Source organism: Drosophila novamexicana, unplaced genomic scaffold (assembly GCF_003285875.2).
Source record: "Drosophila novamexicana strain 15010-1031.04,08,12 unplaced genomic scaffold, DnovRS2.1 tig00001900-arrow-arrow-pilon, whole genome shotgun sequence".
Classification (NCBI taxonomy): domain Eukaryota; kingdom Metazoa; phylum Arthropoda; class Insecta; order Diptera; family Drosophilidae; genus Drosophila; species Drosophila novamexicana.
Window position 1 is genome coordinate 1 of NW_020824905.1, and position 103857 is coordinate 103857.

The 103857-nt window shown below is 37.2% G+C and overlaps 2 protein-coding genes and 1 long non-coding RNA gene across 13 annotated transcripts; 1 reads left to right on the plus strand and 2 right to left on the minus strand.

Annotated features, from left to right (window-relative positions):
* Nucleotides 1-24076: 24076 nt before the first annotated feature.
* On the minus strand, nucleotides 24077-39632 carry LOC115768654 (nuclear nucleic acid-binding protein C1D). The gene is made up of 2 exons (XM_030713331.1): nucleotides 39323-39632; nucleotides 24077-24660 (listed from the first exon to the last, which is right to left on the minus strand). Exons 1-2 carry the CDS (start codon nucleotides 39587-39589, stop codon nucleotides 24442-24444), a joined length of 486 nt encoding a protein of 161 aa, XP_030569191.1. The 5' UTR covers nucleotides 39590-39632; the 3' UTR covers nucleotides 24077-24441.
* A 16879-nt stretch (nucleotides 39633-56511) lies between these two features.
* On the plus strand, nucleotides 56512-57434 carry LOC115768655. 3 transcript variants are annotated; one of them, XR_004018574.1, is made up of 6 exons: nucleotides 56512-56540; nucleotides 56598-56762; nucleotides 56835-56878; nucleotides 56957-56995; nucleotides 57076-57345; nucleotides 57402-57434. It is a non-coding gene; the product is annotated as an uncharacterized LOC115768655 (long non-coding RNA). The 3 variants fall into 3 exon arrangements; XR_004018576.1 differs by lacking the exon at nucleotides 56957-56995 and having other exon boundaries at nucleotides 57102-57345; XR_004018575.1 differs by lacking the exon at nucleotides 56957-56995 and having other exon boundaries at nucleotides 56835-56865; nucleotides 57102-57345.
* Nucleotides 57435-77279: 19845 nt separating this feature from the next.
* LOC115768656 (nucleic acid dioxygenase ALKBH1) lies at nucleotides 77280-102605 on the minus strand. 9 transcript variants are annotated; one of them, XM_030713334.1, is made up of 4 exons: nucleotides 102416-102480; nucleotides 80287-80452; nucleotides 79535-80218; nucleotides 77280-79471 (listed from the first exon to the last, which is right to left on the minus strand). In XM_030713334.1, the coding sequence occupies exon 4, from the start codon at nucleotides 78865-78867 to the stop codon at nucleotides 78169-78171; it is 699 nt and encodes a 232-aa protein (XP_030569194.1). In that variant the 5' UTR covers nucleotides 78868-79471; nucleotides 79535-80218; nucleotides 80287-80452; nucleotides 102416-102480; the 3' UTR covers nucleotides 77280-78168. The 9 variants fall into 9 exon arrangements, 6 of the variants coding, with proteins under 6 accessions (XP_030569194.1, XP_030569196.1, XP_030569195.1 ...); XM_030713336.1 differs by having other exon boundaries at nucleotides 77280-80218; nucleotides 80313-80452; XM_030713335.1 differs by having other exon boundaries at nucleotides 77280-80218; nucleotides 80293-80452.
* Between the last annotated feature and the right edge of the window lie 1252 nt (nucleotides 102606-103857).

Sequence of the window (103857 nt, forward strand, 5' to 3'; positions counted from 1 at the left end):
TTAATATCTTGTTCACCTAGCATATTTTCTTTAATTTTGATGCGTGATAAGAAATTTGCAACGTGGTTTCATTTTCCTTCTAAGTATTTGATTGAGAAATTATTTCCCTAAGTTTGTTACGATACTGTTGTACTGTTGTTGTTCATGTTGGTTTCTTTAATGCTAAAAATAGAGACAAAATTGCATTTCACCCATATTTTACCGATAAGTATATTATAGGATTTATTATTATAACTTTTTTTATTAATTTCTTTAATTTTAATTAACCCCAATTTATTAGGAGACCCCGATAATTTTATCCCATTTAACCCTTTAGTTACACCAGTCCACAGAATGATTTATTTTATTTGCTTACGCAATTCTTCGATCTATCCCTAATAAATTCGGAGGTGTAATTGCTTTAGTTCTTTTGATCGCAATTTTTAATAATTTTACCATTTTACAGTTTAAGAAAATTTTAAGGAATTCAATTCAACCCAATTATTCAAATTGTATTTTAAATTATAATAGTTGCAGTAATTTTATTAACTTGAATTGGAGCACGACCTGTAGAAGAACCTTACGTTATAATCGGACAAATTTTATCTGTTTATTTCTTATACTGTCTTGTAAGCCCTTTAGTAAATAAATTATGAGATAATTTATTAAATAAGTTAATGAGCTTGAATAAGTTTGAATATGTTTTGAAAACATAAGATCGAAATTTTATTTTCTATTAACTTAACTGTTTACTGGTTTTAAAGTATAATAATAAAGAAAATAATAAAATTTTTAAACTAATAAAAAATAATAAATAACTTAATGAAATATATAAAAAACACTTTCATGCTAAATATATTAACTTATCATAACGAAAACAAGGCAAAGATCCTCGAACCAAAATAAAAATAAATGAAATTAATATTCATTTTAAATAAAATAATAAATTAAATACATCACAACCTAAAAAAATTACACAAAATAATATTCTTATGAATAAAACTCTTGCATACTCAGCTAAAACAAGTAAGAGGTTCTAGTCGGGAGTCTCTAGCTCTTATAGGTTCTGAGATCCTTGCGTTCATACATACGGACGGACGGACGGACAGACAGAATATACATATACATATACTTTATAGGGTCGGAGATGCTTCCTTCTGTCCGTTACATACATTTGGATTTTGCACAAATACAATATACCCTTATACACATTTTTAATGGGTTCAAGGTATAAAAATTAATGTTCATCCACCTTTTCTATATTCAACATTAAACCCTGAAACCAATTGAGATTCCCCTTCAGCAAATTCAAATGGTGTACGATTAGTTTCAGCTAAAGAAATAGTTAACCAAGCTAAAGCTATAGGAAATAAAATAAATAAAAATAAAATATAAGTTTGATAATATGAAAAATATAAACAAGTAAGAGGTTCTAGTCGGGAGCTCCCGACTAGGGGATACCCTGTACCCTCTTCTTCCAACATCAAATATATATATATATATATATATATATATATATATATATATATATATATATATTCTATTTAGAAGCTATATGTCAAGTTTGGTGACTCTAGCTCTTATTATTTACCAAAATTGCCCAAAAAACAGGATATCGATATCGATTTTTAACGATTGCTTGGAAACGGAATAAGTCATCGATTATCGGAAAGGTTCTTATAGGTTCTGAGATTCTTGCGTTCATACATACGGACGGACGGACAGACAGACGGACATGGCTAGATCGACTCGGCTATTGATGCTGATCAAGAATATATATACTTTATGGGGTCGGTGATGCTTCCTTCTGCCTGTTACATACATTTGGATTTTGCACAAATACAATATACCCTTATACCCATTTTTAATGGGTTCAGGGTATAAAAATTATAGCCACCAATTAAAAATACAAAAGATATCAAAATTAAAGCTAAACTAACTTTATAAGAAATAGTTAGAGCAACAGCTCGTAACCCCCCTAATAAAGCATAATTTGAATTAGATGACTTACCAGCTACTATAACAGTATAAGCTCCTAATCTAGTACAGCACAAAAAAAATAACCCACCTAAATTAAAAGAATCCACCTTTACAAAAAAGGTCTATATATCCTCACTACTAAAGATAAATTAATGATAAAATAGGTGAGATAAAATATCTCCAATAATTTGATAATAAAGGATAAGTTTGTTCTTTTGTAAATAACTTAATTACATCACAAAAAGGTTGAGGAATTCCTATTAAACCAAATTTATGAGGACCCTTACGAATTCGAATATAACCTAAAACTTTTCGTTCTAAGAATGTCAAAAAAGCTACACTTACTAATACACAAACAATTAATAATAAAATTTCCACTAAAGACATAAACAGTTCTATATAAAACAAGTGTTATTTGTGATAAATATTACATAAATAAATTCTAAATTTATCGCACTAATTTGACAAAATAGTTATATTAATTAATATTATTCTATATTAAAATACAAGTATTCTAATATTTGGTCCTTTCGTATTAAAATATTATAATTTTTTAAAGATAGATCATGTAAGAATTTAAAAGTCGAACAGACTTAAAATGTGAACGGATACACCCAAGATTATATCTTAATCCAACATCAAGGTCTTTTATCGATATGAACTATCCAAAAAAAATACGCTGTTATCCCTAAAGTAACTTAAATGTTTAATCATTATTAATGGATCAAATATTCATACATTAATGGTTTTAATCATTAACATTTTTTAAATGTTAATATCACCCCAATAAAATATTTTAGTTTATTATGATAAAAATAATCTTTATAATTAAAATAAATAAAATATAAAGATTTATAGGGTCTTCTCGTCTTTTAAATAAGTTTTAGCTTTTTGACTAAAAAAATAAAATTCTATAAAAAATTCAAATGAAAGTTAATAATTCGTCCAACCATTCATTCCAGCCTTCAATTAAAAGACTAATGATTATGCTACCTTTGCACAGTTAAAATACTGCGGCCATTAAAAAATTTTCATTGGGCAGGTTAGATTTTAAATTTAATTCAAAAATACATATTTTTGTTAAACTAATTCTATCATTATTACTTAATTTTAAAAATTAAAATTAATATCTCAATAAAAATTTAAAATATAATAAATCATTTAATTTAAAAAATAAATTATAACACAATTTTTATAATTGCTAATTCTAAGCATATATTTTTAAATTTATTTATTACTTATAACAATTTATTTTATAGCTTATCCCATAAAATATAAAAATTATAAATTATTTATTTAACAAATTGTTTAAATAAATTTATAATTTCTAAATAAAATTTATTTCTTGAAAAACTAGATACCTTTAAAATATAATATTTCATTTTTAATATATACTTAAAATAATTTTATTACATTAACTTTAATATTACATGAACTCCTTTAAAATAAAAATTTTTCAAAATATTTCAATTTTCTTTTACAATACTATTAAACTATTATTAAACTTATTTTTTCTTTAAACAATACTCAAGCTGTTTTTTATAAAATTATTTTTAATATGTATAAATAAAATTAATAAATAAAATCAAATCAGTTTATATTGATTTGCACAAAAATCTTTTCAATGTAAATGAAATGCTTTACTAGAAAAGCTTTAAATTGTCATTTTAAATACACTTTCCAGTACATCTGCTATATTACGACTTATCTTACCTTAATAATAAGAGCGACGGGCGATGTGTACATATTTAGAGCTCAAATCAAATTATTAATCGTTATAATTTTACTACAAAATCCACGTTCAAGCATTTTTTCATAATTTTATCCATTTAAATAAATTTATTGTAACCCATTATTACTTAAATATAAGCTACACCTTGATCTGATATAAATTTTAAATAACTTGAATTGGAGCACGAACTTATACAAAATTCTGATAACGATAACGGTATATAAACTGATAACAAACTTAAGAAAGGTCCATCGTGGATTACAAAACAGGTTCCTCTGGATAGACTAAAACACCGACAAATTTTTAAGTTCCAAGAACTTATCTATTACTACATAAGTATTTATATTTACTTTTAAATAATAGGATATCTAATCCTAGTTAAAATTTTTAAGCTTCAATTATTTATTTAATAAAAACTTTAAATTTAAAACTTCACTTAATAAATTTAATTATTTTTAGATCAAACCAATTTAACTTTTACTAAAAAAATGCATTTGTATTATTGGTGTAACCGCGATTACTGGCACCAATTTAATCTATACTTTTTAATATTGTTATTTCTAAATTTCTTTTATTAATAAATTTAATAACTGCGATTATAATAAATATAATACTTTTTAAAATTAAATATTCATATATAACTTTATAAGTTTATTTCAAAAATTTACTACAAACACCTAAAGTCATATATTTTATTATAAAAATTTAATTTAAAATAAGTTTAAAAGCAATTTAATAAATCTATTTTTAATTACTAGAACTCAAAATAATCTAAAGTAAACCCCTAATAATATAATTTTCATTTTAAAATAAAAATGAATATTAAATATTATTTAAGTTTTTCATATTAATACAAAATTTTTAAAAAATTTTACATCATTAAAAAATAGTTAATTTTTATTATAATATTACATTTTATTATAGCATTAACACAATTATTTTATAATTTTAATAATTTATAAAAATTACAAAATTTAATTACACATTTATTAATTAAATAAATAAAATAGAATTAATTTAAATAAATTTTTTAAAATAAAAAAAATAATATTTTTTAATTAACACAATAACTAATTTTAACTAAAAAACAAGTAAGAGATTCTAGTCGGGAGCTCCCGACTAGGGGATACACTGAACCCTCTTCTTCCAACATCAAATTTATATATATATATTCTATTTTAGAAGCTATATGTCTTATTATTTACCAAAATTGCCAAAAAAAAAAAAAAAACAGGATATCGATATAAATTTTTATCGATTGCTTGGAAATGGAGTAAGTTATCGATTATCGGAAACAAACTCGATCTGCGCGGGAACTAGGAGCATCTACATCTCAAATTTCAAGTCTTTAGCTCTTATAGGTTCTGAGATCCTTGCGTTCATACATACGGACGGACGGACAGACAGACAGACAGACAGACAGGACATGGCTAGATCGACTCGGCTATTGATGCTGATCAAGAATATATATACTTTATGGGGTCGGAGAAGCTTACTTCTGCCTGTTACATATATTTGGATTTTGCACAAATACAATATACCCTTGTACCCATTTTTAATGGGTTCAGGGTATAAAAATTTACCAGCAGATCTCCGAGCGCTCCACCCATTTTCTTTTTTTTTTTTTTTGCATATGTTTTATTTGTGCGCTGAAATCGGTCAGTGCCTTCTGATCCCTACCAAGCGAATAATTATCTATAATAAAGTATAACACAATTTTTAACGAGAAAGAAAGGCTATCTTCGGCACGCCGAAGATCTAATACCCTTGCAGACCCAACCTTTTTATAATGCTTTTAGTGCTTTGAACGTATCTAAGAAGCATAGGGAAAATAGTTAATGGCGAGTTTGGGCAAGATATCTTAATAAACAAAATGTTTTTTCATACAAAAATTTAATTTTCGACCGATCGTTGATATAGTGGTCCGATCTTAATAGGATTTTGCATATATATGAGGAGTATAGTAAAACTAATAAATGCCGAGCTTGGTCAAGATATCTTGAAAAACAAAATGTTTTTTCATACAAAAACTTAATTTTCGACCGATCGTTCCTATGGCAGCTATATGATATTGTGGTCCGATCTTAATTGAATTTTGCATATATATGAGGAGTACAGTAAAACTAATAAATGCCGAGTTTGGTCAAGATATCTTGAAAAACAAAATGTTTTTTCATACAACAACTTAATTTTCGACCGATCGTTCCTATGGCAGCTATATGATATAGTAGTCCGATCTTAATAGGATTTTGCATATATATGAGGAGCATAGTAAAACTAATAAATGCCGAGTTTTGTCAAGATATCTTGAAAAAAAAATGTTTTTTCATACAACAACTTAATTTTCGACCGATCGTTCCTATGGCAGCTACATATATTATATAGTCGATACAGCCATGTCCGTTTGTCCGTCTATCAGTCTGTCTGTTTCTATGCGAACTAGTCTCTCAGTTTTAAAGCTATCTTAATGAATCTTTGCAGAAGTCCCTCTCTCTGTTGCACGCTGCACATATGTCAAAACCAGCTGGATCGGACTACTATATCATTATTATGTAGTCTTTCTATATCCGCTACACCATTTTTACTTGCTGTTATTTGAATTTCAACCTTTCCCATATTGTTAAATATTTGAATGAGTGCTTTTTCAACTTCCATCCAATCATTGCCGCTTAGTTTAATTAATTAATAATTAATTCCATTTGCTAATTTTGAATATAAATCAAAACATGTTAAATAGCTATTTTTTATTGAATAAATGTATACTACGTAAGTTTGTCTACAATTTTCTACTTCTGGTGTAATTTTAAATTTATATGATGTGTTCCTGTGATCAATCTTAGCTAGATTGCAAGCTTCACATTTGTTAATTATGTTTTGGATTAAATTTGGATAGTCTGGGTAATAGTATGTTTCTTTAAAATGTCTGACCATCTTTTTGATACCTGGATGTAAAAATTTCTTGTGGTTGCTAATTATTATTTGTTTAAATTCTGCATAGCTCCTAATATGTTTCAGTTTAATATTTGTTCGTAATATTCGAGTTGTTTTATTATTTCAAAATCTGAGTCGTGTATAATATGCTTGAACTGTTGAAAAAATGTTTTATCAATATCTGTTTAGCTTTTTAAATGTTTAGGTTTTAATATTCGATTTTTTTCCTTAAGTTTTTAAAATGTGGTTCAGCTTCTGCCTTTCCGGTTTTCTACTCATTTTTATTTGTTTTCTGAAATAGTTAAATGGCTTTTCTGTTAAATGTAGTAAGTCTTCAGTATTTTCTTCAGCGCTATGTGCTGTAAAGTATGTCTTAATATCTTGTTCACCTAGCATATTTTCTTTAATTTTGATGCGTGATAAGAAATTTGCAACGTGGTTTCATTTTCCTTCTAAGTATTTGATTGAGAAATTATTTCCCTAAGTTTGATACGATACTGTTGTACTGTTGTTGTTCATGTTGGTTTCTTTAATGCTAAAAATAGAGACAAAATTGCATTTCACCCATATTTTACCGATAAGTATATTATAGGATTTATTATTATAACTTTTTTTATTAATTTCTTTAATTTTAATTAACCCCAATTTATTAGGAGACCCCGATAATTTTATCCCATTTAACCCTTTAGTTACACCAGTCCACAGAATGATTTATTTTATTTGCTTACGCAATTCTTCGATCTATCCCTAATAAATTCGGAGGTGTAATTGCTTTAGTTCTTTTGATCGCAATTTTTAATAATTTTACCATTTTACAGTTTAAGAAAATTTTAAGGAATTCAATTCAACCCAATTATTCAAATTGTATTTTAAATTATAATAGTTGCAGTAATTTTATTAACTTGAATTGGAGCACGACCTGTAGAAGAACCTTACGTTATAATCGGACAAATTTTATCTGTTTATTTCTTATACTGTCTTGTAAGCCCTTTAGTAAATAAATTATGAGATAATTTATTAAATAAGTTAATGAGCTTGAATAAGTTTGAATATGTTTTGAAAACATAAGATCGAAATTTTATTTTCTATTAACTTAACTGTTTACTGGTTTTAAAGTATAATAATAAAGAAAATAATAAAATTTTTAAACTAATAAAAAATAATAAATAACTTAATGAAATATATAAAAAACACTTTCATGCTAAATATATTAACTTATCATAACGAAAACAAGGCAAAGATCCTCGAACCAAAATAAAAATAAATGAAATTAATATTCATTTTAAATAAAATAATAAATTAAATACATCACAACCTAAAAAAATTACACAAAATAATATTCTTATGAATAAAACTCTTGCATACTCAGCTAAAACAAGTAAGAGGTTCTAGTCGGGAGTCTCTAGCTCTTATAGGTTCTGAGATCCTTGCGTTCATACATACGGACGGACGGACGGACAGACAGAATATACATATATACTTTATAGGGTCGGAGATGCTTCCTTCTGTCCGTTACATACATTTGGATTTTGCACAAATACAATATACCCTTATACACATTTTTAATGGGTTCAAGGTATAAAAATTAATGTTCATCCACCTTTTCTATATTCAACATTAAACCCTGAAACCAATTGAGATTCCCCTTCAGCAAATTCAAATGGTGTACGATTAGTTTCAGCTAAAGAAATAGTTAACCAAGCTAAAGCTATAGGAAATAAAATAAATAAAAATAAAATATAAGTTTGATAATATGAAAAATATAAACAAGTAAGAGGTTCTAGTCGGGAGCTCCCGACTAGGGGATACCCTGTACCCTCTTCTTCCAACATCAAATATATATATATATATATATATATATATATATATATATATATATATATATATATTCTATTTAGAAGCTATATGTCAAGTTTGGTGACTCTAGCTCTTATTATTTACCAAAATTGCCCAAAAAACAGGATATCGATATCGATTTTTAACGATTGCTTGGAAACGGAATAAGTCATCGATTATCGGAAAGGTTCTTATAGGTTCTGAGATTCTTGCGTTCATACATACGGACGGACGGACAGACAGACGGACATGGCTAGATCGACTCGGCTATTGATGCTGATCAAGAATATATATACTTTATGGGGTCGGTGATGCTTCCTTCTGCCTGTTACATACATTTGGATTTTGCACAAATACAATATACCCTTATACCCATTTTTAATGGGTTCAGGGTATAAAAATTATAGCCACCAATTAAAAATACAAAAGATATCAAAATTAAAGCTAAACTAACTTTATAAGAAATAGTTAGAGCAACAGCTCGTAACCCCCCTAATAAAGCATAATTTGAATTAGATGACTTACCAGCTACTATAACAGTATAAGCTCCTAATCTAGTACAGCACAAAAAAAATAACCCACCTAAATTAAAAGAATCCACCTTTACAAAAAAGGTATATATATCCTCACTACTAAAGATAAATTAATGATAAAATAGGTGAGATAAAATATCTCCAATATTTTAATAATAAAGGATAAGTTTGTTCTTTTGTAAATAACTTAATTACATCACAAAAAGGTTGAGGAATTCCTATTAAACCAAATTTATGAGGACCCTTACGAATTCGAATATAACCTAAAACTTTTCGTTCTAAGAATGTCAAAAAAGCTACACTTACTAATACACAAACAATTAATAATAAAATTTCCACTAAAGACATAAACAGTTCTATATAAAACAAGTGTTATTTGTGATAAATATTACATAAATAAATTCTAAATTTATCGCACTAATTTGACAAAATAGTTATATTAATTAATATTATTCCTTATTAAAATACAAGTATTCTAATATTTGGTCCTTTCGTATTAAAATATTATAGTTTTTTAAAGATAGATCATGTAAGAATTTAAAAGTCGAACATACTTAAAATGTGAACGGATACACCCAAGATTATATCTTAATCCAACATCAAGGTCTTTTATCGATATGAACTATCCAAAAAAAATACGCTGTTATCCCTAAAGTAACTTAAATGTTTAATCATTATTAATGGATCAAATATTCATACATTAATGGTTTTAATCATTAACATTTTTTAAATGTTAATATCACCCCAATAAAATATTTTAGTTTATTATGATAAAAATAATCTTTATAATTAAAATAAATAAAATATAAAGATTTATAGGGTCTTCTCGTCTTTTAAATAAGTTTTAGCTTTTTGACTAAAAAAATAAAATTCTATAAAAAATTCAAATGAAAGTTAATAATTCGTCCAACCATTCATTCCAGCCTTCAATTAAAAGACTAATGATTATGCTACCTTTGCACAGTTAAAATACTGCGGCCATTAAAAAATTTTCATTGGGCAGGTTAGATTTTAAATTTAATTCAAAAATACATATTTTTGTTAAACTAATTCTATCATTATTACTTAATTTTAAAAATTAAAATTAATATCTCAATAAAAATTTAAAATATAATAAATCATTTAATTTAAAAAATAAATTATAACACAATTTTTATAATTGCTAATTCTAAGCATATATTTTTAAATTTATTTATTACTTATAACAATTTATTTTATAGCTTATCCCATAAAATATAAAAATTATAAATTATTTATTTAACAAATTGTTTAAATAAATTTATAATTTCTAAATAAAATTTATTTCTTGAAAAACTAGATACCTTTAAAATATAATATTTCATTTTTAATATATACTTAAAATAATTTTATTACATTAACTTTAATATTACATGAACTCCTTTAAAATAAAAATTTTTCAAAATATTTCAATTTTCTTTTACAATACTATTAAACTATTATTAAACTTATTTTTTCTTTAAACAATACTCAAGCTGTTTTTTATAAAATTATTTTTAATATGTATAAATAAAATTAATAAATAAAATCAAATCAGTTTATATTGATTTGCACAAAAATCTTTTCAATGTAAATGAAATGCTTTACTAGAAAAGCTTTAAATTGTCATTTTAAATACACTTTCCAGTACATCTGCTATATTACGACTTATCTTACCTTAATAATAAGAGCGACGGGCGATGTGTACATATTTAGAGCTCAAATCAAATTATTAATCGTTATAATTTTACTACAAAATCCACGTTCAAGCATTTTTTCATAATTTTATCCATTTAAATAAATTTATTGTAACCCATTATTACTTAAATATAAGCTACACCTTGATCTGATATAAATTTTAAATAACTTGAATTGGAGCACGAACTTATACAAAATTCTGATAACGATAACGGTATATAAACTGATAACAAACTTAAGAAAGGTCCATCGTGGATTACAAAACAGGTTCCTCTGGATAGACTAAAACACCGACAAATTTTTTAAGTTCCAAGAACTTATCTATTACTACATAAGTATTTATATTTACTTTTAAATAATAGGATATCTAATCCTAGTTAAAATTTTTAAGCTTCAATTATTTATTTAATAAAAACTTTAAATTTAAAACTTCACTTAATAAATTTAATTATTTTTAGATCAAACCAATTTAACTTTTACTAAAAAAATGCATTTGTATTATTGGTGTAATCGCGATTACTGGCACCAATTTAATCTATACTTTTTAATATTGTTATTTCTAAATTTCTTTTATTAATAAATTTAATAACTGCGATTATAATAAATATAATACTTTTTAAAATTAAATATTCATATATAACTTTATAAGTTTATTTCAAAAATTTAATACAAACACCTAAAGTCATATATTTTATTATAAAAATTTAATTTAAAATAAGTTTAAAAGCAATTTAATAAATCTATTTTTAATTACTAGAACTCAAAATAATCTAAAGTAAACCCCTAATAATATAATTTTCATTTTAAAATAAAAATGAATATTAAATATTATTTAAGTTTTTCATATTAATACAAAATTTTTAAAAAATTTTACATCATTAAAAAATAGTTAATTTTTATTATAATATTACATTTTATTATAGCATTAACACAATTATTTTATAATTTTAATAATTTATAAAAATTACAAAATTTAATTACACATTTATTAATTAAATAAATAAAATAGAATTAATTTAAATAAATTTTTTAAAATAAAAAAAATAATATTTTTTAATTAACACAATAACTAATTTTAACTAAAAAACAAGTAAGAGATTCTAGTCGGGAGCTCCCGACTAGGGGATACACTGAACTCTCTTCTTCCAACATCAAATTTATATATATATATTCTATTTTAGAAGCTATATGTCTTATTATTTACCAAAATTGCCAAAAAAAAAAAAAACAGGATATCGATATAAATTTTTATCGATTGCTTGGAAATGGAGTAAGTTATCGATTATCGGAAACAAACTCGATCTGCGCGGGAACTAGGAGCATCTACATCTAAAATTTCAAGTCTCTAGCTCTCATAGGTTCTGAGATCCTTGCGTTCATACATACGGATGGACGGACGGGCGGACGGACGGACGGACGGACGGACAGACAGACGGACATGGCTAGATCGACTCGGCTACTGATGCTGATCAAGAATATACATATATACTTTATGGGTTCGGAAATGCTTCCATCTGCCTGTTACATACATTTGGATTTTGCGCAAATACAATATACCCTTATACCCATTTTTAATGGGTTCAGGAAATAAGAATCTATATTTTAAATATTTATCTAATGATTCTTTTGATTTATATAAATTAATATAAATCTTATAAATTATTATATACTTATATATTGTTGATACTATATTATTATAGATCTATATAGAAAGTTTTAAATATATTTAAACATTTATATATTGAATAAAAATTACTATTAAAATGTATTATTAATTAAAATAAATATTATATTAAAAGAAACACTATTGAACTCGTGTTACGTGGGAATAACATTTATTTATAGTAGTTCGCTTTTAACACTGACAGATAATCAACAATCAAGCTGTGCCATGCACAAGAATGTGCTCATTTCAGAACCAATTGCAGCGTGCCAGGCGATACCTAGAGAGCTTCAAGATTTATACGGTGGCTCAGAAAGCAGCTTCCAAAAAAGCACGCTGATCACTGGCTGCACTCATGCCGGCAACTACATGCGTTTTGAACGCGAAGGACGTATATAAAAAAAAACAAAAGGGCAAATCCGCATTAAAAACAAAAACATCTCACTCAATACCTTTTTATTTTAAGTTGAAGATTTCGTAACGATCATCTGGGAAAACGTATTTAAGCAGCTCAACATCAATTGGGCCGCAACATTTAACATCAATTACGTTTCATTGAATGCACACTTAATCAAAAAAATTATTCCGCTGGTTCGGCGTGCTGCTCTTGGCTGCACCGCTCGAAGGCCCAAATAAACAAGCGTGCCGAAATGCCGGCACTGCTCGAAGGACCAAATAGTTCGGCATGCTATAATTACTACACTGCTCGAATTTTTGTTTTTCGGCGTGCTTTTAGTAATGTACTGCTCGAAGGACCAAATGGACGATCTGTCCGGTTTGACTACTTGTAAGATACTGATTTATCTTACGATTCCTAGGTCTTATATACTAACAGAGTGTCTTATTTAAGGTCTTCTGTCAATGCATTATCGGCAGGACAGCAGGGGTCATAAACTATTGTGTTTAATTAGGGTCTTTTCCTCACCCTTGCTACTTATTATTCTAACATGATATTTCTTAGCGTAGGTCACTTTTAGAATCTTAAGCGACCACATTTGCGCTATCTATTTGTATGCTGCCTGCTAAACTTGTACAATATGGTGTAAGATATATTTTTACGGAGGGTCAAAGTGAGACTCGGTGTCACGTGTTCATGTGTAAACATTGTTATTTTTCTTATCAGATATACAATTATAATTTCGACTAAAATTAACACAAATTTTAACAAGGCATGTCCAGACACGTAGTGGAAATTTAAATCTTTTATTTTAACGTGGTGGTTTTTTACTTTTCCTATGCAAGAGGGCATAATGGTTTCTTGTCTTTCTGTGTAAATTGATTTTATGTAATTGGATTTTGAAGTCTACCTCCGACTCTTAATATCCAATTTTGTTCTAAACTCTTACTCTTACTCTTTGTCTCAATTTCTTTTTTCTGATGTAAGCAAATTATTTCTGTGATAAATTGAATTGGCTGTCCTTCTTGAGTCACATTAATTTTGCTATTCAAGTTCTTTACAGTTGACCTTAAATTTGAATACGTTTTTCAAAGGTTTCCACTGACTGCTTTGCCGTAGGGCATACAAATAATCTTCTTTCCATTCTTGCCCAAACCCCTTTCTACATTCTTTGAATCAGTTTCCAACTATCTAAGTTGCCTATTACTCTTTTTAGATGATATAGTACTAACATGACTTTTTCATTTCCTTCAATAGCTATTTTTTTTCTCTCAATATTTTTTACATGTTCTTTTTGTCAAGTGCTTGTATGGCAATAAGCGTGCACACTTTGATAACTGGTATTGTGAAAATTACATTCTGTAATTTAATCTTTATTAATATATATATATATATAGTGACATATTCACAACAACAGAATCTTGAACCACTGTTAGTCATAAGCTGCATTGCATGGTATAACTCACTGTATGTTTACAAATTGAATAATCATAACAATAGCATGCCTTCTGCATCCGAATTTGAATAATGCTAACAGCAGCGAAAATCATAAGAGTAGAATGGCTTCTGCAGCCAAACTTAAATAATGTCAACAATAATTTATAAACAAAAACTGACCAACAGAAAGCCGCTAGCATAAAGAAGCTGCAGCTGCTGTCCCTCTGCAAAAAGTCACGTACTCCAATTATTATTAAGCTTTAAATATAGCGTAAGCCAAATTTTGTACTCATTCTTAATCCAGATATTCAACCTAATAAACAGATACAAATGCACTCTAGTGAAATAAATTATTTTTTATTTTTCCAAGACTTATAACTATGTTATTATATATAAGTTAACACCTAGCACTGCAGCCAGTTCCTTGCACCCTACACTACCCCCCTTGACGACCCTGAACACCAATGTGGCCGCTCTAGAATGTGCAGCGTCAGTTTCTGCGCCCGAGTCACATTGCCCACGAGCACGTAGCGCTGGCGTGGCTACATTGTTGCACAATATCCAACGACGCCGACGTTATGCCTACGTTCCAGATTTGCTGGCCCAACAACATAACACACAATACCCACAACGCTGACTCTATGCCTGTGCTGACAAAAGCCTGAACTTCTTTCCGTTTGCGGAGACGAACCTGACCAGATTATTATCAATAAAGCTGCTTAAACTAAACCTCTAACTCAATCAATCGAAGCGTATTTATTTCGCCACTAGCTGTATCTCTAGGTGCTGTTCACATTAATAAGGTGATCCTCATTGGCAGCATGAGGGTACTTAACTGGCGCCTGAGCAATGTACACCATTTTAGGGGTGGACCCTGTATTAATAGATAAAATAAACAAGTAAGAGGTTCTAGTCGGGAGCTCTCGAGTTGGGGATACCCTGAACCCTCTTCTTCCAACATCAAATGTATTCTATTTTAGAAGCTATATGTCAAGTTTGTTGACTCTAGCTCTTATTATTTGCCAAAATTGCCCAAAAAACTAACAACACACAAAGACATACCCTACTTGTAACAAGGGTGAGTGAAGCGCTTTCTATTGTATTTTGTAATTAATACACAACGAATATCGGACTTGTGAGAATATTAAGCTGAAAATAAAAATAAATTTATTATGTACTATTGCAACTTGTTCACGATACTGAAAGATGGAGAAGATTAAGAGCACTCTAAGTAAATTCGACGACAGCCTTAAGGTCTTGCTTAATCAAGTGATGGGGGTAAAAGAGGACATCAAGAATATGAGTACTAGAGTAGTTGCATTGGAGCAAGATTACGAAAACCGCAATCCGACCGTGAGTCAGCGATTCCATTAACAAGGCTGCGGAATGAATACGAGTTGAAAGAAACTTTGACGGATTGTGTCATTGTTGGAACTCCAGACGTTTGAGGGGGAATCCGGAAAGTTTGTGTCGTGGATCAATAGGGCTCAATCCATCCTTAACGACTATGAAATCGTCATGGGCAAGCCTTTATATCGATCTATAGTCTTGCATATCAAACAAAAAATAAGGGGTGATGCCGATCTTCACTTTGCTTTTATAGTGTGCAAGAATACGACTGGTCGGAAAGCAAGCGAGACCTTGCGCTTCATTACGCCGACAAACGGGCCGTTCGTACTCACGAGTATCAGCTGAGTCAACTGATACAGGGGAGTAAAACCTTAGAGGAATTTTATATGGAAGTCAATAGCCACTTCTCACTTATCCCAAATAAGCTAAAAAAAAAGGAGATCGCGCTCCCAATGTGGATAGCGCATTGATTGAAACTTATAGGGATAAGGCGTTCGACGTTTTTATAAGAGGACTTAACGGCGATGCCTCTAAACTACTATTGATCCGCGGTCCGAAAAATTTACAAGAAGCATATTCATTTTGCCTAGAGCTTTAGAACGTTTCATTTAGGGGAAACATGACGCACCACGTTATGCGTCGCTAACATCACCACCACGATTCTCTTCATCATTCATGTCGCCTGTTAGGGCCCCATAGTCGCTTCTCACAGCAATGGTTCGCCTAGAAATTCGCAAAGTTTCCGGAGATTCCAGGGCCCACGACCTATTAAATGGAAACAAATCGGTCGGGCCAATCTTACCAATCCGGTTTCAGCGCACGCCGCGATAATGATTCCAATGCGAAGCGTGGCCCGGCTACTTCCCTTGCTGCAAACCCCTTCAAGAAAGCACAGAGGCTGTACCACATGGAAGCGGTTTCATCCGCTACAATCCCTGTGTCTAACGCACATAATCAAGAATTTGCTCGACAGGTCTTATATGAAGATGCGTGCTCCGATAACACGTCCGCGGAATATGATACCCCATTACAGGAAGACGATAGGGCCGGTACCATCGGTGAAGCCAAGGGCGATGGGGAATCAAATTTTATGACCGATGCCTCACTATTGTTCCATACATAGAGTATGGTACAAGGAATGGGGCTAAGTTACAATTTTTTATCGATACCGGCGCAAATAACAATTGTATTAGCCCAAAAATTTCTGCCGTTTGCACTCCTCTACCTACTCCTTTCTTTGTCCAATGTGCTGCTGTCGGCGTTAAAATTACGCATCGCCTCGTAGGTCAATTCTTCAAATCAATCGGGAATGCTACTGTTCTCACCATTTTTGTCCTTCCTGGTCTAACTTCTTTTGATGGTATCATCGGCGATGAATCTTTGAAGACTCTTAAAGCACTGATTGGTCGGATAAATTACCTTTTGACGCCAGACGTTCTTTAAATGTGCACCCGTTGCTCGACGTTCAACACCCCGATTTTGTTAAGCAAGCGTTGAATGCCCTTATTGACGAGCACGCGAAAATCTTTGGCCCACTTTCACCCGATGAGGCTGTGGATACAAGCGTTAGAGCAGAAATTCGAACAAGCGTATCGGACCCTATTTATTCAAAAAGTTATCCTTACCCAGCTAATATGAGGAGTGAAGTAGATAGACAAATCAACGAAATTTTGTGTGAAGATGAAGATCCGACGTTCGAAAAGCCCATATAATTCTCCTATCTGGGTGGTGCCCAAAAAACCAAAAGCCAACAGGGAAAAGCAGTATCGTATGGTTATCGATTTCAAACGATTAAACGCTGTCACGATATCATACACTTATCCGATAACGGACATTACGTCCATTTTGGCAAGTCTTGGTAAGGCAAAGTATTTCACCACTCTAGACCTGACATCAGGATTCCACCAAATTTTTATGAAGGAATCCGACATACCAAAAACGGCTTTGTCTACGCTTAATGGAAAATAAGCATTCCTTCGTCTTCCATTCGGTTTGGAAAATGCCCCCGCCATTTTCAACGTATGATCAATGATGTACTTAGGGAATATATGGGCAAAATTTGCTATGTATACATCGACGATATCATAGTCTTCAGTGAAGATTATGATAGCCATTGGATCAATCTCCGCGCTGTTTTTGACAAACTCAAACAGGCAAAACTGCAAGACAATCTGGAGAAATCGCGGTTTCTTTCAACCCACGTTGAATTCTTGGGTTATGTCGTCACGGGAGATAGCATCAAGGCCGACGAGAAGAAAGTAAATACGGTTATCAAAATGAAACCCCCTACTAACGTGAAGGAATTAAAAAGTTTCTTGGGTATGACTTCATATTATCGGAAGTTTATTCGGGATTATGCCAAAGTGGCAAAGCCACTTACAAACCTGACCCGAGGGGAATTTTCTAGAATTAAATCGTCCCAGTCGAAAAAAGTACCCATCGAACTCGATGAACAAGCTTTACAGGCTTTTAACGATTTGAAAGCCATCCTTGCTTCATGCGAGGTGTTTGTATTCCCTGATTTTAGCAAACCCTTCCATTTTACCACTGATGCATCAAACATCGCCATTGGGGCAGTACTTTCTCAAGTCGATCAAGGCAAAGATCGCCCTATTGTTTGCATCTCTCGCTCTTTGAACAGGTCGGAGGAGGCTACTAATGAGAAAGAAATGCTCGCTATAGTCTGGGCATTGGATAATCTAAGATCATATTTGTACGGAGCAGGCTCAGTAAAAATATACATTGACCACCAACCGTTAACGTTTGCTTTGGGAGGAGGAATTTCAACGTAAAATTGAAGCGTAGAATCTCGCATTGAAGAATACAACTGCGAGCTAATTTACAAGCCGGGAATATCTAATATCGTCCCAGATACAATTTTGCGAATCACAGCTTTCGTCAACCATTTGGGTTTGGATACAGCTACTGCCTCTGAAGCAGACTCGATGGCCACTGTTCACAGCGCGCTTGAAGACGCTTCCCATTTGATACCACATGTAGAGGCACCCATCAACGCGTTTGGGAACCAATTGATATTTGACAGTGACCGGGTAGAATATTCATGCAAGTAGCCGCACATGGGTTTTCTTCGACATTTCATTCCTATCAACAACGAAACAATGCCCAAATTGACTATCACATAAGGGAAGTGCTTAAAACCTTCCATAATAAACCGAATTCCAGAGGCCTACTTACCATTCTTCCAGTCCACCTGCTTTAAGTTGTATAAAATTCGAGTTACGCAGAGACTGGTTAGACTTGTCCGATGCAGAACAAATATGCGACGTGATCGAAAGAGAACATCGCAGGGCACATAGAGGTCAACAAGAAAATGTCCAGCACAATACGTACTAAGGTGTCGTTTTGTGAGTGTTGTAAACTTTTCAAATACGAGCACCTATTCCCCTATTCCCAACTATCCGTGTAAAATACTTCATAATGACATATTCACACTGGAGAAAAGGGTGTATTTGAGTTGTATAGACAAGTTCACAAAATTTGCAAATTTATTCCTTGTTGAATCAAAATCATCGGTTCACTTGCGGGAAAGGTTATTAGAGGCTCTCCATTATCTCTCAGTCCCTAAGACAATGGTTTCTGATACCGAAAGGGGCCTCTTATGCCCCATCGTTCTGAATTTTTTAAGAACTTTGGAAATTGAGTTATATTACACTCCGACTCAGAAGAGCGAGGTCAATGGGCAAAATGAGAAATTTCACTCCACATTTTTGGAAATTTACAGGTGTTTGAAAAGCGAATATCCTACCTTCAAGAATACTGACCTGATGCCTATAGCCGTGGACAGGTACAACAACTCTGTTCACTCGGTGACAAATAGAAAACCAGTGGGTATGATCTTTAATCGCTCATCTAGAATAAATTATCAAGTCTTAGCTTATTTTAAAGAACAGACTTTAGAGGACACAAGAGGGTTAATTCAGCACAAACAATCATTGATTAATTACTCTCGCAACAAAAAACGAGCGGAACCTATACAGTACGTGCAGGGTGATAAAGTTTTCGTCGCTAACAAACAAATTAAGACCAATGAAAAACAACATTTCAGGCCTTAGGAGGTGCAAGAAAACGATTTGAGAAATTAATAACAAACGGAGAATAAAGAGTTATGGAAGACGTTTCACAAATCCCCTACACTTTTTTACACTACATATAAAAAAATATATACAAACAAGTAAGAGGTTCTAGTCGGGAGCTCCCGACTAGGGGATACCCTGAAACCTCTTATTCCAACACCAAATAAATTAATAAAAAAAATTTCCTTTGGCAGGGCTCGAACTCACAACTGACCGCATTACTTGCTGTCGACTCTACTCAACAGCCACACCAGCAAAAAAAAAAAAAAAGTACTTTCCCCGGTAGGTCTAGAACTCGCGACAGACCGCACCAATTGCAATGCCTCTACTCAGCAGCCACACCAACAATTAAGTACTTATGATAAAAAAGGAACTAAAATAGCATTACGGAAAAAAGTCGCAACTACCATGCTGTAAGAATGCGAAGCAGACGCGCATATATGTGTGTGTGTGCATGTATACAGAAATTCTTAAAGCTGCTGCCCCATTCAATTGCGCAGTTGCATATAACTTTGGTTTTTCTTAACCGATCTTTATGAAATTTTCTACAGTATATCTTATTGTACCATAGAATATTTGTGTATTCTGAAAAAATCAATTGCATTTAAATTGTGGTTTAAATTGGTTGGCAATAAAAGTTGGGTTATTAACTTGATTTATAAATATTTATAAATGAAAGATACTTGAAATATCTATAATATTCTAGAAGCAACATATCATGTTTGGTGGCTCTAGCTCTTATTTTTTACCCAATTTGCTAAAAAAAAACAGGATGTCGATATCGATTTGTATCGATTGCTTGGAAACGGGGTAAGTTATCGATTATCGGAAACAAACTCGATCTGCGCGGGAAGGAGCATCTACATCTAAAATTTCAAGTCTCTAGCTCTTATAGGTTCTGAGATCCTTTGGCTCATACATACGGACGGACGGACGGACGGACAGACAGACGGACATGGCTAAATCGACTCGGCTATTGATTCTGATCAAGAATATATACACTTTATGGGGTTGGAGATGCTTCCTTCTACCTGTTACATACATTTGCATTTTGCACAAATACAATATACCCTTATACCCATTTTTAATGGGTTCAGGGTATAAAAATTAATTATAAATAAGAGTAATAAAAAAGAAAACACCTAACAGTAAAAACACATTCCGTTATAAATACAATTTAGTTAAGACATACCCAACACACAATTAAACATAGTTAAACAAGCATTATACAAAATAATTTTACTAAAAACATTGTAAAAAAAAAAATTCTTTTCTCATTCTAACAACACGATGGGAGCCGTGCACATCTTCAAATACGATGCGCAATCGTTCCTCTCCAACAAGGACTTGTCTGGCGCGCCAATGGATTATTCAAACTGGCCCATGTCATCGACCTTGAGAACATTCAACGAGTCATCGGGGAGATGGAAAAATAAGCACTACACGTCGCCGACCCCGGAATCAGCACCCTGACATTGCACTACTTGCGGGAGGCTACGGAGAACATTGCGCGCATGCTCAGCGCGCCACGGCGAAGGCCGCGATCCATAGACTGACTGGGATCAGCTTAGAAACGGGTCGCAGGATCACCTGATGCGTCAGATTGGGACGTTATTCTCAAGTCTCAGGGGAATATCGTTGGAAACAATAATCAACAAATCAGAGTCAATACGCGTCTCTTCGACGCTACACACGAATCACTCCAACGACTCAACGAAGTTATTTGAAAGGTCAACGCAATCGACGGTGATATGTATGCTACCACAGCAATGCTACATAAAGCTCTTATTCTAACGAACCGAATGAACGAGATCACAAGGGCATGTCAACTCACAAAGGCCGGTATGGTCAACTCAAACCTACTGGATCGCGAAGACTTACAAACGATATTGACAGAAGTGGAAAACTTGCCGTACCAAAACGTCGTCGAAGCGATAGAGTTTTCTCGTCTCTCAATCCTGACGAACGGAACATCACTCTTTTACGTCTTGGCTATGACTAAGGTCACAGACGCTTGATACACATTTTCCCCTCAATAACCAATAAAAGGCAAGTGGTGTTGGATTTCGACACATTGGCAATGGATAACCATGAGACATACGCCGTCATCGGACGCTGCCTATCCATCAGCAACAATACAGTTTGCCAGGAAAAGGATCTGAAGAAACTGGAGGAGGATAGTTGCATTCCCAGACTATTAAGAGGAGGACACGCTTCGTGCAAGTATCTGGAAAAGGGCACAGTGTTTCTAACCAAAGAACTCAAAAGAACACCACTTGATGGGAACATTAATCATCCAATTTGATAACGAGACCGTAACGATTCCGACAGGAACTACAGCAGCTTTCGTCAACCCATATGATGGCCATGCCGGCTGTAATCACCAAAGTAACCGCCACGGATTATGAGCCGTCGCTGTAGTATGTCCACGACTTCACCATCAGAAACATGAATGACTAGCCGACATGTCTAACAAGTTACTGATATCCTCCTTTACGGAAGCAAGTATACTCCTAATTGTTGCAGAGGCCCCCCATCTTATTTTAAAAAAATCACGTCAGCAAAAGGCATCCCGAAACCAGACGGCATCGCTACGCAGTTGGAGTCGCAGCTCGCATACGGGATGGGACGTCAAAGACTTAGTGATCTGCGGGACGCACATCTTGTGGTAGGGAGGAGTTAAAACCTAGCATTGCAGCCCCTTCCCTGCACCCAACACTGCCCCCCTTGTCGACCCTGACCACCAATGAGGCCGCTCGAGAATGTGCAGCGTCAGCTTCTGCGCCCGAGTCACATTGCCCACGAGCACGTAGCGCTGGCGTGGCTACATTGTTGCACAATATCCAACGACGCCGACGTTATGCCTACGTTCGAGATTTGCTGGCCCAACAACATAACAAACAATATCCACAACGCTGACGCTATGCCTGCGCTGCAGAATTGCTGTGCTGATTACAAAACATCCGCAGCGCTGGCTCCACCGGAAAGCTGACACCGCACGACGTTGGCTCAGCCGATCGCCAGCAGAGAGGCTTGCTGCCGTTCTGACAAGAGCCAGAACTTCATTCAATTTCCGGAGACGAACTTGACCAGATTATTATCAATAAAGCTGCTTAAACTAAACCTCTAACTCAATCAATCGAAGCGTATTTATTTCGTCACTAACTGTATCCCTAGGACGCTGTTCACATTAGTAAAGTGATCCTCTTTGGCAGTATGAGGGTACTTAACTTATATTATATATATATATTACAAATATATATTACAAATATACATATATATATGATGTCACTATATATATATACATATATATACTATATATAATATTATATAATATTTTTGTAGTTTGCGACCTACTATCACTTAGTGCCCGCCATTTTTCGTATTCCCCATTAGCTCACTTTACCATGATAAGTGCTGTGGCTAATAGCTCGTGCCTTTCAGTCACGCATGTGTTCACACTGTTGCTTCTTTCCAAGCGAAGCATTGTGTGATTTGTTGCATTCTGCACTTACAATTTTACTCGTGCACCTCTTGGCAATTGAATATTTTAAGCACTTTAAACATAATTGTACCTTTCTTGAAGCCCTTTCTACAGGGCTCATGCCTCTAAATTTAAAGCATTGTAATGCATAATGCCCTGATACCTTGCAAACGAGGCAATTTTCCGGAGAGTCCTTATTGACTTTCGTGTTTTTCTCCTCGTCCTTCAATGAGCATAGAGCACTCAACCTTTGCTCTAAATACTTCATTACGTCGGACAGTTTTGAACTTTTTTTTGGCGACATCGTACTGTAAGTAGACGAGAACATAATCGAGCAAGCCATCCTATCAAAAGACAATCAGATAATACGAACGGTCGTCGGGAAAGCTATCGAGATCCTTCAACGACCTGTGACCAAAGTCGGTGTGCCAGGCGCCATATTAGAGGTAAACAAGCTCCAGAAGAGAATGCGGAAACTGCAGGAGCTTGCCACCAAGGCCTCAACATTAAATGACAAATATTGTGCTCTTTTCTAAACAGTACCTAGTTGATATTGTTCAAATCTTTATAGTAGTTCTGGATAAAAGACAATACGTTAACTAAATCTACACATGTTTTCTGGACTTGCCTAAGCTGGTGGCAACATACGCCGCTCTTGGTTGGATACGAAAGCCACTGTCATAACATGATGTCACTCGTTTGTGTTTACACGTGAAAAAGTTTGCCACATTAAGCCTCTTCTGCATCCATATTTGCTAATATATATAACGGGTCGCTCAAATTCTTCTGCAGGGCCTCGGAAAATGGCAACAACAGGATACACCTCGTAAATATCTTATTGTAGGCTCTTCTTGACAAAAACACTTATGCATATTCTCAGTGAAAGTTCTATGTTACGTGGGGAAGATGGAATAAAAACTTTTTTAGAAAGACACTGCTCCTCTTCATAGGAAAAGTCGAACAACTCTTGTTCATTAGAGAGCACTAGGTACAATAGACCGTATTGACTCCCCTTTATTAATATAATAAGTATAGGTCTAGATTAATTTATTTAATATTTTAACATTTCAACAGCGGTTTCGTTGCTTTGTATTCGCACATATAACATTTCATTCTGCGTTCTTTATTCTAAATCCAATTGCAACCTATCCGCAATTATAATTAATGTAGTAAAATATTCCTGCGTAAGTATATAGTATATACCGCAATATATTAGTATATTGTTTGTAAGACCATTTAAGAGTCAACACTGTTATTTAACGGGGTTAACTTATGTGTTACTTAAACATATTTTTTATTTAACGATTTTCATGTTCCAAGTTCAGATCGTTTATTGGATATTGGAGCCGCTTGCCTCCGTCAGGCTACGCATATATTGAGCTTCGGTTACCATGACGCCTTCCATATCTACAAATCGTGTGTGCATTCCTGCAGCAATAAACCGTTTACTCGCTGCTATGTCTAAGCGTGGTGCTGTTTTCGAACTGTTCGTTTGCTTTTCGCGTGCTAGCATTTCTCTTGCTCGACCCAAATCGTGTAAAATGTAGTGCTAGGGAAAGTCATCAATCATTAAACATTTATTTGAAATAAGCTACAATTAAATTTTTAATTTGCTAGCTGGAGAGCCAGGGTTTAGTTTATTAAAAACAGATGTGAAAAAAAAAATTGGCTTTTATCTATATTTATCCGATATTCGACTGCTTATCGGCAACCGTATTCAGGGCATTAACACCAGGAAGTAATAAACAAATAACATTAAAATAAATTATTTTAAACAATAAATTAATCATTTAACATACGTCTGCGCTTCTTGACTTGGAGATTGAAACTCTTTGGCTCTTTAATAAGTGTTTACACAAGAGAGCGCAATTTTATGTGCATGTTTTTAAGTTTACTCTTTAGTTTGTTGTGTAGCTTTTCTAATGTATGCTGTTTGTTGTAGTGTTGTTCTTGATGTAGGATTATTGTTGGTTCCTTGTCATAGAGTCGGTCATTGGTGCTATTTGTATACCCTGAACCCATTAAAAATGAGTAAAAAGGTATAATGTATTTATGCAAATGTATGTAACAGGCAGAAGGAAGCATCTGCGACCCCATAAAGTATATATATTCTTGATCAACATCAATAGCCGAGTCTATCTAGCCATGTCCGTCTGTTTGTCTGTCCGTCCGTCTGTCTGTATGTATGTATTAACGCAAGGATATCAGAACCTATAACAGCTACAGACAGATTTTAGCTGTAGGTCCTCCAGTGCCTGGGCAGATCGAGTTTGTTTCCGATATTAGATAACTTGGCCCATTTTTGAGTAATTGATCAAAATCGATATCAAAATCTTTTTTATTTTTTTTTCAGCAATTTTGGTAAATATTAACAGCTAAAGTCACCAAACTTGATATGTTGCTTCTAGAATATTATATCGCCACCTTCCCGCTACCACCGCAGAGCTATAAATCAAGTTAATACCCAACATATGTTGCCCACCAATTTGAGCCACAATTTAAATGCAATTTACTTATTGAGAGTACACAAATATGTATGGTTCAATAAGATGTACTGTAGAAAATTTCATTAAAATCGGCTATGAAAAACCCATAAGTTATATGTAACTGCGCAATTGGATGAGACAGCTAGCGAATACTTCAAGAATTTCTGTATACATGTACACACACACATTCATGCGCGTCTGCTGCAAATTCTATCAACAGCAATGCAATTGCGATTGTTTTCTGTGCTGCTACTTTAATTCAATAAGACAAAATTATTGGTGTGACTGTTGAGTAGAGGCATAGCAAATGGTGCAGTCTGTCGCGAATTCGAGCCCTACCGGGGAAACAGTTTTTTTTTTTTTGTTGGCTGCGGGTTCGAACTTTTTTTTAAATTTATCTATATTACCTCAAACGAGTGCATTGCGCGAACTGCATTTTGTGTTAGAATAAGAGGGCTCAGGGTATTCCCTAGTCGGGAGCTCCCGACTAGAACCTCTTACATGTTTGTATATTACTTTTATGTCTTAATTTGAAGTCGGATTTGTGTCGTGTTGTCATTGTTTTTGGTTTACATGCTATTGAAATTATTGTTGGTGGCCCCGCAACAATGTATTTTGTAAATTACATTAATTCTATGTACTGTAGTATTGTTGAAAATATTATTGTAATGTTTTCGTAGTTTTGTGTGCTACTTTTATTTCTTAATTGTTGTAGCAGTCTGAGTTCGTGAGACGTACTGATAATTGTGGTACATGTATTAAAGATATATATATATTTTGACAAGTTCTGTTGGCTTTTGAGCTTAAAAACATGCTGTGGGAAGTCGTTTTTGGTCAAATGTTGTTTAATATCGTGTCCAATTTCTTTGTGGTCTCTTGGATAGTGCTCTGAAGATGGTTCCCGATTTGCAGCAGTAATATATCGATAAAATATGCTAAAAACAAAATGTTTTTTGTTTTTGTGTTTAATAAACTCAACCAACGACCTCGAGCCAGCTAAATAAATAAAGATTAAAAAATGAAAGGTCGCCAAAAGCATTATAAAGAATGAATGATTATCGCTTAGTCGGCTTCCGCGCTACTAAGCATCAATTGTTTCTAAATCTAAGTCAAGTGAACAATACATGGAGTCAATAAAGCACCAGCTGATCGCATAGCCTCTTAGCGAAAATGTGACATCTAAGAGCTTTTTTCCGTCTGTGTACGATCGGACTTCTAAATTATACATTTGCTATTTGAATGATCAAAACTTACTTATGCGAAACATCATTTCATATAATTTGGATATCTCATTCTCAGAAACATGGTTTAATTCAATCATATCTGATAGTGTACTTTTTCCGAAAAGCCGTTAAATCCATTCTCCATTCTGAACCTTTTTGTTTTACTGCGCCTACTGATGCTGAGATTGTCTCAGTTACAGTTGATTTCCCTTCACGTGCTATTTATATTACCTGATCAGCTATCTCACCTTCTTCTGACATTCCAGTTTACATAAAACAAATTACTTTTATTAAAGAAGTTTTTACCCAAGTAATAATGACCTTTTTATTATGTTGGGTGATTTTACCGAACCTCTCTTGGTCATTATTCACCGCCAATAATTAACTTGTACCTTTAGCACAGCAGGACTTCATAGACTGCATATATTCATTGATCAATCAAGGTATTTATGCAACTGATTGGCCTTGCTTATATGACGTTGATATGAGTACTGATGTACATTTTTTTTTAAAACACCCTTAATTTCGATCTATATGAATGTATACCCATTCAATCCCATTGTCTGCCTCTTCTATGCCTCCCTGGTTTGCTTTCGAACTATCAAACCTAAAAAATATTAAGTCTAAGTATTTAAAAAATTTTAACATGTCAAACTTCTTGTTTATACCCTTGCAGATGGTATTATAATTTTGTCGTGAAATGTGTAACGCTTAGAAGGAGACATCTCCGACCCCATAAAGTATATATATTCTTGATCAGCATCAACAGCCGAGTCGATAGAGCCATGCCCGTCTGTCTGTTTCTATGCAAACTAGTCTCTCAGTTTTAAGGCTATCTTAATGAAACTTTGCAGATGTCCTTCTTTCTGTTGCACGCAGCACATATGTCAAAACCAGCTGGATCGGACCACTATATCATATAGCTGTCGTAGGAACGGTCGAAAATTAAGTTTTTGTATAAAAAACATTTTGTTTTTCAAGATATCTTGACCAAACTCGGCATTTATCAGTTTTACTATACTCCTCATCTATATGCAAAATCCTTAGCCTTAGCAACGATCGGTCGAAAATTAAGTTGTTGTATGAAAAAACATTTTGTTTTTCAAGATATCTTGCCCAAACTCGGCATTAACTATTTTCCCTGCGCTTCTTAGATACGGGCAAAGCACTATAAGCATTTTGAAAAGGTTGGGTCTGCAAGGGTATTAGATCTTCGGCGTGCCGAAGATAGCCTTTCTTTCTCGTTATGAATTCACAATGCTATTAGAATATCTAAGTCTTTGCAAAAGACAATTTGCTGAAAATCCGAGACAATTTTATAATTTTGTAAGCTTGAAGCGTAAATCTTCTACTTCGTCATCTTTTTTTTTCTTGGGAAGGCTAAGGCAATCAAAGACTTTGATGCTGCTTATCTCTTTACAGATTTTTTTAATCAATTTACCATAATAATATGTGTTACCCTTATAATATTTCTTCGTCTAGTTCCTCGCTCCTATTATTTCCTTTTCTACTTAATCACCCGGGCCTGACAATATTCCTTCTATTGTCTTTCCATCTCTTTGGAAATATACATATGTTTTTCCACTACACCAATCTTTATTGGGAAGTCGTTTGGATTTTTTCTTATTAGAAAGGAAGGAAACAGGTTCACATTACTTCAGGTGTACGTTAAGGTAATCATCCTGGACCCTTACTATTTACTATTTTTATAAATGATCTCACTTCCGTTATATCACATACTCATGTACTTATGTACGCAGATAATGTGACACTTTGCTTTCGTATACTAACTCTATACATCACTCTTATCTACAGGACGATTTGAACTCTTTGAAACTCTGGTGTTCGTCCAATCAATTGCATCTGAATTGTTTAAAGTGTATTTTTATGACCTTTAATCGTGTTGGCTATACGATCGAAAAAATACTTTTGCAACATATACTATTAGTTAATGTTCTAGGGGTTAGTTTTTATTTTAAGCTCGGCTTAAATCTCGCTATTGCTACCATTGTCAATGAGGCCTAAGGTGTTCTTGATTTCATAAAACGTTGGTATAATAGTAGTTTAACGATCCCTTCGTAACCAAACGTCTGTACATCTCGTCCTACACTTGAGTACTGCTTAAGTTTCTGGTCTCAACAATATAATAATCGTACTAACCAAAAAACATATAGACTGGACAATCAGTGGACGGCGATGCGGCCTCTCCGTTTTTGTGCGGCTGGTCCAAAGTTGCCTTCGTTTTGGTAGGGTTTGAGACACGCGCGCGCTCAGACAGCAAGAGAGTAAGAAATACATATGACTTGTGCGATAGAACGACATCGCTGTCTTTTTTTACTCCCTTGCACTACAGGAAACTGCTTTGGCTTACTCTTAGTGCTCTTTCAATTTGTGTATTTACCGTTGTACTGTCTGTATGTGTATTGTCCGCACAAGCAAAAATGCCCACAAATTCGTTTTTTCTCAAAAGTCGGTGGTTTTCCTCCCTTTTGAAGGGACAGTTAATATGAAATAATGAAAGGGTTTGCCACATCGTTGCGAAATTCTTGCACTTTAGCTCGTTATCGTTGGAAAGGGTACCTAAGCGTTGCCATGTGTCATTTAAAATATTTTGGACTCGCTATTCACGCATACTTGCATATTTTGTATATGAAGATAATAATTTATGCGCTTGTGTGCCCGTTGGTTGCCTGCCTGTCTGCCCCTCGCAAATTTGACAAGATTTAAAGTTTTTGTGATTTCTGTATTTCGGGCGCTAAAAACACACACACAATCCTCGGCGTTGCATTTCTACATAAGGTACTAGTATTTATTGTCGACATTTATTCTCCTTTCCTGTTAAGACGTCTGCAATTCTCTGCTCCCTGCAAACACACTTTGCCTTTCACTTTGATCTACGTGCACACATTCCACAACTCACTTCGTGTATTGAACTACATATTCACTATAGAGCTCTCTCTACCATCAATAAGATCCTTGTTTTCAGGATAAATATTGGAACTCACCAACCATTTAAAGCTTTGAGTAGGGCCATAGCATGCCGGACAGGCTATAAATTTCCCTCACACGGTTGGTGATTTCCCAACTCTGTGTCAAATTCCTTTACTTTTTTCATATCCTTTTTAGTACCTCTTTTCTAACTTATCTACATTCAACATATAAGACGCTCTAGTCGGGAGTTTCAGACTTGGGGATATCCTGAATTCATACCACCAGCACCTACTGCAGCTCGCGCTAAGCGCTCGCATGCTTTAGCAGTAATAAAAATAAATGTAAAAAAAAAATTGTTTCCTGGATGGGACTCGAGCTCGTAACGGACCAGGCTACTTGCCACCGTCTCTACTCAACAGCCAAATCAACAACAAAAGAAAACCAATTAAAATAGCAGCACATACACTCAGTACAGAAAACAATACAATCGCAATTGCAACGCTGTTGATAGAATTCAATAAGACACACGTGAATGTGTGCGTGTTTTTTTTTTTTTTTGCTTACGGAAAATCAATTTCGATTTTTATCGATTACTTGGAAACGGGGAAAGTTGTCAATTATCGTAAATAAACTCGAACTACGTTGGCATTAGGAGCACCTACATTTCAAATTTCTCTAGTTCTAGTCTAGGTCTTATAGGTTCTGAGAAACTTTCGTTTATACATATTGATTCTGATCAAGATATACATTTATGTACTTTATGGGGTCGGAAATAATTCCTTCTGTCTGTTACATACATTTGTACAAATACAAAAAGCTTTCCATTACTTAAGAAAAAATATAATGAGCCCAACACTGTTACAACATCCAGATTTTAGCAAAGAATATTGCATAATAACTGATGCAAGTAAACAAGCTTGTGGAGCGGTTTTAACTCAAAACCATAAGGCTGAGGGCAATTACCCATTTTCGACCATACATTTATGGCAAACATTTTACAGTCCGAACAGACGACAGACCATTAACATATTTGTTTTCGATGATCAATCCTAGCTCAAAATTAACTCGCATGCCGCGCGAATTAGAAGAAAACGACGTCACAGTCGAGTATCTAAAAGGAAAAGACAATTATGTAGCAGATGCGTTATCAAGAATAACCATCAAAGAACTACAAGACATTACCAGAAACATAATGAACGTCACTACCAGATATAAAAGTAGACAAAAATCCTACACAGGAGATAAAGGAATAGAATTGCCTATGCAATCTATAAAAAAAGCGTCAAAGCCCAACGTATATGAAGTCATCAACAATGACTAAGTTCGTAAAGTAGTAACCTTGCAAGTAAAATATATGTTATGTTTCTTTAAACATGGAAAGAAAATTACTGCAAAATATGATGTTAGCGATATGTATATTAATAAAATTCTTGACTTTAGTCAGTTCTTCCAAAGGCTTACAAGCCGATATGCATCAAATCAAGCCAACTCAAAATGGAACCGTGGGGAAATATCTTTGAACAAGTTTCAATTGATGATTTCAAACAAATGGGCAATAAAATGTTGAAAACATTAAGAGTAGGGCTACTCACCCCGGTGACCCTAATAAAAGAAGAACAAGTAAGTGGTTCTAGTCGGGAGTCCCCAACTAGGGGATACCCTGAACCCCCTTATTCCAACACCAAATGCAGCACACGCTACGCGCTCGCTTGTTGTAATAAAGAAAAATAAAAAAAAAGTTCCTTTGGCAGGGCTCAAACTCACAACTAACCACACTACTTGCCGCCGTCTCTACTCAACAGCCACACCAGCCCAAAAAAAAAAACAAGTAAGGGGTTCTAGTCGGGAGCTCCCGGCTAGGGAATACCCTGAACCCCCTTATTCCAACACCAAATGCAGCACACGCTACGCGCTCGCTTGTTGTAATAAAGAAAAATAAAAAAAAGTTCCTTTGGCAGGGCTCGAACTCACAACTGACCGCATTACTTGCTGTCGACTCTACTCAACAGCCACACCAGCAAAAAAAAAAAAAAGTACTTTCCCCGGTAGGTCTAGAACTCGCGACAGACCGCACCAATTGCAATGCCTCTACTCAGCAGCCACACCAACAATTAAGTACTTATGATAAAAAAGGAACTAAAATAGCATTACAGAAAAAAGTCGCAACTACCATGCTGTAAGAATGCGAAGCAGACGCGCATATATATGTGTGTGTGCATGTATACAGAAATTCTTAAAGCTGCTGCCCCATTCAATTGCGCAGTTGTATATAACTTTTGTTTTTTCTTAACCGATCTTTATGACATTTTCTACAGTACATCTTTTTGTACCATAGAATATTTGTGTATTCTGAAAAAGTCAATTGCATTTAAATTGTGGCTTAAATTGATTTATAGCTTGGGGTGGTAGCGGGAAGGTGGCGATAGGTATAAAATGAAAGATACTTGAAATATATATAATATTCTAGAAGCAACATATTATGTTTGGTGACTCTAGCTCTTATTTTTTACCCAATTTGCTCACAAAACAGGATGTCGATATCGATTTGTATCGATTGCTTGGAAACGGAGTAAGCACCTACATCTAAAATTTCAAGTCTCTAGCTCCTATAGGTTCTGAGATCTTTGCGCTCATACATACGGACGGACGGACGGGCGGACAGACAGACGGACATGGCTACATCGATTCGGCTATTAATGCTGATCAAGAATATATATACTTTATGGGGTTGGAGATGCTTCCTTCTACCTGTTACATACATTTGCATTTTGCACAAATACAATATACCCTTTTTACTCATTTTTAATGGGTTCAGGGTATAAAAACAACTTCCTAGGTAGGGTTCGAACTCACGACATACCATGCCACTTGCCACCGCCTTTACTAAACAGCCACATCTCTAATTGAGTCTTATTCAGAAAAAAAAACTAATTAAAATAGCAGCAGTTAAAACAATACAATCGAAGTCAAAGCAGACGCGCATGAATGGTGTGTGCACATGTATGCAGAAATTCTTGGATTTTCCGTCGCAAGCACGTGCGCAGTCAAAATACCGAAAAACAAAACAAGCAAGTAAGAGGTTCTAGTCGGGAGCTCCCGACTAGAGGATACCCTGAACCCTCTTCTTCCAACATCAAATGCATATATATATTCTATTTTAGAAGCTATATGTCAAGTTTGGTGACTCTAGCTCTTATGATTTACCCAAATTGCCCAAAAAACAGGATATCGATATCGATTTTTATCGATTGCTTGGAAACGGAGTAAGTTATCGATTATCGGAAACAAACTCGATCTGCGCGGGAACTAGGAGCATCTACATCTTAAATTTCAAGTCTCTAGCTCTTATGGGTTCTGAGATCGTTGTGTTCATACATACGGACGGACGGACGGACAGACAGACGGACATGGCTAGATCGACTCGGCTATTGATGCTGATCAAGAATATATGTACTTTATGGGGTCGGAGATGCTTCCTTCTGCCTGTTACATACATTTGGATTTTGCATAAATACAATATACCCTTATACCCATTTTTAATGGGTTCAGGGTATAAAAATAAAGCTTATTTACCATAGAAAGCAACAACAAATCAGCTGCAAAACAACAACAGTGCGCTTGAACCCAATTTTTTTTTCGTCGTCTGTTTTGATCGCTGAAAAGTTGGTGCAAGATTTAGAGGGCATAGAAAACTAATGGCAAAGAAAAGGGACAGATAATACCACTGTGTTCGTTGCTGGTTTCTCTGTCTTGCCTACAAGGCAGCGCGTAGAAATAACAAAAACACAATTTGGGTAACAAATTGTTGCAGAGCCGAGTCTCGGCGCAAGTAGGCAGAAAATTCGAATGCCAGCAGGCCATGGCATACAGATCAAAGGGTTACGCGCACGGCGCACCAACATCATATATTATGACGTCACATTTCATAGAATTTAATGTTTTGTGATGTTAAGTATATATTTCTACCTTTATTACGTACATTTGAATAATTTATGAATAGGGTCCTTTATAGTAAATAATTTATTGACATATGTAATCATTTTAAATACGAAATGATCGCACGCAAAATGCCTTAGGCTGTGACTTCACATGTGCAACAAAATATTGCAATCTTAAGTTCATAGACTTCCTTTGGCTTGGCAGACACATACATATATGCAGATCTGCACCAATATGTGTGAGGAGATGAGACACACATACAACAACTATTAGGCGGGTCGCGACATTGATACCCTTATTTATAGAAATGGTATATAATATTTCAAGAAAACAATTATTAATAGTTGTACCAATAGTTGCACACTAAATACGAAATTATATATTTCATAGACGTTGGATTAAAATGTATATATAAGAAGGCTTGTGCTATTTGGTTACATCACTTATGATTAATAAAAATACCCTATTTTGAGAAAGTGTGCCTTGCTGGTCGAAAAATAAAAAATTATAAAAATCTGCCGAGCTGCTTGCAAGTTGAAAGTGAGTGGAGAAGAAGAAGACATGACTGCGAATTATAGGCATAGCAGTGCTTAGAAACCAGAACAATGAGTTAGAAGAGTGCAGAAGCTAAGATCATATGCTGTAGCCTCAAACCAAAAAGGGATAGCAAGGACAAAATTTGTGGTGTGTTTTTTTCATTGTCGAGTTGTTTGTTTTGATTATGGTTGTTGTTGGTTCTTATGGAAAATGTTCTGAAGTTGTGATTGAATTTTGGACATCGGCAGAAGTAGCTTGCATCCTCGGTATCTTGCTTCAGAAATTTTGAAAAAGGGCTTTTGATCCAAACGCTTTCTCTGTATATTTATAACTCAATGAGACAAAGCGTAGGATATGCAGCGTAAGCGTAAACGTTCAGCTAGAGGGCTAGTGAACCGCGCTGCGTGATATGAGCTTGGGCCAATACATTCAAGTGGCTCTGACTGTTTAGTGTATCATAGTTATTGTATGCAATAAAATGCCGCTTACTATATATTCGAATGCCGGTTGTTCATTTAAGGCACACACACTACACACTACACCTCCCCTTTTATAGTTTAGTTATTTTTAATTGATTGTAATTTTTGAAAAAGTTAAATATATTAAAATTTAAATATATGAAAATATAAGATTATAAAAATAAAAAAAATTAAAAATAGAGAAATATAAAAATTAATTATAAGGAATTTTCATACCCTTGCAGAGGGTATTATAATTTTTTCGTGAAATGTGTAACGCATAGAAGGAGACATCTCCGACCCCATAAAGTATATATATTCTTGATCAGCATCAACTGCTGAGTCGATAGAGCCATGTCCGTCTGTCCGCCTGTCTGTTTCTATGCGAACTAGTCTCTCAGTTTTAAAGCTATCTTAATGAAAGTGTCTCCTTCTGTTGCACGCAGCACATATGTCAAAACCAGCTGGATCGGACCACTATATCAAAAAGCTGCCATAGGAACGATCGGTCGAAAATTAAGTTTTTGTATGAAAAAATATTTTCTTTTTCAAGATATCTTAGCCAAACTCGGCATTTGTTTAGTTTTACTATGCTCCTCATATATATACCAAATCCTATTAAGATCGGACCACTATATCATATAGCTGCCATAGGAACGATCGGTAAAAATTAAGTTTTTATATGGAAAAACATTTTGTTGATTAAGATATCTTGCCCAAACTCGGCATTAACTATTTTCCCTGTGCTTCTTAGATACACATGAATATGAAATGATATGAATAGGTTGGGTCTGCAAGGGTATTAGATCTTCGGCGTGCCGAAGATAGCCTTTCTTTCTTGTTTTTCTGCTTAATCTTTTCGAACATTATTCTAGCTCTTTTATATGCCAACTCTAACCTATGTTTTGATTCCTTAGCGTAATCATCTACATATATTATATAGAGTCTTAATGTGCTCATTTACAATATTAAATGCGTTGTTAATATATAGGTTTCCTAGTAAAAGTTAATTCAAAGGGACAGTAAGTAGTCATGCGTTGTGGATGGTGTTGTATCAAAACATTATGAAATGTATTGTAACCAAACATTGCAATCAGTTTTATTGACTGATTATAAGAACAAATGAATTCGTTTAACGTTCTATGACTTCGTTCCACAGTTCCTAAAGTCTGCTGGTGGTGTGCCGTAGAAGTTATGTTTTTAATACCAAGGTACTTACAAAAATCTTCCATAACTGAATTTTTATATTCTGTATCCAAGTCCGTAATGATCGTCTTCATTGGACTGTATTTCAGAATAAAATCGTCGAATATAGCTTTAGCTACGACTTTTGCCCTCTTATTTGGAAAAGGCATGGCAACAAGATATTTCGTTGAGTCACATATCAGTGTAACTGCTTAACTGGGTATTGTAACAATATCGGACTCATTAAATTTTTTTATAAATAATGAAAAGCTTTTTTGTATTTGTACAAATGTATGTAACAGACAGAAGGAATCACCTCCGACCCCATAAATATCTTGCTATATCATACATATATACATATATATCTTGATCAGCATCAATAATCTGTCCGGCCGTCCGTATGTATAAACGAAAGTATCTCAGAACCTATAAGACCTAGACTAGAACTAGAGAAATTTAAAATGTAGGTGCTCCTAATGCCCGCGCTGTACGAGTTTATTTACGATAATCGATACCTTACTCCGTTTCCAAGCAATTGACAAAAAACGATATCGACTTGCCGTAAGCAAAAAAAAAAAAAAACTCGCGCATCCATACACACACGCACACATTCACGTGTGTCTATATTGAATTCTATCAACAGCGTTGCGATTGCGATTGTATTGTTTTCTGTGCTGAGTGTATGTGCTGCTATTTTAATTGGTGTTCTTCTGTTGTTGGTTTCGCTGTTGAGTAGAGAAGGTGACCTCTTTGTATTGAATCACTATGAAATGTAGACAATATAGCTTCTTTTTATACCCTGAACCCATTAAAAATGGGTAAAAAGGGTATATTGTATTTGTGCAAAATGCAAATGTATGTCCTAGTTCCCGCGCAGATCGAGTTTGTTTCCGATAATCGATAACTTACTCCGTTTCCAAGCAATCGATAAAAATCGATATCGATATCCTGTTTTTTGGGCAATTTGGGTAAATCATAAGAGCTAGAGTCACCAAACTTGACATATAGCTTCTAAAATAGAATATATATATGCATTTGATGTTGGAAGAAGAGGGTTCAGGGTATCCTCTAGTCGGGAGCTCCCGACTAGAACCTCTTACTTGTTTGTTTTGTTTTTCGGTATGGGGCAGCAGCTTTAAGAATTTCTGTATACATGTACACATACACATTCATGCGCTTCTGCTTCGCATTCTAATAGCATGGTAATTGCATCTTTTTTTTGTAATGTTATTTTAGTTCCTTTTTTTATCATAAGTACTTAATTGTTGGTGTGGCTGCTGAGTAGAGGCATAGCAAGTGGTGCGGTCTGTCGCGAGTTCGAGCCCTTCCGGGGGAAGTATTATTATTTTTTTTTTGCTGGTGTGGCTGTTGGGTAGAGTCGACAGTAAGTAATGCGGTCAGTTGCAAATTCGAGCCCTGCCCAGGGAATTTTTTTTTATTAATTTATTTGGTGTTGGAATAAGAGGGTTCAGGGTATCTCCTAGTCGGGAGCTCCCGGCTAGAACCTCTTGTTTGAGTTTGATTTTCCGACTGCTGACCAACTCTATTACTCTACGGCTCTGTCTGGAGCGCATTTCATGAGCAACATACATGAGCAATGTACATATGCAAGCTACACTCACTCACACTCACTCACACTCACTCACACTCTCTCTCTCTCTCTCTCTCCCTCTGCTGTATTAACCAATAACAGCAGTAAGTATGTATATATGTACATGTATCCATAGGCTAAGCATGGACCTTAAATTTTAAATAAAAACTCTCTGAATATAGACATAAACCAGCACTGACGTGTTTTGCGTTTTAAAATTATATGTTATATATCTCATTCAGGGTATAAAAATAATATAGTTACATAACACTTCTTTCATTTTTATGTAAGAAATTCTAGTTTACTGCTAATAACTATCTTCTTTGTTGAAGGCTCCAATAACGGCGCTGACAAATTTAGCTGCCAAGAAGGGTATAGCTGGCCGGACGGACGAATAAAATACCTCCATCGTGTTGTTGATGATAATAAGACTACTTGTATTCTCATAGTTTTTAATTATGTTTCTTTATTAATTTAATTGGAACGGCGAGCTGAATATGTGTAAAATGAAGCTATGATCGTATAGTCTTGCACTCCCGTCACACCACGCGCGATTTCTCTGTTGCCCAAAATTCAGATATATAAAAAAGGAAAACTTAATTTCAAGTTTGAAACACACATTTTATTTTTATACGCTTCTGGTATAGAAGTTTTCTACCTACAGGCACCGAGATTCGACCCTGCAACCTCTACGCAGAAAGAACAACCGAGAACCGAGACAAACAGTGTATGTAACAGGAGTCTGATCTAAAGCAATGCCTGTCTGTCGATCTCCGAAACTAAAAGGCTAGACTAGAAATTGGATATACAGTTTCACTCTTAAATATCATAAGCACAACGAGTTTATAATTTTTGGCTTAAAAAACAATAAACAAATTTGTATGTACGCTCTCGAATATTATACACTAATTAAGAATATTGTTTTTTTTTTTTTTTGGAGACCTCCCATTTTCCCCATACACACATTTGAACACCATACTTAAAATCCTTTATTTAAAAACATGTTATAAAACATGCAATTTCCAATATTGTGGCGCAACCAAAGAAGCACGCTGCCTCAGCGTGGTTTGCGCATTTGGTCGCACATAACTAATTACCTTTCTACTTTAACCCATTGGGTAAAGGGGGTATAATGTTTTTGTGCAAATTGATGTAATTGACAAAAGGAAGCATCTGCGACCAAATACTCTTAATCAGCACCAATAGCCGAGTCGATTTAGGCATGTCCATATCTATGAACGCAAGGTTCTCAGAAACTATAAATAAAGACAGTTTTAACGTACATAGTACGAGTTTCTTTCCAATAATCGACAGCTAGGTCCGTTTTAAGCAATCGATAAGAATCGATATCAAAATCAGTTTTCTTGAGCATATCCCTTAAGTTTTAAGAGCTACAATCACCAAGCTAGACATCTTTACAATGAAAACAGGTCAAGAATCTTTCATTTTATAGCTATCGTCACCCCCCGCCCCTCAGTTATAAATCGAATAAATAAATAAACTGGAACTAAACACTCACAATTCTACTGTTATTGACGTTTTGAGAATATATAAATTTTCTATAGCACAATAAGAACCATTGCTACAAATTTCTTGGGTATTCGTCGGGAACTCCCGCCAAGAGACTTTTGTTCTTGTTTAGCACGTGATTTGTTGTTTGCTACGGAAAGTTTAGTTTCTGTGTGACTGTCGTTTCCAAACTAACTCCAAGTATTAAATATAAATCATAATAAAAGCTCGAAGCTAAACGTCGACTCTATATTCTCGTTCATCAATGCATGAATTCTAAGTCATTGTTAAGTTGAATTGAATTATTATTGTGTCAAATAATAAAATTTGTAACCATAAAAATTACTTATACCTTCGACAAATCATATCCCTGTAGTTTGAGGTACATCCAAAACAACGTACTGTTCACATAAACCAAGAAAGTGTCAACTTTCACCTGCTCTTCAGTAGACAACGACCGAAAATTGTGTGCTCTAATAGCCGAGTGCAAATCCTTTTCCAAAACATCCAGACTTGCCGAAAAATTCACAAGAATACCAAGTAGTTGGTCATCGTGTAGTTGTCCATTACAATCAATAGTTGGCTGGTTTCCACAGCTTGGAGTTATTATCCCTGCCATGATGTGTTATATTTTGATTACTTAATTTCCCTTTGACTGAACACAATTATTTACCAAAATTTATACGATATTTATCCTATCGATGGAAGTTCAGGTAGCTTTGCAAGTTATCGATATTAACAATCATGATTTTCAACATTGTCAAAGTACTGTCGGTAAGAATATAAAATTGTTGGATCACAAAAATTCATGGACGTGAGGAGTAGTAGAGTAAGTTCAGCTTAAATATAAAAAAAAATATATTACAAGAAAATTTAAGAATTAAAAATTTTTACACAAGGCGCATCTTGTGCAATAACTATGTTAAGAAAAAAGCACACATGGAATGATTTCACTTTTGTTTTTGGACAGTGTATGCTCGAGAAAAATTCTTGTCTAAGCCAATGGCGTGCAAGCGCCTTTGGTTGTATGCGTGAATTATGCATGTATAAGAACTTTAAAGTATGTATAAATTAATCATGTGTAGAATTTCAAATCAATTCAATTTCTAATCATTTGATTAGAACACTTGACCTTGTATTTGTTAACGACTACCTTATTTCTAATGTGTCTAGGTCCCCTCCTTTATCTCTTCCTGAGGATGCTTATCATCCTACTTTAAAGATTGCAATGCTCAATTGTAATCCTTTCATTTCGTGCTCATCAGCCAATAAGCCCCGATGTTGCTTTCGCAAAGGAAATTATTCTTTGCTGAATCAGCTTATTTATGCAACCGATTGGTCTTTCTTATATGACTCGGTTGATATGAATACTGCCATTAATTTTTTTTATAACACCCTAAACTCCCTCTTAGATGTGTGTATTCCTAGGTCAATTCCTTCGACTACTTTTTCCAAACCACCCTTGTTTACTCCCAGATTATCACATCTAAAAAACGTAAAATCTAAATATTTTAAGAAGTTTAAAAAGTCTGGTTCGTGTACAGAATTGGCTAAATATTCCATAGCCAAGTCGAACTTCTTTCTTCTTAATTCTCAATGCAATGAGAATTATCTAACTCGTTGTAAAAGGCAATTTGCCCAAAATCCGAAACAGTTTTATAATTTTGTAAACTTGAAGCGTAAATCTTCAAGTTTTCCATCTTCTTTTTTTCTTGGCTTGGATAAAGCTAGCAATGACACTGATTCTGCTAACCTCTTTGCTAATTTTTTCCAATCAACTTACTCTTCAGTCTGTCCTAATACTAATTCTTACCTTTATACGATTTCTTCCGCTAGTTCTATACCTCCTCTAATTATTTCACACTCCTCTCTCCTATTAGCTATAAACTCTTTAAAGTCTTCTTACTCTCCTGGGCCGGACAATATTCCTAGTTGTCTACTCAAGGAGTGTAGTTCTTCCCTTCTTTATCCATTGCTAAAGCTTTTTAATCTATCCCTTAAAACTTCTGTCTTTCCATCTCTTTGGAAAGAATCTTATATCATTCCGCTTCACAAGAAAGGTGGGAAGTCTGATATACGAAATTACAGGGGCATTGCAAAACTGTCCGCTATTCCTAAATTATTTGAAAAAATAATCACTTCGAATTTGCAGCATTTCTGCAAATCAGTTGTTTCCCCTGTTCAACATGGATTCGTAAAGAATCGGTCAACTACGATCAATCTGCTTGAGTTTACTTCCTTGGTAAATGATGCTTTCCTTTCGAAAATGCAAACTGATGTCATTTACACTGACTTCAGTAAGGCGTTTGACTCTGTGCGCCATGACATTTTACTTTTTAAACTTGACCGAATAGGTTTCCCCCTGTCTCTTTTGCTTTGGATTAATTCTTATTTAAAAGGTAGGACCCAAAGAGTAATGCTGAGGCTGACTACCTCTAAACGGGTTCACGTTACTTCTGGTGTTCCTCAAGGTAGTCATCTTGGACCTTTACTCTTTACTCTTTTTATAAATGATCTCCCCTCTGTTATATAACATGCCCGTGTACTCATGTATGCGGACGATGTCAAACTTTTTCTATCATACACTAATCCCCTACATCATTCTCGTCTACAAGACGATTTGAACGCTATGCAACTATGGTGTTCGGCCAATCAATTGCATCTAAATTGTTCAAAGTGTATGTTTATGACTTGTAATCGTACTACACCTTATCTTGTCAGTTATACAATCGACAATATCCCTTTGCAACGTATACTAACAGTTAAGGATCTAGGCGTAATTTTTGATTCTAAACTCTGTTTCAATCTTCACATAGATACCATCGTTAATGAGGCAAAAGGTGTACTTGGATTCATTAAACGATGGTCTAAAGAGTTTAACGATCCTTTTATAACAAAACTTCTGTACATCACTCTTGTTCGCCCTATCCTTGAATACTGCTCTTGCATCTGGTCTCTACAGTATAACAATAGCCAGGATCTTATTGAATCTGTTCAGAAGCAATTTCTGCTTTTTGCCTTACGAGGTTTAAATTGGGACCCTAATCTTCGGTTGCCGACCTACTCCAGCAGACTGCTTCTTCTCAACCTTCCGTCGTTAACCAACCGTAGGACAATTCTCGGTGTTGTCCTTCTACATAAGTTGATTATTGGCGACATAGATTCCCCTTTTCTGCTAGGGCGTCTTCAATTCTCTGTTCCGGCTAGACCAACTAGAAATTATCGCCCCTTATTCCTATCTACGTGCACAACAGACTACGCTATGCACAATCCTTTTCGCGTGCTATGTAAAAATTATAATAGTTTGCATCACGTTTTCTCTACAGAACTGTCTCTACCCCTAATAAAATCGTTGCTTTCAGGATACCTTCGGGAAGTCGCTGACCACTCCCAGCTATGAGCAGGGGCATAGCTTGCCGGACAGGCTGAAAAATTTTCCCCCACCGGGTCGGTGATTTCCCCTTACCTTTCTCTTTGTCCTAAATTACATTGCTTTACTTTATTAACAATCTTCATACTTTCTCTTTTTTCCTATTTATTGTATTTTCTTTATTAATATAGCAAATTAAGATTATTTTTAATTTTACTTGAGAACACTTTTTTCCTACTTACAACCTTCTGCTTAGAGGTAGGCTCTAATAGCGTCACTGACAAAATTAGCTGTGAAAAGGGGCACAGCTGGCCGGACTGGCAAATAAAACACCTCCATCGGTCGGTGATGCTATTTAGAAAATTGTATCCCTTAACTAGGCTTTTAGCATATAATTCTATTATCTATTGAATAATGAGGAAAACACTCGGTTTGTCGACCATTAATAAATAAATAAATAAATAAATAAAACTTCCCAACGATGTTTTTAAGAGAATGGCCTGTCCCACGACGCTTCTCGTTGCCGGGTGACAGTGGTGATGGATAAAGTGTTCAGCCTTTAGCTGGCGTTTTCGCGAACACAATGAATATACAAATTGATTATTCGGAGTTATACTTTATTTCAACCGTCGTAAGCTTCGGTCGCTCTAACAGAACTAAAATCACTCGATGCAACGAGTTGGGACATTAGCTTAATAAAACATATAATTGACAAAGCTTACGCTACCCACCATAGCTGATTCAGCATAATCTAAAATGTAGCAGTCGGCAAGCCGACTTTAGCATAAGTGATAACGCTGCTCTTGCGACATGCGCAAGGGATCAGGTTACTGAAGCTGGCCGTAGCGATCAGGCATAGGCTGTGTCAGCACCATGCGCGCAATTGTTTAGCCAAATGCAAAGACTTAACTGCTATGTGCGAGGGGCAATCGTTAACTTATATATGTGTTGTTATTCAGTGCACAGCAGAGCTAAGCTGGCAAGAAATTAATTTTGTAAGTTTTCTAGCGCTGATCATGACCTACCCCAATTTTGTATCCACATATGAATGCATGCTGTGTACTGACGATGGCTCCGTAGAAAATATGTATTTTTAAGTCTATGCAAATATTTATATAACTTCTTTAAATTAAATTATTAATTAAATTAATAGTAATAAAAATTAAATTAAGAAATAAAAGAGCAAACTTGTTGTCTTTAAGATAAATTTTAGAAATTTTTTAAGTTAATTCTTTTTTATTCGTATTATAAAGTACGAAGTCGCCGCTAACTAAATGTTGGGTCCAAATTCATATTTATTTATACAAATTAATATTTTATTTGTATTTCTTAGCACTCTTTTATTTCTTAATAGGAAAATAAAAATAATATTTTAATTTAAAGACATTATATAAAAATTTGCATCGACTTACAAAACATGCATTCATATGTCAACACAAATTTGGGATAGGTTATGATCAGCGCTTGAAAACTAAGAAAAGTTATTGCTTAGCCAGTCAGAGACTTTGCCAGAGCAGTGCATAACAAAACATTCAAATATGCTGTTATGTATGTATATTCACACACATACAAACATAATTGCTTGCACGGCCCTCATAGAGCCGAAGCTGAGATTACATTCTATTTGTAGCTTTTTTGCTCTCACGGCTGTGAGAGCGCAATGATACAGATTTCGTTTGCGTTTTCAAAAATCAAGCTGCATAGAAACATTTTGTTGTATGGCGTTACTCATCCTAGTCTTTATATTGTCTTTGGTACTACACAAGGCTGAGTACAATGCGAGAATTGCAAGACGCAAACTACTTATATCGAGTATAAACTAATCGAAGAGATTGACATCTACCAAAGAGTTTAAATCAAAGCCTTTAACTTACTCGATATCGATTGCTTGGAAACGGCTTAGGTTATCGATTATAGGATACAAACTCGATCTGTGCAGGCAATGGCTAGATCGACTCGGCTATTGATGCTGATCAAGAATATATATACATTACGGGGTTGGAGATGCTTCTTTCTGCCTGTTACATACATTTGCAATTTTGGACAAATACAATATACCCTTTTTACCCATTTTCAATGGGTTCAGGGTATACAAATATAAAATTATCAAATATTGGGCGGTATATTGGACAAAATCGACAGTAAAACTAAATGATATTAAATTGCCAATACTTTTGTCCGTGACTGTATGTGTACTAAGCAACGAATAAATTTATTTAATGAAAATCATAGACCATAACCATAATTGAAAATCAGAATTAATAAAGTACTGCATTTCGTCGCCGCCTGCACGTGGCCTCAACTTATAAATAATAGCGCTTTCCTAATAATTAATAATAAATAATATGGATAATTAGAATAATAATAATTAAATTAATATAAAATTTCAGATTAATTATTCGACTGCTATTTTTCTTTCAATTTTTTTTTTATCAATTTTGATTATTTAATTTATATAAACCTGGGGCCACTCAGAGTTGGTGACGAATCCGCTCCTCTGGTGACCTGACCCTCGCCTGCGGCACCTCCCGTATTGTGGGACTTCAGTTTTGCCGACACTAATAAATTTAATATATATATATGTATATTTTTTTGCATTTTTTTTTGTTCACTTTAATCAAATTTATATATTTTTTTAAATTGCCGGAAATTTGCCCTATTCTATGGTTTAAGATTTTTTCTTCTTTCTATGCGGCCGGCTTACACTTGACTCTGGATCTTTTCTTACTTATTTTCTTCCCAACAACAAAAACCGCTCTCCCTTTCAAAAATGTGCAGAGTCACACTAAGGAACTGGTGGCTCCGATAAATGCGCACCCCTCAAATCTATCGATATATTTTCCACAGCTGGCAATCCCAAAAACAGCATAATGTTTTGTGTGGTATTTATTTTTTGAATCGCATTGCTGCCCACACACCGGCTTGGATGCTTGCCCTTGAAACAGGAGTGAACATCGGGCTTTATTGCTGCGGCTGTTGTCGTGTTTCGCTGGCGCCAACGTAGACCGTCGCCCACGCCCTGCGATTCGGCTGCGTCGCATATTCCGAGGTGCGTATACATTTCCAGAGCACAAACTTATGCCTACTGTTTCAGGTCCTTGGCGTGAAATATCCCCAACGGCACTCCTGGTAGCGTCTCATGTTCGTACAGACTGGATCCGACCGCACTAACGACTCTGCACTTGACGTACTTGTGGCAGATCTTGGCGTTGCGGTCTTTCGCGAAGTTACTCAGGATAAAGTTACGCTTGTATATCTCCTGTCCTGGTGTGTATGTTATTTGTCGCGACTTCAAGTTGTAACTTCTGTTCGGCTGCGTGCATAGTGTCCTGTATCCTGGCCCTATAAATTTGGTGCTTACCGACCGGGCCAAATTCTGCACCTCTGTGTCGCTAACGTCATTCAACCTGCGTGCTAGTTTGTAGTCCGCGCCGTTCGTGAACATGTACTGCCCGAACATGGAAAGTAGGGAGAAGTTCCGGTGCTGTTGTGTATCGCGCTACGTAGTGCAGCCGCTATTTCAGGTAGTTGTTCATCCCATCGCGCATGATCGTCGCCGATATGGATCCATATTGCCGCTAGCACAGTCTGGTTCACCCGTGTCTAGCAGCCCAGCGATCTCTCGCTGTGCCAGCTTGATCGTTGCGAATGCCCGATCGTCGTCATTGCCGATTGAATCGCAGCGCATACCATTCTACACTCCTGGCGCTGTTTGTAACGAGAGCGCTCTCGTTTTACCCTGCTCGAGCTTTTGCATAATCTGATTTTCTCACTTCAAGCGGCTTCCGTTTGACCATCTGATGTCATTATTTTGATTACTGTTAATTTGAAGTAGATTATATCTAACCTTAAATTTTTCTCTATCACTATCTTTTATATCTAATAATGCGTTATTGGACCACATTTATAACAAAAAATGTTTCTGGTCTTGGATTTGCACTCCCAAAGTGTGTGTCCTCTCTGGGCACAGTTTCAACAAGTGAGCTTATCGCTGCCTCCCTCGCGCGGTCTATACAAAGCTTCCACTTGCTCCTCTTGTTGTGCTTCGCCTTCTGGCTCTTCCTCCGACGCATGTACCTCGTGAACTTGTGGTTTGCTTCGGATTTGCCGTGCCTGATCATATGACGAATTGACGGGCTTCCAACGAGTTTTCAGCAGGCGCTCTGCATCGTGGCACTATTCGCGCAACTTCTCAATGTTGGTGATATAAATGGGGTATAACTCTGGAAACAGCACCCTAACGTTAATTTTAATAACTTTTATGATCGGAAAATGGCGTTGCCAATCGAGAGCGCAGACCTAGCATCGCCTGGATATAACCATTGATTTTCTCGCCTGGATTCTGCTTCCTTTCGCACAACTCATTCTCCAGCTCAAAATTTGAACGCCTGGTTTGGAACTGTTGCTGTAATGCGTACCTCAAATTTGGCCAATCGGGAATCCCGGATGTACGAAGATGCATCCAGTACCATTCCTTCGCCTTGCTTCGCTTACCACGGAACCTGGCAAGTCAGTTGCATATGATCCAGCCGAAAGATGAGTTCCGATACCGGCATACTTCATGTTCCGCCATCGAATACCAGACCCCATTTCCGAATATGCAACGCTTCAGTTTCGGGTCATGGGCCGAAGTTCGGATGAAACAATCCTGCCCTCCGGCGTTTCGGAACTCGTGAGGGACGCCATCTGTCCAGTTCGCTTGGCCCCTCTGAGCAGCTTCCAGCAATCGATGGTCGATCGCCCTCACTGGATGTGCAGACGGTCGACTATAATTGCTGCTACGACGGGAAGGAATCGTGGAAAGAGGAGAAACTATGGTGATCAGCCTTCTTGACAATTTAATTGCGGATAAAAGTGATCAAGAACTAGGCAGTGTTGCTGATACTTCCTTTGAAAAAATTGATTTGAAGACACTGATGTGGAGATCAGAGTCATTTGAAGCTCCAGAGAGTATTTGGAAAGAATGTACTACTTTTAAAATTGACAGGGTGACGACACCAGTAGACTATTTCTACACCTTTTTTGACACTCGAGCTATTGATTTAATCACTCAGCAAACTGGTTTATATGGACTGCAAGAGTTTGGCATAGAGCGTAAATGTACTAGAGGGGATATAAGCCGTTATATTAATGCTTCTTTTTTTTTTATTGTTGCTTCGTACAATAAGGTAATGGGAGGAGTGAATTTGGCAGATATGCTAATGGAGCTCTACAAGGTCATAAGAATCGTCTATTGGTGCTTAGGAACATCTATTACAAATGCTTGGCTGCTATATAGGAAACATTTACAGTTTCTATATCCGAAGCAGAAACATATTCCTCTTCTAAGATTTCAACTTGAAATTGCTGAATCACTTTTGCAATCTACTGCCTATTCTTCAATCCAAAAAAAAAGAGGACGACCATCGAATCTAGATAGGGGTAGCCCGATATCATCCACTGGCTGCAGTTTGACTTCACAACAGACCAAAAAGTAAAGGTTCCAGCCGAATCCTTCAGACGCAAGGCGTTACGATAAAGTGGAACATTGGGTTGAATTTGGAGGACATTGCAGGTTGTGCAAGACACGAACTCCAATGTTCAAATGCCTTAAGTGTAAGGTGCATCTTTGCTGTAATTACAATAAAAATAGATTTTTCTCCTATCATACTTAATTTCTTAAAATTTGCAAATAAAATTGTTCTTGGATTTTTAAGCATCTGAAAAAAATTTGAAAGGGTTAATATCACATTTTATCACAGTTTATTTTGTCATAGCGGCTACCACCAGGCAATGATAGACAGTCTCAAACGCTTCGCCAACATGCGAACGTGTCACACTGCCATCAACCGCGACAAGAAAACTCCCCATGTTAATGGACACTATGGCAAGATTCGTCTCCTTCGCCCTTCTGGCCATTCATGGGATATTCTGTGTGACAGATGCGGCACAGGCTCGATTCCACATCGTCCTAGGTCACCTGTCTCCGAAGCTTTTGTAACCACGGACAGCACGCATCCAACCTTAACACAGAATCAGACAAACAAAACAACTAAATGCATAAATATCAACTGACAAAACTACCCTAATATTTGTTACGGGCAGCAATGCGATTAAAAAAATAAATACCACACAAAACAATATGCTGTTTTTGGGATTGCCAGCTCTGAGAAATATATCGATAGATTTGAGGGGTGCGCATTTATCGGAGCCACCGATTCCTCAGCGTGAATCTGCACATGTTTCAAGGGAGAGCGGTTTTTGTTGTTGGGAGGACAAAAAGTAAGAAACAAGTAATAGGTTCTAGTCGGGAGTTCCCGACTAGGGAATACCCTGAACCCTCTTATTCCAAGACCAAATGCAAATGCGCTACGCGCTCGTTTGTAGCAATAAAGAAAAATTAAAAAAAAAAAAAAAGCAAGTTTCCCTGGCACGGCTCGAACTCGCAACTAACCGCACCAGTTGCCACCGCCTCTACTCAACAGCCACACAAATCATTAAGTCATAATGAGAAAAAAACTAATTAAAATTGCATCACAGAAAACAATCGCAATTGCGATGACGCGCTTGAATGTGTGTGTGTACCTGCATACATAAATTCTTGGAATTTGCGCTAGTTGCCGCACGTGTTTCTTAAACGATCTCAATGAAATTTTCTACAGTATATCTTAGTGCACCATAGAATGTTTGTGTGTTCTCAAAAAGTAAATTGCATTAAAATTGTAGCTTAAATTGGTGGGAAATACAAGTTGGGTTATTAACTTGATTTATAGCTAATAGGTAGTAGCTGGAAGGTGGCGATAGGTATCAAATGAAAGAAACTTGATATATATATATATATATATATATATATATATATATATATATATATATATATATATATATATATATATATATTCTAGAAAAAAACATTTTACTTTTGCTGATTCTATCTCTTATTTTATACCCAATTTTCTCAAAAAACAGTATTTCGATATGGATTTTTATCGATTGACTGGAAACGGAGTAAGTTGTCGATTATCGGAAACAACCTCGATTTGCGCATGGACTAGGAGGACCTATAGCTAAAATTGCAAGTCTCTAGCTCTTATAGATTCTAAGATCCTTGCGTTCATGCGTACGGACAGACAAAAGGACATGGCTAAATCGACTCGGCTATTGGTGCTGATCAAGAATATATATACTTTATGGTGTCGGAGATGCTTCCTTCTGCCTGCTACATAGCTTGCACAAATACATTATACCCTTTTAACGCATTTTCAATGGATTCAGGGTATAAAAAAACTGCAAGCCGGCCACATAACATTTTTTTCGTATTCGGATTTTCGTTAATAAAAAAAAAACATATATATTAAATTAAAGTATACAAGATTGCTAAAAAAATATATATATGTTCAATTAAATGTATTAGTGTCGCCAAAACGTAATTCCCACAATACGGGAGGTGCCGCAAGCGACGTTTAGGTCACCAGAGATTGGATAGATTGGCCAACCCTCTGGGTGGCCTCATGTTTTTTTTATAGCTTTAAATAATTAAAACTGATAAAAAAAAAAATTAAAAGTAAAATAGCAGTCGAGTAATTAATATCAACTAACGTCATTTTATATTAATATAATTATTTTTATCATAATTATTCATTTCATTTATTGTTAATTATAAGAAAGCGCTATTATTTATAAGTAGAGGCCACGCACAGGCGGTGACGAAATGCAATAAATTATTAATCATGATTTTAATTTAGGATAAACTTTAATTAATTTATTCGTCCTAGGTGTTAGTGTCGTCAATCCGTTTTCGCGTCTGCCCCGCAAATAAAAATTATTATGAATATTGTGAAATATGTTAAGTGTTAATTTATTAAATGCCTTTGTGTAAGCAATAGTGAAATGTTTGAGTAGGAAGTAATGGTGGGTGAGATGAGGGTGCACAGCGGGTGCCTGTCAGGATTTGGGAGTTGGCCAACTCATGGTGGGGAGGGCTCGGTTAGGGTGGACCTTAACAGCTGTCCACCGTAGGTTTGTTTTCTGGTTGTCCGATAGAGTGTTCGAAAAGATACCGAAATTCGTTAGTCCTGATTTAAATATAAATTATTTTGTTAACCGATTTTTCCAATTATATAGGTCTTACTCACCCCTGGTTGATCTGTGTCTAACCGGCAATTCTAAGATTTGCGGTCAAGTCAACATATTCAAATGGATTTCCCCCTAATTATACCCTGAACCCATTGAAAATGGGTAAAAAGGAAATAATGTAGGAAGTATCTTTAATTTTATGGCTAACATCATCTTCTCGCTACTACCTCATAGCTATAAATGAAGTTAAAACACCTATTGAAGCTGCCCACCAATATAAGCCTCAATTTAAATGCAATTGACTTTTTGATAATATAGAAATATTCTATACAATACAATAATATGTAGATCGGTTAAGAAACACAGAAGTAAATAAAGAAAACGTGTTTTGGCTTTTCTCGTATCAGCTGTAGTAAGCGCAAATGCCAAGAATGCCACACATTCAGACGCGTTTTTATTGAATTATATTAACAGCATTGCAAATGTGAATGTATTGTTTTCTGTGCTACTATTTTAATTCGTTTTGTTCTCGTTAGGACTCAATTGTTTGCGTGGCTGTTGAGTAGAGGCATGTAAGTTATCGCACGATTAAATTGCGATCTCTAGTATCTCTTTATGGTGAAATAGCTGAACACACGACTTGTGAAACTACCTAAGTTAAATAAAGGTTAATTACGAACACAAAAGTGGTGTCAGAAGTTTTAAAAATGAGCATTATTAACGACCAACTACGAGACGTCATCAGTTCACTAACTAGCGCCATTTAGTCAGCAGTGCAACAAGCTGGTCAAAATGCAAGTGGGGCAGCAATCTCTAGGAAAGTACCGCCGTTTGCAATGCCAAGCTTCAAGGGCGGAAAAGATTGTTCAGTGCAAGACTACTTCCAACGATTCGAATGGGCACTGCAACTGAGTATAATTCCTGATGCTGACCACCACCATTATGCAAGGGTGCATATGGGTGCTGAACTGAATTCAGCGCTACGTATCCTGATAAGTCCGAGGCAACCAGAGACACTACAATTCACCGAGATTTAGGAAGTGCTTTATAATCACCTCGATGGCAAACGAAACATTTACGCCAGGAACCAGAGGAGTCACTAGCAGCGTTTGTTCTACGCTTGAAACAGGCAGCATCATTTTAGAAGTACGACTCGTTTTTGGACAGAATACTAACAGAACAAATGTTTTTCGGCATGCAGGCAAGCTGCAGATTCAGAGCCTACATGCAAACTGGGCTTCTCACCAATCAGGAGGAAGTCGTCGAGCGGAGTGAAGTAGGGAAGCAAATGCTATGGATGTGGAGGCCAACAATTGCGCAAAGATTGCAAATCCAACAACGAGAAATGATACGTGTGTGTTAAAGTAGGGCATATAAGTAAGGTATGTAAAGCCAATACGAAACAGATCTCTGAGTCAACAGATTCAGGCGCCCCGGAAGAAATTCAATTTATACAATAATCTAATACCAACTCCATTAAGGCAGTAGGTAGAAAAATCATACCAATGAAGATTGATGGAATAAAAATACCAATGGTAGCACAGATGCTATGTGAAGCATAACGAATGAAAAGACCCCATTTGAAATTAAATCTTTAATATGATTTAAGAAAACTGACCGCAATTTTTCGAGCTATACAGGGCACAGGATCAACTGCTGTGGATGGGCAGTTGTTAACGTGACTTACGGAAAGACTACACGAAAGCTAAATCTGTATGTAGTAGAAGGAAACCTGGACACACTGTGTGGGCGAGAATGGATCTCCCAATCTGCAAATAAATTTATTTTATTGGGATCTTTAAAACAATTCTGTCAACACCAACGACATAGATCTATAAATGTTCTCGACAAAACGGACAAAAATGGGCGGTGTACGGATCACTGGCAACTACAAACCGACTGTAAATGCTCAAATGATCATTGATAAACATCCGATTCCGAGGACAGAGGATATATTCACAGTGTTCGCGCACTTGGATGTGACTGATGCATATTCACATTTGCGCATTGATGACGAATTCGCACACGTAGTGACATCGAATACGGCAACACACTCATTCGACCGACTCGTGCAGTGTACGGAGCAGCGAACATACCGGAAATTTGACAGAGAACAATGGAGGCCACATTGAAAAATATTCCTAACGTACGTAACTTCTTTGTCGATATTCTAATATTTGCAAAAGATGTTGATGAGTTGCTAAAAACTTTAGAAGCAATATTAGGAAAATTACAGAGCCTGGGATTTAAATTGAACAAATCAAAATGTGTATTCGCCGCATCTTCGGTTGAGTTTCTGGGACACAAGATTGAAGCAGAAGGCATACATAAATCAACTAAGCATATTGAGGCCATCTTAAAAGCACCGAAACCATCTACAATCGAACACGTGCAGCTGTCTCTTGGTCAGCCTTGGACGACAATTCTACTGGTCAGAAGAGACGGAATTAGCTTACAACAGTATCTAACAAATCAAACACTTCCATTAGTGCTAGCAACAGACGCCAGTAAAATAGGTATAGGTGCTGTACTATCGCATCGTTTGGAAAATTATGGCGAACGTCCAACTACATACGCAAGCCGTAAAATGAGTCCCACAGAACAGCGATATACACAAATCGACAAGGAAGCTCTAGAAATTGTATGGGCGGTGCGAAGATTTATAAAATATTTATACGCCAGAAGTTGGACATTGGTTACCGATAACAAACCACTCGCTCAAATTTTACACCCTACCAAATCACTACCGATACTATGCATTTCCAGGAAGGCAAACTATGCAGATTTTTAAAGCAACTTCAATTTCACAGTAATTACCAAAACATCAAAGGAAAATGTAAATGCTGATTACTCTTGTAATGGTAATGGTATTCATTCTAACACAGAAAATCGGGACGAATTCGATCATTTTATAATAAGATAAATAAATCAGCTTCCAGTTACAGCTTCGCTAGTTGCTCGAGAAACCAGAAAATACCAGCATTTGGGCAAAATCTTGCAAATACTGGAGAGCGGCCAATGTCTTACAAGAAATGGATAAAAATCACCAGAGTGCAAGTATGAGATACCATCTGGCTGCATTACTTTCGAACATCGTGTGGTTTTCCCGACTAAACTTCAAAAGCTGATCCTGGACGAACTACACAGGGCCCACTTGGGTATAGTAAAAATGATGGGTATTGTACGCTCTTTCGTCTACTGGTCAGGAATCGATAAGGACATTGAGAATGCGGCAAGAACATGCGAGTTCTATGCAAAGCATGCGAATCGACCTTCAAAATGATTCGATCACTATTGGGAATATCCTAAGTCGCCATGGGAGCGCAATCACATTGACTTCGCGGGACCATTTGAAGGTGCTATGCTTTTGATTGTTACGGATGCATACTCAAAGTGGTTGGACGTTAAGATAAAAAAATCAATTACGGAAACAACAACAAGCGAATTACTAGATGAGTTATTGGCTATGTTTGGCGTCCCCCTCATGGTAGGGACAAATTTCACTTCGTACGAATTCAAGCAATACCTCACATCTGTTGGCGTCAAATATCACAAGTTATCAACACCCTATCACCCCGCAACGAACGATCAACCAGAAAGAAATTTCTAAACGGTAAAAACGGCGGCAAAGGCAATGGGAACGACATCCGATTAAGGATGTAGTTTACTTCATTTCTGGAAATCCGCGAATGAATAAGTTTGGGCGACCTTCATTATGAAATTTGACCCAACAATAAATACCATAAAAGACTTATCAATCAGATACGAGGCACAGGGTGGAAGAGGGAAGACAACAACAACAAAATATAGAGGGACGGAATCCAGAAAATACACCTTACTACACAGCAGTGAACATCAGCATAACTAGAAATTCACCACCTGCTTATAACATCACAGATCAGAGACCAAGGGAGTACATCATTGGATCAGATTTAACGACCGACAATAGACAGGACAGTCATGCCGACAAAATGTTAGCTTCAGAATAATAGTTCACTAAATCAAGATGTACTGATGTCAGCACCAAGAGGATCGCCAATTTTACGGGGATCGTCATCACCTATAGAAACACCAATGCGAACAGAGCAAAGTGTACGTCGCTCAACTCGAGTACATAAGCCAAGATGAATGAAGAAATGTTATGCTTGACTTTAATTTAAGCTACTATTGATATATACATATATTGAATTGCGATCTCTATTATCTCTTTTTGATGAAATGGCTTAACACACGACTTGTGAAATTACCTAAGTTAAGTAAAGATGAATTAAGAACACAAAACATACTCACTTACTAATGTTACCTTTTAAAATAAACTAAATACTACCAGCCATGTCAGCTTTAAAAAAATCCAAAAGCAGATTACTGCTAATCAAGCATACATTGTTGTCTTTGTGATGACGCGTTGCATTAAATAGAGTGGGTACCACCAGCCTATTGGTGCAACTCGCGCAGGGAAGCTGATGGCGAGATGCGGGTATTTGTGCGGCAGACTGGGACTGTCTTCGAGCGGGACTGGGACTGTTAGATTCCGCAACCTAAATGATAGGTTCATAGCCGTGTCTAGGCTCAATGAAATAGCATTAAATTGCTTGGTGTATAAGAGGTCTACTCCTCGTGACTTGCTGTTAGTAAGTGCCATTCAGTTTCCGACTTCAAATCTGCAGCCTACAACTCTGATTATCAATAGCTTATCTCGAATGGAAGTTTGCCCATATGATGAGACATTTAATCACTGAAAGTTCACTACTCAGCGAATTTGAAATAAGCAAGGTGATGTACTCACGGGGTCATATAACCCTAGAAACATTTATTATTCTATTCCATGAAAATGGCAATAAATATGACGACCTTTAATCACTAACCTTGAATTGACGTTCTTAGTTATTGATGCTTTAAGGGAAATAATGCGATCAGGCTTCATCTAAACCTCAACTACTTTGGATTTCGATTTAGTTAATTACTTCTTTCAACTTCACAAATTATTCTTTCTCAGCTTTCCAATAAATCTAGGTGACTTCCTCCCAATGTACTCATATCGTCCCACTACTCTTTATTATTTAATAAATATTTTCGTTCACTCTATATTTTCCCACAGTCGATTACTAATATATGCTGATGACGTAAAGTTGTGCCTTTTGTATAAGGGTACGGACTCCTGCAATCTATTACAAGTTGAAACTGAAGAAAAACTTCTTTTGTACACACTTTTTATATTCCTTGTCCGGACTATTCTTTAGCTTGCCTCATGTAACTTGTCCCCACAATATTCGCTTCATCAAGACAAAATTGAATATATACTGGATCAGCTTTTGTTGATTGCACTTCGTGGATTAATAGCCACATGTCACATTTTTCCAAAATGTGTTAAGTTGCGGCCTGTACGTTTTCCCATAAGAAAACACATTTTACACATTTATCAAAATCGTGACATTTTTGAAAAATGTGTAAATTCGCCTCGAACATTTTGATGTAGTGAAATATGTGAAGGTATCATAACCATAAACAGCTGATATATCAACGAAGGTAAGCGGCAATTTTAAATAAGAAACTTAAAATTGAGCTAATCCCACAGTTTTTACCAGTTAAACGTGGCGAAATGTCGAATAGAGTATGTGAAATGGAGCCCTTACTTCGAGATCGCATTATTTGGGTTTTGGAAGAAAAATTTGTGGCGCCTTTGTAAATTAAAGCAACTCGATCAGCTGTTTATTTAAAGAAGCGGTGGAGAAAGGCTATATAATGGGTCTTGGTGTTTCATTGACATCTGTTATGTTTGACTTTTATTTGTTAATTCGATAAATACAACTTCTTAGCATGAAGTTATAGCCCTATTAAAATGGGATCTCTATATTACTTTTATGAAATGCTTACTACACGACTTGGGAAATTAGCTAATTTGATGTTACGGAACTGCTTGTTTCTCGGTGGGACGCGCCGGATGGCTCATCGGTTTCTCTGGGTGTAGTCCCATCCCTGGCCCGCGGTCCGCACCATCGATAACAACAAAGCTACACGTCTGTAGCAAAACAGACTTACACAACACTATGCAAAACGAACCACAAATCGATAACGTCAAATAATCGGAACTCCTTACTCATGAACAAAATAAACAGCTGTAACAACTATGAAAATGTAAACAACAAATGTGAGACACTCAATATAAATTAACAAAAAACACTATTTATCCACCTTACTCTTCCAGATCGGGCCCCGGTACCGGACCCAGCGTACCCGCCCAACCATGAGACGAGCACCTACACTCGTCTCCCTCATTTTGTCCATTAGATGGCCATCAGCCTGTGCCGGCTGTTATGCCAATTCTCCCCAACGAAGAAAATTTAACCGAACATTTCTCTCATCAGATACGGTATATAATTGGTTGCGTTTTCTTAAAGTGTATAACAATTATAAGCATTGCTTATGGCATTTATCTTTGCAGCTATTTCGAATCTCATGCAAGTGGATATTTGGTTAGCTTCACTGGTGCGTATAATGGTTTGTGCATTCTTATAATTATCGGCATTAATATTTCTTTCTAATTTGCACGAGGTCTCCCTTCAGATGAATTAACACTTATGCACGTGAACGCTTCTTACACGGGTGCGTATTAATATTGCATATTTATATTTATACTTATGGACAAAGTGTATTAATGCCTACATTTTTCTCTTATCTTGTAGAATTCCCTGTTTTTTTATTTTAACAGCACTAAATGGAACAGGCGACGAAATTCCACAAAGATATTGCTAGTCGCCGCAAAAGAAACACGCACGAAGGCAATTTGGATGCAATCGTTGCGCCAATTTAGGAACAATGTGCCCAAAACTGGGTATACCACGAATATCGGTCGTGCAACAGGTAGGTGATATGAATGGTATTAAATCGCTTAATTCTACCTAAAGAGCTCTCTGGGGAGGTAAGGGGCGATGTAAATGGATAATTCCAATTAGGTAAGTATGTGAGCATAGTTCGCGCAAGTGTTAATTTTAAATGTTTATCTCTTCAGGCGCAGATGCATCACCTTTGGAAATTCCCTCACCGTTCGCACTCTAAAGTGAAACTCGGCGTAAGTGCCTATGTATGTATAGACATGATTTATAAATGCAAAAAAAACTAAATTTAACGACAAAAAAAATCTAATAGAGTAGCGCTTTTATAGTAGTTTTAAATGACGACAGTGTGTTTCGGGCGTATTATTGTTTCGCGTATTATCGCTCTTGGGCACTATTTCTTTGACAATACGTTAGCACATAAAGAATTATCTTCGCAATTAAATAATAAAGAAAGCCCGTCATGAACAAATGTATGTCCCTTGATTTTTTCTCTTTGTTATGCACATGCCCTTAGCCGGCAAAATAAAATATCCAATTTTCAAATTTTCTTAACGGTGAGCCGGTACGTCCGCTGTGGACCGCTGCCAAAATCGAACTCTCTTTACTTTTGGGCAGCAACATCATCGGTGCCGAATTTCGGCACACGCATACATAGGCGAGACGGGCACCGTTGCTGCACATCTGCACAGCTGCATTTTTTTGGGTCAATGGCCCATATGACGGTCAAGGGCATATACAAGGGCATGCGATCCACTCAATTCATATTCCCTTTAAGAGCGAACTGAGCGGCCAATAGCAATCGTCGCTATTGGCGCCGTGGATCGCAAGTCTGGCGTTGCCACCCTTAAAAAATTTGGGCTCCGCCGTGGGCGCCGCTTCACCCCGCATACTCTGATCCTATGGCGAAAAGATATCGGCGTGGCCGATAATATCGCACGCAACCAACTAGGAAACCCTCGGTGCTACCGATAACGTAAAATGCAACATTGAACAACTAAGTAAAAGTCCTGAATCCATAATGCAAGTGTGCATATCGGAGCTGAAGTGAATACACCGCTTCATATCCTGATAAGAGGCAACCAGAGATACCACAATTCAGCGAGGTTAAGGAAGTGCTAATTAATCACCTCGATGGCATAAGAAACATTTACGCAGAGTTTTAAATTCCGTCAACCAGCTAGACAATCGCGAAACAGCTAACAACCTTTGAAGACGTATACGGCATATAAGCAAGGTGTGCAAATCCAATACGAGATCTCCGAGTCAACAGATTCAGACGAAATGGAAGCCATACAATTTAAGCAACAATCTAATATCAATGCCATCAAGTATGTGGGTAGAAAAATCATAGCAATGAAGATGGATGGAATTTAAATACCAACGGAACTGCACACAGGTGCTCCGTGCTGGTTTGGTTTACTGGGATCTTTACAAACAATGCTGTCAACACCAACTACATAAATCAGGACATGTTCTCGACAAAAGGAAGCGCGGTGAAAATAATAGTGGCGCAAGCGGCGGCACTGACTAAGAGCACTAACCAAACAACATATAGACTGGACAACCAGTGGAAGACGCTGGGGCCTTTTTTATGCGGCTGGTTCAAAGTCGCCTTCGTTTTTGTTCGGGTTCGAGACACGCTCGCACGCTCAGACAGCAGAGAGTAAGAAATACATATGACTTGTGTGATAGAAACTGCTTTAGCTTACTCTCAGTGCTTTCAATTTGTGTATTTACCGTTGTACTGTCTGTGTATGTGCCCGCACAAGCAAAAATACCCACAAATTCAATTTTTCTCAAAAGTCGGTGGCTTTCTTCCATTTTGAAGGGACGAGTAATATGAAATAATAAAAGGGTTTGCCACGTCGTTGTGAAATTCTTGCATTTTAGCTCGTTATCGTTGTTAAGGGTACCTAAGCATTGCCATGTGCGCATTTAAAATATTTTGGACTCGCTATTCACGCACACTTGCATATTTTGTGAATAGAACATTTTATGCGCGTGTGTGCTGTTGGTAGCCTGCCTGTATGCCCCTCGCAAATTTGACAAGATTTGAACCTTTTGTGATTTCTGTATTTCGGGAGCTAAACACACACACACAAATGTGTGTAAGTGGGCAGATCATGGGCGCAGAGGAAAATTCATTATTGGCCTCGATAGCCTCTCTTACGACAATATTGTCAAACTTGAGAAAATCCCAAGCGGGCAATAGATGATGATCTGAAGGAACAAAAAGGCAATACTTTCCACGTTTACGTATATGACATAATAATATTTTCAGCTAATGAAATAAAGTTCTTAAAACAGTGTTCGACGAAAGCATAAAAGTGCCTTAGGAAAAATCTAAGTTTTTCCAAAAAAGTGTGGAATGCTTGGCATTCGTTGTGACAACAGGCCAATTTCTCTCGAATAAAAATCGAATTGACAACGAATTAAAGCTTTCGAAAAATTGAAGAAATAATGGATTCAGAGATGGTCACGGTTGTGATTTTAGTCAGGCGATTAACCACAGTTCTATGGCACACGATTAAGGAGTCGTGTTGTCACAAAACAAGCGCACAAATACCAAGATTTCACGTACACTACGCACAAACGGGGTAACAGTGGAAATAAATAAAAGGGAACTCCTCCCAATTGTGTGGCACTTCAAAATCTGCGGTATTACCTTAACGGTGATCACCAATCACTGACAAGCACTATGTCAGAAGAGAACCCAAATTCCATGGTAAAGCGATAGGAGGCGGTTGTGACGACAACGCACATGTTTTCAATAAAGAAAAAAATGGCTGACGCTCTATCGCGGGAACACGTAAGTTCCTTAGAGAATTCACCGGAATTAGATATTTTCACTGTTTATAGTGAACAATAAAACAACACATACAATTACAATAAAAAAAACCGATTGAAATCATACATGCAGCTCTAGTAAAAATTGAAACGCACATAAGAGAAATAATCTAAGGAGCTTAAAACAAAAATTTGGACAAACAAGGACAAGGGACAAGAACCAATAGAAAATAGCAAGTGGTGAACAAAGTTTGGATAAAGACTTACAAACGACTTAGGTATTATTAAGTATTAAGCTATTAATTCATAAAAAAAATGTTGTCTATGTATTAGGTTAAAGCATTACCCACAATATTTTTGACGACTTTACATAGACGGTGACGTAGCAATAATGGACGAATAAGGGTACTTAAGACACACGACTAACGTGACATCATACAAAACTTACTCTGAGACCAGCAATAACTTAGACTTCTTCTCCAAGGAGCACACGAGACAGGTCCTTACCACGGATATCAGACATATAGAAACATTGCTGGCCCCTTTAGGAGTTCATCATCGGCATGCCCGTAGTATAAACATACGAAGTACTGCATTAAAAGTAATATCGGTAAATTCCGAATATGATGATTGGGAGGAAAATTAGATCCAAACAGTGTCAGTTAATAGGATCAGTAAATAAACAAATAAATATAAATACAAAAATGCAAGTTATGCCTTACGAGATCACTAAGCCTATTAAATCCCATTCAGAAAACGGACAGTCTGGACACAACAACAATATGAAACACATATTTGTTGCTTTTCAGGCCCCTGCTAATTGACGTAACGCCTTCAGCAATAGCAAAAACATGAAGCTCCCCAGTACAACAAAAAAAAAAAACAAGTAAGAGGTTCAAGTCGGGAGCTCCCGTCTAGGGGATATCCTGAACCCTCTTTCTTCAACACCTAATGCAGCACTCGCTACGCGCTCGTTTGTATTAATAAACGTAAATTAAAAGAAAGTTTCTTTGGCAGGGTTCGAACTCGCAACTAACCGCACTAATTGCCGCTGTCTCTACTCAACAGCCACAACAGCCAAAAAAAAAAAAAGAAAAAAAACAAGTAAGACGTTCTAGTCGGGAGCTCCCGACTAGGGGATACCCTGAACGCTCTTCTCCCAACATCAAAAGCTGCCCAAAAAACAGGTTTGCGATATAGATTTCTATCGATTACTTGGAAACGGGGCATGTTATCGATTATCGGAAACAAACTCGATCTGCGCAGGCACTAGGAGGACCTACATATAGCTCTTATAGGCTCTGAGATCCTAGAGTTCATACATACGGACAGACGGACAGACAGACAGACGGACATGGCTAGATCGACTCGGCTGTTGATGCTGATCAAGAATATATATACTTTATGGGGTACTTCATGGGATGCTTTCTTCTAACTGTTACATACATTTACATTTTGCACAAATACAATATACCCTTTTTTACCATTTCCAATTGGTTCAGGGTATAATTATAAGCAATAACAATCAAGTCTGCTACAAAAATCTTGGTCAGAAATGTAGCCCAATAGAAGAATCGAGCCCGTCCTGCCTAGACTTTGCCCGATGGGATTATAAATATCTCAGACTCCTGGGAACTGCATAGCGATCTCCTGTCACTAACTGTGGAGGCTAGCACATAACCCACGACTTGAAAAATCCAGCAAGCAGCTCAACAGTCGGATCGAAGCAAGTTGTGAAGTAGCTCAACTCTCTATTGTCAGAATGGAGAGACGAGAGGCCTCATGAAAGAGGTCATTCGCGCACGGCCGCCGAACTAAAGGAGGTACTTAGGCTCCAAATCGTTGGGCACTTCAAGCAGAAAATTGAAGCCATGGACTACACAATCGATTCCGGCTACTCTCTGTGGAAGGCTACTAGGTCCCTTAAGCGCCAGCGACTGCGGCATGTGCCGAACAAAACTACAACTGGAGCATACTCTCAATCAGATAACAAGTAAGCAGAAACTTTCTCCTCCCACCTGAAAAGTGGGATCCAGCCAGCAGTTGCGGCTGATGAGAGTTGGGCTCCCCGCTGCAGATGGACTTGCCAATAAGAACTATACGAGTGGAAAGGGTGATCGATGTGGTCAACCTTCGCTGAGAATAAAACCACCGGGGCACGATAAGATTAGTCACGCCACTTTGAAGGCTATGCCGAAGCGACCGATTATTTTTATTGTATTGATTTATAACGCAATACTAAGGATCCAGAACTTTCTGATCAGTTGACGGCTGGCGAGAATTATAATAATCTATAAGCCTAACAAGCCAGAGGATGCCCCTGTGTCATACCGACCAATCAGTGTTCTTTGTTCGGTCTCAAATTTTGCAAGAAGCAAAATACCTGTGCGTAATCCTGGTGAATGGCTGCTAAGTCGACCCGAAAAAGCGGCCAAAATAAAGCCCTACGGCTACTTACAGACTGTGATTGGTATGTGCGTGGTGTGACGCTTCACCGTAACCACACTAGCCGATAAAGTGACTGCTAAAATCAGATGCAGATTGACTAGACCTCTCTTTGAAGCTCGTCCCATCACCCTGCAGACTTCAGGACACATCGATTTAACTTCATCCATTTGATAAAGCGTGGCCTCTATATCACACCTGGCATGTCACAGCAGACATTGCTGTCCAATTCTTGGCGAAATAAATAAAAATATATGCAACAGAATCTCTATTTGGATAAGTTGCGAAAGCTCTTATCAACACATTTACCTGCGCTGATAAGCTTTCATGATGCCACTGTAAGCGTCTTTGCATGCTCTCTATGTACGTCATAGTTTTTCTTCCATTTGGCCTCAAATATACAAGAACACAGCGCATTGGACAAAACCCATTGAATGATAAGAATATTGACATCCCAGTTGTCTCAAAAGTTATTTTTCAAAATATAGTTGACTGCTTGAATTACATGGTTGAGTTCATTTATTTGAATACTATTTTGAGCTATTGAATTCATTTTTCTTCAAGTTCTTCTTTATCATTGTTATCTAGAGTTCCAAATAAGTATTTGTATGTTGTTCCTGGAAAATTAAGTAATCCTCATTTACTTCTTTTTACTATGCGGATACCGTTTATTTCTCTTTGCAACTTTTTTGTTAAATAATGAATTTGTATTTTGTTTTTATACTTGTTTATCTGTAACATTAGTTTGTCATATGTGTCTTCTGTCTTTTTTAAATTTATTGTGAGCCTATGGTGCTAATAATGATCTGGTATGTCTATCATGCCTATTTTAAAGAGTAAGTAACCAATATTTGGTTTAATAGGGTTGATATCTATAAATTGGTTATTACTTCCTTGTAATATAGTTGACATCATTAATACCAGAACAAATAAAGTTGTAGGTCCTGCTTTGGAATTTCGTCTTCCTGTAAGTATATGCTCTTGTTCAGTTTCTTTTGTTTTTGATAATTTGCTTTATTTTGAGACCTCTGTTAGTCTCTTCAAAATGATCTTCGTCAACTTATGCTATTATTCTAGTGGGTTTGTAAGGGTTTTGTAATTTACCGTGAATTATGGGTGCTTTCCTAAACTTAGTATTTATTTCGAAATTATTTCGATTTTTATTAAGATTATTTATTCTTCTCTCTTTTATGTTCTGGGTATTATAATTAGGTGTTCCTGCATAAATGAAAATGTCAGTAGACTTGAAATTTTAAATGTAGATGCTCCTAGTTCCCGCGCAGATCGAGCTTGTTTCCGATAATCGATAACTTACTCCGTTTCCAAGCAATCGATAAAAATCGATATCGACATCCTGTTTTTTTTTAGCAAATTGGGTAAATAATAAGAGCTAGAGCCACCAAACATGATATGTTGCTTCTAGAATATTATAGATATTTCAAGTATCTTTCATTTCATACCTATCCCCGCTACCACCACAGAGCTATAAATCAATTTAAGCCACAATTTAAATGCAATTGACTTTTTCAGAATACACAAATATTCTATGGTACAAAAAGATGTACTGTAGAAAATGTCATAAAGATCGGTTAAGAAAAAACAAAAGTTATATACAACTGCGCAATTGAATGGGGCAGCAGCTTTAAGAATTTCTGTATACATGCACACACACATATATATGCGCGTCTGCTTCGCATTCTTACAGCATGGTAGTTGCGACTTTTTTCTGTAATGCTATTTTAGTTCCTTTTTTATCATAAGTACTTAATTGTTGGCGTGGCTGCTGAGTAGAGGCATTGCAATTGGTGCGGTCTGTCGCGAGTTCTAGACCTACCGGGGAAAGTACTTTTTTTTTTTTTGCTGGTGTGGCTGTTGAGTAGAGTCGACAGCAAGTAATGCGGTCAGTTGTGAGTTCGAGCCCTGCCAAAGGAACTTTTTTTTTATTTTTCTTTATTACAACAAGCGAGCGCGTAGCGTGTGCTGCATTTGGTGTTGGAATAAGGGGGTTCAGGGTATTCCCTAGCCGGGAGCTCCCGACTAGAACCTCTTACTTATTTTTTATGGAATAAATGTCTACTACGTAAGTTTCTCTACAGTTTTCTACTTCTGGTGTAATTTAAAATTTATATGATGTGTTCCTGTGATCAATCTTAATTAGATTACAAGCTTCACATTCGTTAATTATGTTTTGGATTAAATTTTGATAGTCTGGTTAATAGTATGTTTCTTTAGAAAGTCTGACCATCTTTTCGATATCTGGATGTAAAAGTTTCTTGTTGTTGCTAATTATTATTTGTTTAAATTCTGCATAGCTCCTAATATCTTTCAGTTTAATATTTGTTCGTAATATTCGAGTTGTTTTATTATTTCAAAATCTGAGTCGTGTTCAATGTATAATATGCTTGAACTGTTGAAAAAATGTTTTATCAATATCTGTTTATCTTTTTCAGTGTTTAGGTTTAAATATTCGATGTTTGTCCATAATTTTTATACCCTGAACCCATTTAAAATGGGTATAAGGGTATATTGTATTTGTGCAAAATCCAAATGTATGTAACAGGCAGAAGAAAGCATCTCCGACCCCATAAAGTATATATATTCTTGATCAGCATCAATAGCTGAGTCGATCTAGCCATGTCCGTCTGTCTCTCCGTCCGTCCGTCCGTATGTATGAACACAAGGATTTCAGAACCTATAAGAGCTAGAGACTTGAAAGTTAAGATGTAGGTGCTCCTAGTGCCTGCGCAGATCGAGTTTGTTTCCGATAATCGATAACTTACTCCGTTTCCAAGCAATCGATAAAAAACCAATATCGATATCCTGTTTTTGGGTAATTTTGGTAAATAATAAGAGCTAGAGTCACCAAACTTGACATTAAGCTTCTAAAATAGTATATATAAATGCATTTGATGTTAGAAGAAGAGGGTTCAGGGTATCACCTAGTCGGGAGCTCCCGACTAGAAGCTCTTACTTGTTTAAAAATGCGCATTTATCTATCTATTTATCTTTACAAAAACTTTATTCATAGAAATCAAATGTTCATCAAGTGATGTGGAGAACACAATAATGTCGTCCAAATAAGCAAAACAATGCTTGTTAATTAAATCACGAAGAACGTGATTCATGCATCTTTGGCACGTTGCTGGTGCATTTTTAGGTCCAAATGGCATTCGAGTATTCTCGTAATGTCCGTATTTGGTAGAAAACGCTGTTTAATTGATTGATTTCTGATCCATTTCAATCTGATGGAAACCTTTTGCTAAATCTATTGTTGTAAAATATGAGCATCTTCCTAATTTTCCCAAAATCTCGTCCATCTTTGGAATGGGAAATTTATCATTAACTGTAATGTCGTTCAATCGACAACTAATTTAAATTTTGCTTTTCCTGAGGCGTATGCCTTTTTTGGTGGTATCCATGAGAGACTACAATAACGCGACTGGCTATGCCGAATAATACCTTGGGTTAGCATATCTTTAATTTGCTTTTCGACTTCTTGTTCAGAAGCGAAAGGGTAACCGTATGGTTTCCTGTAAAAAGGATTTTCATGGTATGTATTAATTTTGTGCTTAACAATCGTGAAGGTCAAATTGTCACCTTCTCGATATTGAATATCACTGAAATTTTTCAATTATTTTAATTGTTGTGTTTTCTCTTCATTATTTAGATGATCAACTCGGTAACCTTGTCCCGAAGTTATTTCATTACTTATTGCGTAATTAAATTATTGTGTATAACTTTAAGGTTTTGAATATGCTTAAAAATTTTTTTATGCATTTGGATCCCTAACTAATTTCTTATGTTTAAACGATCTCTCGCTAATTATTATACTGTCATGACTGTAGTCAATAATGTTTGTCTTTAATAAATTTCTGCCTAAAAACATTACATAGTGAGGAGAAAACTCATGTATGTAAAATATTTGGTCTTACATAAAGAGTTTATTAGGTGCAATGGGTACATAATGATTTTGTTTTGATATCCCTGTCATAGTTCTAATCGAAGTAGGTCTTGTATATACTGGTATATTAAAAAATGTTTCCTCCATCATATTTATTGACGACCCAGTGTCAATGAGACATCTATAGCGTCTGTTATTAAATGTCATTTCTATATACTGACTTTTCCCGAGGGTCTAATTGGAAAATTTTCATCTATTATTTCGTTATTTTGAATTTCCTCGTATTGGTTGTTCTGACAACTATATTCTTCTTGTACGTAATTATCCTGATAGTTGTCTAATTGTTGATAATTTTCATCAACTTGCATTTTTTGGGAACCACAAGTATTTTCACGCAAACGCTTGAACGATTGATTTGGTATATATCTACCTTGAGAAATATTTTGATTTATGGGGCTATTTATGCGTTGTAAATTCTGTTTGAATTCTTGAACTAGTTGCTTATTTTGGTTAAAATGGGCTTGGTTGTTTGGAGGGTGTTGTGAAAAATTGGGACTTTGATTATTGTTAGTCATGTAATTTGGGGTAAATTGACGTTTAGTATTTCGTGTAGCATTGTTAGTATTTTGGTTTTTATACCCTGAACCCATTAGAAATGGGTATAAGGGTATATTGTATTTGTGCAAACTTTATATGTATGTAACAGGCCGAATGAAGCATCTCCGACCCCATAAAGGTTATATATTCTTGATCAGCATCAATAACCGAGTCCGTCCGTCCGTCCGTATGTATGAACGCAAGGATCTTAGAACCTATAAGAGCTAGAGACTTGAAATTTTAGATGTAGATGCTCCTAGTGCCTGCGCAGATCGAGTTTGTTTCCGATAATCGATAACTTACTCCGTTTCCAAGCAATCGATAAAAATCGATATCGATATCATCATGTGTCATCACATTCTGCCCAGCAACGATGAAATGGAGCGGATCCATACAGGTATTTCAACCTCTGACCCTCGCCACAATATCACCCGCTTCAGTACGCCATGATCGAGCACTTGTTCACTGCGTGACTATTGTGGTGCGGTCTCAGCCATCGTGTATGAGCCCTCCCACACTCACTCTCAGTGCCGCAGTGTCTTGACCAATGTCCTCAACATTGTCACACTCATCATCTAACAACTCCTCCAATACATTGCTGCTTGGCAAAGCTCGTAAATGCTCATGCGCATACTTAAACGTGCGCTTTCTCGTCAATTACTTTAATAAATACCTGTCTCCATCAAGTATTTTAATTATCTCAAAAGGTCCCTTAAACGAGCGATCCAACTTCGTTTGATTTCGCTCTTTCCTTTTGAGTAGGACATGATCACCAAGCTTATGTTTTACAATCTTGGCCTTGTTTTTGTCGAACCTAGCCTTATAATATTTTGCGTTATTCACAATATATCTTTAGCTTGTGCCCTTTTTTAATGTTTGTCAATTTTCCTTTCATCTGCTATTGTTATAATTCCTAACGACTTGCCCATCAACAATTCTAACGGGCTATATTTCATTACGTGGTTTGTCGTGCAATTTATTGAAACGTCATGCCAGGATCGCTGACTACTCTCGATCGCTGTTAGCATGCTTTTCATGGTGCTCATGAAACGCTCCACTTGGCCGTTTGCTCAACTGACGCCCGTCACAAACAGGTGTAAACCTATCTTCTGTGAAGAACGAAATTCCCTAAGCCTGGTGGTGGCAAAACATCTTCCCTGATCAGCTATGATGCGAGCCGGCACTCCGAATAGTGCAACAGTTTCTTTGACTGCCTTAATGTAGTTTTCCGTATCAAGGTTCAGCGTATGTTGGACGTGAACAAATTTTGTGAACGCATCAACTTGAACTATGATATACTCCTTCAAGTCGTTTTTGCCACTTAACTTGCCAGTTATATCAATATGCACAGTGTTCCAGGGAATGTCATCTTTAGGAATCGGGTGCATTTCTATTTGTGGCTTGCCAGATGGAAGTTTTGACACTTTATAAGTAATGCAACTTTCTACAAACTTTCTTACATCTTTAGACATCTTCTCAAACCAGTAGTTGACATACATTTTGTCTAGAGGTTTCTTCCACCCTAAATGCATTCATGCTTCATGGACATTATGAATGACTGACCATCTGAAGGCTCTGGGTATTACAGGCAAATGTTTTGTACTGCCATTTCTTTGAATCTTTCGATATAACACCCCAGCCCGTAATTCGTACGTCGCTGAGATAGCTTCTCCCATCTCATGGTTCTTCCGCTATTTTAAGATTTTGGAAGCAATGTCAGAGTCTCGTTGCTGTTCGGCTAGAAGCCAATCGTCAGTTATCTCAGCTAGGCTTATAAGCATTTCAACCGTTTTCTCTGAGGTTTTATAGTCAATGGGCACGCAACATGCGTTCTCCCTTCCTGTATTCAATACTGAAATCGAATGATTGAAGATATGCCCACCATCGATGTTCCCTTGGGGTAAGGTCAATTTTTTTGATACTTGCTTTAAGAGAGTTGCAATCTGTATGCACAATAAATTGTTGACCATGTAAATAATGGCGGAAATGTCTTACTGCGTTATAAACCGCGAGGGTTTCAAGCTCGTACGAGTGATATTTTGCTTCAGCCATTGTCGTAAATTTGCTGTAATATTCAATAACCCTGGGTCTATTTTCTGTTTTATGGATTAAAATGGGACCATATCCAATAGTTCAATTGGCTTCAGTGGATCGAAAATTGTCCAAACGGAATCCTAAGTTAAGATTGCTATGATTTTTGGACGAATTTCCTCATAATCCGGCTTCCAGACAAAGCTATTTTAATGCTTTTATCTGTTCAGAAAATCTTGGTACAAACTGTGTTGCTGTATCTTGCGTGGAATTGGTAGAATTTGACCCGCTTCAATCAAGTATCCTAGATACTCTATGCTCGTTATCAAGAATGAGCACTTCATAATATGAAAGGCAGATCCAGCTCGAGACAAGTTTTCCAAGACCGCTTGTAGCCTTTCAAATGCCTCTTCCTTTGTCTTCGCTACAATTAGCACGTCATTTATATAGACGTTGGCATACTTTTGAGCTAAACCACCCAATGCTCTAACGATTGCGCGCTGAAAATTCGAGGAAGCATTTTTCAATCCAAATGGCATGGCCAAAAATTCATATTGTTCTTCTGACAAAAGTAGTGCACTCGATAGAGTCAGAGTGTATTAGAACTTGGTAAGAGCCACTTACCATGTCTAAACTAGATAAATATTTGCCCTCACGCAGTCTGTTAATTTGATCAGCAATCAAAGGCAGCGGATATTTGTCAGCGAAGGTATTAGCATTAATATTCCGATAATCGGCACATAGCCGATCGGGTCAATTTTTCTTTCTAACCATCAGCATTGGGCTTGCAAATGGGGAGCAACTTGGACGTATGACATTTGATTCTAACAATTCTTTTACTTTATTTCGCACGACTTCCTTTTCTTCTATGCTTTACCTATACGGACGTCTTTGTACAGTTTTTTTTGGGTCATGCAAGCGAATTTCAAGTTCACCTGTGGGGACTCGGGTTTGAGGAATACCCTCAATAAATTAATCAGCATAGTTTTGCAACAATTCTAGCAGACGATTCTTGTCCGTGTTGCTTAATGCTTTATAAATATTCAATCTGGCAATTTTATTAGTGCATGAACAGTTTTAGTTTTGTACTTTACCAATTTTTCAGCCTCGATGGAGACTCCAAAGCGTAGTCCGAGTATATTACGACCTATCAGCACATCATATTTCAAAAACTTATCCGTTATTACATGAAATAATATTTCTAAGGAGTACTGATCAATATTGACAGCAGCCGAAATTTGCATGGTGCTATATACAGGATTTTCTCTAATACCCCTTAAAACTATCAAATTGTTAATTATTTTTCCAGAACATTTTTCGGCACAACTCTCTTCAATGAGCGTGCATTCAGCTCCAGAGTCAAAACAAAATGGAACGAGCCCACCAGATTGACGCAGCATTCCCCTTGGCTCGGACACACAGCAGATGTTTATACGCTTCTCATGTGATCCACTGCCGCTCGTTGAAACTCCTTTTGAACAAGATGAAGCAATGTGGCCAGCTTTGTCACATTTGAAGCAGGCTACGGCAGAGCGACCTTTAGCTAATACTGTGCCTTTTGACATGTTGCTTTCTTCGTACTTCCTCTTGGGACATTCGACCATTTTGTGTCCGATGATGACACAATGATGACATTTAATGCCATATGGTGTTTTCGATTTCTTCCGATTTGGTTCCATTGGGATATTTGGCTGCAGACCTCCATTTGACCTTCCATAAGCATAGGCTTTCAGATGCTGTTGTATCTCGTCTTGACTTTTAATGTTGGTTATATGTAACATAAGTTGCAGACTTTTGTCGATTTGCGCATGGCACATGCCAAAACTACTGAAACTATCTGAGATGGCCTGCCTCGAGTCGATATAAACCTCTTAAGCGCATTCAAGAATGACGCCGTCGACAGATCCTTGACCAGCTCCAGATGAACCGCTTAAGTCAGACGAAGACAGCCATGTAACATTTGTCTGGAGCTTTATTTCGTACGTCTGGCTTATAGAAAATGGTCCACAATAGTCAACGGAGACTTAAAAGGCTCGACAAGCAGTCAAACGTTCTTTGGGAAGATCAGCCATTATGTGCTCTACTAATCAAGGCTTGGCACGAAAGCATCTCACACATTTTCCAACTACCTTGGATACAGTCTTCCTTCCACCAATCGGCCAGTACTGCAACCGAAAATGAGCAAGAAGTGCCCGTGGACCAGCGTGTAAGTCCAGATTGTGAAACCGTGTGATGACTGAATCTGTGATGTGATGGTGACGTGGGAGAATAATTGGATGGCGAGCTTCGAAATCCAGCGAACACTTTTTCAAGCGCCCATCAGCTCTAAGAATGCCGAAATCATCCAAAAAAGGGTTTAGTGATGCGATACAACTGGACGGCTTAACAACTCTTCTTGATTGCAATGATTTGATTTCTTCCCACAGGTGTGCTCTCTGGAGGAGTCTTTATAAGAGTTGGGTCCCATGTTGTATATAACATACTTTTAGTCCAGGACGCCTGCTTCTGTGTATGAATTTATAAATATATTCGAATATACGCTGCATTGTATCAAATGAGTTGACGTTTTTTAATTGGCAGTTATATTAACGAAGGGAGATGACGCAATAAGGACATTTTTTCTAAGTTCGAGTTCTGGCTTTTCTGACAAGCAAGAAGCAGGCCAGTCCAATTTGTTTCCAACCAGAATTTCTGGGCCGTTGAACCACAGTGACGATTGATCTTATTTACTGGGCGTAGATCCTTTCGAGAGTATATCTGCGGGGTTGAGTGAAGTAGGAACGTAGCGCCATTCCATGCCATTAGTTAGTTATTGAACTGCTGTGACGCGATTAGCCAAAAACACATTGAGCTTGCAGGGCTCGGTCTTTATCCAGGAAAGGCATACAGAAGAATCCGACCAACAATAGAAGTTTCTGTCGAAGAGATTTATTTTAGATACCTCACGCATGAGATTAGATAATAAGACGGCGCCACAGAGCTCTAGCTTTGAAACTGTGATTGTTTTCAGAGGAGCTACACGCGACTTGGAACACAACAGCTGACAACTGGCTGATGGTCGTCGAGAAAGGATGTAGACACATACCCCATATGATTCGATGCTAGCGTCGCAAAAGCCGTGAACTTCTAACGAGGAAATTTAAGTAAGTGTGCCTTCTCAAACCTGCAGCAAAGATCATGCCAAGCTGTTGCAAGTGATGATGGCAAGCTCTCGTCCCGCTCAAGCTTCTCCTTCCAGATCTGCTGCAAAAAGATTTTAGCCTTGGCGATTACCGGCCCTATGAGTCCAAGCAGGTCATACAAGCGACTAAAATCGACAGTATTGACCTTTTGGATGGTTTGGATCTATGCTGAATGGAGGAAAAAGAAAACAGCAACTGATCCGAAGCTGAGTCCCAAGCGAGTCCAAGAGTTTTGATGATGTCGCTACCATCATCAAACTTAAGAGAAGATTCTCAGTCCTCTTTGGGTATCCCTTTCAGTACAGCAGCATTGTTTGAACACCACTTTCGTAACTTGAAGCCCCCACTTGCTAAGTGGAGCAATCAAGCCCTAGCCGTCTGATTAACAATTTCCTTTGGTTCTTGAATTGAGTCACCCCCTGCAATGAGGTCATCAACGTGGAAGTCACACCGCAGAATCCGAGATCCAACTGGAAAATTAGTTTCCTCATCCATAGACAGCTGATGCATAACACGCATATAGAGGAATGAAGCTGGCTTTGTTCCGTATGTAGTATTCGAAGCGGACTTGTATGAATGTGTGTGTACATGTCCACAGAAATTCTTGGAATTTGCGCTTATTGCTGCTAACAAGTGCACTGTCAAAACACATCATTTTAGTATATTTCTTAACCGATCTTAATAAAATTTTCTACAGTACATCTTATTGTACCATAGAATATTTGTGTATTCTCAAAAAGACAATTGCATTTAAATTGTGGCCTAAATTGGTGGACAATACAAGTTGGGTTATTAACTGGATTTATAGCTCTGCGCTGGTAGCGGGGAGGTAGCGCTAGATATAAAATGAGAGAACTTTTTTTTTTTTTTTTTTTTTTTTTTTTTTTTGATATATATATATATATACTATTCTTAAATAAACATATCAAGTATTTTGACTCTAGCTCTTAATATTTACCCAATTTGCTCAAAAAACAGGATATCGATATAGATTTTTATCGATTGCTTGGAAACGAAGTAAGTTATCGATTATTGAAAATAAACTCGATCTGCGCAGGCACTAGGAGGAACTAAAGCTACAATTTCAAGTCTCTAGCTCTTATAGGTTCTGATATCCTTACGATCATACATACGGACGGACAGACAGACGGACATGGCTAAATCGACTCGGCTATTAATGCTGATCAAGAATATATAGGCTTTATGGGGTCGGATATGCTTCCTTCTGCCTGTTACATACATGTTCATTTGCACACAAACATTAGACCCTTTTTACCCATTTTCAATGGGTTCAGGGTATAATAAGACCCGGCACACGACTTGGTCTACAACAGAACATTGCAGGCCCTTCCTGAGAATGCGCCATTGCCACTGTATCGATGTTCCTCAAGCCTGAAAAGCCTAATAGCGACCCTGCGTTCTATCGGCCGATCAGTGTTCTGCCGTCGATCGCGATGGTTAGGGAGCGACTGGTCGCTTCAAAGATGATTCTTTTCGTGGAGTCCCGTGGACTCATTCCTAAATAACAATTTGGATCCGCGGGCCACAGCACTACCGAACAACTAAGCCGGCTTTCAAACTACATATTTCATATTTAATGCAGTTTTCATTTACATTGAGCATGATTTGGCCAGGTGAAGCTTCTGGGTCTCCTGGCCAAGGTAAAATCTTGTCTTCCCTCGATCGAACGATCCCTCAATGTCAAAGCGCGAAAGGGATTATCAGTCATATATCCCGTTCTGGCTTCTCGTTCTCCCTTCTCTCTGCTTTACAGCAGACATACCGGTCCCTGACGTGAACAAGTGGTGCATTGATCCCGGCAAAATGATGTCCACCTACGCTGATGTTGTCGGAATCTTTTTCAGCTTCCGTTGCGAGTACGAAGCTGCAGATGGTATTCAGGAGTTCCTTCACCTTCTAGACAACTGGCCTAAAGTGTGGAATATTGAAATAAATACCTCCAAATGCACTAACATGCGCTTTAATCTGAGGATAATTGCCCAACCAGCTGTGCAGCGGTATTGCCAGAGACCGTTCCACATGTCAACAAAGTGAAATATTTAGGTTTGCCTTTTGACTAGAGGCTAACTTTCATATCTCACATCAAGTCAGTGGTTAATAGTTGCCGTACCAAACATCTCCAGTCTGAATTGGATAAATTGCATTATTGTTCCCGTGTGGATGCACGGCATTCGGATCTTGGGAACTGCTGCCCAGACCCAACGAAAGAGAGTGCAAATCATGCAAAAAAAAAACCTTGCGCTTAAGCACCGACTATCCATGGTATGTCAGTAACTCAACTCTGCCTAAAGACCTGAATCTCGCGGTCGCCGAGGACCAGATCGCGTACACCTATGCGGCGGCTCAAAAAGTGGCACCTCAACCTTTTGCTTCGAGGGAATTTACGGCTCACTAGGCGACAACCAGGCCTCTTTAGGCCGTAATTTGCTTAACATCTTCTATAACTTCGCCTTTACATAACCACTATATTATATTAATAAATTAATGTTTGTTTATACAGTTTATCCTAAAGTTAAAAATTACTGCATTAACCTGGCCATACTTAAGACATAGATACTCAGGGCATTAGAGAGCATTACAAGACTGGATCTTGATAAAATAAAATAAAAAAAAATAAGCACCAAAGCTTACGTGTTCAATAATTTAGTCCATTGAGCTGATCAACAATTGATTAATATACATTTGTAACATCATTACTATTACTAAAGCACTGATAGTTTACGAGGCTAACCTCTATTTTGGTTGCAAATAGCGTCGCACCCGGAAGAAAATTTAATTCAGTTTTAAAATTAAAAAAAAAAAAATTATTAAAATTATAATAAATAAAAAGTCATTGTTTTGCGAAAATGTACAGATCCCCAACTGCCAGCGATAGAAGTCACTAAGACCTAGTGCTAGGCTGGTCAAAATAAACACACCAGAGGCTATTACCATAATAGAAACGGTGGCCAACTCCGCGCCTACATACAAGTCAACATTGTGTGAGTGTGTGAGTGTCACCTGTGCGTAACATATAAATATATTTACGTATAAGTGGGTATCACTCGTGCATAAGTTGACCAAAATCTAAACTTTTTAATTTCATTCTTTACTTGGCAGACGCAATAATCTTTGGGCCCTTTCCTTCCCGGTTCGCACTTTCGGAAATTTACTCAATTTAAACTAGTCGTGAGTATTTTTATGTATTTAATAACAAAAAAAAAACTGGAGTTAAAAATTACAAAAAAAAAATCGGTTCTCTTTCAGGGAGCACAATGAGGAGCTGCGTCTGACTCTGCCGTTTACTCAGGCGAGGAGGCACGAAATGGAACAGACTCACTCGGATGATATGAACGTGGTCTCGCCCGTGGCCGCCTCTTCATCGTGTGAGTCCCGTCCGTGATGGCTCGTCTCTCCGTCGTGTATTACGCCGATACTTGGCCGTGCTTTGAAAATCCGGCCCGTGAATATCTGGGTTGATCTGGCCAGCGTCCTCCTGCGCGGGATTCAAGCGTTGTGTGCCACAGAATGGCTGCGGCTGCTCTAATAGAGTATCGCTCTTATAGTGGTTTTAAATGACGACAGTGTGTTTCTTGTGTATTATTGTTTCGTGTATTATCGCTCATGTGCACTATTTCTTTTGCAATACGTTAGCACATAAGGAAGTATCTTGGCAATTAACTTATAAAGAAAGCCCGTCATGAACAAATGTATGCCCTTAGATTTTTTCTTTTTGGTTAAGCACATGCTCCGTGGCCGGCAAAAAAAAATATCCAACTTCGAAATTTTTAACTGTGAGCCGGTACGTCCGCTGTGGACCGCTGACAAAGTCGAACTCACCTGCTGTACATTGGGCAGCAACATCTAAGGTGACGAAATTCGGTACACGCATACATTTAAATATGGTTACCGTTGCTGCTCATCGGCACAGCTGCCCATTTTTTTTTTTTTTTTTTTTTTTTTTTTTTTTTTTTTTGGTGGGTCAACGGCTCGAAACACGGCCAAGGGCATATTCAAGGACATACGATCAACTCTGTCTTTTATCTCTTAGGGAACGAATCGTGCAGCCAATAGCAATCGCCTTTTTTGGCGTCGTGGATCGCAAGTCTGGTGTTGCCACTCCTCGATATTTTAAGCGCAGTTGTGTGTCCGGCTTCACCCCGATACTCTGCCCCTATGACCAAAGATATCGGCGCGGCCGATTATAAAGAACGCAACCAATTACGGGCAATATCGATGTTAGGCGCCTTGACTTCCTTGCATGTCACACACCGTCTCACCCAATCCCTTACCTGACTAACCATGCCGGGCCAGTAAAACCGCCTACGTAAGGTCTCGGGCGTTTTCACGACCCCATTTCCATTTCCGCTATAAGGTGTCGGCTACTACGTTCTCACTGCCTTTACGGTGCTCGATGGTAAAGTCGTAGCCTTGCAGCTGCAATGACCAGCGTGCTAGTCTCCCGCTTAAGTCCTTCATGGACATCAGCCATTTTAGGCTGGCGTGGTCCGTGATACAGGTAAAAGGCATCCCTTCTATATAGGGTCTGAACTTTATTATGGCCAGTATCGACGCTAAGCACTCCTTTTCAGTGACGGAATAATTCTGTTAGTGTTTGTTCAACTTGGCTGAAAAGAAGGCTATGGGTCGTTCCTGATCTTCAGTGTCTTTTTGGAATAACACCGCTCCCACACCAAACTGCAACGCATCGCACTGCATCCGCTATGCTCAAAAGACAAAAACCCCCGCATTACCGCCTCCAACTCTACCCTTTCCTCCCGAGACAACTCCCATGAATCTGTCTCATTTTCACCTTCTTCACCCTCTTCCGCATAATGTGTCATTGACACTGCCAAGAGCTCTTCCCCTTGGTGTTCAGTGGAGGTTTTCTCCTCGGGGCCCAAAATATCAGGGGCTAGGTTAAAAGCTCGCCAGAAATCAATTCCAAAATAGGCTCGCTGTTTCAGGTAGGGGCAGATAAGAAAACGTTACGTTTTTATGCTGCTCCCTGTACGAGATTAGGAGCTATACCCTACCTATGATTGATTTATCCTCTCCTCCAGCGGTCGTGACTGCCGAAACATACGGTTGCACCGTAACTCCTAATTCTTCTACTAATTCTCGACTTCTACTAATTCTTTTCCCAGCAGGCTAATCCAGGCTCCGGTGTCTAACAACCCTTTCATTTTGATCCACGCGACCTCCACTTCAGCGAATTCGCACGGTTCTTGGCTATTCTTCCGTTTCACAGCTTCGATGACCTGGCGCCTCGTCCTCTTGCGCCTGAGGAAGCGCGCCCGAGCCGTGAGCACTCTTCTAGTGGCAAATATCATCCCCTCCAGCTGTCGCTCACCAAAAATTCTATTCCGAGCCGACATGTATGTCCGGACACGTTCTTCATATGGTAAGCATTTTAATGGTTTTCCTTCATTTTTATCCTTATATATAACCTTATACTGTTCCTTATGGTCTATATTCTTCTCCTCTACAACTGTTATTGGTTTTGGTAGGTGTTCCTCTCTTGTTTTTCCGCGGTCGCCGTCCCTGAACGCGTCTGTCCCGCCATCAGCGCGCTCCTTCTTGTGTTTCCCGTTCAATTTTCGCATTGTGCACAGAATGTGTCCGGCTTTCCGCATCTGTAGCAGAAAATCTTCCGATCGTTAGAGAGGCAGTCCCTAAAGGCATGATCGAACTGTCTACAGTTCCAGCAAACTAGCCGAGATGATGCCCTGCCTCGTACGAATGCCTCCTCCAGTTCTCTAGGCGATGTTTCCGCCCGATGTGGTGGTACTTCAACTTCGTGAACGGTGGACCTCGATCCTTGTGAGTAACGCGACGGCTGCACGTACACGGTCCGGCTTTTGCGACCAATGTGCCTTTCCCCTTCTATGCATTCTTGGCGCAACTCGTCCACGGTTAGTACATCCATTGCATAGATGTATTTTGCCAGACCCTCCTTCAAGCAACGCTTTATAATATTTACCAGTTCGCGGTCTCTCAGCGTCGAATATAGTCGTCCACCCCTTCGCTGGTCTGTTGCTCTCGCTGTAGTAGCTCCTTCATCACGTCGTGCTCCGTCTGATATCCCCGGAGCCGGTCTAAAAGAGCGCGCCGCAGTTGCATCCAGCTATCGACCCTAGAATGCCGCACGTGCATCCAATACCACTCGCGGGCATGGCCGGTCAGGAGAAGGTGAAAACCGCGCAGGACCTCCTTCCAAGGGCATTGATGTTGCCTCTGCAGGAACTCCAGCCGAAACACGAAGTGCTCCACAGAATTCATGGCGTCCTCGCCATCGAACTTGACGTTCCACGGCTCGAGCTTCAGGTACGCTGCTTCTCGCACGTTGGCATACGCTTCCTCTGGCTGAAAGTCATCCGCTCTCCGGTCATCCACTCGGAAATGGCGATTATTCGGATTCCGCCAGTTCCTCGCATGAGCCTCGGCAACATATACTGGGCTGCTGGATGAGTACTCCGCTCCTCGCGCGCCCTGTCTGTGTGGCTTCGGTGGCACCGGTGGTGGAAATGGATCGCGCTGTACCCCTTCTCGTTCTTCCGGAATGGCGCCTGTTCGCGGTCCCGGCACGACAGGTCGCGAATGCTTCGGTGCAGCGTTATCCTCTTCGGCGTGGCTCCCTGGTGGCCTCAGAACATCCATGATGCCCTTCATCATCTGCATGAATCCTGTTCGCATCTCCTCACGGATGGATTCGCAAAGGCTAACCTATCTACGCACTGGACAGTGGACAGCATTTAAGCGTTCGTCAAATGCTCAGTTCGTCAGTTTAACTGAAGAACTGAATTCAAGGAACGCTACCTTGAAGGCCATTATGTTTATGTCGCACTTCTGGACACCTCCAGGACATGCTGTGTGACAGTTGCGGTGCAGGCTCGATTCTACATCGTCCTGGGTCACCTGGCTCCGAAGCTCATATAACCACGGCCAGCATACTCCAAACGTATACCCAGAGTGAGACAAAACAAATAGTACACAATAAGCAAACTCTAACAGACCCTACCCTTATATCACACTTTTATCACGAGATGCCTTTGTCATTGCGGCTACCACCAGGAGCATGATGAACGGTCACGAACGTTTCGCAAACATGCGAACGTGACTTATCGCCATCAACCACTACAAGAAAAACATCTCATGCTCATGGATATTCTGATAATCTCTACCTCTGTCGTGCTTCTGGGATTCCACGACCCGCTGCGCGATTATGGACCACCAACTCGTGCCATATAAGACTTTAGCGATGGGGATCCTAAGACCAAGGGAGTCCTTTTCCCTGTACCTTCATAAGTATCTTATTATTTTTATTTTTAATGTACGCACCGACTTCAAAGAAGCCGCGTACCTTTTCAAATTTTGGGCGCCATATTGTTACGGAACTGCTTGTTTCTCGGTGGGCCGCGCCGGCTGGCTCATCGGTTTCTCTGGGTGTAGTCCCATCCCTAGCCCGTAGTCCGCACAATTGATAACAACGAAGCTACACGTCTGTAGCAAAACAGACTTACACAACACTATGCAAAACGAACCACAAATCGATAACGTCAAACAATCGGAACTTCTAACAGATGAACAACGTAAACAGCTGTGACGATAAGTAAATGTAAGCAACAAAGATGGATGTTGATATAAACTAACAAAAACACTATTAATCCACTTTACTCTTCCAGATCGGGCCCCGGTTCCGGACCCAGGTGCTAATATCCATTGCTCTAAATATAAGAATAAACCAATTTATCGTATGCACCTGGTTTAAAATGCCGGAAATGTTCGCGGGTTCGAAATTATCAATAGCAGCTTGAAGATAACCAGCAGGGAAATAAGAAATAAGATTAAATGTAAATAACGATAAGAAATGCAACCAATTATAAACCGTATCTGAAGAGAGAAATGTCCGGCTAAATTTTCTTTGATGGGGAGAGTTGGCATAACAGCCGGCACAGGGTGACCATCTAATGGCCAAAAGTGGGCGACGAATAGGTGATCGTCTCATGGTTGGGCGGGTACGCTGGGTCCGGAACCGGGGCCCGATCTGGAAGAGTAAAGTGGATTAATAGCGTTTTTGTTAGTTTATATCAACATCTTATCTTTGTTGTTTACATTTACTTATCGTCACAGCTGCTTACGTTGTTCATCTGTTAGAAGTTCCGATTGCTTGACGTTTTCGATTTGTGGTTCGTTTTGCATAGTGTTGTGTAAGTCTGTTATGCTACAGACGTGTAGCTTCGTTGTTATCGATTGTGCGGACTGCGGGCCAGGGATGGGACTACACCCAGAGAAACCGATCAGACAGCCGGTGCGGCCACCGAGAAACAAGCAACGTAACAAAATGAAAAATTAAATATAGTAAAATATATCCCACAACATGCCGGCAAAGAAGAACACAATATCTCTTGGCGTCAGACAGGAATTGACGCCTACGATATTTTCAAGCCATACCATGGCAATAATATCAGGCAGCTTCAATTATAAACAACAAAGCACATCCTAAATGAAAAATAAAGAAGTGAAGCCCTGCAAACATTCGTCTTTGACGTCAAGAAATCCCTTAGGGATAAGGTCTTCCCAGCCCAACCAAAGAATTTTCCAACAGCCATGGCCCTTGCGCAGAAGGATAAGTGAGCTATGATCGATATGCGCTCACGGTAAATTATGCCAAATACAGTGAGGAAAATAACGATCTGGCCAATAACTAACCTTGACAAGTAGGTAGCTGAAAAAAATGCCCGTTTAGTCAGAAAAATAACACGTGGACACGTCGCCGCGCTACAGACAAGCAACACAATTAGAGAATTAACAATACCACCCAGGGTCAGGAGGAGACAAGTGACAGTTACGAGTCTGTAGCCCAAGCCGAAGCCCTTCGACCACAAGACGACTTGTCCGAAAGAGAAACATGCAATTTGGAGGTGCATCCCAGCTGCCTAAGTACAGTAGCAGGACAAACCATAAGGCTCCTCATCGACACAGGTGCTTCCAAAAATAATATTAGTCTGTCTCCAGCGCTGGCTCACTTTACACCTGCCGAAAAACCATTCAAAATAAAGTCAACACACGGTCACCCAACAGTAGAACAGAACTGCCCTATTGATTTATTTAATGTGAAAACTTATTTTTTCATCCTACATAACTTTAAAGACTACGGCGAAATTATCGGCCTCGATTTAACAAAAAAAAAAAAAAACGATGGATCATGAACACAGTTTAGAACCAATCCAATTTATAAATACATTTTATTAAAATCTATGATGATGAGTTACCCCCTCCACTCAAAAGAAACTTTTAGCAGCATGATCGTGCAAAGATCAAAGGCGGTCCTTGACTTATAGTATAAACTATATGTGTACCCAATGGGTGTAGCCGATTTTGTCAACTCAGAAGGCAAGCGACTTCTCGCAGATGGCATAATAAAGTTCTCCAGATCACCTTCCACCACACCTTTCTGGGTTGTTGCCAAAAAAGGTCTTGATGTGTTTGGCCACAAAAAACAGTTTGGTTAATGATTTTAGAAAACTAAGTGAAATAATTAGGAGGCTCTAGTCGGGAGTTCCCGAACCCTCTTTTAACAACACCAAACACGCTCGTTTACCTTAGCACTAATAAAAATAAATTAACAAAAAAGTAAATCTGAAAACAATATGAACGCAATTGCAATATTGTTGCAAGAATTCAAAGACGCGCATGAATGTGTGTGTAAATGTATACAAAAATGCTTGCAATTTGCGCTGGCTGCCGCAAGCACGAGAGCGGCCTAAACACGTTTTCTTTAATAAATTTTGTATTTCTTAACGGATCTTGATGAACGACATATATATATATATATATATATATATACTATTCTAAAAGCAACATATCAAGTTTGGTTACTCTAGCTCTTAAAATTATAAGATTGCTCAAAATTTGTACATCGATTCTTATCGATTACTTGAAAACGGTGCAACTTATCGATTATCGGAAACAAACGCGTACTGGGCACCTACATACCAAATTGCAGTCTCAAGCTCTTATAGGTTCTGATATCCTTGGGGACGGATGGGCAGACTTGCATGGCTTAATCGACTTAGCTGTTGACGCTGATCAAGAATATATATACTATATGGGATCGGAGATGCTTCTTTCTACCTGTTTAATTTGTACAAATACATTATACCCTTTCTACCCATTTTTAATGGTTTTAGGGTATAGAAAACTGTAGACGACAAATACCCTTGCCCACCATTTCGGCATAAGTGCTAATCAGTCCAGGAAGGTTCAGATTAATCTAAAGAGATATAAGCTTTCGACAAACTAAAAAGCATATCTGCTCCAAAAGATGCGCTCCTGACACACCCAGATTTTAAAAGACCATTTGACTTTACGACAAACGCTTCGGCACACGGCTTAGAGGCAGTGGTTGACCACGACGGTAGGCCAATGACAATGATCTTTCGGATTCTACGGTATTCTTTTAGGATCACATAAAGTGGATTCTAAATAGACTTCGAAAATATCGAACCACTGATTGACAGTAAGAATACGACACAGACACGCACGTAGCATTTTTCTAATAGAAACGGCACAAAAAAATTAGCAGGGATTAGATTTAAAGTCAACTAATAAAAAAGGAGAAAAATCGAAATCAATTAAAAAATCCAGAACCGCCACAACAAATTAACACAAAACCTGAACTTAATAAGCACAACAGATGAGCCGGACTCAGAGCACCTGTTCAACACAATGTTGGCAAAACTAAAATAATAATTATAAGATTAGAAAATGTAATACTTTCAATCATTCGTCATTTTAGACGAAATCGATAAAAAAAAACAAATATCTCATAAGGGTTAGCGCAGAGGATATCCTCAAAGTAGCAAAAATTTAAGTTTTTCAGAATAATTAAATTGTATACTACCTCATTAAATTCCCAAAACCAAAAACTGGTTGCAAAAAAAAATAAAATTAATCCGGTTCACCATAATAATAAAATATTATATCTAGAAAAAGTAAATAAAATTTACCATAAGCGATTGAGAAGCGACTGTGCCACCACTTCTGTAGTATATTGAAAAAACCTACCTGCCCCCAACAACTAACTACAGGAACCTTCGCGCAGTGCAACACCCAATCGGGTCAATTGGGTCCAATAGCCCAAATTGAAGGGGTTATTATTATTGACGAAGCCACTATCAGCATCATAAACAAGAACGGCCTCAACTAAACAATTTCGGGAACGTATCTTATTAGCCTTGACGAAAAGGTCTCCCTAAATGGGGCTCTGTTTGATAATTATAACAAGTCTCTAAGCAAAAACCAGCAGCATTCATCGTGACACAGGTCAACATTCCTGGGCCTCAAAATCATCTCAGCATGCCCTTCGTCCACGAGCTAAGTCTGAGAAATCTCCTGTACATCAGCAATATGAAGGGGGTTTAACCCGATCGGAATAAATAGCGTGACTCCATCACGCCTGCCTTGCGTGACTGTCAGTAGAAAATATGCTGACAAACAAAATTGCAACATACACACCAACCGCAAGATCAGCAGCTTCGGGGCTAGCGGCTGATTATAAATATAACAATTATTGAAAGAGTACTGAGAGTAAGCAGTTTCCTGTAGTGTGAGGGAATAAAAAAGAGCAACGATGCTGTTCTATCACACAAGTCATGTGTTTTACTTACTCTCTCGCTGTCTGAGCGTGCGAGTGTGTCTCAAACCCGAACAAAAACGAAGGCGACTTTGTTTTAGCTTTTAGTTTGTTTTTGAGTGGGAATATACCGACACCATCCTGCGCTTAATATATTAAACTAACTGAAAGGACAACATTTTTTGTAATTCATATTTAGTATTAAGATCATTTTGGTTTTCTTAATCTGCGAAATGCAAACAGAACAAATACTATTAAGTACAAAAATTATTTAATTTTAAAGGCAATAATCTGAAGAAAAAACCTGACGCACATTAATATTAATGCGTGAGTCGGTGATATAACTGTTAAACTTCATCCAAAAGCACGTATCAGTAACCTGGTCGTACAATTCAAAATTCATTGAACTGTTAAAGGTTTCCTTGCTTTTCCACTGAGGTATTGTAAGAAAATCATTCCATGGTTCTTTCTGTGATTTCATGACGCGTGGTATAGCATGATAACAAAGACGCGATTCCCTAGACATAATTAAAACATCTCCACTACGAAGAAACAAAGCACTAGGTTGCTCTTCTAGTGTGTTGTGACCTATAAGAAAAATAGCAGTTTGTCCGAAACTGCATTAAGAATTTAATGAGAGCTGTGTATTTTTAAGACTGTCTTAACCGGTACCTGTATGAAAATAGCGGTGCTTCATGATTCAACTCCGAATGATCAGTGTGACCAGATAAACAAGTGCCAATAGGATAGTAATTAATAATGCCGGCTTGCGGGATATAATTTGGAAAGCCTAAGACATAAGCAAAATATTGGGATAAGCTAAACAAGTCAATTGGGAACAATGTGTGCATCGCCTCATCGTAAGCTTTGGTGTCCCAGTTGTAATGATACCCCAATGTTGTCCAACGCATTGAAGTCTTAAGACGGTGAGCAACACTTTTCTCAGTGCACTTATGTAACTCGCTCCACCAGTCAGATACAGTATTAGATGAAAAATGTTTTGCATCCAAGTTCACGATGTTTGGTGCAAGAGGGTAATCACGCAGACTTCGAGCTATCCAATAACGCTGACCAATGAATGTAAATGGATTTCGGATGACCAAAAGACCAGGATGGTTTTTAAGCATATAGCACCGCCACATATGCAGTGGTCGCAAGCCAATTGGTATATTTAGGCATTCCCGCATATGTAATTCAGTGATGTTCATCGACTTCACCAACTGTGGTTATAGACATAAACAAACAATAAATATAAAAAATATAAATATTGAGCTTTTCTCGATTGAGAAGGATAAATAAAGAGGTTGAATCCATTCCTTATAGTTTATTTTAATATACTTAACATAAAAAGCAGCCACAAAGCTTATCTAACATATAATTTTAATCGTTAAGATGATTAATAAACTATTCACTTGGTCCCATAGCATTCATTTGTAGCATCGTTATTATTACTAAAGCACGCATAGTTTACGAAGCTGACCCCTATATATTGGCAGGAACGACTAGAGACGTTCCTGGAAGGCAGGAAGTTTGATATGGAAGTGAGGGAAGCCCACTCCAGAATGCGCTCTATAACCCAGCCTTGTCCGTGGCACATATAAAATAAATGTTCTTAAAAAGCTTTAAAAATGAAGAAACTGCTTTCATACAAACGTTTTCCACAAATTTACCACTGTTTCGGGTAGGATTTCCCAAAGCGCTGGTGACGGTCGGCAACAAACTTATTTTCAAAGAAATCCACAGACTTTTGAGAAAAATTGAATTTGGGGGCATTTTTGCTTGTGCGGACACATACACACACAAACAGTACAACGGTAAACACACAAATTGATAGAGCACTGAGAGTAAGCAGTTTCCTGAAGTGTGAAGGAATAAAAAAGAGCAACGATACAACGATACTCTCTCGCTGTCTGAGCGTGCGAGCGTGTCTCGAACCCGAACGAAAACGAAGGCGACTTTGGACCAGCTGCATAAAAAAAAGCCCGAGCGTATTCCACTGGTTGTCCAGTCTATATGTTGTTTGGTTAGTGGTGTTAAGCAAAGGACTCCTAACTATACGGATTTCGTTGATGCGTCTCCCATGATTCCCTTTATCGCGTGGCTCTTGGTTTTCAGTTGTTGTCAGAATGGTAGACTGAGAACTGCGTTGTGGCTGGTGAAGATGGTACCGTTAATGAAGGCGGTGCTTAACCTTCGCCAGGCGGTCGTTTATTGTTACGATACCATCGTCGACTATCGCACGAAAACCTTGGAAGCATTAATCATGGGCCGGTAGTTATTATTATTAATTAAGTTATTTATGCTCGACAAAATGAGTGTCAAAGTAAGTATTTATAGCAGGCTATACAATTTTTTGTAATCTTTGCATAGCCCAAGAAAAGTTGGGCATAGCGCAATCTGTCGTGGACGAAGGTAGGGCTTAAGGTCGATAATTGATGGTAGGTCTGGAGCAGAGAATTAAGACGCCCCATAAAGAAGCATTTATGCCGCCAATGATCATCGTTTGTAAGAAAACAACACAGCGGATTGTCCTAAGCTTGATAAAGGACGGAAGATCAATAAGAAGCATGGTGGAGTACGACTGCAACAGAAGATTGGAGTCCCAGTTTAAACCTCGTAAGGCAAAACGCCTAAAATGCTACTGAACTTGATTCAATACAATCCTAGTTATTATTGTACTTCGCAGACCAGATAAATGAGCAGTATTCAGGAATAAAAGAGAAATGTACAGAATTTTATTATGAAGAGACTGACTGTGTTGATGCTGTTTCGCTGACAGGTTTCAGTAGTTGTTAGCCTGCACTATGTGACCGCTATTATCTAGGCATACTGTCGTTGTGCGCTGTCTTGTCTTGGTCTTGTCTTGGTCTTGTCTTGGTATTGTCTTGGTATTGTCTTGGTATTGTCTTGGTATTGTCTTGGTATTGTCTTGGTATTGTCTTGGTATTGTCTTGGTATTGTCTTGGTATTGTCTTGGTATTGTCTTGGTATTGTCTTGGTATTGTCTTGGTATTGTCTTGGTATTGTCTTGGTATTGTCTTGGTATTGTCTTGGTATTGTCTTGGTATTGTCTTGGTATTGTCTTGGTATTGTCTTGGTATTGTCTTGGTATTTCTTGGTATTGTCTTGGTCTTGTCTTGGTCTGTCTTGGTCTTGTCCTTGTCTTGTCTTGGTCTTGTCTTGGTCTTGTCTTGGTCTTGTCTTGTCTGTCTTGGTCTTGTCTTGGTCTTGTCTTGGTCTTTGTCTTGGTCTTGTCTTGGTCTTGTCTTGGTCTTGTCTTGGTATTGTCCTTGGTATTGTCTTGGTATTGTCTTGGTATTGTCTTGGTATTGTCTTGGTATTGTCTTGGTATTGTCTTGGTATTGTCTTGGTATTGTCTTGGTATTGTCTTGGTATTGTCTGGTATTGTCTTGGTATTGTCTTGGTATTGTCTTGGTATTGTCTTGTATGTCTTGGTATTGTCTTGGTATTGTCTTGGTATTGTCTTGGTATTGTCTTGGTATTGTCTTGGTATTGTCTTGGTATTGTCTTGGTATTGTCTTGGTATTGTCTTGGTATTGTCTTGGTATTGTCTTGGTATTGTCTTGGTATTGTCTTGGTATTGTCTTGGTATTGTCTTGGTATTGTCTTGGTATTGTCTTGGTATTGTCTTGGTATTGTCTTGGTATTGTCTTGGTATTGTCTTGGTATTGTCTGGTATTGTCTTGGTATTGTCTTGGTATTGTCTTGGTATTGTCTTGGTATTGTCTTGTCTGTCTTGGTCTTGTCTGGTCTTGTCTTGGTCTTGTCTTGGTCTTGTCTTGGTCTTGTCTTGGTCTTGTCTTGGTCTTGTCTTGGTCTTGTCTTGGTCTTGTCTTGGTCTTGTCTTGGTCTTGTCTTGGTCTTGTCTTGGTCTTGTCTTGGTCTTGTCTTGGTCTTGTCTTGGTCTTGTCTTGGTCTTGTCTTGGTCTTGTCTTGGTCTTGTCTTGGTATTGTCTTGGTATTGTCTTGGTATTGTCTTGTATTGTCTGGTATTGTCTTGGTATTGTCTTGGTATTGTCTTGGTATTGTCTTGGTATTGTCTTGGTATTGTCTTGGTATTGTCTTGGTATTGTCTTGGTATTGTCTTGGTATTGTCTTGGTATTGTCTTGGTATTGTCTTGGTATTGTCTTGGTATTGTCTTGTATTGTCTTGGTATTGTCTTGGTATTGTCTTGGTATTGTCTTGGTATTGTCTTGGTATTGTCTTGGTATGTCTTGGTATTTGTCTTGGTATTGTCTTGGTATTGTCTTGGTATTGTCTTGGTATTGTCTTGGTATTGTCTTGGTAATTGTCTTGGTATTGTCTTGGTATTGTCTTGGTATTGTCTTGGTATTGTCTTGGTATTGTCTTGGTATGTCTTGGTATTGTCTTGGTATTGTCTTGGTATTGTCTTGGTATTGTCTTGGTATTGTCTTGGTATTGTCTGGTATTGTCTTGGTATTGTCTTGGTATTGTCTTGGTATTGTCTTGGTATTGTCTGTCTTGGTATTGTCTTGGTATTGTCTTGGTATTGTCTTGGTATTGTCTTGGTATTGTCTTGGTATTGTCTTGGTATTGTCTTGGTATTGTCTTGGTATTGTCTTGGTATTGTCTTGGTATTGTCTTGGTATTGTCTTGGTATTGTCTTGGTATTGTCTTGGTATTGTCCTTGGTATTGTCTTGGTATTGTCTTGGTATTGTCTTGGTATTGTCTTGGTATTGTCTTGGTATTGTCTTGGTATTGTCTTGGTATTGTCTTGGTATTGTCTTGGTATTGTCTTGGTATTGTCTTGGTATTGTCTTGGTATTGTCTTGGTATTGTCTTGGTATTGTCTTGGTATTGTCTTGGTATTGTCTTGGTATTGTCTTGGTATTGTCTTGGTATTGTCTTGGTATTGTCTTGGTATTGTCTTGGTATTGTCTTGGTATTGTCTTGGTATTGTCTTGGTATTGTCTTGGTATTGTCTTGGTATTGTCTTGGTATTGTCTTGGTATTGTCTTGGTATTGTCTTGGTATTGTCTTGGTATTGTCTTGGTATTGTCTTGGTATTGTCTTGGTATTGTCTTGGTATTGTCTTGGTATTGTCTTGGTATTGTCTTGGTATTGTCTTGGTATTGTCTTGGTATTGTCTTGGTATTGTCTTGGTATTGTCTTGGTATTGTCTTGGTATTGTCTTGGTATTGTCTTGGTATTGTCTTGGTATTGTCTTGGTATTGTCTTGGTATTGTCTTGGTATTGTCTTGTCTTGTCTTGTCTTGTCTTGTCTTGTCTGTCCGTCCGTCCGTATGTATGAACGCAAGGATCTCAGAACCTATAAGAGCTAGAGACTTGAAATTTTAGATGTAGGTGCTCCTAGTTCCCGCGCAGATCGAGTTTGTTTTCGATAATCGATAACTTACTCCGTTTCAAATCAATCGATAAAAATCGATATCGATATCCTGTTTTTGGGCAATTTTGGTAAATAATAAGAGCTAGAGTCACCAAACTTGACATATACATAGCTTCTAAAATAAAATATATATATGCATTTGATGTTGGAAGAAGAGGGTTCAGGGTATACCCTAGTCGGGAGCTCCCGACTAGAACCTCTTACTTGTTTTTCTTTGACATGGTAAATGAACGTGTTTACGGCATCCTTTATTTATGGTACGACGGTTGAGCCCCCATGTATGAATGATTGCATCTAACAATGTATTAACTTTTTTTTCTGTTTTATTTCTTTTTTTTTTCTGTTTTATTACAGCTGCTTGTGCTACAGACGACTGACAACTAACAACAAAACTACTCTCTCTGTTGACTTAGGTATTCATTCTATGTAATGAAGGCTGTCATCTTACGTACATATATTAAGAAAAAGCATCAGAAGCAGCGACGTTGTGCGGTAAGCGTGGTGCGGCTTTATAATGATCGCTCGGCTTGCGCGACCGGCGTTCGGCTGCCACTCTCAGTAGTCTTACTCTCTCTAGACATAACAAACTGGTCGCAAGCACCCTTGGTGTTCCCTTGCTTCGATTTAGCGTGTTTCGATTATTTGGCTGTTTGGCGAATATATTCCTGATTGGGTCTACTTTTTTGCCCCGCTCATTTTTTGGAAAACTGCGCGCCACACTCATGTTTGCTTTTAAGAGTCTCTTTAACGCCCTTTAACACTCAAGTTAACATGCTGGACATGGTGTACTTCGTTTTGGGAGAAGACAACTACGACGTCGACGCAAACTTGGCATTATCTGCCGATTTGCTTGCACATAGTATCATCAATAGGTCCCCGGAAGATAATGCTCACATTTTTCTATGCAAACTACCTACATTGTGGTTTTAGGGGCCCTTGATTTTCTAATATGGCCGTTTTTGAGCAGTTCCGAAACTTTTCTGTCATGCCCATTTTAATAGTGTCGACGATCGATGTGTTGCATAGTATGGACACGTTAGAGTTTTCAAAAGCCTATGCACTTTCTTTAAACACCTTTTCGAAACTAGACCTTACGGTTTCCAACTCGTCAATCTTGGTAAAGTTAACGTGCTCATATCCTTGATAAAGGATTTTATGAGTCCCAAAATTAATCGAGTTGGTTTTTAGAGGTTGTTTGTTTTGTTTTTTCCCACCTTCAATATCTTATCGAGACCGATCATTTCATTAAATGTCTAGACAATTCAACAGAAAAAGGATGGGTAAAAACACTTTTCTGAGTTTCGGGCATAGTGACCGTGCGTGATTTTATTCTACTTCTTGTGCCAAGTCCAGTGATATAGGCAAATCGGGTGGATGTGCAGCGAAGTGGACATCGGTGAGGTTTTTTTAGGAACTGTGACGGGAATTCGACGAGCATTAACTGTACATTTTTTTACACATAACCATTGCAAAAATGGCGTCGTATAACATGTTGACTTTATCAACAGGGATAGTTTGTTCGACTTCGTCATAATAGTGAAAAAAAAAATTAGATTCCCGTGCTTTAGCGTACCGGTTTTTTGCTCGAAAACGTGAATTGGCAGCTTTTCATTGTACGCTGTATTCAAAACACAAAAGTAAAAAAAAAAAAAACAGAAAAAACTAAATTGAGCCAATTTTTGCGCTGTCAATTAATTCTTTGCAAAATTAAAACTATTACTGTATATATAACTAAATCTAGGAAACTATAGCTATGGTGGTGTTAATATTTGGTATGCTGGTCATTAGCACCCATTAAAGCCCGCAGACGCCCATACATAGACTGAGAAAGGTTATGCAGGTCATACATTTTAGGTATTTTTATCAATTCTTCTTGAATAGCCTTGATGAAAGCGTTTTTGTTAGTTTGGTTTAGTTTCCCAACGCGCTTCTTTCAGAAAGCCCACAAATTTTCAATTGGGTTTAAGTCTGGACTCTGGGCGGGGGTATCAATGAGTTTGCTGCAATTGTACTGCAGCCAAGTCCTGCCCAGAAACGATTTATGTTTGGGGTCGTTGTCCTAATAAAGCTTGTACCACTGTTTATTGGGGTTTTGGTGGTCTACGAAACCAAACTTGATTGCGCTGCTTCACAATTCATTCTTTAGAATGTCCAACTAAAACTCTTTCGTCATCACATCATTGAAAATGCGCAGCTCACCAACACCTTTCCACGATATGCAGCCCCACACCATTACAAAAAGTTTGCCAAACTTTACTGTGTGTAATATATTTTGCCTTTCTAGAGATGTATTGAGCTTTCTCCAAACTTTGCTGGGTCCGTCATGATAGTATAACACTATTTTTGTCTCGTCGCAAAAAATAACGTCATCCCAGTACTCCGCAGGCTTGTTGACATTGGCAATAGAAAAATTAAGCCGCCACTGAATATTTACTACATCCAGTAGTGGCTTCATTCTCGCTATTTGCGTGGAGTATTAATGCATTTTTAAAACTTTACTGTCTTCTTGCAGTCATTTTTTAAGTCCGATGCCAACTGTCTGAGACTAGTTTGAGGATTACGTTGATCTGTTTTAAAATTTTTGAATGATCGCGTTTAGAGAGCTCCTCTGGTCTGCCTCCTGACTGCTTTAATTCCAACCTGTTTTCTTTTTCGGAGCGGTTAATAATATTATAATTATAGCTCTTAGCTTAATTAAGAACATTTCCGCCAATTCCTTAGTTAATTTCCCCTAGTGGTAGTGGAAACAAACTAATTGAATTAGGTTTTCATTAACTCTTTGGCCAGGCATTGCAAGAAGCTTTAAATTAGGCAATATGTGTATTCTTCAAAACGCAAAATCGTTTGGAAGGCATTCGCACAATGCATAGCAATGACTCACTTATTCAATTTTCTCCGAACTGGAAGTTCCGTCAGGTAGCTTGGGCTCTATTTCAAATTGTGTTTGCATTTTGCAAAGAATTAATTCACAGCGCAAAAATTGCCATATTTTAGTTTTGTCTGTTTTTTTTTACCTGTGTGTATTGAATTTTGCTTTTTTTGTGCTTTACATCTAAGAAGAATACTTAAAATTATAATTATATGCAAAATAAGTTAAGAAAAAAAATTGAAATCGGTATAATATAAGTTTAAAAATTCATTTATGTGACGTTTTTCATTTTGCAAACTACTTGACAAAATGTATGTTTTCCTGGTTATCTGTTGCCTAAGCACTTTCCTCGGATTATTATTTGTTTGCTCATAGTCGGACTTAACAAAAACTGTTTCGGTTTTTTTTAGAATTTACACGGACCACACTGATTAAAGCATTATCAATTTTATTTTATTTTTGTTCACTTCACTATGCCAATTAATCTTTCATATTGGGTTTTGGTATGGCTGATCAGGCCACTTATATGTCTTTCCTATAATAATTATACCCTTGCAGAGGGAATTATAATTTTGTCGTGAAATGTGTAACGCATAGGAGACATCTCCGACCCCATAAAGTATATATATTCTTGATCAGCATCAACAGCCGAGTCGATATAGCCATGTCCGTCTGTCCGTCTGTCTGTTTCTATGCGAACTAGTCTCTCAGTTTTAAAGCTATCTTAATTAAATTTTGCAGAAGTCAGTCTTTCTGTTGCACGCAGCACATATCTGAAAACCAGCTGGATCGGACCACTATATCATATAGCTGCCATAGGAACGATCGGTCGAAAATTAAGTTTTTGTATGAAAAACATTTTGTATATCAAGATATCTTGACCAAACTCGGCATTAACTATTTCCCCTGTGCTTCTTAGATACGGGCAAAGCACTATAAGCATTATGAAAAGGTTGGGTCTGCAAGGGTATTAGATCTTCCGTGTGCCGAAGATAGCCTTTCTTTCTCGTTTTATATTATGTTTTGTTGTTTGTAAATTGAAGCCTCCTCTCCGAAGTTGATGTTGGCTGAGAGGCGCGACAATGAGACAAAACGAGAATTCAGTTTAATAATTTGTTAAAATTTAATCTAACTGAGTTTGTGCTTGTGCAAGGATTTAAGTTACCATAGCCGCGCTACCGGTTGTTTATGTTTTTTCATCCAACAGCAACATGGTTTTAGGTGCTGCCGTTGCGTGATCTTTGACACCGCGGATGGTAGCAGTTAATTTAAATAATATTAAATCCGTACAATGGCTACGTGAAAAAAGCATGTAACAAGCTGGAGGAAGTATCTTCGGCACCATAAAGTATGTATATTCTTGATCAGCATGAATAGCTCTAGTGTGAAGTGTACACAAATAAAAAATATTTCACTTTTTGTATACATCCTCCATTCCCCCCAAAATTGATAATATATATAATATGATATAAATTATAATATAATCTTACATATATATAAAATGAAAAATACTTGATCTGCAATAAATTTATAAAAGCTACTTGTCACATTCGGTGACTCAAGCTATTATTATACTTGAAGGGCACATCCACTCAACACAAACATATGTATGATTTTAGATCTCAGAGATTTTTGAAAAGCTATGCAGGGATAATGAGATGCACACCAGTGCACAAAGCAATGAGTGAGAGCGAGACGCACTCCGCACATGAATACACACACATGTACATATGTATTTGGGCTGTAAGGACTTAAAACTAGCATACATAATATTAAGAACACGAGGTTCTAGTCGGGAGCTCCCGACTAGGGAATACCCTGAACCCTCTTATTCCAACACCAAATAAATTTAAAAAAAAGGAAGTTCCCTTGACAGGGTTCGAACTCGCAACTGACCGCATTACTTGCTGTCGACTCTACTCAACAACCACACCAGTAGACACAATTATTATTATAATTATACCATGATTAAAAATGATCATATGAAGACAATATAATCAATATAATCAATAGATAACGAATTTAAAAAAATTATTTCTAACCATTTTTAATATTTTCCACTTACAAAGTTACACTTAATTTTGCTGGAACAATTCTAACTATTATATTTATTCGTACAAATCGAATGACGGTGAGTTATTTGAATTGTACTGAAAGATAATTTTTTAAATAATAAGCCAAATTATGTTAAAAACACCAAAGAACGCATACCTTGGCTTACAATGAGTTGCAAATACAAGCTGAACTTAATGTCGAAATTATTAAATAATGAATCCTCTGTCGAATGTGGAAACGTCGTTGTTGACTTCTGTGGAAATGCAGAATTGGTGCATTTCGCAAGAGTTCGCATTTCTTAGGAACAAACTTACTTTATTGGTTCGGCTGATTCCACAATGATGTCGTTGTGCAATCGTTTCGCAGAATTTGCGATCGCACGGTAGTTAGGCAGCAAGCGTTGACCCAATATGCACCTAAGTTGCATACGGAACATCTTTATGTTAGCGAATCTTGGTTTACCTACACAACTGGAGCTTTATTATATAGGCAACGACAGCCAATAGCATTCTGGATGAGCTCAGAGATTTGTAATGTTGTTAGTCTTAAAGTTGGCTAGTAAAGCGCCTATCCTCTCCGTGTTCTTAGTGTGTAGATCTTTCATCAACTGCAGTGACAATACCTCTGCTATCACTGTTAATAGAGTCTCCAGTTGGATCATGGCTGGTAGTGAGTAAAAGTTGGAGGTTTCATATGAGAAACAATTGCATTTTCTATGTTTAATATAAAGTTACCAAATTAAATTACAAATGACCCTTTAATTCCTTTTAATTCATTATCGACAGAAATGTTACCATTAAAATTATATTGTCTTAATATGATCATTTTTAATAATGGTTTAATTATTGTGTCTACTGATCAATAATTTAGAAATGCAGTCATCATTTAAAATATCTATAATACTTGATATTAAATACATACTGATTTTATTATTATTTTTACATTGATGATTAGTAGAAAAAACTGAACTTTTACATTTTATAACAATTTCATATTGGATTTTGCCTACATTTCCTGTTTTTTTAAAGGTTTCAAAAGGGTTTGCTAACTTCCATCTCTAATTTTGGAATATCCAATAACGTTAATAAAATTTCGCCATTAAATAAGATTTTATTTGTTGAATTTTTTATAGCTCTTATAATAAGATTGTTATTGTTTATCTTGTTTATTCTTTTTTTCGTACTAAAAACCCGGAGAACTATATATATGGGGAACGCGACGGTCGAATATATGTATATAGTTTTTGTTTACCGTCTATTTGTTCTTTAAAAGTATAGACTTTAGAATAGACTGGATTATCGATGTTTGTTTTTATTTCACCCTTAACTTAAGTAACGAGAGTGAGCTCACTCTCTATCAGGTTTGTCAAAAAGACCTGGGCATTTTTAAACTTTAACTTTAAGGTCAAACAATTTTCTTGTGTATTTATTTACTGAGTTTTTACTTATAGCTTTTAAACATTTCAAGGTGTAGTAACCAATCAAACCGTTAAAGGTCCCTAGTTCTGACAAGACAAAATAGCAAAATAATAGAAACATGAAAATTTGATACGAGTGAACCCAATGAGTGCTTATGCCCGACGAGACTAACACTGCTGAGAGTGGCAGCCTCGATGGCCTCTAGAGCCTGGCTCTCACTCATTGATTTGAGCACTTGTGTGCATCTCATTATCCCTGCATAGCTTTTCAAAAATCTCCGAGATCTTCAAACATACATATGTTTGTGTTGAGTGGATGTGCGCACAAGTAGATCATGGCCTTTGTCGCGAGCCAGAATTTTTTTCTTCGTCCAGTCAGGCATAATGAGAAGAATTCAATTTATTTTTATTTAACAAAAACTTTAATTACCTAAATGAAATGAAATACTGAGGGGATTAATTTCGCTTAAAATAAAAAATACTTCTAAGTCGTATTCCTGCAAGGGTAACTAATCGTCAGTTTGTCAAAAAATCCTGAACAAGATCACAAATGTGCCTTGCTTCTGTGCACACGCACACCCATACAGACCTTTATTTCGGTGATATGATCTCAATGAGAGCACTTAGAGTATGTCTTCTCTTTCGAGTGAACAGTTTTGTGAAATTATTAAAGGGTTTAGCCCGTCCATGTGCAAAATACAGTTAATTGGTAAGGGTAGCTGGACGTTGACGTGTGAGCATGAAATATTTTTGGGCCGGTGAAACACGCACACCTACACAACTTATATATGTATGAAAGGATGCAGAATTATTTGCAGATGATCTGGCTCTAGTAGTGGTGAGCAAAGAGATAAATGAAGTAGAAGCGGCAGCGAATGCAGCCATAAGGAACGTGGTCAACTGGATGCGTGGCGCTAGCTTGGAGCTGGCAGGCCAGAAACCAGAGACTATGATTATAACAAGCTGCAAAAGAGTTGAGTTTGCTAGATTCCAGGTAGACAACGTTAGTATCGAGACAAAGGCTTCCATCAAGTATCTAGGGGTTATGTTAGACAACAGGCTGAGCTTTCGACCTCACATTGATTATATTAGCCAGAAAGCAGCCAAAATGCAGACGTATGCTACCCAACGCCTTGTTTCTGGATTCCGGACGGTGTCGGACGACGCACCTACAGTAGTGGCGGTAATGCTGCCAGTAGATATATTGCCCATGAAAATGGAGAAAATATTCATTGTTCGAACAACGTCTCAATGTACGTCATTCGAAGGTCGGAGAGAGCAGCATCAATGGCAACTTTGCAAGAAAGATGAAACACGGCGAACAAGGGGAGATGGACACACAAACTAATTCCCAATCTGGAGCAATGGAGTAGGAGAGGGAATGGGGAAATTAACTTCCAGCTAACGCAGTTTTATACTGGACACGGCCGGTACAGGTATCTTGATAGGTTCACACTCCAAAATGTCCGAACTGCCCAAATCTGGACGACAACTTCTAACACGTGCTGCACGAATGCTTGAGGTACAGAAATGCAGTAGGTTCTGTTTCCTCACCTGAGGGACTGGTGCGGTTCATGTTGGAAGGAGACAACAACTGGAGAAATCTAAGCCAGCGTAGAGAAAAAGGCATCCACATGGATCTGAGAAGATGCGAAAAGGAGCTACGAAGAATGGAGACTGCCTAAAATAGGCAACCCATCCACGCAAAGTAATACTTTGCGGTGATCCTGCGGGAAATGTGGTGTGTGAGTGGAGGAATAAGTTTAGTTCGTAGGTTTTGACGGAGTCACACAGACACGCACACACAATTGTTTGTGAATGAGCAGATCATGGGCGTGGTGTCAAAAAATCCAAAAGTGCATGGCCACATGAGTTTTTCTAGCTGTTCTATCAATATGTTGTATGGTTAGTGGTGATACGCTAACCCAGCACCAAGCCTCCGTTAGAAACATTCCAGCTCCCTTCTATACAGAGATACATGCGCATTATACGCAGCGAAACTGTATTCTGATTTGGGATCAAAGCAATTATCGATAGTGCAGTGCATTCATCTTCGCACTTTGTACATACATACATGTCAAAATATGCTCGTCCACTGTGTATATATAATATAATTATGTGATATAAAAATAATACTGCGATATCGATTAGATTTGTCTAATATATGAATAGCTTAGTTAAACTCGCAAATACCGAATTTGGTTAATGGTGTTGGTTTTGAAAACAAACAAGTTTTTTTTTTGAAACACACGATTTTGCGCCCGATCGTTCCTATGGTAGCAGTAGCAGTGCTTCAATCCAACATATGTACTGCATGCAACAGAAAGGCGGACATATGCGAAGTTACAAAAATAAAGCTATATAACTGAGGCTCTAGTTTGCATAGAAACAGACAGACGGATATATTAACTCGGCTGTTGTTTACACTCAGTTTGTCTCTATAATCAACATTGACCTCGAGCCTAGCTTAATTTAAATTTAATCTTGATTGACTTCGAATAAATAAGTAAAATCATACAAAGTTAACACTGCAACGAGTGCATGTAGCCGAAAATAAAATGATACCACAGCAGCTCATTGATATAATATCGTGGAACATTCACACCATCCAAGTGAGCAAGAGCAGATGGAAGCTTTGTTTTTTGCATTGACGACAGTGTATGAGTACAACACACCGTAAGACCACTTAATTGAGGCATGTAAAGAAGACAAAGTGTGGAGGGCCGAAATAAAAAAATAGTAGAACGCGTATGTCAATTGAAAGGGAAGAATGTATCCAAAGTATGCGAATCAAAACGCTTGACAAGCTGAATCAGATATCTACGATGTGACTTCATTCACAAGTATTATAACGCCATTGTCTGCGATGCTTTGCTGGAGTATGATTTTTTATACAATTCCCCCCATTACGATAACAGCAGTCAGCTACGATATTTTTTCCCCCTCCAAAATTGCAATAATAACTTCACAGTTTAAAAAAGACAGGCGGACGTCGATTTGAAATCACAATCCGATGCCAAAAATAGCTGAGTGCCCGATCGAGCACATGATCGTACTAGACATAAACATAATGCCATTTCAGCATTTGACAAGAAAATCAAAAAGCGTCCTGACGCAGACGTGACTCAGCGTTCGTAATTAAATTTGGCTAGCCGTTTGCTGGTGATAAGGAAGAAGCACGTGAGCAATCGCGTTTGCGTTGACTACCGCCGGCTTAAAAAGATTATTTTCAAGCAATGTTTCAGAATATCAGAACCTATAAGAGTTAGAGATCTTAAATTTTAGATGTAGGTCCTCCTAGTGCCTTCGCAGATCGAATTTGTTACCGATAATCGATAACTTACTCCGTTTCCAAGCAATCGATAAAAATCGATATCAACATCCTGTTTTTTGAGCAAATTGGGTAAATATTAAGAGCGAGAGTCAAAATACTTGATATGTTTATTTTAGAATAGTATATATAAATCAAGTATCTTTAATTTTATACTTATCGCTACCTCCCTGCCACCAGCGCAAAGCTATAAATCCAGTTAATAACCCAACTTGTATTGTCCACCAATTTAAGCCACAATTTAAATGCAATTGTCTTTTTGAGAATACACAAATATTCTATGGTACAATAAGATGTACTGTAGAAAATTTCATTGAGATCGGTTTTTGTTTTGTTTTTCGGTATTTTAACTGCGCATGTGTTTGCGACTCAAATTCCAAGAATTCTGTATAAATGTACACACGTTCGTGCACGTCTGCTTCGACCAACCAATTTATAATTGCGATTATGTTGTTTTCTGTGCTTCTATTTAAATTGGTTATTTTCTCCCTGAGATTTAAGCGTGGCTGTTAAGTAGAGGCGGCGGCATGTGGTGTGATCTGTTCGAGCCCTGCCGAGGAAACTATTTTTTTTTTTGCTGCTTTGGCTGTTGTCTGAAGACGGCGGCAAGTAGTGCGGCTAGTTGCGAGTTCGAACCCTGCCAAGAGCACTTTTTTTTTTAAATTTATCTTTATTACTAGAAACGAGCGCGTAGCGCGAACTGCATTAGGTGTTGGAACAAGAGGGTTCAGGGTATCGCCTAGTCGGGAGCTCCCGACTAGAACCTCTTACTTGTTTTAATCTAGTACTTAAATAAATCTAAGTTCAACCATTAAATAATTGAACATATAACACCTTTGGCAGCAGATAAATCGCTAGGCCAACCTTCTAACGACATGGGAACAATACACACCTCTAAGGGGCAGCAAAATGGTTAAGGAACACCGGTAAGGCCGAACGACAGGAAATGTTTTGCTGACCTGACTATAAGATGACAAGTAAGGGTATTGTATGAATATCCGGGCTTCCAGCTTTACAAACATTCAAACAACATAAACATTTAAATGTGCAGTGTGCATGTGCAGAAGTTTATTAGCACAAAAAAAGTTTATTATTGACGAGCGACTTGCGAGTAAGTCGTGTTTTTTATCATTTCAATGCCGTACCAAAATAATCTGATAACCACAGATCAACGCTGAGGGACCGCTTCATACAAGGGCATAAGGTAGCTTGAGTGTTCTGTCGTGAGTGCTGCAGAGGGCCATGGGGTGCTGGGAGGAGTTAAGCTATCTGTAGGGTAAGTTCTTACATGAAGCCTTGATCGCCCGTTTAAAATCTGGAATATTATAATTAAATAGTATCTAATAATTAACACCAGATTAAGTTAATTTGTACATAATTTGGGAAGGTAGTTCAATGCATCAAGTACTTTATGCAAGGTGAACAAACATGCAATATTTATATACAGATATAATTATTATCAGTGGTGATGGTTTGCATAATTTACCTAAAAATCGCAGAAACATCTTTTCCGATGTCTTCGGCACAAACCAATCGAAACCAAAATTAGAGAGTAAACGTGAAATATATTTTGAGATAGAAAAATATTATGCCTCTGCCGACATTTCTTTTTCTTATATTTTTAAAAGAAGCGAATATTATAAAATTCCTGCAGAAATTCGTCAAGCAAATAATTTGCATTCCAGCAAACTCTGCGACTAGTGAAGCGGTTTACTTGGAATCGGGGCAAGTAATCTATTATCGGAAATAACTCGTACAGCGCGGCCACTAGGAGCACCTTTATTCCAAATTTCAAGTCTCTAGCTCTTATGGGTTCTGAGAACTTTTCGTTTCATACGGACAGACAATATGCGCTTTGGCTGTCATGCTACCAGCTGATCATGTGTAGGGTCAGAGAGGCTCAGATATGGTGGTACAAATTTGGGATACATCGTTGTCAGCGCAATAAAACTAAGATGTATGGTTTCTTCGATAGCAAAATTCACTGCAGTGAATAACAACACATCAAATATGCTTTGGTGGATGTATTTTTACCGTTTTCCCTATTTCCCTATTTGAACAGTGAGACCGATTTTGAATTCGTTTTCAAATTTGTAGCAAGAGGTTCTAGTAGGGAGCTCCCGACCAGGGAATACCCTGAACCCTCTTCTTCCAACATGAAATGCAAATATATATACTATTCTATAAGCTACATGTCAAGTTTGGTGACTCTAGCTCTTATTATTTACCAAAATTGCTCAAAAAACAAGATTTCGATATAATTTTTTATCGATTACTCGGAAACGGGGCAAGTTATCGATTATCGGAAAAAATCTCGATCTTCGCAGGCACTAGGAGGACCTACATCTAAAATTTCTCTAGCTCTTACAGGTTCTGATATCCTTGCGTTCATACATACGGACAGACGGACGAAAAAACAAGCTACACAGTATCACATTTTTGTATGGTGTTACCTATCTAAGTGTTTATATTGTCATTGATTAAAAGTAGTGTTAGTCAAAATACAGTTTGTCTTGTGATTCTTTGCAAAATACAAAACATCACAGAAATTCATCTTTAAACATACTTTACCGACTTAAGCTATTTTCCCTTTACTTTTATTTGCACAATTATTATTCTAAGTCATAAATACAAGGCCCAAAAATAACGAAATTCAAAACAAAAAGTAACCGCTACCACAAAGGGGAAACTGTTAATTTTATAATATTATAAACTCAGCCGAAAAAGAAAAGAGCAGAATAAAAGCACTTTATAGGCATACCTCCGAAGACTTACTTAATGAACTGTCAAGGTGGTGAATTGTCAAGGTGCACAATAGAGTTTGGTTTCGTAGTCCCCCAAAACCACAATAAACAGTGGAACAAGCTTTACTCGACCTCAAACAAATATCGTTTCTGTGTAAAATGTGGCTGCTGGACAATTGCATCAAAATCACTAACACCCCTGACAAGAGTCCACACATAAACCCAATCGGAAATTTGTGGGCTTTCTTAAAGTGAGTGGGGAAACGGAGTCCAACTAACAAAAACGCTCTTATCAAGGCCATTCAAAAATAATAAATAAAAATTCCCGAAATGTATGACCTGGATTACCTTATTCAGTCAATGTCTCGTCGTATGCGGGCTGGAAGCTTATGGCCAAAATACAAAATGTTAGTACTACCAATTGCTATAGTTTCCTAGATTTAGTCATATATACAATAATAGTTGGATAATTGACAGCGTAATATTTGCCGAGTTTTTGTTTGGCTTGAGTATTTTACTTTTGGTTTGTGAATTTTCGAATATTTGTGCCTTAAATGAAGAATTCTTAGAATAATAGCATGCAAAAATAAAATTAAGAAAAATGAGTTAAAGTCGGCAGTCCAAGTTTAAAAATGAAATTGTGATGTTTTTCATATTGCAAACAATTATTGATTGACAAATTGTATGCATACATACATACATATTTATGTTTATACCGACCAATGAATACAATTTATGTACATGCATAAGGACATATGTATGTACATATGCATGATACACAATTCATTTATCTACTTACATTACACCAACTGTAAGAGGAATTGTTTGCTTCATAAATGTCGAAGTCAATTACATCTTGAAGGTCAGGCAGTTGATCTTTTTTTTTATAATGCTTAAAAGATTGTTTAAACATTTTACAAAATATTTGAATAACTAAGATCTTCAGTCATGTAGTTGGTTGTTGTTAGCGATGTCAAGGAACGTTCGTTAGTATCGATAGGATCAATTCAGCTTTTATTTGCAATGAAAACAGTGAATCCAATTATCGATTTGTTGAATTGACAGAAATACTGATACATTTTCTTATTTAATATAAAAATTCATGGGATTCCTGAAACAAACTAAAATTTAAAGTTGATCCCATCGATCAAAACTGCTTCAGAAAAATGTTAACAAAATCATCTTCTGGCAGTGTAGATTAGATTTCGTATTGCGTGCGTTCATATTTTTGTCGATTGTCCAAAGCAAAGCTATAAGTCAAACAAGTAAGAGGTTCTAGTCGGGAGCTCCCGACTAGGGGATACCCTGAACCCTCTTCCAACATCAAATGCATATATATATATTTTATTTTAGAAGCTATATGTCAAGTTTGGTGACTCTAGGTCTTATTATTTACCAAAGTTGCCCAAAAAACAGGATATCGATATCGATTTTTATCGATTGCTTGGAAACGGAGAAAGTTTTCGATTATCGGAAACAAACTCGATCTGCGCGGGAACTAGGAGTATCTACATCTAAAATTTCAAGTCTCTAGCTTTTATAGCTTCTAAGATCCTTGCGTTCATACATACGGACCGACGGACGGACGGGTGGACGGACGGACAGACAGACAGACAGACAGACGGACATGGCTAGATCGACTCGGCTATTGATGCTGATCAAGAATATATATACTTTATGGGGTCGGAGATACTTCCTTCTGCTTGTTACATACATTAGGTTTAAATGTTTATTTAATGATCTAAAATTGATATTATATTTTTGTTTTTCAATTGATTATAGATATATTATAGATTTATTATCTTCAATGCAAATACCTGCATAAATTGCAGCCAGTCATGTTCATTATTAATTGCTTTGATAATGAAGAATGTAAATTGGAATCAATGTAAAGCCAAACACGGATGAGGAATAGCCTTATCAGCTTCTGATAAGCGTTCGTGTTTTGGTGTAGCGCTAGCTACATTGTATAGAAACATGTGTTTGGGCATAATGAATGCAAACGAAGTCAATCACGCTGCGAACATTTTAGGGGAACGAATGAATTTTATTGAAAATGTGAAACTGTTGTTCTCAAAAACATAAATTATAAAAATAAATTGGCAACTGTTGCATATTTAAAGTATTTTAATATAATTACTGAATCAATAATTAATATTATAATTATTTTCATTTCGAAGTAATTCCAACAGATGTGCCTGAAAATGCTGGACGCTATTTCCTTCAGCACTTTGCAGGAGA

Bases quoted from the DNA above. Each gene is read 5' to 3' on its own strand.
- LOC115768654 (XM_030713331.1), bottom strand. From the start codon at position 39,589: ATGGCAGGGATAATAACTCCAAGCTGTGGAAACCAGCCAACTATTGAT. The intron at 24,661-39,322 runs GTATAAGTAATT...GACTTTCCCTAG, and splicing joins AGGGATATGATTTGTCGAAG to CACTACATTTTACACGATTT.
- LOC115768656 (XM_030713332.1), bottom strand. From the start codon at position 102,529: ATGTTTAAACAATCTTTTAAGCATTATAAAAAAAAAGATCAACTGCCT. The intron at 85,030-102,415 runs GTAAGTAGATAA...CTATAACCACAG, and splicing joins CCTCTTACAGTTGGTGTAAT to TTGGTGAAGTCGATGAACAT. The intron at 84,427-84,481 runs GTACCGGTTAAG...TTCTTAATGCAG, and splicing joins GCACCGCTATTTTCATACAG to TTTCGGACAAACTGCTATTT.